The sequence below is a fragment of the Pelobates fuscus genome, chromosome 1 (genome assembly GCF_036172605.1).
Source record: "Pelobates fuscus isolate aPelFus1 chromosome 1, aPelFus1.pri, whole genome shotgun sequence".
Taxonomy (NCBI): domain Eukaryota; kingdom Metazoa; phylum Chordata; class Amphibia; order Anura; family Pelobatidae; genus Pelobates; species Pelobates fuscus.
Genome location: NC_086317.1, coordinates 487,763,533 through 487,907,711, shown reverse-complemented (window position 1 = coordinate 487,907,711; position 144,179 = coordinate 487,763,533). Strand labels below are relative to the sequence as shown.

General features: G+C 46.2%; 2 protein-coding genes across 11 annotated transcripts; both read right to left on the bottom strand.

Annotated features, from left to right (window-relative positions):
• Positions 1-7,100: 7,100 nt before the first annotated feature.
• On the bottom strand, positions 7,101-9,188 carry LOC134573284 (E3 ubiquitin-protein ligase TRIM39-like). Its single transcript, XM_063432945.1, has 2 exons — positions 8,121-9,188; positions 7,101-7,739 (listed from the first exon to the last, which is right to left on the bottom strand). Exons 1-2 carry the CDS (start codon positions 9,171-9,173, stop codon positions 7,203-7,205), a joined length of 1,590 nt encoding a protein of 529 aa, XP_063289015.1. The 5' UTR covers positions 9,174-9,188; the 3' UTR covers positions 7,101-7,202.
• Positions 9,189-54,191: 45,003 nt separating this feature from the next.
• On the bottom strand, positions 54,192-115,799 carry NUMA1 (nuclear mitotic apparatus protein 1). 10 transcript variants are annotated; one of them, XM_063432894.1, is made up of 28 exons: positions 115,501-115,601; positions 97,961-98,039; positions 97,186-97,271; positions 95,408-95,452; positions 91,241-91,323; positions 87,963-88,051; positions 85,883-85,963; positions 84,611-84,701; positions 84,206-84,338; positions 83,758-83,912; positions 83,148-83,262; positions 75,121-75,238; positions 73,875-74,015; positions 73,562-73,684; positions 69,443-73,174; positions 68,934-68,975; positions 67,655-67,723; positions 67,297-67,407; positions 66,331-66,561; positions 65,263-65,438; positions 64,390-64,633; positions 63,330-63,609; positions 62,520-62,656; positions 61,860-62,093; positions 61,536-61,640; positions 60,994-61,245; positions 56,049-56,073; positions 54,192-54,762 (listed from the first exon to the last, which is right to left on the bottom strand). In XM_063432894.1, the coding sequence occupies exons 2-27, from the start codon at positions 98,000-98,002 to the stop codon at positions 56,059-56,061; spliced, it is 6,930 nt and encodes a 2,309-aa protein (XP_063288964.1). In that variant the 5' UTR covers positions 98,003-98,039; positions 115,501-115,601; the 3' UTR covers positions 54,192-54,762; positions 56,049-56,058. The 10 variants fall into 10 exon arrangements, with proteins under 10 accessions (XP_063288964.1, XP_063288946.1, XP_063288954.1 ...); XM_063432876.1 differs by lacking the exon at positions 56,049-56,073; XM_063432884.1 differs by lacking the exon at positions 56,049-56,073 and having other exon boundaries at positions 60,994-61,242.
• Positions 115,800-144,179: the final 28,380 nt, after the last annotated feature.

Genomic DNA, 144,179 nt, shown 5'->3' with positions numbered 1-144,179 from the left:
CACATGGCTAGCAAGTTGCCGGGACTGTCCCGGGAGGGTGATTTACCCGGGACAGACTCCAGCTTGTCAGGACTGTCCCGGCAAAAACAGGGTTAACTGAAGTTTTGCTGGTGGTTGCAGACTTTATTTAGCTCTCAGCAAAATGGCAGCTTGTTGGAAATCTATTCAGCAGACGTTCAGCACATCAAACTCTGGAGTAATCTATCCCTTTAACCCTATACTTCTGACACCATGTTGTTTTCTGTGGTTCTTGCAGAATAATCAATGCTGGCACTCACTTCATATGAACATCTTTACTTCCATAAGTCACAAAACATACCGTATTTTTCGCTCCATAAGATGAACCACACCATAAGACGCACCTAGTTTTTAGAGGAGGAAACCCAGAAAAAAAATATTCTGAACAAACTGTCCCATAGTGTTTCTTAACATCCCCCCTCCCCTCTCCTGTCCCATAGTGATTTTTAACCCCCCCTCTCCTGTCCCATAGTGTTCTTTAACCCCCTCCGTGTCCCATAGTGTTCTTTAACCCCCCCTGTCCCATAGTGTTCTATAACCCCCTCCCGTGTCCCATAGTGTTCTATAACCCCCCCTCCCCTGTTCCAATAGTGTTCTCCCCCCCTCCCCTTGTCCAATAGTGTCCCCCCCTTGTCCAGTAGTGTTCTCCTCCCCTCATCCCATAGTGTTCCCCCCTCCCCTTGTCCAATAGTGTTCCCCCCTCCCCTCATCCCATAGTGTTCCCCCTCCCCTTGTCCAATAGTGTTCTCCCCCCTTCCCCTTGTCCAATAGTGTTCCCCCCTTGTCCAGTAGTGTTCTCCTCCCCTCATCCCATAGTGTTCCCCCCCCTCCCCTTGTCCAATAGTGTTCCCCCCTTGTCCAGTAGTGTTCTCCTCCCCTCATCCCATAGTGTCCCCCCTCCTCTTGTCCCATAGTGATCTTTCCCTCCCATAGTGTCCCTTAGTTACTTACCTGTATTGTAGCGTGGGCCGGCAGAGCAGCACGCACCGCGGTACAGAAACTTAAATTTCAGTTTCCGGTTCCCGGCCGGACTGAATGCGCACTACCTTTCATTCCGGCCGGAAACTGAAATTTAAGTTCCTGTACCACGGTGCGCGCTGTTCTGCCGGCATTCATTATACATTCGCTCTATAAGACGCACAGACATTTCCCCTTACTTTTGAGCGGAAAAAAGTGCGTCTTATAGAGCGAAAAATACGGTAACTTGCAGAGTCCCTGCTGAACTCACATCATGGAGTGCTCACCATAAGCGTGCGCACAGGGTGTGCCGTCTGTGTCTGAGCACACCCTAATCTCCGCAGCCCGCACTATGTGCCTCCATGGGCTGGTGCCCTCACCGGCCTGCAGGGAGGGAGGCAGGAGAGGACCCGGGGAACTCTAGCCATCAGCTCTGCCGGGTTCCTCTCGTGAGGTCGGAGCGTTCACTCACCCCTGGACCACCAGGGAAGGCAGCAGCTATTCCCCCCCCCCCCCACCGCCACAGTCCCTCCAAACAAATTCACACACACAGCACCCTCACACACAGCAGTGTATGTGTGTATGTATATATAGACAGCGTGTATGTTTGGCATGGATGTGGGCATAAAGCAATATGGCATGGATGTGGGCATAATGCAATATGGCATGGATGTGGGCATAATGCAATGTGGCATGATGTGGGCATGATGCAATGTGGCATGGATGTGGGCATAAAGCAATATGGCATGGATGTGGGTATAATGCAATATGGCATGATGTGGGCATAATGCAATATGGCATGGATGTGGGCAGAATGCAATGTGGCATGGATGTGGGCATAATGCAATATGGCATGGATGTGGGCATAATGCAATATGGCATGGATGTGGGCAGAATGCAATATGGCATGCATGTGGGCATAAAGCAATGTGGCATGGATGTGGGCATAAAGCAATATGGCATGCATGTGGGCATAAAGCAATATGGCATGGATGTGGGCATAATGCAATATGGCATGGATGTGGGCAGAATGCAATATGGCATGGATGTGGGCATAATGCAATATGGCATGGATGTGGGCATAAAGCAATATGGCATGGATGTGTGCATAAAGCAATATGGCATGATGTGGGCATAACAATATAACGTGCAATCATATTTGTATTAAAATGTGGCGATACAGTGTTATTAGCCATGAGAGAGAGGCTGTGACTAAGTTATTTTGACACAATCTCAGATTTCCATTTGTAAAAGCATTCAGTGCGCACATACTGTGTAACAGGAAAAACATTTACACAACAAAATATTTCTGCGCACAACAACCACTAAATATTAGAGGGAACACAACGTGACGCAGTAAGTTCTCAATAAAGATTTAATTGGAATTCTCGGATTGCCCTGATTGAGCCAGAAATTATTCAGCAAACTGAAGATAAACAGATCCAGTGACATTTTATATATTTAACATTCTTAAAGCTACGGAAGGTATTTAGAGAAATAATGAACTCGCAGTGTGCGCTATAAATGGCGTCTGGTTTACAAGCTTCAAACTCCCGGCCCATTTTCTCAGATCATTTTCTATATGTACCTGGATTTATTGGGTAAATTTCATTATCTGTTCATTATAACCATTCCGAATATTACAAACACCATTTTAGTAAATATTACAAACACCATTTTAGTAAATATTACAAACTCCATTTTAGTAAATATTACAAACTCCATTTTTTTAAATATTACAAACACCATTTTAGTAAATATTACAAACACCATTTTAGTAAATATTACAAACACCATTTTAGTAAATATTACAAACACCGTTTTAGTAAATGTTACAAACTCCATTTTAGTAAATATTACAAACTCCATTTTTTTAAATATTACAAACACCATTTTAGTAAATGTTACAAACACCATTTTAGTAAATATTACAAACACCATTTTAGTAAATATTACAAACACCGTTTTAGTAAATGTTACAAACTCCATTTTAGTAAATATTACAAACACCATTTTAGTAAATAATACAAACTCCATTTTAGTAAATATTACAAACACCATTTTAGTAAATATTACAAACACCATTTTAGTAAATATTACAAACTCCATTTTAGTAAATATTACAAACACCATTTTATTAAATATTACAAACACCATTTTAGGTAATATTACAAACACCATTTTAGTAAATATTACAAACACCATTTTAGTAAATAATACAAACTCCATTTTAGTAAATAATACAAACACCATTTTAGTAAATAATACAAACACCATTTTAGTAAATATTACAAACTCCATTTTAGTAAATAATACAAACACCATTTTAGTAAATATTACAAACTCCATTTTAGTAAATATTACAAACTCCATTTTAGTAAATAATACAAACACCATTTTAGTAAATATTACAAACACCATTTTAGTAAATATTACAAACTCCATTTTAGTAAATATTACAAACACCATTTTAGTAAATATTACAAACTCCATTTTAGTAAATATTACAAACACCATTTTAGTAAATAATACAAACACCATTTTAGTAAATATTACAAACTCCATTTTAGTAAATATTACAAACACCATTTTAGTAAATATTACAAACTCCATTTTAGTAAATATTACAAACACCATTTTAGTAAATAATACAAACTCCATTTTAGTAAATATTACAAACTCCATTTTAGTAAATATTACAAACACCATTTTAGTAAATATTACAAACACCATTTTAGTAAATATTACAAACTCCATTTTAGTAAATATTACAAACACCATTTTAGTAAATATTACAAACACCATTTTAGTAAATATTACAAACACCATTTTAGTAAATGTTACAAACTCCATTTTAGTAAATATTACAAACACCATTTTAGTAAATATTACAAACTCCATTTTAGTAAATAATACAAACACCATTTTAGTAAATATTACAAACACCATTTTAGTAAATATTACAAACACCATTTTAGTAAATAATACAAACTCCATTTTAGTAAATATTACAAACACCATTTTAGTAAATATTACAAACACCATTTTAGTAAATATTACAAACTCCATTTTAGTAAATATTACAAACACCATTTTATTAAATATTACAAACACCATTTTAGGTAATATTACAAACACCATTTTAGTAAATATTACAAACACCATTTTAGTAAATAATACAAACTCCATTTTAGTAAATAATACAAACACCATTTTAGTAAATAATACAAACACCATTTTAGTAAATATTACAAACTCCATTTTAGTAAATGTTACAAACTCCATTTTAGTAAATATTACAAACACCATTTTAGTAAATATTACAAACTCCATTTTAGTAAATAATACAAACACCATTTTAGTAAATATTACAAACACCATTTTAGTAAATGTTACAAACTCCATTTTAGTAAATATTACAAACACCATTTTAGTAAATATTACAAACTCCATTTTAGTAAATAATACAAACACCATTTTAGTAAATATTACAAACACCATTTTAGTAAATATTACAAACACCATTTTAGTAAATATTACAAACACCATTTTAGTAAATAATACAAACTCCATTTTAGTAAATATTACAAACACCATTTTAGTAAATATTACAAACACCATTTTAGTAAATATTACAAACTCCATTTTAGTAAATATTACAAACACCATTTTATTAAATATTACAAACACCATTTTAGGTAATATTACAAACACCATTTTAGTAAATATTACAAACACCATTTTAGTAAATAATACAAACTCCATTTTAGTAAATAATACAAACACCATTTTAGTAAATAATACAAACACCATTTTAGTAAATATTACAAACTCCATTTTAGTAAATATTACAAACTCCATTTTAGTAAATATTACAAACACCATTTTAGTAAATATTACAAACTCCATTTTAGTAAATATTACAAACACCATTTTAGTAAATAATACAAACACCATTTTAGTAAATATTACAAACACCATTTTAGTAAATGTTACAAACTCCATTTTAGTAAATATTACAAACACCATTTTAGTAAATATTACAAACACCATTTTAGTAAATATTACAAACTCCATTTTAGTAAATATTACAAACACAATTTTAGTAAATATTACAAACACCATTTTAGTAAATATTACAAACACCATTTTAGTAAATATTACAAACACCATTTTAGTAAATATTACAAACACCATTTTAGTAAATATTACAAACACAATTTTAGTAAATATTACAAACACAATTTTAGTAAATATTACAAACACCATTTTAGTAAATAATACAAACACCATTTTAGTAAATAATACAAACACCATTTTAGTAAATATTACAAACACCATTTTAGTAAATATTACAAACACCATTTTAGTAAATAATACAAACACCATTTTAGTAAATAATACAAACACCATTTTAGTAAATATTACAAACACCATTTTAGTAAATATTACAAACACCATTTTAGTAAATATTACAAACACCATTTTAGTAAATATTACAAACACCATTTTAGTAAATATTACAAACTCCATTTTAGTAAATAATACAAACTCCATTTTAGTAAATATTACAAACTCCATTTTAGTAAATATTACAAACACCATTTTAGTAAATAATACAAACACCATTTTAGTAAATATTACAAACACCATTTTAGTAAATAATACAAACACCATTTTAGTAAATAATACAAACACCATTTTAGTAAATATTACAAACACCATTTTAGTAAATATTACAAACACCATTTTAGTAAATAATACAAACACCATTTTAGTAAATAATACAAACACCATTTTAGTAAATATTACAAACTCCATTTTAATAAATATTACAAACACCATTTTAGTAAATAATACAAACACCATTTTAGTAAATATTGCAAACACCATTTTAGTAAATAATACAAACTCCATTTTAGTAAATATTACAAACACCATTTTAGTAAATATTACAAACACCATTTTAGTAAATATTACAAACACCATTTTAGTAAATAATACAAACACCATTTTAGTAAATAATACAAACACCATTTTAGTAAATATTACAAACACCATTTTAGTAAATATTACAAACACCATTTTAGTAAATAATACAAACACCATTTTAGTAAATAATACAAACACCATTTTAGTAAATATTACAAACACCATTTTAGTAAATAATACAAACACCATTTTAGTAAATAATACAAACACCATTTTAGTAAATATTACAAACACCATTTTAGTAAATATTACAAACACCATTTTAGTAAATAATACAAACACCATTTTAGTAAATAATACAAACACCATTTTAGTAAATATTACAAACTCCATTTTAATAAATATTACAAACACCATTTTAGTAAATAATACAAACACCATTTTAGTAAATATTGCAAACACCATTTTAGTAAATAATACAAACTCCATTTTAGTAAATATTACAAACACCATTTTAGTAAATATTACAAACACCATTTTAGTAAAGCCCATCAGGTAAAATATGCTGTTTCTACTTTTCAATATTATTCAAAGAACTCGGCCTAAACCTAGAGAATTACATTAATCATTACATCTCCCATCACACTCAGCCAGCTAATATACAATAATAATCACCCAGTACACATAATGACACACACTGACAAGGTGATACACATTACGACACACACACTAACACACATAATGCCACACTAACACACATTATGACACACACACTAACACACATAATGCCACACTAACACACATTACGACAGACACATTAACACACATAATGACACACACATTCACACACATAGTGCAGGCGTAAAACACATGATGGGAGTTGAAGTCCAGAACAGCTACCAGTACCAGAGGCTGCCTGTAGCTGACATTTCAGATGCAATAAACTATAACTCCCATCACACTCAGACAACACAAACTCACACGGATTTGAATAAAAAAAAATCTCTAACATGCAGGATACAAGCTGTGACTATAGTTTAATTATAGAGACGTTTGCCTGTATTGGGTAATTCTGCTTTAATGTCAGTAACATTCACCCACAATCACACACAGTGACAAACAGAGCAGCTGTTGCTTAGTAACAGGCTCCACCTACACTCAGTTCACTCAGTACACTCAGTGGGTGGGGCTAACCCTGTTGTGATGCTCCGCCCACATCCAGATCAGTATTACCGGCTCGTGATTCCCACTCCGGGATTTCCAGTTAAATCTCTTTAATTAGATTAATAAATCATTCAATACATTCTCAGCCAGCTATTATCCCCATATACCGCGAATATAGCATGAAGCGGCTCAGTGAAGGTGGCAGTGAAGGTGTGTAAGTGTCTGATGGGGTCACACAGCTCATAAAAGGACAGCCGCCCGGCCTCGTAGTCCAGGAATATCCGCAATCTCCGGCTGGAAGGGGGGCGGTGGGGTAACAGGATTACTTTACTGTTATGTATCACATTATACTGATTATTATCCCACCTCTCCAAACACCAGGACTTGTTATTATTTCCAATCTCTGACTGACGTCCTTTCCTGTCTATACTGCGATAGGCCATCCCTACCATCCATCCCCCTGATTCACTGCGCTCCACTTCCCAGTAATGTCGCCCTGAGGAGAAACTCCTGGAGCTTAAAACCTGATTAGACTCAAATCTCTCTGGTGTTACTGGGCGTCTCTGCTTTATTCCTGACCAGGATACAGTTTTCATATCACCCGATACAGTTACATTATTAGCAGCCGTGTTTACACCCAGTAACATGTCTGAAGCCGTGTTTACACCCTGTAACATGTCTGAAGCCGTGTTTACCCCCAGTAACATGTCTGAAGCCGTGTTTACCCCCAGTAACATGTCTGAAGCCGTGTTTACACCCGGCAACATGTCTGAAGCCGTGTTTACACCCGGTAACATGTCTGAAGCCGTGTTTACACCCGGTAACATGTCTGAAGCCGTGTTTACACCCGGTAACATGTCTGAAGCCGTGTTTACACCCAGTAACATGTCTGAAGCCGTGTTTACACCCGGTAACATGTCTGAAGCCGTGTTTACACCCGGTAACATGTCTGAAGCCGTGTTTACACCCAGTAACATGTCTGAAGCCGTGTTTACACCCGGTAACATGTCTGAAGCTGTGTTTACCCCCTGTAATATATTAGCCGGTACATGGCACTGTCTCTTTATTCTGGTCACAATCCCAGCTAACCCTGAGTGTAAGGTCCCTGAGATCAGACCCACATCCAGATCCCCTACAGCACGAACCTCGTTATCATCTCTCTCTCTGTCCTCATTATCTCCCTCCTCAGTATTACAATAGTCAGCGCTGTCTGATTCCCGTCCTTGTAAGACAGTTAATGGGTCCGTCATGTTACACAGCTCCTCAATGTGACCCATCTTCCTGGACAGATCCTCCTTCTTTATTTCCAGCTGTCGGATTGGATCTGAGAATCGGAGTAAGACATGCTCTTCCTGCCTGGAGATCTCACTCAGGACTCGTTTCTCTAGCGCTTCCAGCTGTTCCATGATGCCCCTAATCAGGGCAGTGACTTCTTCTGTTACCCCAGCTGCTTTTTCTGACACTTCTCTCCTGAGCTCCTGCAGGTTCTGGACTCTTTTCTCAGCCTCCTCTCTCTTTAAGGTCAGTTTCTGCAGAATATTTCTCAGTTTCTCCTTCTTCTTCTCAGAGGCCTCATTCAGAGTCTCCACCTGGTGTCCCCTGTGCTCTCCGTCCACCCTGCAGGACGCACAGATACAGGCAGCATCCTCAGAGCAGTAATATTTCAGGATTTCCTTGTGGACGGAGCATTTTCTGTTCCCCAGTGAAGTGGTGGGTTCAGTTAGGACATGTTCTGCTGACTGGCTGTGGACCCTCAGGTGGGCTTCACACAGAGAAGCTTCACACAGCAGACATGTTTTAGCAGCAGGTACAGAGGAGTGAATACAGTAAGTACAGGAGATCCCAACCTCCTCCTGCTCTGGGTGAATAGATAGGAAACTCTCCACTATGTTACGCAATCGTAGAGCACCTTGCAGGTTTGGTCTTACCCTAAACCTGCGTCTGCATTCAGGACAGGAATATTCTCTATCCTCCTGGTTGTCCCATGTTCTTGTGATGCAGACCCGGCAGTAGCTATGTCCACATGGCAGGGTTACAGGATCTGTATAAATGTCCGTGCAGATGGAGCAGGTCAGCTCGTCTCTCAGATCAGCAGACGCCATCACTGAAAGCAAGAACAAGAAACAAAACTGAATGTTTGTCATTTCTCAGAAAGCAGTGGGACAGGTATTACCACATTCCACACTCAGGGTGCTGACAGTTTGTATCAGAGGATTTAACTTCCTGACTGTTAATGCTGAGAGTTCCTGATGGTCTATCTTTTCTATAACAATATTCAGAGTGTATAAACTGTAACTAATTGTTATTCCTTATTGTACATTTTCTATAAAAAGCTCTAAGTAATGTGTTACAGTGACAGTAACGGCTGCAGGTAAACTAACAGCCAAGGAAAATCAGTTAACGTGTAATAAATACTTTCCCTTTGGGAATATAAAACCAGCTGTGACTGTTTATCTTTGAAGCTACATAGAATCTTTTACTGCTCCTGCTAGAGGTTGGCAGGTTCTAAATCAGCCGATATATTATAATAGAGTGTAATTTATTGCCATTATCTTATTACTAGCCTTATATATATTACCAGGTAAAGGGACAGTTCTGGGTGGATTTTATCTCTCTGCCATTTATCCAGATAATGCCAAATCTACAAACAAAACCAATATAAGCAAACCAGCCGTCCATGCAGGTGGGGAAGATAGCCGTCTAAAGACCTGACTCCTGTAATAGAGGAGAATTATCCCCACCCTGCGCACCCTGGCTGGGTCGATTTCCAGACCCCACAGCAGAGATATTTACTGACATTATTTGGGTTATGTGCAAGAAAGTAAGGAGCAATTCATGATGATACATGGATCAAAAACATTTCATATCACATAAAACCTATGTGATGTCTAACAATATACGGATCAACGATATTGAAGCCCATGGAGCAGTGAAACAGGGGAGTGGGCCTTGACAAGGCCAGGAAGTGGGCAGGTGGAAATAATTATGGGATGGGCTTAGGGCAGGGCGAAGAAGGGGAGGAGAAAGGCAGGTTAAATAAGCGGCCATCTTAAGAGAGGGGCCAGTTAATCAGAATTTCACTGACCTGTTACTTGTGACGGGTCAGCGAGGTTCTTTTCTTTTTTTCTCCCTCTGCAGGTCATGGCGTCGCTGGAGGAGATCCTGGTCGGAGTCCAGGCGGCGGTTCGAGACAGGGGACTGGCTTGGCTCCATGAACAGCTCGGTGCAGCTGCCACCCATGCGGAGGGACCGGAGAGGAGGTCGGCGCGGAGGACGAGGCCGCCACAGAGGTTGAGCCCGGGTGCGGCTCCTGCAGCTCGGCGGCGGAGGAGCCCTTCTGCGGTCGGCGGGTCGGCTGCTGGACCCAGTAGTGCGGCGGAGGATGAAGTGCGGCAGGTGCCGTCAGGCAGACCTGCCAGGCAGGCGACGACGGTCGCAAAGCGGAGGCCACGAGGTCTGAGGGCGCCCCACGTAATGGCGGCCGGCAGGACAGCAGGAGGGAGAGGAGCTGCCACAACAGCCGAGAATGTGGCCGCGGATGGCATCACCCACGCGGTCGGTGGGCAAATGGAGAATCGTCCCGGTGAGTCAGCCTCCAGGGGTGCCACTGAGGGACTGGGGGGGAAGACTATTGCGGCCCCCACCGCGCAGGCGGTCCCACAGGCAGTAGTGAGGGACCAGGTCAGCAAGGAACCCGAGGAGACGGCCGTGAGGAGGGCCAGGGCAGGGAGCAGTGGAAGGTTAGGAGAGGGCAGCAGGTTTGGACAGACAGCTCAGCGGGTAGGGAGCCATTCGAACAGACTACCCAGGTTGTCTTCTCCTTACAGGTCCCGGAGTAACACACCGGCGGTCCCGAGGCGGGACCAGGCGGGCAGGAGTCGGCGTCTATTGGAGGCTCCAGTGCCTGGCAAGGCGGACGGAGGGACAGCAACCCCACGGCCTGCAGCGGCCAGGGGCATCAGCGGTGAGTCTTCCTCTACACCACATCCTGGGACATTCAAACATTGTTTAAAATCATTCATAGATTCATGGTCGGGGGAAGGGGACTTACTTAGGTTCGATAAGGTCTGGTCGCCTAGGGACGCCGAAGGGCCGGGGGTAGAGAAGGCGGCCACCGAAGTAACAGGTATTAGTGGGGAGGAGGCAAGGAACGTAGCTAAGCCGGATGAGTCGTCGTCGGGGGACGGGGTGCTAGACGTAGTGTGCGGGGACATTACAGAGGCCGCGCGTCAAAACGTACATGTGTCGTTCGCGGGGCCGTTGGGTTGCCACTTGAAACAGGAGGTTAAAGAAAAGATTGCGAAGGGGGAATTCGTGGAAATATTTTCCCATCTTCCCCTCGAGGAATTTTGGGATTTAAAGGAAGAAGATAAGAAATATGCCAAAAAAGAGGAGGAGGAGAAAAGGCGGAGGTATCGGAAGATACCGAAGACCTTTGGCAATTGGCTGCAAGATGTTTGTATCCTAGCTAGTGTTATTGGCGAGAAGCGCCCGGAGTGCTGCTCGCAGTTGTTTTGCTACCTCGACGGCATAGGGGATGCGTACCGCATGTATGGGGGGTTGGCGTGGTGGAAGTATGATGAGCAGTTCCGTCAGCGTCTGACGGCCAATCCATCCATGCGCTGGGACCAAATGGACCTGCCTTTGTGGATGCGGCTAATGATGGCACAGAAGAATGCGCCCTTTCCAGGGACTGCCGGCACCGCTACCGGCGGGGCGGTGGCTGCAGGACAGAGAAAAGGAAGCTGTTGGGCGTACAACGAGGGACAGTGTAAGAGGGGAGCCTCGTGTAGATTCCGGCACGAATGCTCAGGGTGTGGCGGGAACCACGGGGTCAACAGGTGTTTCAAGAAAGGTAAGCCAAATGCGGGGGTGGGAGCAGCAGGGGCAATTGCCCCCTCGGCTTCCGCTGGGGGCGTCACCAGTGAGGGTAGGCGCGATGTTGCCGTGGCTAAGGCAATACGCTGATCAAGCAGTTGCTGAATTCCTGTGGGCGGGCTTTGTGGGTTTTAAAATCCCCTTCAAAGCTACGGGCCGGGTACGCCATGTAATAATCTTAAATCGGTTAGGGAACATAGAGAAATTGGCCAAGGAAGTCCAATTGGGGAGGATGGCAGGGCCGTTTTCAGCCCCGCCCTTGGCGAACTTGCGGTTGTCACCGTTGGGGGTGGTCCCTAAGAAGGAGGCGGGCAAGTTCCATTTGATTCATCATTTATCGCACCCGAAAGGGTCTTCGGTGAATGATGACATTGATGCCGACCTGTGCTCGGTCTCCTACACATCATTCGACAAAGCCGTCGAGCTGGTTCGGAGATCGGGGCGCGGGCGTTGATGGCCAAGGTGGACGTGGAAGCGGCTTTTCGGCTGCTTCCCATACACCCGGAATGTCACCACCTGCTGGCCTTGAAGGCAAAAATTTCGTAGACTTGTGTCTGCCTATGGGTTGTTCCATCTCCTGTGCCTACTTCGAGAGAATGGGTGGTGCGAAAGGACTACTTCGAGAGAATTCTTGGAATGGGTGGTGCGAAAGGAGTCGGCAGGGGGCGCTATAGTGCACTACTTAGACGATTTTCTGTGTGTCGGCCCGCAGGACTCCGAACGGTGCGCTCAGGTACTGAGGGTGTTCCAGCGGGTGGCACATGCCTTCGGGGTGCCTTTGGCAGAGGATAAGACAGTGGGCCCCACCACGTGCCTTAGCTTCCTGGGGCTTGAGCTTGATTCGGAACGCGGGGAGTGCAGGTTGCCTAGCGACAAGCTGCGGCATTTACGACAGTTGGTAGACTCGGTCAAGGGGGCGAGAAAAGTGATGTTGAGGGGGCTCCAGTCTCTCGTGGGGAGTCTTAACTTTGCGTGCAGGGTGATCCCCATGGGGAGGGTTTTTTGTCGGAGGCTGGCCCAAGCGACAAGTGGTGTGCGGCGGCCGTCTCACTACATTCAAGTGTCAGCCGACATGAAGGAAGATTTGGGGGTCTGGGAGCAGTTCTTGGTCAGCTTTAACGGGAAAGTGTTATTTCGGGAACCAACGGTGTCGTCGGCCGCGATGGAGTTGTTTACATACGCGTCTGGCAGCATTGGTTTTGGAGCTTACTTGGCGGGTAAATGGTGTGCAGAGGCGTGGCTGGAGTCATGGAAGGCGAGTTCTCTGATGAGGAATTTGGCATTTTTGGAATTGTTTCCCATCGTTGTGGCGGTGGTGTTATGGGGTTCGGAGCTCGCTAATAAGAAGGTGGTATTTCACTCCGATAACATGGCGGTGGTGCAGGCGATCAATAGTTTGACCGCATCGTCGCCTCCAGTAGTACGCTTGCTGCGACAGTTAGTGCTTTGTTGTGTGTCGTTCAACATAATGTTCAGGGCTAGGCACATCCCGGGGCTCAAGAATGTAGTGGCTGACGCGCTGTCTCGTTTTCAGTGGGAACGTTTCCGGGAGGCGGCGCCGGACGCGCAGACCCAGGGGCAGGAGTGCCCGGGTGTGATGTGGCAACTCGGGACGACTTGCTTGGGGAATGCATAGGGAAGTCGCTGGCACCGAGCACATGGTCTTCTTACGTGAAGGTGTGGAAGCTGTGGGATGAGACGGTGGCGCAGGTTGGTAGCGGTCTTGCGGAGGGGCAGCGCCTGGATGTGTTATTGTGGTTGCTTTGCCGTTTGTTTGCAACTCAGGCGTCGCCTGCCATGGTTGACAGACACCTGTCCGCCTTGGCTTTTCTGTTTAATGGATGGCTGGATAACACAAAGCACTTCCTGGTCCGTCAAGCAGTTAAGGGTTTCAAGAGAGGGAAGAAATCGGTGGATACAAGGAGACCGGTATCCTTCGATTGATTGCGGAAGCTGGTGGGTGAGCTTCCAGGAATTTGCAACTCCCCGTTCGAGGTAACGTTGTTCGCGGTGGCATTTGTGTGGGCCTTTTTCGGAGCATTTCGGATCGGGGAGTTGGTTAGCGCAAACAAGATGGGTGTCGGGGGGTTACAGCTAGAAGACGTGGATGTCCGCGGGGATAGGGTGCAGATCAGGTTGCGCCACTCGAAGACAGACATTTTTGGAAAAGGTTGTTTGGTTGTATTGTTTGAGTTGCCAGGATCAGGGGTGTGCCCGGTGGAGAGAGGGGCGGAGTACTTGGCATTGCGCCCGGGGGGTAACGGTTGCTTCCTTTTGCACGAGGATGGCTCGGCACTGTCGCGTTTCCAGTTCGCAAGGGTGTTCCGAATGGGAGTAAAGAAGCTTGGCTTGGAGCCCGGGCAATTCGGGACACACTCCTTTCGTATTGGGGCTGCGACAGAGGCCGCACGGTTGGGGCTAGGGGATGAGAGGATCAAACGTATAGGGAGGTGGGAATCCTTGCGTTTCCGATCATATGTTAGACCGGACAGGTTGGTGTAAAGGGGGCAGTGGTATATGCAGTAGAGTCCGGGAAGCCCGGTTATTTTGGCATTAACGTATCTTTCTTTGCAGGATGGAAGGTGTGGATCTGGGGGCACTCGTATGTCTATTGGGCTCAGAAGAGGGCTGCAGTTCGGAGAAGTGGAACACAGCAGGGCTTTCTTCGGGGAGAAGTGGCGATTTCATGGTTTGGCTTTCGGGGGTTTAGTTGGCAAAGCCTTAGTAGCGCATTGTTTCGCAAGGTGGCCGAAGGGACCGTGCCAGACGTAGTATTAGTACACGGGGGAGTGACTTGGGCCTGATTCCACAACGGGAGCTGGTCAGGAGGATGAAGAGGGATGTTGATCGGCTGCTGGATCTGGTCCCTAGCGTGGTGGTGGTTTGGTCAGAAATGGTCCCCCGTTTCACATGGCGACACGCCAGGGATCCAGCTGCAGTGGCTCGATGCAGGGGCAAGGTTAACAGGACAATGGCAAGCTTTATTCGGCGGTTGGGGGGCATCGTGGTACGGCATTGGGAACTGGCAGGTATGTTACCTGGCTATTTTAGGAGAGACGGGGTGCACTTGTCCGATGTAGGTTGTGATTTACTCAATCTGGGTTTTCAGGAAGGGATTAGCTTGGCCCTGTTTCAGGGTGGTGGGGGGCGCACATGTCCTTAAGGGATCAAGTCATGTGCTATGGCGGAACAGGGTGTGTTAAAGGCAGGATTTGGCTGGAATTGGGAATGGACAGGCCAAGGCCTAGGCTGGAGTAGGCCAGATGGAAGTGAGTGTTGGTAGGTTCAAGCTCTTCGGTGGCTACGAAGCTAGGGGGTAGGGGTGTCTGGGTACACCCCTACAGTTAACAGTATGGTTTTGGGGCCTCTCTGGTAGGCCGTGTGTTACTAGTTAAATGTTAAGTGAATGTCAATTATTGTTCAAGCAATAGGGTCAATGTCAGGGGTATTGTGCGGGGGGATAGTAATATAATGTCAGTTGGACAATGACCCTAAATGTTAATTTATTTATATATTTAATAATTAATAAAGCTGTGGACGTTATACTCAAACAGGAAAAATTGTGTCAGTGTTTTATTTAAGGTAAAGCTAAAGTAGCACCTGCCGAATAACGACGGTGCATATGTCATGAAGCCCATGGAGCAGTGAAACAGGGGAGTGGGCCTTGACAAGGCCAGGAAGTGGGCAGGTGGAAAGAATTATGGGATGGGTTTAGGGCAGGGCGAAGAAGGGGAGAGAAAGGCAGTTTAAATAAGCGGCCATCTTAAGAGAGGGGCCAGTTAATCAGAATTTCACTGACCTGTTACTTGTCCCTCCCACCCTCCCTATGTTTTGAGGTTAGTTCCCGTTTGGTCACAGCGGCGGGAACAGGGCGTGTTAAAGGCAGGATTTAGCTGGAATTGGGAATGGACAGGCCAAGGCCTAGGCTGGAGTAGGCCAGATGGAAGTGAGTGTTGGTAGGTTCAAGCTCTTCGGTGGCTACGAAGCTAGGGGGTAGGGGTGTCTGGGTACACCCCTACAGTTAACAGTATTGTTTTGGGGCCTCTCTGGTAGGCCGTGTGTTACTAGTTAAATGTTAAGTGAATGTCAATAAATTGTTCAAGCGATAGGGTCATTGTCAGGGGTATTGTGCGGGAGGATAGTAATATAATGTCAGTTGGACAATGACCCTAAATGTTAATTTATTTATATATTTAATAATTAATAAAGCTGTGGACGTTATACTCCAACAGGAAAAATGGTGTCAGTGTTTTATTTAAGGTAAAGCTAAAGTAGCACCTGCCGAATAACGACGGTGCATATGTCATGCTTCAGGCGGGTGAAGGCTGACAATAATCCGAGGTGGAGGTAATTTTAATGGACTTTAACAAGAGCCGGTAATGCTCTAACCATCGTTGGTCTCCAGACAGTTCTGATTTTGGTGGGACTGTCCCTATCTCAGTGTCCTGCTGTCCTTGGTTGGTTAAATGGTGCATCGGAGGGCATTTCCGTTCCCCAGCCAGCACACAGTGAGCCATTATTGGACACACTCGCACTGTAATCGGCACAAATAAATAAAATACAATGTGTTTCATTAATGCTACGTTTGTGCTATTTTGTGCTGTAAAAATACAAATTTGTGCTGCTTTCATTATTAAGATAATTACAGATTAAATAAAGGTCACCAAAGGTCACCCCCCTACAACAGCCAAACGACATGAAACCGGGCAGTTGGTTTGTGCCGTTTTGTGCCGCTTAAATCTTTGTTCTCTCTCATTTTGTTTTTGAGTTATTATTAATTTAATAAAGGGGACCAAAGGTCACCCAGCCCTCCTACAACACCCAAAACAGATGAAGCTTGGCTGGTTGGTTAATGCTGCATTTGGGCCGGTTTGTGCCATTAGCATTTTTATTTGTGTTGGTTTTTGTTATTTTTGTTATAACAGTTTATTGTTTAACAGGGAAAATGATGTAACCCTCCATGGAATTGGACTCAGCTGTGTAAAGCTGGCACCCCATGTTTTATATATACATATATATAGTTAAACTCCGCCCACTGCGCACCACACATTATTACATTTTAAAAACAAATATACCATTCGTTTGCTGATTTGTGCTGAAAAATTTTTGTTTTTTGAAATATTGAGCATTATATTTGATCAAACCCCACCCACTTTGCAATCCATGTTATTACATTTTAAAAGCAAAAATATATTTTTTTACATTTGTGGCAGTTTTGTTTTGGAGATATTAAGCAATATTTATGATCAAACTCTGTCCACTTGCTGTGCATTCGCATTAGGTCCCTCCGTCAGATGACGTCAGAGGAGACAAAGCACTGACCCACTCTTTATGTGACACTTGGAGAGAGAGGGCAGGGCTGCAAGGGAGGGGGACACCAGGGGGCATTATAGTGTTAGGAATACTTTATATTACTAATATTATAGAATCCCTTTAACCCCAAATGTTGCCTCCATCGACGATCTCCAGGTCCCCCAGGTGGCATCTGGCTTCTGAATCTGAGTTACAGGAAGTGCAGGGACGCCTTGGTTGGTTAGAGCGACCAGCCGACACTCTGAGCCAATATGTAGCTCCAAATTCTTAAAAAAGGTACATGTAATTTTTATGAATGGGGAGCTGCTGATTGGTTGAGCAAATGAAAGGTGAAATAAGACAAGAAAAAGCATGTGTTACCACCAGCTCCACTGCAATACTTATACACTGTTAGCGCTATATATTATGAGGGAGATTAAAGTGACACTTTTTCTCAACCAATCAATACCGTCCAACTGAAAATTAAATTTTGTGACAGACAGCTGAACAATGTTACAATGCTAAAAAATAACCTGTAATAACACACAATATACTAGTATACACATGGCATACACACTCTCAATGACAGACACAACATCTCACTGACAGACACACACACATACTCTCAATGACAGACACACACACTTACTGACAGGCACACACTCACTGGCAGACACATACTCTTAATGACAGACACACACACATACTCTCAATGACAGACAAAATCTCACTGACACACACTCTCAATGACAGACACACACACATGCTCTCAATGACAGACACACACTCATTGGCAGACACACTCTCAATGACAGACACACTCACATACTCTCAATGACAGACACAAAATCTCACTGACAGACACACACACATACTCATAATGACAGACAAAATCTCACTGACAGACACACTGACACACACTCTCAACGACAGACAGACACACACACCTACTGGCAGACACACACTCTCAATGACAGATACAAAATCTCACAGACAGACACACTCACATACTCTCAATGACAGCCAAAATCTCACTGACATACACACTGACACACACTCTCAATGACAGACACAAAATTTAACTGACAGGGGGGCGGAGCTTACCAACCGATCGAGCAAGACGCACATGGTGGGAACTCCCACATCCGAGGCCCTGATTCTGGGCACTACGCCCGACCACCGCTTCGTGCCCGCAGCGGACGACTACCCTCACACCCAGGAGGTGATGCGGAGTCCGGCGATACCCGATTCGAGGCTACCCGCCACTAAGTTGCCCGCTTTTCAATCCGCGGCCTGCACGGGTGGGAGCCGCGGAGAGACGGCCGCTCTCCCGGTTCTCGGGCTGAAGAGGGGATGCTCACACATCGCTTCCCCCCCCCCCTGGACCGGTGGGGGATATCCCGGTCCCCACCAGCATGGGACACAATACACGGAGGCATCATGGCAGATGAACCTCCAAGCAGAATAGAAGCAGCAGTGCCCAAGATGGCGGACAAGCGCGCCACTACATGTGGCCTGATGCAGCCACAAAGCAGCAAAGAAAGGCACACAGCAAAGGAATTAAAGAAGGCAAAGCATGGAACAAGCAACACCCTTGCCACTCCACCCAGGCACACCCGGGAGTTCTTTGACAGACTCTGCTCTTACCTCTGGTCAAAACTCCGTTACAGGGTCCGGGCCTTCACACAAGCAGTTCAAGAGGCGGCAGCATGGATCCGACCAGCTACCCGGCGGCACCTGAGTGAGTACCCACAACAAGCCCCCAGAAGGGGACGAAGACTGAAATCAAAGCAGCGAGTAGCGAAGACTCGCCCCTCAGGCACCAGCAATCACCCTCTTAAGAATCCACACCCAGCAGTGAAAGTCCCCGGACAACCGACTGCCCACACCCAGCAATGCCCCGATGCTAGCAGACAAACTGGGGGACCAGCTCATGAGACTGCTCGCAGCCGAAATTGTACAGCCGCGGCACAAGAGATGACCCCCACGTCGAAAGCCCCGGACTACTCTCAAACCAATGCTAACAGCCTGCCGACCACTGGTATAGGGTAAAAGGGGACATTTATATCGAGGTGGCATACTATAATGACAATATGCGCGACTAATACACTACCTAGCTCTTAGTATATAACATGCTATTTTATCGAATGTTGCAATGTCACAGTTAATCACTACTGCTTATGGCGCCTACAGATGGGAGCAAATGGGACAAATTTGCATTGTGATAGTTTTGTGATTTATATTCTCTTTATCTCGGCTTAAAGCGACTAAAATGTTTGAGTCTACATATTTGGCCAACGCACTGCTGTCCCCTGGTGGACAAACTTTATGAAACCTATAGAAATCTGTGCTCAATGTTGTCCTTAGTACCTGTTTAAACAACAACATAAGCTTAATGTTTTATTTACTTTACTAACCAAGCTTGTATTCACGTAACCATTTTACCACAATTTAAAACAAAAATATGGCAATCTTTCTTTGGAGTGCACTACCTGTCTTACTGTTGCAATTACCTTATGTTACCCCACAATGCCTCCTCTTTCTCTTCTGTACCCCATAACGCATGTGCCATAATAAAAGAAAGATTTACAAAAAAAAAAAAAAAATTTAACTGACAGACACACACACATACTCTCAATGACAGACACACACTCACTGGCAGACACACTGACACACACTCAATGACAGACACAAAATCTCACAGACATACTCTCAATAACAGACACACACTCTCGCTGATTTTAAACACTGACCGACACACACACACTGACAGACACACTTACACATTCTTGTACACACACTTACAAATTAATGTTATATTGTGGCGGAACCTACCGCCAATTTTGGATACTTTGCACCTGTTCGTGTGTTTTTCCCTTTTTCCATTCAGGGGTTATTATATATGTAGCGGGATAGAGGACCTAACTACACTTTTATTCCCTTTGTTCCACTGTCCGTACCCCCTTTGTTCATTTACTTTGTGGGGTCCCCTTGTTCGCAAAATCATGCTTAGGCTTGATTAGAAGATTGTGCTTGTCCCATTCTAAATATAATAGATGAGGCTTGAGTATTAATCTGTGAGTAAGTATTGGTGTCTCTTTTGGATATGATATTGGAACACAAGGCTTTTTCTTGAAAGCTAATGACCATTTATATCAAAGGACTCCTTCTCTAAGAGGGAATCAAGACTTATGGCAAATTAGAGTTAGTTTATACTGAAACCAGATTTCCAGGCCACTTATGTGTGACTTCTCACACCTTACAGCGTAGCTCTGCTGGGGTCCCAGCTTCAAAGAGGAATTTAGGTTGTAAGCTCTGACCTCCCATACAATCAAATGAACCCCTTTTGAAATTGACAATACCACCTCTATCAGGCAGCCAGTTCATGCACTATACACATTACATTAAATGGAAATATTCTATAGTGCAACAATCAGGGCCGGCGCTTCCTATTAGGCAAAATAGGCAGCAACCTAGGGCGCCATATAGGAGGGGGCGCCCTGTGCCCCCATCGCCGGCCCTTCTAATGCTGCAGCCACCTGAACGCTCTATAGAGGCAGCACTGCCTCTCTCCTCACGTCCCCTTCCCCTTTCCTGTAGCGTGGCCGAGCTCCTTTGCCGTTCGCGGTACAGGAACATCCGTTTCCTGTACGCGGCTGGATAGGAAGTGCACACTCGTATTTTGCTCATGTTTATTTAAAGTTTTAATATTCTTTATTTCTTTCATAACCATTAATTAAAATGATTTTATTTCATCGAAGATGAGGTGTTTGGAGAAAAAAATATATTTTGTTTTTAGGTCTGTATGGATATATTCAGATACTGGTTCTTCGTTTGTGTTGTCTCCCTTGTTAAAAAATAATTTCTTTAAACAGAGATGTCTAATGAATTTATTTATATCTATGAAGAAATCAAATTTTTTAGATTATTTAGAATATTAAACCTTTAAATAAACATCAGCAAAATATGTCTATTAGGGGAAAAAAAGCAGTGAAGGACCTTAGAGAAAATAAAAACCTAATGATCAAACCAGCAGACAAAGGGGGAGGATTAGGAATAGTAGTCATCCCAAAAGAAAAATACAAACAGGAAGCAGAGAGAATTCTCTCGGACCAACTCACATATCAGAAATTAGATAGAAACCCAATAGAGAATATTAAAGAGAAATTTGAAAATTATATTAAGAAGGGTCTTGAAAAAGGAATTTTAACAACAAATGAAGCCCAATATTTATCTACCCCACATCCAATAACGCCAGTCTATTATCACCTCCCCAAAGTACATAATAATAAGGAAAACCCACCAGGCAGAGCTATCATATTGGGCATAGACTCGATTTCTGCCAAAGTATCCGAATATTTAGATAATTTGCTACAACCAGTAGTAGTATGCAACCCATAGATACCATACACATTTTAAAACTTTCAAAAGAATCTACATGGAAAGAAGGGAGTTTACTGGTCACATGTGATGTGACATCACTTGATAGCATCATACCACATGAAATAGGCCTAACAGCGGTCCAACACTTTTTAAGAAAATCGAGTTTTAAAGATGAGCAAGACACATTTTATTTACAGGTGAGGGGAACAACGATGGGCACCAAGTTCGCCCCAAGTTATGCCAATCTGTTCATGGCTTATTGGGAGGAACAGTCTGTCTATCAGGGACACCCATGGGGAGCTATCGCCTTTTTATTGACGATATATTTTTTATTTGGACAGGTACCAATTCAGACTTAGACACCTTTTTAATACACCTGAACAATAATGATTGGAATATCATTTTATCTTCACAAATAAGTACTGAAGAAGATAATTTCCTAGATCTAAACATCAATATTAAGAAATCACGCATCACTACTAGAAATCATTTCAAAGAAGTGGATGCGAATGAATACATCAAAAAAGAAAGCTGCCATCATACTACTTGGCTTACTAATGCTCCTAGGGGACAATTCTTAAGAATGAGACTGAATTGTTCAGAGGACCAGGATTACTTAATACAGGCAGGTAAAATTAAAGCCAAATTTTTAGAAAAAGGATACAACAAGGAGAAATTGCAATCTGCTTTAGAAGAAGTTCTCATTATACCAAGGAAAAATGTACTTACATACTGTAACGGATCACCTGGCATCCCGACTGGGTACCTCCGTTAAAGGATGCTCCTAGTGTTTCCTGAGGACTCCAAGCACTCTGGCAGACACCACAATCACCGTATCGGAGAAGCATATGAATCCTCTCAAGCCTCTGAATGCTGTAGACAGTTGAATAGGAACCATACGAATAGGTTTGCACTCCTAGCAGTCAAACTGGAACAGCATGCAATAAATCATCCCCCAATAATGAGACGACACTTCACTTTGAGGGTTAAACAGGAACTCTCTGTACTGGCCCATACAGCCTCTTTTATTCCCAATCCCCAAACACATTACAGCCCACAGGGTTTTGCAGAACAACCAATAAACACATTACAACTCATACAATGCAAGTACAGCGGCCAATCAGACACAATGGGACAATAGAAACACACCTAGCATAGTCCTCCCCTCTGCTTAGGAGATAATTGAGTCAATTACTGTATCTACTCAATTATCTCCAAGCTGAAAAGTTACACTTTTTATACATTTTAATAACTCCCTGATCTTACATCACATACGAATAAAATATTATATTTCTGTGATCGGCATAACTTGGGGAGCAACATATGTAAAAATCACATGAATCCGTCCAGGGGTTAAAAAGTTAGGTGAGGTCCCTTTATTTTCCCTTGCCAGCATGGCTTTACCTGGTCTGGCAGTGTCCCTGGGACAACGCCCTGCTTGAGAACAATGGAGCTGGGGGAGGGGAAGAGCCTCACCTTCCCCGGGATTTCAAAGGGGAAGAAAAAGTGTCCCAAAAGTTTCAGTATTTCCCTTCACTGTTGTTAAAAGGCCAGCACAGTACAATAAAGTCCAAAATATAGTTCTTTAAACGTACCAATTTTCCAGGGGCCATAGTCAGCAGGTAGGAGGCAGGCAGCCAGGCCCCTCCAATGCCCAGTGGCAAGGCGGGTTCCGCCACATTTCTCCCCTTTCCCATTAAGACTATCCAGACTCCAGACCTCCAGTCGGTCTGGGGCTCTGATAGTCGGCCGGCCTTTCTCCAAGGGTGTAGTTGTCCTTATGGCCCCCTGCCACTTGTGCCCAGTTGTAGATCCATGGCTTGGGGAAAAAGTAACCAGGGTGCCCTCTCCCCTGGTTGAACAAAGCTGTTGTTGGGGAAAAGGGGTAACAGGCTCCTCTCCCTGCGACACCCTCTCTTGTTGTAGGGGAAAAACGACTGTCTCCCCTTCCAATACTTTGTCTTGCTGTTGGGGACCAGGACAGACCGTCCCTATCCCCAGTGGTGTAGGTGCAGAGACTACAGTCCCATCTGCACTGTTGTGGGGCTTACTGTCTCCCCTTGGTGTGCTAAGCTGCCGCTGGGGAGAGGGGGTAACAGGTCCCTTACACACTTTCAGCCGCTGGGGAGAGGGGGTAACAGGCTCCTCTCCCTGAACCGTATACTGACGCTGGGGAGAGGGGGTAACAGGCTCCTCTACCTGCGACACCCTCTCTTGTTGTAGGGGGAAAACGACTGTCTCCCCTTCCAATACTTTGTCTTGCTGTTGGGGGCCAGGACAGACTGTCCCTATCCCCAGTGGCGTAGGTGCAGAGACTACGGTCCCATCTGCACTGTTGTGGGGCTTACTGTCTCCCCTTAGAGTGCTAGGTTGCCGCTGGGGAGCAAGGATGGCACCTTCAGCCCCCTGTAACACACACTGCCGCTGGGGATCTGGGCCGACTGCCCAGCATCCCTGTAGGGCCGGTAGAGAGATCTCGGTCCCATCTCCACCTGCCATCTGTGGGTCTCTCCAGGACCAGTCTATGAGGTCCACCAGTTCTGCAGCTGGTAGTGAAGCAGGAGGTACCTCGGCCACGTTTTCCCAGCTGTAGGCTAGCAGGTCTGGGTCTGCCACCCAGTTTTCCCGGTCTGCGTCCCTGCTCTGCGGCTGGCAGGAATTTAATAGTTCTACATAGTCCATCTCCAGCTCTCGTTCCATGGCAGCGAAACGGCGGAGGTCTTCTCCCAGTCCAATAGATCTCGGGCCCTGTAACATCTCACCTCGGTAATGCAAGATAGCCCAGTAACGTGACTCTGCTGGACTGCCGGAGTCGACGTCTTCCGCTAAGGCTTTCCACAACAGGCCAGGGCTAGTGTAGTTCTCCCCCTCCGGCTGGATGCCCTCTGCCCTCCACGTCTCTGGCTGGATGGTGCACCACCACAGTGCCCGGTATGAGGCGTCCAGGCTCAGTTCCCTTTCCACCAGGTACTCAAGTTGTCTTACCCGCTGCCCTCCGGGTTGGTCTCCCAGAAGCGGCATCCGCCAGGCCATTTGTTCCTCCAACTGGTATGCGACACCAGGAAGGCGCTGCTGCCGTTGATACTGGACTTCCTCCAGGGCATCGTACCATAATTCTTTCCGGGCATTATCTCTCCATTCTAATTCACTCTCTTCCTCAGGTGTGTGTGTTGCCCAGGGGTCTACGAACCCCATTGTCCAAATCTTTATGTAAACAGGGACGCTGTATGAACACTAGCGTCGCCCTTACTTTGTAAATCCCAACGAACTGTGTCTCCGAGCTGCTTTACCTCGCACTAGGACGCCATCCCACCGCTTGCCACCAATGTAACAGATCACCTGGCACCCCGACTGGGTACCTCCGTTAAAGGATGCTCCTAGTGTTTCCTGAGGACTCCAAGCACTCTGGCAGACACCACAATTACCGTATCGGAGAAGCATATGAATCCTCTCAAGCCTCTGAATGCTGTAGACAGTTGAATAGGAACCATACGAATAGGTTTGCACTCCTAGCAGTCAAACTGGAACAGCATGCAATAAATCACTCCTAGCAGTCAAACTGGAACAGCATGCAATAAATCATCCCCCAATAATGAGACGACACTTCACTTTGAGGGTTAAACAGGAACTCTCTGCACTGGCCCATACAGCCTCTTTTATTCCCAATCCCCAAACACATTACAGCCCACAGGGTTTTGCAGAACAACCAATAAACACATTACAACTCATACAATGCAAGTACAGCGGCCAATCAGACACAATGGGACAATAGAAACACACCCAGCATAGTCCTCCCCTCTGCTTAGGAGATAATTGAGTCAATTACTGTATCTACTCAATTATCTCCAAGCTGAAAAGTTACACTTTTTATACATTTTAATAACTCCCTGATCTTACATCACATACAGATAAAACTTATATCTGTGATCGGCATAACTTGGGGAGCAACATATGTAAAAATCACATGAATCCGTCCAGGGGTTAAAAAGTTAGGTGAGGTCCCTTTATTATCCCTTGCCAGCATGGCTTTACCTGGTCTGGCAGTGTCCCTGCAGGGCCGGTGCAAGAATTTTTGCCGCCCTAGGCAAAAAAAATTTGCCGCCCCCCTGTCAGGGTACCTGAGGTCTCTACCTCTAAGGGAGGTAGAGATTTGGTGGCTTGGCCGTCCAGGCGAGCTGTTTCCTTCGTTCCTCGCGGTTCATCCAGTCACTTAAACACCGGCCGCGAGGAATCCACGTCCTTTTCTAGCAGGACGCTCAATACGTGACGTCATGACGCTATCACGAGCGACCTGTCACTCAAGTGTCCGATATCCAATCGGTACTTGTCAGAGGCGTGATTACCATCCAGAGCCAGGGTATTTAAGCTTACTTCTCACTTCAGCTCATTGCCCTGTCGTGGTTCTAGCTTGTCTAGTCACTCAGTGCTCTGGTATTCTAGTTTGCTCTATTTGGTTTTGACTCGGCTTGTTGTACTACCCTGCTTCTCTGTTCTCCCTTGACCCGGCTTGTCTCTCGCTTATCTGTCTTCTCGTTCCCTCGACCTCGGCCTGTCTCTGACTATTCTCTATTTCTCTCGGTACGTTAGTCCGGCCATTCTAAGGCCCGGTATACGTACCTTTCCACTCTTTGTACTCTGCGTGTTGGATCCCTGTCCCGATCCTGACATTACGACAGGGCCAATGGATCCTGCAGGTACAAACAGTCAGCTTGGTTCTTCTGATCCCAGGTTTGACGCCATGGAGCATAGGATGGATCAGATGGCTCTAGCACTACAGGCACTTTTGTCTCGTGCTAGTAACCCACCTGAGGAGACACGTACTCCTTCTATTTCTCCTGCAGTCTCAGGTCTAGAGGTAGCCACTGTAGGTGCTTCTTCCCGTATTACCCCACCAGTACGCTATGGCGGTTCACCGGAGAAGTGTCGTGGTTTTCTAAACCAGATTAGCATCCATTTCGAATTACAACCCCGCTCTTATCCTACAGATAGAGCGAAGGTTGGATTTGTTATTACTTTACTCATTGAGAAAGCTCTGAGATGGGCCAATCCTTTATGGGAGAATGATAATCCACTAGTCTATAATTATAATGCCTTTGTAGCTGCGTTTAGAAGAACTTTTGACCCTCCTGGTAGAAAGGTCAATGCAGCTAGATTACTGTTGCGCCTTAGACAGGACAATCGAACACTTGTGGACTATGCACTAGAGTTCAGGTCTTTGGCGGCAGAAGTTAAATGGAACGAACAGGCTTATATAGATGTGTTTCTGAATGGGTTATCAGATGTAATTCTTGACGAGGTCGCTACTAGAGAACTCCCTGAGAATTTGGAGGATTTAATTTCTTTTATATCTCGTATTGATGAACGCATAAGAGAGAGGCAGAACACTCGAGATAGGACCCGTAGACCCTCCTTTAAACTAGCGCCTACCTTTCAAAATTCTGAGTTCGAGGACTTACGTATTTCTGAACCTATGCAGATAGGCAGTACTCATCTCACAGAGAGAGAGAGACAGTACAGAAGAAGGGAGGGTTTATGTATGTATTGTGGAGTCAGAGGCCATTTACGCCTAAATTGTCCTAATCGTTCGGGAAACGCTCGCACCTAAGTTTCTCTAGAGGACAGGCCTTGGGTGTTTCTACTTTGTCCTCTATTCACAACTACAAAGAGTTCAGGCTTCTGTTACCCGTTTCTTTGAGGTGGGAGAAGGGAGTAGTAAAGACTATGGCACTAATCGATTCTGGAGCTGCTGAAAGCTTTATAGATCAGGGTTTTGCTGCCAAGCATGCTATCCCATCCCAGTTAAAAGAGACACCACTGGCTGTTGAGGCCATCGATGGTAGACCGTTACTTGAGCCTGTTATTTTCCATGAGACCATACCGATTAACTTAACTGTTGGCATCCTACATAAAGAGGATATATCCTTAATGCTCATTTCTTCTCCGTCTATTCCCATAGTCCTGGGGTACTCCTGGTTGAGGAGACACAACCCTATTATTAATTGGGAGTCAGGGGAGATAGTTTCGTGGGGAAAGAATTGTCAAGAAAAATGCTTGCGGAAGGTCTTACCTCTCGGATTAACTAACACATCGGCTACCTCTGACAATCCTACAGAGACACAAATTCCGCCTCAGTATCTAGATTTAAAGGCAGTATTTGACAAAAAGAAAGCCGATACCTTACCTCCACACAGGTCCTTTGATTGCAAAATTAACCTACTCCCTGGTACCATGCCCCCCAGAGGTCATGTATACCCATTATCTACGAAAGAGAACTCAGTTCTAGAGGAGTATATTCACGAGAATTTAGACAAGGGATTCATCAGGAGGTCCTCCTCCCCTGCCGGGGCTGGATTTTTTTTTGTTAAAAAGAAAGATGGTTCTTTGAGACCTTGTATTGATTATCGAGGCTTAAATAAGATAACCATTAAAAATGCCTACCCGATTCCCTTGATCACCGAACTCTTCGATCGTTTGAAGGGCTCTACAATTTTCACCAAGTTAGACCTCAGAGGGGCATATAACTTGGTGAGAATCCAGCAGGGACATGAGTGGATGACGGCATTCAATACTCGCTATGGTCACTATGAATATACGGTTATGCCTTTTGGGTTATGCAATGCACCAGCGGTATTCCAAGATCTGATTAATGAGGTTCTTAGGGAATTTCAGCAAGAGTGCGTCATTGTATACCTAGATGATATCCTTATACATTCTAGTGAGATTGAGACTCATCACAAGCAAGTCAGGAGGGTTTTGCACAAGCTTCTTCAGCATGGTTTGTACTGCAAGTTGGAGAAATGTAGCTTTGATCAAACCCAGGTAACCTTTCTCGGCTATGTGATCTCTGGGGAGGGGTTTAAGATGGATCCGGATAAACTCCAGTCCATTCTAGAGTGGCCTTTACCCAAAGGTCTTAAAGCCGTACAGAGATTTATTGGTTTTTCTAATTATTATAGGCGCTTTATTAAGGGCTATTCTTCAATTATCGCACCTATCACTAATATGACCAAACAGGGGGCTGATACTAAGAATTGGACTACTGAAGCTCTTCTTGCATTCAAAACTCTCAAGGAGCTTTTCGCTTCCGCTCCAATTTTAGTTCACCCCGACACTTCCCTGCCTTTTCTGCTTGAGGTAGACGCATCAGAGACTGGTTTAGGTGCTGTCCTCTCTCAAAGGTTGGGTGTGGATAAACCATTACATCCATGTGGATTTTTCTCTAAAAAATTGTCCGGTACTGAGAGCAGATATGACATTGGTGACAGAGAATTACTAGCGGTTATCAAAGCTTTGAAAGAGTGGAGACATTTATTGGAAGGTACTTTACATCCTGTTACCATTCTAACAGACCACAAAAATTTGTCTTATATCGGAGAGGCCAAGCGTTTGTCCTCCAGGCAGGCTCGTTGGTCGTTGTTTCTTACCCATTTCAATTACGTTCTGACTTACAGACCTGGCTCAAAGAATTCTAAAGCCGATGCGCTATCTCGCCAATTTGAGCCTTCTGCTTCAGTTGAACCACTTGTGTCCTCCATTGTACCCAAATGCAATATTATTGCTAATACCAGTCTTAAAATTCATTCTCCGCTACTTGACCAGATCTTGAAGTCACAACATCTAGCTCCCGGAAACACTCCTGAGGGAAGAAACTTTGTTCCTCCTGAACTTCAACTGGAGCTCTTACAATGTTTTCACGAAAGTAAGATAGCTGGTCATCCTGGTATTCGCAAGACATACTCTCTGATATCCAAGGATTTCTGGTGGCCTTCACTTCGAAAAGATATTGAGGAGTTCGTCGCAGCTTGTGAGACTTGTGCCAAGACTAAACTACCTCATGCTTCTCCATGTGGCCTGTTACACCCCTTGGACGTTCCTGAGAAACCTTGGTCCTGTTTGTCCATAGACTTTATCGTTGATTTACCTGCTTCCAAGAGACAGACTGTTATTCTCACGGTGGTGGATAGATTTACTAAGATGGCTCATTTCGTACCATTACCTAAACTTCCGACTTCTCCTGAATTGGCGGAGATTTTTGCGAGAGAGGTTTTTCGCCTACATGGGATTCCTTCGGAGATTGTTTCTGATAGAGGTTCTCAATTTGTCTCACGTTTCTGGAGATCCTTTTGTTCTCAAATGGGTATCAAATTGAACTTTTCCTCTGCCTATCACCCTCAGTCTAACGGAGCTGCTGAACGTACTAATCAAAAGATCGAACAGTATCTGCGTTGCTTTGTTTCCGAACACCAGGACGATTGGGTCGGTCTGATTCCTTGGGCGGAGTTCGCACACAATAACCTTGTTTGTGATTCAACTCGCTCTAGCCCTTTCTTCATGAACTATGGCTTTCATCCTTCGATTTTTCCTTCGGTTTCCTCTTCTCAGGGGATACCGTCGGTTGATGATCATGTCGCCAACCTGAAGAGATTATGGGATCAGACTCGGCAAATTCTGTTACATAGTTCTTCGTTGTTCAAAAAACACGCTGACAAGCATAGAAGAGCGGCTCCTGTTTTTGTTCCTGGGGATAGGGTATGGTTGAGTACTAAGAATATTCGCCTAAAAGTCCCATCTATGAAATTTGCCCCTCGCTACATAGGTCCTTACAGGATTCTCACTCGTATCAACCCGGTTGCGTATCGCCTTGCTCTGCCACCTGCCTTACGCATTCCTAACTCTTTTCATGTCTCCTTGTTGAAACCTCTTATTTGCAACAAATTCTCCTCTAAGGTTTCCTCGCCTCGCCCTGTTCAGGTGGAGGGTCGGGAGGAGTACGAGGTCAGCTCCATCATTGATTCCAGAATTTCAAGGGGAAAATTGCAATATCTGGTCAACTGGAGGGGATATGGTCCTGAGGAGAGGAGTTGGGTACCTCAGGAGGACGTTCATGCTTCTCGCCTTCGCAGAGCATTTCACCTTCGCTTCCCATCTCGCCCCGGTTCCTTCCGCCCGGTGGGCGTATCTGAGAGGGGGGGTACTGTCAGGGTACCTGAGGTCTCTACCTCTAAGGGAGGTAGAGATTTGGTGGCTTGGCCGTCCAGGCGAGCTGTTTCCTTCGTTCCTCGCGGTTCATCCAGTCACTTAAACACCGGCCGCGAGGAATCCACGTCCTTTTCTAGCAGGACGCTCAATACGTGACGTCATGACGCTATCACGAGCGACCTGTCACTCAAGTGTCCGATATCCAATCGGTACTTGTCAGAGGCGTGATTACCATCCAGAGCCAGGGTATTTAAGCTTACTTCTCACTTCAGCTCATTGCCCTGTCGTGGTTCTAGCTTGTCTAGTCACTCAGTGCTCTGGTATTCTAGTTTGCTCTATTTGGTTTTGACTCGGCTTGTTGTACTACCCTGCTTCTCTGTTCTCCCTTGACCCGGCTTGTCTCTCGCTTATCTGTCTTCTCGTTCCCTCGACCTCGGCCTGTCTCTGACTATTCTCTATTTCTCTCGGTACGTTAGTCCGGCCATTCTAAGGCCCGGTATACGTACCTTTCCACTCTTTGTACTCTGCGTGTTGGATCCCTGTCCCGATCCTGACACCCCCCCCATATGTCCTGCCCACCATGTGACATCACAATGCCCCGCCCATATGCTCTGCCATATGGGCCAACATCAGTCTTCGCAAATTGTCTTTTATATGAAAAGACTGTGTTTACATTAAAAAGGCTACAGGCACAGGCTATAGACACCAGAACCACTACATTATGCTGTAGTGCTTCTGGTGACTATAGTATCCATTTAATGTGAGGTAAATTAGAGATTAGTGCCACTAATAATATATTGGATTGCCTACTTACCACCAGATGAGGACAAGAGGCTGATGATGGGCTCAGTCTGGCTCCACAGGTCTGGTGTAGAAGAGGCTCTCTGGAGACAACAAGTAACGAACAGGGCCCATTACACAGCTCAAGGTCTGGGCCTCCAGGGCTTGACCGTGAGTATGCCCACCCATAAATACCTACATGGCCCACCCATGAGTTCTCTCACAGGAAGTGGAGTGTATGTGTGTAGGGGATGTTTTATGTGTTATTGTAGAGGATGCAATGTGTGTGTGTTCTTATGGAATGTAGTGTAAAGGAATACCAATTTGTGTAAGGGATGTAGTGTGTTTATAGCAGGGGCGGACTGAGAACCCTCAGGGCCCCCGGGCAAAATAAATCAAGGGCCCCCTTACAGGCCCCACCCATACTCCGCAGCAAGCGCCACCCATGTCCCGCCTCCAGCCACACCCTACACAATCTTTAGACACAAGGAACAAAAGTGCAATAATCCCTTCAAGGCCCCAGTAGAGACTACAATTGAGGGCTAATGGGCCATGGAGGGGGTCTTTCTAGCAGAGGCTATCTCAGTGTCCTTTAGAGAGTGTGTTAGAAAGAATCCCCTCCAGGCCCTATTAGAGACTACAATGGAGTCTAACAGGCTTGGAAGGGGGTCTTTCTAACAGAGGCCATCTCAGTGTCCCTGATGGAAACAGTCGCCTCCAGGCCCCAGTAGAGACTACAATTGAGGGCTAATGGGCCATGGAGGGGGGGAGCATTCTAGCAGAGGCTATCTCAGTGTCCTTTAGAGAGTGTGTTAGAAAGAATTTCCTCCAGGTCCCATTAGAGACTACAATGGAGTCTAATGGGGCCTGGAGGGGGGTCTCTCCAACACTCTGGTTCCTATTCACAATATAGCAACACAACATAGCTGATACCTAGGCCAAGTTGGCTCCTCTTACCTTAATTACTGTTGCTGGCTGGCAGTCTGTGGGCTTGCTGGAAGGCTGTGGGCTTACTGGCTGCGGCTGGCAGGCTGTGGGCTTGCTGGCAGGCTGTGGGCTTGCTGGCTACTGCCGGCAGGCTGTGGGCTTGCTGGCTGCGGCTGGCAGGCTGTGGGCTTGCTGGAAGGCTGTGGGCTTACTGGCTGCGGCTGGCAGGCTGTGGGCTTGCTGGCAGGCTGTGGGCTTACTGGCTACTGCCGGCAGGCTGTGGGCTTGCTGGCTGCGGCTGTCAGGCTGTGGGCTTGCTGGCTGCGGCTGGCAGGCTGTGGGCTTGCTGGCTGCGGCTGGCAGGCTGTGGCTTGCTGGCTGGCAGGCTGTGGCTTGCTGGCTGCGGTTGGCAGGCTGTGGGGTTGCTGGCTTTAAGCCTAACTGGTGGCCTGTAGGCTGGCTGGCTGTCTACTGGCCAGCCTATGGGCTGGCTGGCCTGTGGGTTGGCTGGCTTGCTGGCTACTGGGGCACTCGTAGATTATTTAAAGAAATAATCCATGCACAATAACCACTACTACTCTGTGTAGTCGTTATGGTGCCAGGAGGGCCGGGCCCCCCTCCCAGAGTAAGTAGTCAAACCGTTTAAGAACAGTTTGACAACTTACCTGGGGTCTGCTGGGATATGAGGCTGTAGTAGGGTATAGGAGCAGTGGTGCAATGTGTAAGGGGTGCAGTCTGTGTGAAAGGTTCAGTGTGTGTGAGGGGGTGTAGTGTGTGAATGTGTAGGGTGTGTGGGGCAATGTGTGTACGAGGGGGCTGTGTATGTGTGTGGCAATGTTAGTATGGGGGGCGGTGTGTGTATGGGTGGGCAGTGTATGTGTGTGTGTGTGAGGCAATGTGTGTAAATGTGTATGGTGTGTGTGGGGGCAGTGTGTGTGTATGGGGGGCAGTGTGTGAATGTGTATGGTGTGGGGGCAGTGTGTTTATGGGGCTAAAGTTCACTCTCACCACTGCGACCACCACGAATACCTGGCGGTCACAGTGTTGAGAGTGAACTCTAGCCCGTAGCTCCAGGGCTAGAGTTTACTCTTGCAAGAGCCGTAACGTTGCCGTGGTAACCGCGGCAACGATCTGTGCTCGCGCAAGAAGGACCCAGAGGAGCTGCAGGCTGAGCTCCCGGGTCCTCTCTTCCTCCCTCCCCTGCCGGCTGCCCGCACGGTGCCTGCGGACAGGGGAGGGGGCAATTGCCCTCCTCTTACCCCCCCTCCCCCTCTTCTTACCCCCTTCTTACTCCCACTCTCTTCTTACCCCCATTCTTACTCTCCCCTCTTCTTACTCCCCCCTCCCCCTCTCCTTACTCCCCCTTCTTACTCTCCCCATCTTCTTACTCCCCCTCCCCCTCTTCTTACTCCTCCCTCTTCTTACCCCTCCCCCCTCTTCTTACCCCCCTCCCCCCTCTTCTTACTCCCCCTTCCTCTTTTTACTCCCCCCTCCCCTCTTCTTACCCCCTTTACTCCCCCCCTCTCTTCTTAATCTCCCCTCTTCTTACCCCCTCTTCTTACTCTCCCCTCCCCCTCTTCTTACTCCCCCCTTCCTCTTTTACTCCCCCTCCCCCTCTTCTTACTCCCCCCTCCCTTCTTACCCCCTCTCTCTCTTCTTACCCCCCTCCCTCTTCTTACCCCCCTCTCTTCTTACCCCCCCTCTCTTCTTACCCCCTCCCTCTCTCTTTTTACCCCCCCTACTCCCCTCTCTCTTTTTACCCCCCTCCCTCTCTCTTTTTACCCCCTCCCTCTCTCTTTTTACCCCCCTCCCTCTCTTTTAACCTCCCCTCTCTCTTTTAACCTCCCCTCTCTCTTTTAACCCCCCTCCCTCTCTCTTTTAACCCCCCCCCTCCCTCTCTCTTTTAACCCCCCCTCCCTCTCTCTTTTAACCCCCCCTCTCTCTTTTAACCCCCCTCCCTCTCTTTTAACCCCCCCCACCCTCTCTCTTTTAACCCCCCCTCTCTTTTAACCCCCCCCTCTCTCTTTTAACCCCCCCCTCTCTCTTTTAACCCCCCCTCTCTCTTTTAACCCCCCCTCCCCTCCCTCCCTCTCTCTTTTTACCCCCTCGTAGCGTGGCCGAGAGGCTCTGCGTCCGCGGTGCCGACCGGATTGATAGGAAGGTGCACACACACTGAGTGTGCACCTTCCTGTCAGTCCGGCCGGGTACAGGAAACAGAAACTCCTGTTCCGCGCGGAACAGGAGTTTCTGTTTCCTGTACCCGGCCGGACTGACAGGAAGGTGCACACTCAGTGTGTGTGCGCACCTTCCTATAACTCCGGCCGGCACCGCGGACGCAGAGCAGCTCGGCCACGCTACGGGGAGGGGAGGTGAGAAGCTGCAGCCGCCTGAGCGCTCTTAAGAGAGCGCTCAGGCGTCTGCAGCATTTAAAGGGGCGGCCGGGCCCCCTGATGGCGGGCCCCCCTCCCGGCCGGGCCCTCGGACCATGTCCGAAGTGCCCGACCGGTCAGTCTGCCCCTGGTTTATAGGGGATGCAGTGTGTGTTTGCGTGTAAGGAATACATTGTATGTTTCTGTGTGTGAGTGTGTGTGTAAGGGGTGCAAGGTGTGTTTCTGTGTATGTAATTGAATGCAGTGCGTGTCTGTAAGGGGTGCATTGATTGTGTAAGAGATGCATTTTGTTTCTGTGTGTAAGAGAATGAGTGTTTGTGTGAACGTAAGGGATGCATTGTGTGTTTCGGGTGTGTCTGTGTGTGAGTTGGAATGCACTGTATGTTTGTGTGTGTGTGTGGGGGGATGCATTATGTGTGTAGTGTAAAAGAGAGGGTTTGTGGGGTAGGATAGGGACTGAGAGGGGAGCAGCTCTTTATTTTTTTTAAAATTTTTAATAGTGCTCTCCCCTCCTGTCAGTTATTGATTTCCCCTTCCCTCCTGTCCCTCTGTGTTCTCCCCTTCTGTCCCTTAGTGCTCTTCCTTGGCCCCCTGTCCCTCTGCAGTCCCCCTTGGTGGTCTTCTCACTCCCCCCTCTCCCTCTTAGTGGTCCTCCCCCTTCCAAACCCCTCAGTGGTAACCCCCCCCAGTGGTCATTACTCTTCCTGTCATTCCGCCGGCGGCCGGGTACAGGAAACAGAGAGACCGGCAGGAGGGCGCCCTCTGCGCCTCCCTCCTGCCGGTCACAAACCCGGCCGCCCTCCACACAGCAATGCCGCGCCGCCTGGGGCTTGCTGAAGCGCTCAGGCGGCGCAGCATGAGGAGCCGCAGCGGGGACTCAGGCATCCGGCGCCGACCGGTAAGGTGCGCCCTAGGCGGCTGCCTAGGTCGCCTTACAGGTGGCGCCGGCCCTGTGTCCCTGGGACAACGCCCTGCTGGAGAACAATGGAGCTGGGGGAGGGGAAGAGCCTCACCTTCCCAGGGATTCAAAGGGGAAGAAAAAGTGTCCCAAAAGTTTCAGTATTTCCCTTCACTGTTGTTAAAAGGCCAGCACAGTACAATAAAGTACAATATGTCCAAATATAATTCTTTAAACGTACCAATTTTACAGGGGCCATAGTCAGCAGGTAGGAGGCAGCAGCCAGGCCCCTCCAATGCCCAGTGGCAAGGTGGGTTCCGCCACACATACAAACAAAAGAAAAAAGAAAAATGGGACAAGAACGACATCCCATTCATTTGTAATTTTAATGGAAACAATAAAAAGGTAAACAAAATTATTAATAAATATTGCCACATCCTACAGGATGATCTTATCCTTAAAACCATATTACCAGCGAAACCAAGGATCATTTATAGAGGGGCAAAATATCTTAGGAACACCTTAGTACAAAGTAGTTCAAAATATATAATCTCCACAAGTAACTTTTTAAATCAAAGCAAGGATTTTTATGGATGTGGCCAATGTCTGGTCTGTAGAACAACGAAAAACAAAAAGAGACATATATTGGATATGGAACCTCATATAAACAGAACATTTCTAATTAAAGACCATATGACATGTTACTCCAAAGGAATAATTTATCTCCTAAAGTGCCCGTGTAATCTCCTATATATAGGTAGAACAATCCGCTGCTTAAATGTAAGGATAGCAGAGCATGCAAGGAATATTAAAAAAGGACTGGAGACACACAGTGTCTCCAATCACTTTAAATTGGTTCACTACCAAAATCCAGAAGGATTATTTTTTGTGCTATTAAATTAGTCAAGAAAGATTGGAGAGGAGGAATATTACACTAAAAAGATCGGGATGGAGGAGATGAAATTTATCTTTAATACTATGATCCCACAAGGCTTAAATCAAGACTTTGAACTATGCCACTTTATGACCTAATCTTTTCCATTTTCATTTTTTAATTCTTCTTTTATTTATTTTTATGCACATCTAGCACTTTTAGATTTTAGATATATTTCTGTTTAAAAAACACACACAGAGACCTATTGAAATGTATACAACTTCTTTCTATCTTATCCTGTTTTTGCTTTTAATGATTATATGCATGTAACAACACCTTTCCCATTAAGAGGATATCTTATTGAATATTAACGTTTTGATGTATGTATTTATGGACTCTATGTATTGAAGAACATTGCCCACTTCTTGTGGACAATATAGTTTTAACAAATATTGAAACGCCACACTGGAACGCATAAGCAAAATTAGCACTGCATGGACTTCGGGGAACAAAGCTTTCAACATGTCAAAAAGCTGGAACACATGCGCAGTCCAATCTTGAATGTTCCGTCAATATTAGCACGATGACGCAGGACGCTGGAACGCACGTTGCATTCCAACGTGCCGAAACCAGACACCGGAAGAACAAGACAAGCGGGACTTTTAAAAAAGAAAACAGACAACAAGACAGAACACAGCCAACTGAGGAAGCCCATTTTTCGGGTGAAACGCGTTTTGGACATTATATTGAACTAAAGAGTTACCCAGAGATAATATATCTGGTACTTTTATTTTATTTTATTTTTACTACCTTATTTGTGAATTTGACTTAATAAAGCAGCATCTTGGAAGATCTACTCTTGGTATCCTGCGTGCATACTTCTGGGACAATAGAGTTTGGGTAATATCAACCAGCCTGAAGGTCCAACAGTGTGTATCCCAGGGAGACAACTTGAAGAAGGGTCGGACATCCTATAAGTGTCCACAGGCGCTTATCATTTGAGTCATATGACACTATGACTCTTGACTTGTGAGGGATACTCCTTATGTTTATATATCACATTTTATCTGTTACAACAATATTGCACTAATGCTTTGCATTTTTATACCGAATTTTACTCAATTTTACCTTATGAATGTATATGGTCTATATTTTATAGTAGTAGTGGTTTAGGGGATACCACTGAAGGTGTTTAGAGCTTTACACTTCTATCTGTTTCCTCCATATTGTGCACTTATTTGGTCAATTTAGATATCCAGAAATACAAGAAATATCTTTTTTTTTTAATAAAGAATAAATTAGGGCAATAGGTGAAGGGAAACAATTGATCGCTATCGGTTATTAAGGAAACAAACTAATCAAGCTGTATGAAAGCACCAATTCCGATCAATATTTTGTGTTGAGTAATGAAAACAATGGATACCCAAGAGATTTTTGGAAAGAAAACAAATTTCAACACTAAATCAGACAGAAATCGAAGATAAAAAGGCTGATGTTGGGACGTAATGAAAATATTAGTCTGTCTCAAAAATAAAGCTACAGATGAATGAATTTCAGAAATTATAACTGTGGCGGAACCAACCTCGCCACTGGGCATTGGAGAAGCCTGTTTGCCCGCCTCCTGCCTGCTGACTATGGCCCCTGGGAGATTTGACCCTTTAAATACAGGGTTTGATCATGTTGTATTGTATTATGCTGCTACTGGCCCTTTAAGAACCATCTGGGGACATACTGTGGAGTTACTGGGTGGCCACCATTTCATGTATCAGAGGCACATGGTGAGAACAATGGATGAAGCACATGGTGAGAACAATGGATGGCGGCCATTTTAACTCACAGACACTGTTGTGACTTTTCTACACGGTGCCATCTCGCCGGTATTTGGTGCACAAGGACATCGTGCAGTAGTTTTAAACTATACAACAGGGGACACATTATACAGTAATTATTTTTTATATAATCTGAATATGTTCTGCGGAATCTGCATTAAACTGTATCTTCCAAACTACTGAACGGATCTGGGTGAATTTTGGATATGTGGTTCACCCAGATCCCCCGGTTCCGAGGATATACGTTTTGCCTGTTTTGGGGTCCCTGTGATATGTTTTATAAAACTGTATTTCTCTGCCTGTGATAATTAGATTACCCATTGTGTTCAGTAATCATATCACAGGCAGAGGGGAGGATTTTGTGTGGGAGTGTCTGTGTGTATTGTACAAATTGATTGGTTGTATTTAAAAACCCTGTGGGCAGTACTATGTTTGTGGATTGTGAATAAAAGAGGCTGTATGTGCCAGTACAGTCAGTTCTGCTTGACCTCAAAACTAAGTGTCGTCTCGTTAATGGGGGAATTGGATTGTATGCTGATTGCCAGGAGTGTAGCTGCTTTTCCTGTTCAGCTGTTTACAGCATTCAATGCTCCTCCGGTTCGGTGGTTGTGGTGTCTGCTGCAGTGCTTGGAGTCCTCAGGAAGCGCTAGGAGCATCCTTCAACAGAGGTACCCGGTCGGGGTGCCCATCGATCCGTTACAATAACTTTTAAAAGAGGTGTAGCAGTTCACAAACATAAAAACATCTTTATTTAATCCTCTCTTGGTATCTACTCCATTGGCGGCCCAAGCCCTGACACTTCCTTCCTTCATGCCGAAGTCCAATTCACATAAATCCCATTTAATGTACCTACTTCAGATCATTGCTCTGCTGCTAAAGAACACTTATGTAGATATTTTGTATATTAAAAGGGTGTTTTTGGTTTTCTAAACTTAAATAATTTTTAATCTTAAGCAGAGAGCTAATCTTTTTATTTTTGCGTGTGAACTTTTGATATAGAGATATTGAGGTACTTTGTAAAATCAACGCTACTAACACAGCAAGATTGGGGATAAAGTCAAGATAGAACCATTAGTGATAAGGGACATAAGAGATTAAGACATTAAGTTTATTATAATGGTACGGTGTGCTTTTTAGTTTTAAGACACGCTGTATGTACGTACACGTATGTGGTGTATCTATAATAAAAGAGGATTTTTTTGTTTTTAACACTAAGGAATTAAGACTTTTGGGTGCCACTCTGATGATAATGCACAAATTCTGATTACTGGTAACATAGAAAGAATTGATACCGTTAAAGTATCTGACATACGGTTACTGCTATGTGAGTAATTACAAGGTAAACTCTATACAATAAAACATAATGTAGGCTGTTGTTTAATGCATTAAGTTAGGGGAAGGGCAGAGAGAAAAGGATGAAAAGAAAGAGAGAACGTAATGGGAACTTTGAGAAGAGAGCATAGTTCACTGATATACGGGAGAGATAATAAAACTACCAGCCTAATATAGTGCAGGCTCCCTCATGCTGCCAAAACAGCTCTGATGTATTGAGGCATTGACTCCACAGGACCTCTGAATGTGTCCTGGGGTATCTAGCACCAAGTCCTGGAATTTGCGAGGTGGGGCCTCCATGGAAAAAGTGGCCCCCTGGTGGGCAATACGCATATAGCAAGCACATCCTTGTGAGTGTCCTTTTGCTTGTTTTAAAATGGTTAATGTTAGATTAAATACTGCATTCTAATATTCCTTTCTTTTTAGGTTTTTCTCGTTATGTGACACGTTATATATGCTAATCCCGAGCGTATTCTGACCAGTTTTTAAGGTAATATGGATTGTTACAAAATCGCTGCAGACAAGTTATAACGTTGTTCATTCCTATGTTTTGCTTCGGTACTATAATTTTGTGCCCAACTCCCTAACTGGTTATCTGATAACCATTCATTATACGAACAACGGACCACCCGGTCCCTGGCGTGTGCCGGCACTTAACCCCGGTCACCTTTCTAATAACCGAACGGCCGACCACCCTACGAGTGGAGTGTGTCTCTAATTGGTCGCCAAGAGAGTTGCGGTCTGCGGTTAACTGCATCCTAATTGACGGCCTCAGGGCATTCACATTCGTGCCCCATGTCCCGATACTCAAACTACCGAAAGGTTCACGCACAAGGGACCACCTACAGCCTGGCGTGTGGCCTCTGTTACAAACTGCTATTTGTAACTGGCCCTTTAAATGGAAAATTGCCCTGCTTCTCTGGATTGTGGAGAAGCCTATTTGCCATCCTCCTTTCTCATGACTATGGCCCTTGGAAGATTGTGCCCCTGAAAACGTATTAACTTGTATTGGGTGTGTATGGCCCTTTAAGAACCGTCTGGGGACATATTGTGACTTTGCTGAACAATGCTCCTTTAAGACTATGTCCCCAGACCTGTAAAATAACTTGCCCCTGGCTTTCTCCCACTTGGTTCAGTAAATAGGGCTTACTGAACCAAAGTACCACACAGGCGGACCACCCAGAAGTTAAAGGGTGCAGGCAATTTACCTCCCAGGCTGTGAGGTTACTGCCGGTTAATTGCTGAGCGCTGGGTGTCTGCCATTCGACAGCCGAACACGTGGCGGCGGCCATCTTAGTTCATTCGAACGCGGTCAGCGGTGTATGCTAAAGATTCTGTGGAACTAAAATCGGATGCGCAAATACACAAACACTGCTTACCCTTTCCTTCTCCCATATGAAACTTGCAGCTCCAGAGACTAAGTCCCATGGAAGTGTTTATGTTTGATGTATGCTGAGTCTGAATATGTAACTTTTATGGAGATTGAATGTATGGTTTTAAAGTTACAGTGTATGTGTGAAAGCTGTATTTTTACTGTATGTAATAATTATGTTAACTGCTTATCTGAGGGGAGGGGATGTGTGGGTTGTACTGTTATTTGATTGGTTATTTTATGCCTCCCCCTGGGTGTGTCCTGTATGTGCACAACTGTAATAAAATCCAGGCTGGGTGTTCCAGCACCTCAGACCTCTTCTGACCCTCTAACTTGCAGACTTTACTCATGTTTGTAGGGGACAGCTATAATCACTACAGGGATTGCTATGCTCTTCATACTCCCTTAGCTACTGAGCTCTTGTAAGAGCTCTTGTTCCTGATCCTGCTTCGCTCTACAGAAGGAAGAGGTTCACCTACTGGAACCTGGAGCCTGGTCGTAGGTCCAGGGCACAGAGCAGACGGCGAGATACCAGCCCAGCAGCGGTGGTTCATGGAGTCTGCAGTGCTTATGGTGGTTGTGGTGCTGATGGTCCTTTGGTGAGCGCTAGGAGCATCCTTTTCTACGGTCCAACTTCCAGCCAGCCTGGAGGCAACCGTAACAGCCTCAAATAGAACGTTGGGTTTTGAGGTTAACCGCATGTTAAGTACCCCTTCCCGGCGGTCTGAGTTCGTCTCCCGAACAGCTGAGACATCCAGTAACAGAGCAGGGATTCGTGCAAAACCCTAGCCGTTACTCGTTCCACGAGTTTGAGGTCGAGGTCCCGCTGCCTATTAACTCACTTAAAAACATGGCCGCCATCTCATGCCCGGGACCAAAGACACAAACGGACTTTATAACGAAGGAACTAAGCGTACAGTTCGTGGGTTCTGGGCGCTCTTCGGTTAACTATTTCGCCCAGACCGGGGTTACATAATGAATGGTGAAATGCACAAATTATATATGTAACTGTTAAAGTTATGTATTTTCAACCTGTTTTTTATGTGGCAAGAAAACATGGTATTTTGGGCGCTTGGAGAGAATTGTATTGTCACAACCGTTGGATTCATTATCTCCAAGCTGGGCGGTAACAATTTCAAAAGATACATTGTGTTCTTATTGGTTAACTACTTGTATTGTCCCTGTATCCCACCAGGGCCAGAGGGGGCTGTCCCTGGACCTGAGATTTTGCATAAATACTGATACCTGTGTGCCATTAAAGCAAGTTCTTGCTTGACCTTCAAATCGCAGCCTTGACTCGTTTCGTACCACACTAGCTGTACCATAGCTAGTGTGATTGTTCTACACTTACCGGATTCCTATGGTCTACCAACTGAAGCGGCTCCTCTCTCTCTCTACATTGGGATCCAGACTATCCAAGCGGTCCAGGTTCCAGCTAGCCTGGGAGTAACCGTAACATGGATATTTTACATTGTATTCTGCACAGAATTGTGAAATTGCACAGTGCACTTTTTTGCACCAAATACAATATCTTGGTTTATTTTGGAACTATTGGAGGTGGTTCTGTCTTTAAGGTTGCACTTTTACACTATTGATATTTTGCAGATTATAACACTGGCTACAACGGCCTGTCTTCTTCCCGTAGCGCATTCTGCTGTCATCTCTTCCCCAGGTAAATGACACACACCCCACCCCCCCATCTTCATCAGACCTTCCATTGCTCCATGGTCCAGTTCTGATGGTCACATTCCCATTGAAGGCAACTTGGGCAGTGGACAGGGGTCATTATGAGAACTGACAGGTCTGCAGCTACATAGTTCCATACACAGCAAACTGCGATGCACTGTGTTCTGACATCTTTCTATCACTAAGTTTTTCAGCAATTTGAGCCACAGTAGCTCTTCTACGTAATGTAATCAGACAGGCCAGTCTTCTCTCCCCATATGAATCAGGGATAACACTGGCTAGCCTTCTCTCACCACATATATCCAGGATTAGACGAGCTAGCCTTCTCTCCCCACATATATCAAGGATTAGACGACCAGCCTTCGCTCCCCACATATATCAAGGATTAGACGACCAGCCTTCGCTCCCCACATATATCAAGGATTAGACAGGCTAGCCTTCTCTCGCCACATATATCAAGGATTAGATGGGCCAGCCTTCTCTCCCCACATATATCAAGGATTAGACGGGCCAGCCTTCGCTCCCCACATATATCAAGGATTAGATGGGCCAGCCTTCTCTCCCCACATATATCAAGGATTAGACGGGCTAGCCTTCTCTCCCCACATATATCAAGGATTAGATGGGCCAGCCTTCTCTCCCCACATATATCAAGGATTAGACGGGCCAGCCTTCACTCCCCACATATATCAAGGATTAGATGGGCCAGCCTTCTCTCCCCACATATATCAAGGATTAGACGGGCTAGCCTTCTCTCCCCACATATATCAAGGATTAGACGGGCTAGCCTTCTCTCCCCACATATATCAAGGATTAGATGGGCCAGCCTTCTCTCCCCACATTTATCAAGGATTAGACAGGCCAGCCTTCTCTCCCCACATGTATCAAGGATTAGACAGGCTAGCCTTCTCTCCCCACATGTATCAAGGATTAGATGGGCCAGCCTTCTCTCCCCACATGTATCAAGGATTAGACGGGCCGGCCTTCTCTCCCCACATGTATCAAGGATTAGACGGGCCAGCCTTCTCTCCCCACATGTATCAAGGATTAGACGGGCCAGCCTTCTCTCCCCACATGTATCAAGGATTAGACGGGCTAGCCTTCGCTCCGCACATGTATCAAGGATTAGACAGGCTAGCCTTCGCTCCCCACATGTATCAAGGATTAGACAGGCCAGCCTTTGCTCTCCACATGCTTCAGTGAGCCCTGGGCACCCATGACACAGATCTTTCCTTATACCACTTTTGGTAGGAACTAACCACTGCACACCTTGACCGCCCCACAAGACTTGCTATTTTGGAGATGCTCTGGCCCAGTCGACTAGCCATCATTATTTGGCCCTCGTCAAAGTCACACAGATCTCTTTGCTGGCCCATTTTTCATGATTTGAATACATGAAATTCCCACCCCTAGACAGATGCTATTGTAACAATATAATCAATGTTATTCACTTCACCTGTCAGTGGTTTTAATGTTGTGGTTGATCAGTGCATGTCAATGCATATAATCCCAACTATTCACACACATCTGAAACGTTTTACTCTATTTAATAACTTCTTTCCATGTTTGTGCTTTGGAGTAATAACAGTTTGTTCAGCTTCAATCCTGATGAAATAAATAAAATGCACACAGATCCAAGAGAATACGTTTATTTACAAAACACAGCTTATACGATAGGCGGCATGTTCTAGATACAGATCATATTGGCTTCATATTAGAATTCGAGAGACTGGAAAGATGCCGGCATTTCTGTAGTAGGATGCCAGGAGTCCTAAACCTCTTACAACATGTACACTTGGTGCAGTGGGAATTTTAGAATACACAAGCAGGATTGGCTGGTACACCAGTGGGTATCATGCGGCAAAAGATGTGATGCATGGAGGGGGCCGATGACAGCCAAGAATGGCAAACCTGCGGATGCAGCTCAGAGTTTAAAAAAAAAAAAAAATAATCTATGGCTAAAACACAAGTCTTTACTACCTGAATGCAGTCTGTAGCTGAGCGGTAGAATTCCTTAGTACATTGAGTTATTAGGCTGAAGGATGCCTTTCTAGGATGTATTTTGAACTTCCCTTGGGATAAATGTAGTGCTGGACTGTTTCCCTCTGCTGGAAGGCTTACACAGCGATAGCTTTACACTGGGATAGAAGGCGCTCTCTAACCTAAAAGCTTATTTGGTGAAAGAGCTTCTTTCCTGTGAGCTTCCCCTGGAATGGGTAACGTGTGAAGCTAGTCCTGCAGGCTATATATTGTCAGAAGGGTAAAGGGCAGATCCCAAACATGCATTAGTGATAATACAGGTCATACTCGATGTGAAGAAAAGAGACCCCAGCTACCTTTTTCTTCTATGTATTGTGTTTAATTCCCTTTTTCTGCCAACAATGGCTTATCCGTTCGGCAGTTTGCATCACCGACAATTGAGTGTTCCCTGGGTGGCCGTTGTTTGTATAGCCGCCCGCCACGAGGAAAAGAAAACGGCGGCCATCTTGTCCGCACGAGGCGAGTCAGCGGGACTTGGTCGTCGAGTGTCCGGAACTAAAATCGGACACTCGACCGTGCGAGGTACCGCTGAAAACTACCGGACGGCCGGTTCTCCAACTTGCCGAACACCCAGAAGGGCGGCATTCGGTAGTTATCCCCGTATGGACCAGGGGAACAATCGCTCCTATGAGCCAGGAGAGTATTTTCGGGACTTTTGACAGTTTGCGCCCTTTTTCCCAAGCGACCGACCCCACACACGGAATTCGTGGAACCATTTTGGGCAGGAGCCTCGTGTGTGGTCGGTAAACTAAGACTTCCACACTTTTTAAAAACCCCTGAACCGATCTGGGCGAAATTTGGATATGTTTGCCTCCCAGTTCGGGGCTATCAGGGGATATGTATTTTGTGGGGATACCTTGTGGGGAAAGGGGTGTTCCAATGTTGGGGTAAAATGTGTGCCCTCTGCCTGGAGATAATTGATTTAACCTTTAACTTATCTCACTATCTTCCAGGCAGAGGAAGGGGCGTGTAGTAAGAAAATACTGTACAGTGATTGGTAATATGTTTGTTTGTTTTGGGAGGTCCTCTTGCATGAGGACCCCCATAAAAGCCAGCCTGTTTCAATAAAGCTTTAGTTCTGTTACACCCTTCATGAAGTCTTGGCTCATGTTTGGGGAAAGGATACTCTAACTATTGGAAAGGATTGTCGTGAAGCTGTATTCATCTCTACCCCCTGCTGGAGTTATGGTCACTTATACTCAGCAGCTGGAAAAGGAACAAGGGACTGCAGTAACATCTCCCCTGCAGGTCTTAACAACTGGTGGCAAGCGACGGGATTGAATGGAACGCAGAAAGACAACTGATGAATGGCCCAGCAGTACGAGAAACTAAAAAAGACGACGCTACAAGATCTACTGGAAGCCCGAGGCCAGGTGGCAAGCAACAAAAGAAAAGCTACCCTCATAGCCGAACTAATGGAGGGCGACCAAACCAGCAGCGTGACGGACGTCAGCCGAGAGGAAGCGGAGTTCCAGCGGAAGGTGATGTGGAGGCTAAATTTATATGGGCCGAACCCACCACCGGAGGCGATAACGCAAATCCTGGCACAGGTGAATGCAGAACGCAGTGCCCTACAGGCCAGCTTGATCCAAGCAGACAACGCATCACTAACAGGATCTATAAATGGAGGACAGCGAAAGAAAATTAACTATGCTGCATTTAAAAGCTTTGCGGACGGAGAAACAGAGATTGACGCATATCTGCAGGATTTCGAACGTCAATGCGCTTTGGAGGGTCTGGAATCAGAGCAATGGGCATCGATCCTAAGCAGCAAGCTCACGGGCCGTGCAGCCGAGGCCTACAGAGCAGTTCCTGACACAGCCATACATGACTATGCCAAGGTAAAGGAAATTCTGCTTGCTAGATATGCTGTGACCCCAGAGACTTACAGAAAGAAATTTCGGGCCTTACGGAAAGGTGGCCGAGACTCCTACACTGAGTGGGCTTTTAGGCTATATCGAGCGGCCCAAAACTGGATACAAGGCTGCCTAGCCACCACATTGGAAGAGGTACTACAGCTCTTCTTACTTGAACATTTTTTCGAGCACACCCCGGCAGACACCAGGGATTGGGTCAGAGACCGAAAGCCGGCTACCATCGAAGCCGCAGCCAAGCTGGCGGACGAGCATCACGAAGGCCGAAAGGGGGAAGCTAGTGGGAACCGTCCTCTGGTAAGGTCCAGTGCTCCACCACCAGGACCTGTGACCAACCCCAGACCACCCACACCCCAACCTGGTTTTGTACGGAAACCTCCACCGGTATGTCACCAGTGCAATCAGCCCGGGCACTTCAAGATCCACTGTCCTCAGCGGAGCCGAACCAGCTGGGAACGGCCCCCACAAACGCCGAGGGCGGCCGCTCACCACTATCAGCACACCCCGGTGGGCGAGCCAACACCCGACTCCGAACAGTGGGCTGTCCTACATGAGGTAGACCTAGCCCAAGCTGAAATAGACAATCGAGTCCACCACCGACAGTTGGTCACCGTAGACGGTCAAGAAGCCGAGGGGCTCCGAGACACGGGCGCCACCCTTACGCTGGTACAGCCGCATACCGTAGCTGCCAAGGCTCGCACCAACAAGACTGTAGCAGTACGGGTGGCCGGGGGTGCCATCCACAAGATACCCACTGCTCGGGTACAGCTGAATTGGGGACATGGTGACAGGCCGATGGAAGTAGGCATTATGGCGGGACTACCAGCCGACGTTTTGTTGGGGAATGATTTAGGCTGCCTAACTTCAAAGCTGATACAATCCGAACCTGCCGGAGCCTGCGCAGTGACCACTAGGGCGCAAGCCCGCCGAGCTGGACCAACACACTCCGAGGAACCACAGGTAGGAACCGAAAACCCCCTAGTCGCCCCTAACCCTATCCCCTTCTGGGGTACCCCCCAAGATTTTGGCCAAACCCAACAAACAGACCCCACCTTAGCCGGTTACAGGAAGGCAGTAGGGACACCCAGAGAAGGGAATAACCACGAGGGATTCCAATGGGATAAGGGGTTGCTGTACAGGGTTACCGGGGGAGTGGGGAGGGGGGCAGCACAAGTGATAAAGAGGCAGCTGGTAGTACCCCAGAAATACAGGGCGGAGCTTCTAAGGCTCAGCCATGATATCCCGCTAGCCGGACATCTGGGTATCAAGAAAACTAAGGACCGCCTTACCCAGACGTTCTTCTGGCCAGGAATATCCACCGATGTGCAGTCTTACTGTAGAACCTGTGATACCTGTCAACGAGTAGGAAAAAGGGGGGATCACCCTAGGGCCAAATTAAGACCCCTACCTATCATTGACGAGCCATTCTACCGGGTAGCAGTAGACCTGGTGGGGCCTCTCAACAAACCCAGCTCCTCCGGAAAACGCTACATACTCACGGTGGTGGACTATGCCACCAGATACCCTGAGGCGGTGGCGCTCTCCAACATTGAGGCGGAGACGGTGGCAGAGGCCCTAGTTAAGATCTTTTCCCGAGTAGGGTTTCCCCGGGAAATACTTTCCGACCAAGGGACCCAGTTCACGGCAACTGTAACGCAACAGTTGTGGCAGAGCTGTGGGGTTAAACCTTTATTCAGCTCCCCCTATCACCCACAGACCAATGGCCTCTGTGAACGATTTAACGGCACGCTTAAGCAAATGCTCACGGCGTTCACAGAGTCCTACGGTCAATGGGAGAAGTTTCTACCTCACCTCCTGTTTGCCTACCGGGAAGTGCCTCAGGCGTCCACTGGGTTCTCCCCCTTCGAACTCCTCTACGGGAGAAAAGTCCGGGGACCCCTGAACCTCATACGAGAGCACTGGGAGGGCAACACAGGAGAGGAGGGAGTCCCAGTCCTGCCATACGTGCTGGAGTTTCGGGACCGCCTACAAGCTCTCACCGAGTCCGTTCGGGAGAACTTGCGGGCGGCCCAGAAACGCCAGAAACAATGGTATGACCACGGGGCCAGAGATAGGAACCTGGACATAGGGCAAAGGGTGTTAGCCCTCAGACCATCCAAAAAGAACAAGCTCCAGGCAGCCTGGCAAGGGCTATTTAAAATAGTCGAGCGGATTAGTGACACCACGTATATCGTGGCCAAATGTTCAGATGAAAGAGTAAGACGGGCCTTTCATGTCAACATGTTGAAGCCCTATCACGGACGCTCGGAAGATGTGGCTGCCATATGCGCCCCATCTACAGACGATAGTGAGGGACTCCCCTTACCAGACCTACTAGCGGCTAACCCCGGGACGGTAGAACAAGTGGGATTAGGAGACAAGCTAGACCCCCCTCAACAGGCCGACGCTAAGCACCTGCTCCAGGAATACGGTGGGCTGTTCTCCTCTCTACCCGGATACACGTCCGCCGCAGTACACCGAGTAGAGACCCAGGGGGAAAACCCCTTGAGACAACAGCCCTATCGTATACCAGCAGCAGTACGCACGAGCATGTGGAAGGAACTCCAGGAAATGCTCGAACTAGGGGTTATTGAGGCTTCCCAGAGTCCCTGGGCGTCTCCGGTAGTGTTAGTACCGAAGCGAGACGGCACCACTCGCTTCTGTATTGACTATCGGAAACTAAATGACAGGACAATCACAGATGCCTACCCTATGCCGCGGATCGACGAATTGCTCGATCGCATGGCTAGTGGACACTTCCTGACTACTTTAGATCTGTGTAAAGGCTATTGGCAAATTCCCCTAGACCCGGCTGCCATCCCTAAGTCAGCCTTCGTCACCCCATTCGGGCTATACCAATTTAAGGTTATGCCGTTTGGGATGAAGAATGCCCCGGCTACATTTCAGCGGATGGCGGACCGACTTCTGGAAGGAATGCAGGACTTCGCATGTGCTTACTTGGATGACATCGCCATCTACAGCGGCACATGGGAAGCTCACCTGGGGCACTTGGCTTTGGTATTCCACAAATTACAGGAAGCCGGCCTTACCCTGAAACCCGAGAAGTGCCATGTGGGCATGGCAGAAGTCCAGTATTTGGGGCATCGGGTAGGTTCGGGTAAACAGAGGCCCGAGCCCGCCAAAATAGAGGCCATAGCAAATTGGCCCCAACCCCGCACTAAGACTCAGGTCCTAGCTTTCTTAGGCACAGCAGGGTACTATCGCAAGTTTGTCCCCGAGTATAGCACCCTAGCCAAGCCCCTCACCGATCTAACCAAAAAAGCCCTACCCAAGCAGGTATCGTGGTCCCCGGAGTGTGCAGCAGCGTTTCAAAGTCTCAAAGTAGCTCTGAGCAAAGCTCCAGTATTGGCGGCCCCAGACCCTAATAAGACCTTTCTCGTTCACACAGATGCCTCCATGTTTGGGCTGGGAGCCGTGCTGAGCCAGGTGGGGGAAGATGGCATGGAACACCCGGTGGCATACCTCAGTCGGAAGTTACTACCTCGGGAGGTTAGCTATGCCACCGTAGAAAAGGAATGCTTGGCGTTGGTATGGGCCTTAAAGAAGCTTCAACCCTACCTCTACGGCCGAGCTTTTACGCTACTAACTGATCACAACCCTCTTATTTGGCTCAACCGAGTCTCGGGAGACAATCCCCGGTTGTTACGCTGGAGTTTAGCGTTGCAACCATACAATTTTACACTGCAGTACCGTCCGGGCAAACAGAACGGTAATGCGGATGGACTTTCCCGTCAGACAGACTCTGACTCTTAATGCTACCACCCGGACATCCCCTAGCCAACCCGGCAGGGTCTAGGCGGGTATGCCGACCCATGGAACTAAGGGGGAGTAATGTGAAGAAAAGAGACCCCAGCTACCTTTTTCTTCTATGTATTGTGTTTAATTCCCTTTTTCTGCCAACAATGGCTTATCCGTTCGGCAGTTTGCATCACCGACAATTGAGTGTTCCCTGGGTGGCCGTTGTTTGTATAGCCGCCCGCCACGAGGAAAAGAAAACGGCGGCCATCTTGTCCGCACGAGGCGAGTCAGCGGGACTTGGTCGTCGAGTGTCCGGAACTAAAATCGGACACTCGACCGTGCGAGGTACCGCTGAAAACTACCGGACGGCCGGTTCTCCAACTTGCCGAACACCCAGAAGGGCGGCATTCGGTAGTTATCCCCGTATGGACCAGGGGAACAATCGCTCCTATGAGCCAGGAGAGTATTTTCGGGACTTTTGACAGTTTGCGCCCTTTTTCCCAAGCGACCGACCCCACACACGGAATTCGTGGAACCATTTTGGGCAGGAGCCTCGTGTGTGGTCGGTAAACTAAGACTTCCACACTTTTTAAAAACCCCTGAACCGATCTGGGCGAAATTTGGATATGTTTGCCTCCCAGTTCGGGGCTATCAGGGGATATGTATTTTGTGGGGATACCTTGTGGGGAAAGGGGTGTTCCAATGTTGGGGTAAAATGTGTGCCCTCTGCCTGGAGATAATTGATTTAACCTTTAACTTATCTCACTATCTTCCAGGCAGAGGAAGGGGCGTGTAGTAAGAAAATACTGTACAGTGATTGGTAATATGTTTGTTTGTTTTGGGAGGTCCTCTTGCATGAGGACCCCCATAAAAGCCAGCCTGTTTCAATAAAGCTTTAGTTCTGTTACACCCTTCATGAAGTCTTGGCTCATGTTTGGGGAAAGGATACTCTAACTATTGGAAAGGATTGTCGTGAAGCTGTATTCATCTCTACCCCCTGCTGGAGTTATGGTCACTTATACTCAGCAGCTGGAAAAGGAACAAGGGACTGCAGTAACATCTCCCCTGCAGGTCTTAACACTCGAAAAATTAGAATATCGTGAAAAGGTTCATTTCAGTAATGCAACCTAAAAGGGTTAATTAAATACATGAGATAGACTCATTACATGCAAAGCAAGATGGTTCAAGCCGTGATTTGTCATAAGTGCGATGATTATGGTTTACAGCTCATGAAAACCCCAAATCCACAATCTCAGTAAATTAGAATATTGTGAAAAGGTGCAATATTCTTGGCTCACAGTGTCCCACTCTAATCAGCTAAGTGAGCCATAAGACCTGCAAAGGGTTTCTGAGCCTTTAAATGGTCTCTCAGTCTGGTTCAGTAGGAATCACAATCATGGGGAAGATTGCTGACCTGACAGTTGTGCAGAAAACCATCATTGACACCCTCCATAAGGAGGGAAAGCCCCAAAAGGTAATTGCGAAGGAAGTTGGATGTTCCCAATGTCCTGTATCAAAGCACATTAATAGAAAGTTATGTGAAAGGGAAAAGTGTGGAAGAAAAGGGTGCACAAGCAGCAGGGATGACCGCAACCTGGAGAGGATTGTCAGGAAAAGGCCATTCAAACGTGTTGGGGACTTTCACAAGGAGTGGACTGAGACTGGAGTCAGTGCATCAAGAGCCACCACACACAGACTGATCCTCCTGGACATGGGCTTCAGATGTCATATTCCTCTTGTCAAGCCACTCCTGAACAACAAACAACATCAGAAGTGTCTTACCTGGGCTAAAGAAAAACAGACCTGGTCTGTTGCTCAGTGGTCCAAAGTCCTCTTTTCTGATGAGAGCAACTTTTGTATCTCATTTGGAAACCAAGGACCCAGAGTCTGGAGGAAGAATGGAGAGGCACACACTGCAAGATGCTTGGAGTCCAGTGTGGAGTTTCCACAGTGTGTTGATTTTGGGAGCCATGTCATCTGCTAGTGTTGGTCCACTGTGCTTCATTAAGTCCAGGGTCAACGCAGCCGTCTACCAGGAGATTTTGGAGCACTTCATGCTTCCTTCCTCAGACGAGCTTTATGGGGATGCTGACTTCATTTTACCTGCCCACACTGCCAAAAGCCTGGTTCAATGAACGTGGGATTACTGTGCTTGATTGGCCACCAAACTCGCCTGACCGTAACCCCATAGAGAATCTTTGGGGCATTGCCAAGAGAAAGATGAGAGAGATGAGACCGAACAATGCTGAAGGCCACTATTGAAGCATCCTGGTCTTCCATAACACCTCAGCAGTGCCACAGGCTGATCGCTTCCATGCCACATTGAGGCAGTAATTGCTGCAAAAGGGGCCCAAACCAAGTACTGAGTCCATATGCATGCTTATACTTTTCAGAGGTCCGATATTGTTCTATGTATACTCCTTGTTTTATTGATTGCATGTAATATTCTAATTTACTGAGATTGTGGATTTGGGGTTTTCATGAGCTGTAAGCCATAATCATTGTACTTATGACAAATCACGGCTTGAACCATCTTGCTTTGCATGTAATGCGTCTATCTCATATTAGTTTCCCCTTTTACGTTGCATTACTGAAATAAATTTACTTTTGCACGATATTCTAATTTTAAAAATATCACCTGTAAATAACAGGAAGACAAATACTTTATTCCAAAGGCTTTATTTTTATTTTTAGGCAGACTATAGTTAGCCACATGTTAGGGATTGCCCTGCAATGCTTCGTGTCAGCAAAGTAAAAACATCTAAAGGAATGTCACTCTACAAAATAATCGAATTAAAACCCTTTAAACCGGGCTCCACATCACGCCTCCATACAGACAGATTGCTGCCCATCATTCCCGGCTTGGAAAGCAGAGACGTACAACGCCAGATAAAGGGAAGACACATGAAGGACGGATTTATTTAGCCATTTTTATATGGGTAAAAAAAATAAAAATTATATATAATTCCATTACTTTGTGTCTTAAATCACAAAAAATAAAAAAAAAGTGTAAAGGAACAGGTTTAAAAATATAATAACGTTCCATTAAATTAAAAAAAGATTCAGACAATTCTAATGGCAGATATAATACCCAGGTATCTGAAAGGCCGTTTGATGCTCTTGAAAATAGGAGAAATGTATTCATCGAAGACACATAACATAATCCAACAGACATCTGTAAGGAGTTCAGAGCTGTACGATCAATTTTACCGGTTAAAATACAAAGCATCATACATCATACTTACTAGAGAACAGAGTAGAACTAGCTTTGTCATCCGTACAAGGGGATAAAGTTACGCAAGTGTTGGATTAAATGAATTCAGACCATGTCTGAGTGTTTAAAGAGACAGTGCATAAGGGAGGAGAGAACAGTGAAAGGGGCAGTGGATGTAAAATGGAATATCAGGTGACACCAAGAAGGGAGGCCCGGGAAGAAACGGAGCCTGGGTGAGGATTGGCAACGTGGAGATTGGGAGTAGGAGGGCCAGGTGTACCTGTGTGCATCATGGGCTTGCCCAGTATATACTTACAGTATAGGCAAGGAGAGTAGACATTCCTTCGGATAGGACTAATGGCAGGAATAGTATCAAGTGAAACCATCTGTGAAGGAACACAAGCCGTGTGTTCTGGTCTTTAAAGACTTGTTCACAATATGATCCAAATTGTGCGTGAAATATATTGTTACAATGACAAAAGCAATCTTTGTAATTTTGCCAGCGATTAACCTCATAGACATTTTACCCTTCAGCTAGTCCACGATACTCCCAGACAGAGCACTGTAGAGACCACATGATGGCCAGACTCGCTGATACGGCTACAATACAGAGTACAGGGATGGAAATGCTTTTAATAAATTAAACTGCCACACCTTACAGAGCCACAGCAATAAGGCACTAAAAAGTTAGCTTACCATCTGTCAAACAATATACATACATTAATCGTAATGTGATCAAAGGCTAGCGATCCCTCCCTACCCATAAAATGCAGCCTGCACACGCCGCCATATTTAGAAAGCCCGCATTAAAAATGCTGTGTAGCCTGCAGGTTTTTTTTAAACATAAGTTTTTGCTTGTCCAGCAACATAAAAAATAAAAAAAAAAAAAAAAAATATTTGACCAAATCTTGGTGATAAGTTGTAGTGACTGCAGCAGTCGTTCTAGATCGTGAAAGCCAAAAATTAAACGCGAATTAAAGACATAATTATAATAATATGCATTAATAGGGAAATGTACAAAGTATGAATTTGCTGCCGTTGGGATGAAAACGCCACGGAAACAAACGCGTTAATCCGGCGGGCTCTTGGTGCAGCCGAATAGCAGGTATAAAAAGCAGTCCATTCAAAGTGTGTCCATTCAAAGCATGACCTCATTTGTTCTTGGACTGCTTCCGTTCAAAAAACTGCAAGAAAAAAAATATATATAAAAATCATACAGACATACAGAACAGAAACATTAACAGACTGAACAATTTATTGGGTGCCACAGCATTAAACCCCAGAGCTGAACCCACTTCTACTTCCCCGAAAATTTTTGAGGCTCCCCCCACTTTAAATTTTTTTTTTTTTTTTAAATGCAACATTCATTAGAAATGTGAGAACACAGAATTCATAACTGGAGTGTGAATCTGAAACCAGGGCAGCAAAGGATACAAAAAAACCTCAATCGCCATACTCCAATATGTACCAAGATTTAACTACAGAATCACAATTATGGAAATACTTTGTGTGCACACATTGGATTTTTATTGGTTCATCCTTTGCTTCATAATAATATAGGGTATAAAGTATTATGAGAAATACATACTCATTTGCCTTGCAAGGCTTCAGACAAGTTTAGAATATATTGGCAAAATAGAAATAGAATTTTTTTCAGATTCTTCTGTGTTGTGGGTAACTGCCACCCCCCCCTCACACACTTTCTATTTAGAAGAATGAAGTGATACAGCCTCCTGTACAGCTCAGCAGAGACTAACGCCACGTGCAGTCGTTTGTGGAACTTGTCTGAAACCAGCGGCACAGAAAGTCATTTTGCCTCTGGGTGAAGATTAGAGCAGGTAAGCTGGGAAATGGAAACCAAAACTAACCTGCTCACCTACCTGATACCATCACCATAGAAAGAATGGAATTTCCCAAAATAACTTTTAGTGTAAAGTAATAGATTAGATAAATTCCAGAAACATGATTTAAATTCCAAATTGTGAGCACATGTTGCACACAGGATGCTACAATCTAGCAGTATGCCAATTATACAAATTCAGATTATAATCATTAGCTGTCTAATGGAGAGAAGCAAGCCAGAGAGGCAAGGGGTTAATCATGCTGATCAGTTACCATCTACCAAGTTGAATGTGCAAACAGATTAGGATCCCGGATGGCACAATTCACGAATGGATCCCGGATGGTAAAATTAATTGATGGATAATTAATGCACTCAATTAAGGTTTATATGTATAGGCTAATCAATATGAAATATTATTTATCAGCAGTGTGCCTGCCTGGGCAGGTGGGAGTTTCAGGTTCCTAGTTCTGTGTCGGCTGTGATTAACCCTCCGCCAACTCTGCTCTGACCAAGGAGGATAGAACTCCTTCCATCCATTAACCACATTCCATTACATTTTGTGAGATGTGTGTAAGAGGAAGAAAGTGTCTTATAAATGGCCTCACACCACACAAACACCTGGTTTACCTGCGGATGCTCATCGTGCTCCGGCCTGATTGAGAGAGAACCCAAATTCATCACATCAAAGTAAACAGCATTTCCACACAACAACAAATACTGGGATACAACGTATGTAATACTCTGTCCAGCCATGTACAGTAGGACTTGTTTAAAACCAGGAATCCTGGATATCGAGGTAGAATTGCAAAAGACTGTCAGTAATCTTACCTTTAAAACAAGTGCAGTCTTTACACCTTATCTGCACTATTTTAAGGGGATAGTAAAGAAAAAGATATATATATTGCTTATTTTAATGGCCATATATTTGGCTACGAATAAATTATCTACAAACCCTAATCTAGGAAACTTTTTCCCTCAAACATTTCACCAAATTTTGCTACATTTCAACTTCAAAACATTTTAAATTGCCTTCCGTGTGGAACCATTCCTGCTATTCTGCATATCAGGTTTTTTTGTTTTAAAAGAATGTCTGGTGCGAATGATGTAAACTCCATCTCCTCTTGGATTTCAATCAATGCCCGACAACTCCTCTAGCAATGCATCATGGAAGTTGTAGTTCTGCAGCTGGGGCCTACTTGTTAAAATACAATGTGCCTGGTTTTTAATTTCATTAATGAACCCACCTTGCACCCGTACATAAGCCCACACGCCGGCAATGGAAGCTAAATGACCAACTGCTTGCCGACACGATAGCCCTCGCAGACGCTAAGACAGTGCTTTGCCAGTACTTCGAAGAAAACGACCCCACGGAGACGTCGCACCTGACCCGTTGGGAGGCATATAAGTGCGTAATTAGGGGACACTTCATCAAGGTCGGCACAGCGCGGAAGAAGGAGCTGCACAAGCTACTAACGGAGCTCCATACGCGGGTCGCCAAACTGGACCAAGAGCACAAAAGCACAAACTCAGAAGAGGTATACCGGGCGTTATTGGAAGCCCGACGCGCTCTACAACACCAACTGTCAAAGCAATTGTCGCACTCGCTACGGAAGTCCAACCGCCACTTCTACGAGTTCTCCAATAAGTGTGGCCGCCTGCTCGCCAGAATGCTACAGCAGAAACGCCGCCTGAGTCAAATTACTAAAATCAAGACGCGCAGTGGTCCCCTTACGCAAGTCCCTGACAAGATAATCTGGGAATTCTGGGAATACTATGCCAAACTTTACAACATTGCACCCGACAGGACAGACACTGAGACACACAGGAGACAAACGAAGGTACAAGCATACCTGGACCAACACGTTACCTGGACCCTCACGCAAGAACAAAGAGGAACTCGAATCCCCCATTACGATTGAGGAGCTCCAGGGGGCCCTAAAAAATACTCCGCTCAACAAGGCCCCGGGACCAGATGGGCTCCCCTCGCGTTACCTTAAGGCCTTTGGAGAGATACTGCTGCCGGAACTACTACAGGGCTTGAACTCGCTCCTAGAAGACGGGCGGTTCCCGGGGGACACCCTCCTGGCAACCATAACGGTCATACCCAAAGAAGGCAAGGACCCGGCTGCATGCTCCAGCTACAGGCCTATATCGCTGCTTAACTCCGATCTTAAGCTATTCACAAAGATCCTGGCGACTCTCATAGGCCGACTGGTCCCCACCCTAATTCACCCGGACCAAACAGGTTTCATCCCGGGGAGAGAAGCCAAGGATAATACGGTCCGGGCCCTTAATATCATGCACTCACAACAGACCTCCGTGCGGGGTAGCCTTCTCCTTTCCACCGACGCTGATAAGGCTTTTGATAGGGTGGACTGGCAGTTCCTGCAAACCACGCTACAGAAGATGGGATTTGGCCCCAACATCCTGCGATGGATCGCAGCGCTATACGAGACCCCGAGGGCTCAGCTCCGGATCAACGGAGTCCTATCCCCGACGTTTGCGATAAAAAACGGGACCCCGGCAGGGGTGTCCCCTGTCCCCCCTCCTGTTTGCCCTCTCTCTGGAACCATTTCCGGAGGTGGTCAGACGGGACGGGGGCATCATGGGGTTCACCCAGGGCGGCAGGGAACATAAAGTAGCGGCTTACGCAGACGATCTCTTTTTTATAGGAAATCCACTGGTCTTGCTACCCAACTTACTCTCGGCATTTGATGCTTTTGGAGCATTCTCAAACTTGAAACTCAATGCGACAAAGTAGGAAGCTCTCCCCATATCCTGGTCACACGGGCTGGTGGAACAACTGGAAGCACACTTCCCCTTTCGGTGGTGCCCGCAACGACTAAAATACCTAGGGATCTGGCTGACAAAAGACCTGAATCGGCTCTACCAAGAGAACTTTCTCTCCATCCTCCGCACACTTCAAACTGACTTGACGCGATGGGGGAAGCTCTGTGTGTCATGGTTTGGACGGATAAATGCAGTGAAGATGAACTTGCTACCACGCTTGCTGTATCTGTTCCAGACCATCCCAATAGTTATCCCACAAGTCTTCTTCAGGTCCCTGGGCTCCGCGATATTGAAATTCGTGTGGTCGTCGGGCCCGCCGAGAGTGAGGAGGGCACAGCTTACCCTCCCGAAGCACCGTGGAGGCACGGGACTACCATCTATACAGGGATACTACCAAGCCTTCCATCTCTCACGCGTCATCGATTGGCATGTGCAGGACACGGAAAAGCAATGGGTTCATCTGGAACGGACATGGGCTAGGGGACGGGTCCGGCTGGTGGTATGGACGCAGGTCCCAATGCGAGACCAGGAACTCAGGAACCACCCCTTTATTGGGGCGACACTGCGGATATGGTCGATCATCCGCTACAAGCTGCAGCTCACGACCTACCCCGCGCCCATGACACCGGAAATACACAACCCCGACCTGGCCGACGGATTGCGACAGCGGGACATAGAAGGCTTTGGAGGGAGGGAAGCCCAGGACAGGAATGAAAACATACACGACTATGTTAACACAAACCAGGCCTTCGGGCCTCCTTTAATTCCGTTACCACCAAGTTAAGCATTACTACGCCACCCTCCAAGGGAGACAATTACTGCACAGAGACCCCACGCAATTTGAGGCATTCTGCTCTAGCGGTGAACATTTGACCCGAGGAATTTCGTTACTCTATGCAATGCTCATGACGGCTGACCAAGGGGCGCCGGCGCATTTCCACTCCAAGTGGGAACAGGCCACGGGGGTCGCCCTGACGGACCAGCAATGGGAGAAGATACACATCCCAGCGCACCAAGGGATACTAAGTACCAAAATGCAAGAACTTAACTACAAAATCTTGACCTGCTGGTACAGGAGCCCGTCCAAATTAAGAACCATGGGGCTAACATCCAACGGTACATGCTGGCGATGCAAAGCCGCAGAAGGAACGGACCTGCACGTTTGGTGGGCATGCCCTCAGATCACAGGCTACTGGCAACAGATCCACGACAAACTGGTGGAAATCCTAGACAAGGACATCCCCCCATGTAACCCTTGCCTATGTTGCTTAACCATACACAGATGCCGGTACCACGCTATAAGAAATCTCTAATTAGGCACTTCCTCAATGCCGCCAAAAGCCTGATCCCTGCCAGATGGAAATCGACAGACATCCCCACGATAGCACAATGGATAGACGAGGTGGACGAAACATACACGATGGAGACCCTCACGGCTGATCTACGGGGGACTCAGGAGCGCTGCACCCGCCTGTGGACCCCTTGTATCCCATCTACATGGCTGACCGGGGGCGGGGCTTGCACTCACTTGCACTCTCCAGGGGCCTAGGAGAGGAGCTGGGGACGGATAATGGGAGATCACGGGATACTGGGACGCAGGACCCCCCCTCCTACCCTCCCCGACCAGCTCCCCTATATTGAAGAAAAGTGTACAATCCGCAGAAGACCACCCTTGCTTCGCACTAGCGCCCAAAGGGACCCGACCGACTTCCTCAACCAACAGGATTCGGAACAAACGTTAAGGGCCCCCAACTACATAAGACTGACCCCACGCGACCTACGCAAGCTCATGAAAGGGACTGATAGAGCCACGCACACCACAGGCGGTCATAAGCGGGAGGGGGACTGGGCAGGGAGAGACGCACTCGCTGAAAACAGCTAGACAACCGAACCGAAGGGTGCACACCCCACACACACAACACCCCCACAGGACGGTTAGGGGCCCTCGGGGGAACAGGGGGATTCACACGAGACAGACTGGCTCTGACGCCAGACAGACCATAAGGTACCGCCATAGTACCGCATAGGTCTCCCAGGGGGGTGGCCAGCACACGGACCCCTCACCCCCGACCGAGACCTAGGCGATGTCGGCAGCTTCAGGGCAGTCCTATCCACCCAGGACCGCACACGGACACCACAACACCCAATCCCGCGACTAAGACGATGGGACCTAATTGACCCCGGCAAACTAGGGTCTGCCAAACTAGCCGCCCCACACAAGCCGCATCAACATGCAAAGGCAACAACCAAACCGTAAGATGCTACCCACCCACCTGGCTGACGAGGCCGAGACCCTAGGGGAGGGAAACCCCACAAGGCAACCCCAGCTACCCCCCCCAGAAGACAGGGCATGACCCACCCCTCGAACCGAGGAACCCTGACCCAACCGCACAGCAAGCTACCCTCCCAGCCTACCATCACACTCACACAACCCTCTCCGCCCAAAATTCGAGACCACAGGACGGGGGTTTGGGACGGAGGGAGGGGAAAGGGAGAAATGCGCCCTTAACAGTCTTTCCGAGGCTGACACCACCAACCCACACGGACCCAAATACCAGCGGAGCCCCAACAGTAGCTCAGTAATACAGCAGAGAGAGCGACACGGGGTAGGGTATGCCAGTACATAAGGGGACTCTTCCAATAGTTCCCACGGGCAGGCCAGCAAATACCCCAGACGAGGTCATTAGCGAAACATTGTTACGTTGAAAAATGGTTGTACTGTTACCTTCTGATGAAAAACAAAACTAAATAAAGAATGTCAAAAAAAAAAAAATGAACCCACCTTGTTTGATCTCTTGGGGGATTTTGCTTGGGAGACCCTGGGAGATCGTCTGCTTGGTGATTTGCGGATTGCATGAAGTGGGGATTTGGAGGAAGTACTGCTGGTGCTAACACTTGACCCTCTCGTTCGTGGGCTGATTTGAGGGGTTTCAGTCTTTTTGCTAGCATTCTTTCTCAGGAAGCTACTGCCAATTTTTTTCGGGGTGTTTAGAATACTGAAGGTCATAGTTTGCCGCCGGCTGGCCTGTGTCTGCTGTAAGATAAAGAAAAATCAATAAGCCAAGAGGAGCCATCACAATGTGAACCTCATTTTATTGATCCTTTGTGTGACAGGACTGGCATTGCTTACAATGGGAGCCATCAGTCAATAACTGAAATCAATGATCTGCAGAACTCAGCAGAAGAGAGATTGAATGCCAATAGAAACAGCAGCTTTGTTATTTCTGAGCTGTGTGTGTGCTGGGCCCGGAGATATAGGTCCGCTCACAATAATAAAAAGGCTGTAAATTAGACAGAAGCGGCACTGAAATCTTGAAGACTCACCGGCTGGCTGACCCTAATTTTGCTTTCTGCCACAGACAATTTGCGCGGGTCGTGCTTGTCCTTGGGAGTCATGGGTCGCGGGAAGCAGCTGGCAGACTTCTTAGACTATGGGGATAGGGAGAGAAAAAAAAAAGCAAGTTTAAAACATCGTTTGTACTTGTGAATTTTAAACCCACTAGCTTTAAACTGCATGGCGCTAAAAAGTAGTATGGCTTTCTAGAATGGTATTGGCTATTATGTAATATGACTTTTTAACTGGAATCAAAACCAGCAAACACTTTAAAGGTAGCAGTAACAGCTTGCTGTGCATTTACTCCTCCTCACCTCTGGAGTGTCCGGTCCATGGTGGGGCTCTTCAGACACCCTCTTCCTCTGCTGCCGTGTAGTGATGTTGCCGCCCCAAGGGTGATCAAACTCTGAAGAAGCCAGAGTCATCCTTCGGGTGGACGTTGTGGACTCCTGTATTTGGGAAGGTAGCAAGGTGGCACGTCGCAGAGTCTCTTTAGGGTCTCCAGTCTTCACTTCTTCATCTGTAATGGTGGCAGCCAGAACCGACGGCTGGTGGGTCAGAAAAAATGTCAATCAATCAGACATTGTATTATAATTTCATAATAAAAAGCCATGTGTATAGCTCTACACATTTATAATTAGACATCCTAAAATGAAGTTTGATCCAGAACATCTGACTATTCAAGTGATCAAGGCCTGACTGGTACTGGAGTCCACCAGCGAAGTGGAAAGCACATTTTAAGGTGTTTCAGGCAACAGTAACAAAGTGTGTTAGACATTGCGTACAAATCCCCAAAAACTATACAATGCACAGTCTGGGAAACAAAATGAACAATGAATCATTATCAATAACACTTGGCCTAGAGCTCTGTGAAAGGTCCTTCTTTAGAAAGAATGGACTCAAACTATTTGGACCTTCTGACAAGAGCAGGGCAAGTGGGAATAAAGGTATAGTATGCTCCATATAATGCGTACCCTGGACTCCAGTGGGTAGGAGGTCTTAAGGTGCGGTGGGCATGCTCTGTTCCTTTGCTGCAGCTCCGCTATCCGATTCCAGTCTTCCTGAGGATCTGGCTCGTCCTGACAAGTGCTCATGTAGAAACTGTTGCGACCTGGGAGTAAAAAATAAATACTACTAAACAGATATTGGAGTATTGAAAAATACTAGTGTATGCAACTTATTTTACCAGAATACATCGATCGCAAAATGGGTTTATTGTATTCTATTCAGCCTTGTACCTTAGCCAGTGGACAGACAGACCCATGTGGTTATTCGCCAGACTACTTTATTATGATTATGGACAGAGGATCGTCTATAAACTGATGTTCGAGATAAGAGGTTTAAAAACGATTTCACAAAAAATAAGGGAAATGGTCAGTCACTGGGCCAGAAGAATAGGCCAAGTTAGATTAGGAAAGAGTACCACACTAGATATTGGGTGCAACGCTGGACTAGAAGGATAGGTCAATTTAGATTAGGAAAGAGTACCACACTAGATATCTAGTGCAGTGCTGGACTATAAGGATAGGCCAAGTTAGATTAGGAACGAGTACCACACTAGATATTGGGTGCAATGCTGGACTAGAAGAATAGGTCAAGTTAGATTAGGAAAGAGTACCACTCCAGATATCAGGTGCAGTGCTGGACTATAAGGATAGGCCAAGTTAGATTAGGAAAGAGTACCACACTAGATATTGGGTGCAATGCTGGACTAGAAGAATAGGTCAAGTTAGATTAGGAAAGAGTACCACACTAGATATCTGGTGCAGTGCAGAACTAGTTACCTCCTTGTGAAAGCCGTGCGGAGCTGCGGGTGGTGGGTCTGTAGCCCGGTAAGTTCATTAGCACAGAGTTATTCAGGCTGTCATCGGAGGAGGTCAGATCCGGTCTTATCAGGGACTCCTGTGATGGAAGGCTGGACAAAGCTGGGGCGGAGAAGGCTGGCTGAGGGCGCCCACCTCTCCGTGGTTTTTCTTGATGTAGGCTCTGGTGAGACAACGCAGAGCGCAGGCTGTAGAAAGATGTGTTAGCACTCTCGGGTTCTACCGTCTCTTCTTTTGTTCTCTATATTAAAAATAGAATGAGTAGAAACATAACTCAAGCACGGCTATTAGAAATCATTTTTTCACAAGTTTTTTTTTTTGTTTTTTTTTTTTTTAGAAAAATAAGAAATTAAAAATGCAATACCTCCTTATTTTCTCAAATATCACTACACAAAATACTTAAACTAGCAATGTGCTGGATATTGTGTTTATATGCACGTTGTTTTCTCCCCATACAGGTCACAGGTCTTAACATTTAATATACCATTTCCTTTGTTAAGGATCTTTTGCTTGGAGTTACATCGGTTTTAATCGGCAGGATGAGAGGGAACTTGATGGGATAACACAGTAGCAAATATGCAACTAATCTTCTAAATGACCCGCAAGCTTTAGTAGAAGCGGAGTCAATTCATTTAGATAATGTGTGGATTTGTACGGGAGATGTGCTGCCACGTGGGATACCACAGACTGCCTGACCTAAGTCGCTGCCACCAAGCATGAAAAATTAAACAATCAATGGGAGTTGGAATCCGCTGTGTCAGAGAATGTCAACACAAGGTATCCAAACCTTCTTCACCCCTTGTATATCAGTTCCTAATATCTCACATATCTTTTACAACCCACCATTATGATCCCATGTACCCATGGGGTGCATAGAGAAGTCTTTGCGGAACTGCTAATCAGTCTCTGACTAGGTTGCTGTTTATTGTAGGCTTGAAAGGGTGACTCGTGTAACACTACTAACTGCAGCATCTCATTGATAATCCAAGGATAGGAAACATTGCAAAGTATCTACTCCTACCTTGGTCATTGTGATGTTGATGACCTGGGTTGTCCGCCTACGAGCAGATCGGGTCTTCTTACTGGAGTCTAAGGACAGGTCACCAATGGAGCCGATACTGCTGTCCATCTTTGACTGGACCCGGGTGGGGATAGGGGTAAAGTAAAGACTCTCAAGAGACTCCACTTTCTGGGGCAAGCGACCCTGTGCCAAAGAGTCTGGGCTGCCTGAAGATGCGGCTTCTTGGTGGGAGCGGCCATTCTTTCTGAGAAGGTAACAAAGCATGTTCACCAAATTAACTGAAAATATTCTGCATCTTACTGAATGTTTAACTCTTAATAGAGCGCGCAGGAGCCTGCTAATTAAATACAAGTGTCTGCTTCAGGCAAATACAAACTGTAAAGCCAACTTATTTCTGGCTATAAAGGAAAACTCCAGCTGGTCTATACTGACCATCATACAGCCCACGGAAGTAAATTATATACAGCCCTCATCAAAAATGCTCTTCAAAGGAAAATGCCTAGCAGTAACAAACCAGTGAACAGCACCACTGTTAACAGAGAGAGGTTACTCTGATCTAGGGCTATGCTACCCCTCCAGATCAGGAGCGGAGGACGCTCTTCCTGATTACTTTCCTAGTGATCAATCTCTAGTGGTCAAGGAAAGCAGACATACCAGGCTTCCAGGATACACATAGAATGTGAAAGGCTTCCTACAGTATTCTAATCTGGGTTCTAGTCTTTAAGGGTGTGATAATTAAACTGCAGGAACGAGTCTAACAGTAGCTCGGTACAGGGATGTTCTAACCGCTGCATATTGTCTGCTGCCCTGGAGTCAGACGGTAAGCTATGTGCATTCACAGTGAGGTTCTACATCCAGAGAGACCTTTCATACCCAGTAGAGTTCATTGGATTATCCTCATCGCTCAAGTCCAGACTGTCAATACTGACGTCCGCGTGTCCCCGCCGCCTTGTTTCACGTGGGGGGCCCATTGTTTCTCGGCCCTTCATGGCATCAGTCGCTACCTGAAACTTGCCCAGTTCCCTTAACTGGCGGTCCGCATATTCCACCTATGGGGGCAGGAGAGGGGTTATCAATGCAAAAAGATTCCAAATTAGATTACAGCACGTTAAATCGTCAGGAGACGACATGGCAGAACACAACCTAAAACATGCAATACCCAACTGGCTTCAGACAAGTGATCTGCAGCTTTTACAAGGTGTCCCTAGATATATCCCAATGGAACAAAAAATGCACAATGAAATGCATGCTTTCATTGGGGTATATCTACTAAATGGCGATTTAGATTTCATTTAAATGTCCCTTTAACATTTACATGTAAAGTCACAGGGCAATTTAGATCACGGTTTCTTTTAAGAAGTGCTGAAAAGCAAGGCAATGGCAAGTTATAGGGCGGCAGTTGGATGGAGAGTTTGGGCTTTTTCAGAATCGGGGTTATGGTTGCATGCTTTAAGGGTGAAGGAAATGTACCAGAGTAATGGGAGAGATTGAACATTTTAGCATATACATCATAAGTGGAAAGTCCGAACTCTAAATGGTTTTGTCCCTAGATCGTATTACATCCAATTTGCAATAGGCATCAACAAATAAAAATCTAATGCGAAGGGGGTGGAGCAAATCACACTGCAGTCTCGTAGCAGCGGAAGATCCACAACCGGTCCATAGATGGTTCACACATGGTCCGTGTGTGCAGATTGTCATTTACTTATTAGATTTTCTACTTAAAGGAACAATATAGTGTCATTAATACACGTTTGCCTTCCTGACACTACAGCTTTAAAATAACAATTTACCTTAAAAGTGGTGAGATTGGTGCAGCACTGCAGAAAAAGGGAAGTCAACTATCTTTTTAAGGTAAATGCCCTACAGTGTAATGGGCAGCTGTTTTATATTTTGACTTGTTTTCTGATAGGCTATTGGGCTTATTTTTAAGACTCTTACCTGCACCTCTAAAGTCTTCACTTGATTGGTCAGGTTCTTGCAGTTTTGTTCCACCTCTTTACTGTGGAGCAGGGAGTGCTGAAGCTCCCTGTTGAGACGATCTGACTCCATCTTGAGCTCGGAATTCTCCTTGCACAGCTGCTCCTGCTCCCTGGCCGTTTTCTCCAGTTTCTCATTCAGCTCTTGGTTTTGCACCTTCTTTGCGTCGTAGTGAGCTTTGGCCTTGTCCATCTGTGCAAAAACAAAAAAACTAAGATTCCTGGAGCAAATGGAGCAAGCTATAATTTGCAACCAAATGGGCCCCAGGATCAAATGCATACTTGACCACTGGGGGCACCAATAGGATGGTACAAAAGGTGTCAATGTGCATGGTGTGTACCAAATAGAAGAAGGATTTATGATTTGGTTACCTCTCAACTTAAACACTATAGTTCCTGGATTTAAATTTTTTCAGGTGGCTCAAATAGCAGGGTAGGGAGATTTAGATTGCAAAAAACACTAAACTTCAGCTCTAATACAGCTTGTTCTGATCCACCTGGCTGAACTCAGACTAGATGACATTTTGTCCAACCCAATAATTCAATACTTCTCATAGAGATGACAATGGATGCACTGCCCACCTGGTGCCAATACCATGCTCTGTCTTATTAAAGCACAGTTCAAGAGGAAAACATAACACATTTAGCTTTACAGACGCCCTAATTGTGCTGTTCTTCATGCACAGTGCCCAGTCTGCCCTCGGCACAGAATGAAAATTAACCCCTGAAAGACATGTTTTATCCTAACCAAATTTGTTTGCGCAGGGTCCTCTTCAACCTATCGTTCCTGTAAGTTTTCTTGTAATCGTCCTATTTATAGTTAAATCCCCCCTCTCATAATATTGTAAAGCGCTACGGAATCTGTTGGCGCTATATAAATGGCTATAATAATCATAAGGCAGAGTTCAGCTATAAAATCCCAACCTACCTGTGTTTTATAGTGTTCCACAGCCTTCGTCTGCTGCTCCAGGAGGGATTCCAGCTCGGTGACTTGATTCTGCTTCTTCTCCACCTCCACGCTGATCTCACTTTCTCTCAGCTACATGAATCACAAGAAGACATTAAACAAAGCACCAGGCTAGTCTGGGGGCTCACCCCCTCCCTGGGGCTATTGCCCTTTTGTAAATACCCCACATAAGTGAGCTGGGCATTAAGTTATGTAATGGAAGGCCTGCAGCTGAGCATACGTTGCTTTCTTCCATAGAAAAACAAATAAACTAATAACAGATGTTGCATGCAAACAAAGTACTAAAATAAGGCATCTTAGCTGGCACAGGGCCTTGTACCTTCAGCTTCTGCTGTTGGGTTTTCAGGGTTTTCTCCTGCTGACTCAACTGTTTGTTCAGCTCCTGCACCTGGAACAGAAAATACACACAATCTTCCACCAGCAAGCACAAAGCTCCCATAACACAGCAATACAAGCAGCTTAAACAAGCAGGGGCTCGTAGGAGTGTGTAAGTATTCCACTAGAGCGCGGTATAACACCTTTCCCATCTTGCTCACAGGCAGTAGGTCCCAGTTCATTATGGATCTGCCTATTCTAAGCACATATTAAATGCTCCCAAACCAGCGGTAGCAATACATGAACATGCAGCGGACTTTAACCAACTAGTTATTAGCCAACCTAAACCTTTAGATCGGGTCTTCACTTTAACTCCCACCAGCAATACAGACATTGAAACTCCTAATCTTACTAGCCATGCAGCGATCAGGTTTACACGGTCAGTGGAAGACGTACACTTATTCCTAGGAGACTCTGATCACTGAAAGGTGGGAGATGCAGGAAGCATGGTGGGTACACAATTGGGTAGATTGGATCCAATAGAAGTAGTGAAATGAATTAGGCCACAGTTAGTTTGAAAGATTAATAAGAGTATTTTTATAGTAAAAAAATCAAAATAACCTCCAGGTATTCACCAACTTTCTGTACTAAGGGTGTCTGACTCGACACAAAAGGACTGTGTTCATTGGTAACTGTTTGCCACAAAAAAGGGACAGGATGCAGGGGTTAGCCATGTTCCAAGACAGAGGGAGCAAGGTACCTTTAACATACTTATTAAAGAATGTAAAAAGGCTCCTCTGTATGAATTTGGGCCAATGTTAGCCTAGGACAAGGCCACAGAATGTTTTCAATAGAGATACATATATAATATGGGTCTAATTTCTACGGGACCTTTTCAAGCAGCTAATCATTGTACAGACATTCTGAGTGCAGGAATAAATTAGGCAGAATTAAAGGGACAGGAGGATACCGTACGGCTGTTGGAAAGCAGAAGGTGCCAAGGAAACAGAAAGTCTTCTAACCTGCAATGTATCATGGAAGCCTTAAGGGGGCACCCTACAAGCACACGAGGAATCAATGCTCAGAGCACGCTCGAGTGAAAAAGCATATCCGCTTCACACCTGTGCGATATCCTGCATGCTGCCGCGTGCCTTTTGCAAACAGTTCACAACGAAAACAGCGGTGGCGTGTGAACCCACAGATGGCGTTGCATATAGGTGTGTTAGCGGCATGCACCATCACCGTTTAAGTAGCTGCAGACGCGAGTTGGATATGCTCGTTACCTGCTCAGATTGCTCCTTCTTTGCAGCTTCCAACTGTTCAACCTGTGTGTTACATTGCAAGGAAATAAGCTGCGATTAAGAGAGCGAGTTCTAGTACACAGCAATCTTGGGCATCGGAAAGTCTTGAGGACTGGTTACTAGATCCTCATTTTACAGACCGATTTTAACAAATTCCAAGATTACTCCACAGCTACCTTCAGCTCATTGAATACATAAAAATGTTTCCTGTCAATTAAAGCTGGAAGGTAAGCTTGTGAGAGGAACTATATCTACAACAGTTACCATATCTACATAAAGAATTGCACAACACAAAAGTGAATGACTGACCAGTTCAGGTTTCCTGCATCGTACTAGTGAAATTATGGTCACATTGATGTGGTTCTGTATGACACGTGATCAGATACAATACGATATTAAAATCACACAAAACTGCCTTTAACTTAGTATGGATTCCTAAGGACCGAAAAGTTCAGAATAAATAAATAAAAACGTATATGTTGGACTGGTACCTGAAGAAGCAGTTTCTGCCTTTCCTCTTGGAACTTCTGCCGGTCGTCCATTACCCTCGTCTTTGCATGGTCGTATTTGCTGGTAACAGCTTCCAGTTTTTTGCTGAGATCTTCTATTTGTTCCTTGCCTTCACCAACTGCCCTCTCTAACTGCTCATGGAGAATTTGGAGCTCTTGGGAGTGCTGCTGTCTGATCGTGGCAAGTTCAGCTTCCAAATTCTTCGCCCCTTGATCTTCGGATAAAGCTTTGTTTTGGACAGTCAGTTGACCATTAGCCTGCTGGAGCTCGGTAATCTGAGCCACATAACTTGCTTTCTCATTCTGCAAAACCTGTAGCACTTGGTCTTGTCTGCTCAAGGTATCCTTCAGCTCCAGCAGCTGCTCAAGCTCTCCCTTGGTTTTTTCAAGTTCTGTCTGCAGACAGTCTGCCTTGTTCTGCTGAATTGCAAACTCCTCCTTGTGCTTCTTATCCATAGCCGTCCGCTCTGCCTTTAGTTCCTGGTTACTGCTCTTCAGGGATTTCAGTTCTTCCAGCATGTTTTGGGAGCTGCTGAGCTGATCTCGGAGATGTGACATTTGCTCTTCTTTCTGGGCACAGGACTGCTTCCAAGACTGAATCTCCTGTTCAAGTGCCTCTTTTATTGTATATTGGGATGAGAGTTTTTTCTGCAGTTCTTCTAAAGACAACCTTTGCTTTTCAGTTTCCACATGGATGTTCTTCACTTCAGTGTTCAGATTCTCAATCACACCTTTCTTCACCTCCAGTTCCTTTGAAGATGCATTCATGTCTGCCTGGAGTGTGGCGATACGGCCCTCAAGTGATGTGTTTTTGTTTTGTTCCCTTACTAACAACTCGTTAAACTCCATGGAGGACTTCTTATTGGTGATGACTTTTGATGTTAAGCTCTTCACCTCTGCTTCCATTGAGGCGATTTCCTCAGTTTTCCTCCCAACTTCAGCGTGATACGTAGCTGCGTTTTCTCTAGCTTCTGTTAGACACTGCTCAGTTTCGTGTGACTTTGAAAGAGCAGAAGAGAGCGCTATGTTTGAGTCATTCAATGCTTTTTGGCTTTGCTCTAATTCTTGTACCTTATGGAATAACTCCTTCTTTAATGCCTCAAAGGAGGACTCTGTGTCTGCTTGCGATGATCGAGCATCCTCCAACTGCTTCATTAACTCACATGTCTTCTGCTGTTCTCGTTGGATTTTTGCTTCCAGGTCCTCAATACCCTCTTGTTGTCGTTCCGACACAGAAATCTTCTCTGAAACCATGGCTTTTGCCTCAGCAGCTTCTTTGTGAGCACGAACGATTGCTTGATCCTGCTCACTGCATTTTTTTGCTAGCTCTGCCATGTTTGCCTGAAGAACTTGCATCTCACCGAGTGTGGCTTGATACTGCTCTTGGAAGGAAGCATTGTCCTTCTCCTTGCTCTTGAGATTATGCTCCAAAAGATGGATTTCTTTATCCTTTTCACAAACTGCTGCTTTTAGACTAGTGATTTCCGCTTCCATTGTTTTAGCATTTTGCACATAGTTTTTAACGTTTTCTTCCAGCATGGAAGATCGTTCCTCAAATGCTTTTAAAGTGGTCAAATCTCCTGTAAGCTTAGCCACCTTTTGTTGCTCTAGATGCAATTGATTTTCCCTCAAAGTTGCATCCTTTGTAAGTCTTTCTAATTCGCTCTCCTTCAGTGTAATAAGGTCCAGAGAACGAGACAATTCATTTTGTAAGGAGCTGAACTCATTTTTGTGTGTATCTAGAGATTTCTGTAACTGAGCTTCCACTTCTATTTTAGAAATCTTCTCAGCAGCTAGGTCTGCCAAAGCTCTCTCCTTTTCCTGCCCAAGTTGTGTGATCACATGGGCTTTCTGAGCTGCTACCTCTTGATACTTGACATTGGACTCCTCCAGTTGATTTTTCAATAACTTCACCTCTTCACAGAGCTTCTGGGCTTCACCTTCACGTTCTTTTATAGCAGCCTGAGCAGTGGACATTTTCGATTGCAAGACTGACATTTTTTCAGATTTCTGCTCTTCTTGCTGTTTTATTTTACATTCAAGCTCTGTTTTCTGAAGCTTTTCTTCAGATAGCTCTTTTGACAGTATTTGAAGTTCTTGTGTTGCTTTACTAAAACGTGCCTCCAGCTGAGATAATTGCTCCTTTTCTGCTTGTTGATGTAGCACAAGTTTTTCCTCCAAAGACTGAACGGCGCTTCTCAATTTCTGCTCCTCAATCTCCTTCTCCTTAATGTTTGACAGCGCTTTGGACAGCTCACATTCAACCTTAGACATCTTCTCCAATAGGACAGACATGGTTTCTTGAGCCTGGGACTCCAATTCCAATGATTTTGCCTTCTCCTTCTCTAATGTGTGACAAACTGCAGAGTGTTCTTGTTTCAATCTTTCAATTTGTTCCTCCATCTGGCAAGAATTTTGAGCAATGCCTTGTTGGGCCTCTTCATACTTTGACTTCCATTTGTCCACTTCCATTGTCAGCTCCTCTTGCTTTGCCTGTTGATGTTTGATGGCAGATGAGGTTTCGGAGAGTTTAACCTGCAGATGTTCATTTCTATGCCGGTATTCTTCTTCTAAGTCCTTCAGTTGAGATTCAAGTCTTTTGCTGGATGCTTTCTCTTCATTAAGCTCCCCAAGTGTCTGATCTCTGCTGTCAGAGAGTTTCTTAAGATCTTCTTGAAGCTTAGAAACCAATTTACCCTCACTTTCTACATAGTTAGCATATCTAGTTTTCTCATCTTCCAATTGCTCCTTTAAGATTTTAATCGCATCTTCCATTGAAAATAAGTTCTCTTTAAGCTGAGCATTTTCTTTAGTTGTGAACTCCATTCCGGACATTTTCTGCTCATAAACTTTAAGCTTACTTTCTTGTTCGATAAGTTGCGACTTTAGAGACTCGACAATTTTTGCATGTGCTTTACCTTGTGTGTCATTCTCAGAGTCTAGGTTCTGGCATTTGGCAATCAAGTCTAAAATCGTTGCATCTAATTCTTGGACTTTTAGAGACAATTCTGCCTTCTCTCGTTTTAGCTTTTCCACTGCTGCTAAACTGGTTTGATGGTTTTCCTCCAAATGATGGAGCCTATTATTTAAGATGCCTAGTTCGTCCTCTTTAGCCAGCTTGTACTCATTGAACGTTGTGAGAGTAGAGTCTCTTTCTTGTACAAATTCTTTGCACTCTTGTTTTAAATGAGCAACATGCTGGGTTTCACATTCAAGTTTTTGAGTAAGGTCTACCATTTTGTCCTCAGATTGTCTCACTACAGTGCTAAGTTGGTCTACTTGGTGGTTGAGGCCTTCAATATTTTGTTTTGAAATCTCCTCCTGCTTCTTGATTGTTTCAACCAGTAGACCGTTCTGTTTTCTCTCCTCTTCTAGCTCATGGTGGAGACCCAGGAGCTCCTTGTCTTTTTGCATTATGGAGGTTGACATCTTTGACATTTCTAGTTTCAATGTGGTGATCTGACACGTTAGCTTTTCCTCCTGAGCTTTGGCCTCTTGATTTTGCCTCTCATTCTGGAATGTAATCTCAGAGAGAGAAGTTTGCAGGTTGGTGACAATATCTTGGAGCTGCATCTTCTCGGACTCAAGTCGGGATCTCTGCATTTCCAGTTCCCCTATTGCTTCAATCTTCTCCTTTTCCAAACGTGTAATCTGACTTTCAAGAGCCGTGCATTTTGAAGTAAGAGCTACGACTTCCTGCTGCAGACTTTCCAACTAAAAATAAATAAATAAAATAGCTGAAACAAAACCAAACATGGATTTTTTTTACTCTGCCACAAAAAAAACACAAACTAAAAACTAGGCAAGCTAATCACCTCCCATAATATCTTAATATTCAGAGCCCAAATCCTATACTAGCAGTGCATGGGTTGTGAATACATTCATTAATATAATATGCAACTAACAAACAATGAAAGGTTACAGGGCAGATTGAATTTGGAGACCATGTGATGGAGTTCTGTAAAGTTGCCCACCCATCCAGGGCTACCGGCAGAATACTCGCGCAAGGAATCTGGTGGGAGGATTTACTGCATCTCTCAGAAACCACGCAACACTATCCACGCTCAGTCTCTTTCAGCAAGAAATGGAGGAATCCAATACCTTCAGGACGTCTCCCAGCCTCTCCCCTTTATCTTGGGATGCGCTCTCCCCCAATTTCTTCAACTGATCCTCAAGAATGGAGACCTTTCCTTGGAGAATTAATTGTTGTTCCTCCAGGCATTTCTAAGGGAAGAGATCCAAAGGTAAAATTCAACCTAACAGCAAAAACATACAAGTTTCCAGATAAAGAATGCAGGTAGAAGGACTATAGCTCCAATTCACCCCCCTCACACAACATCTTCTGCTTACAGCAACGTCAAGATATGCTGGTTCAGCTGATCGATTGGTGGTCCCCTGCAGAACCTACGGTTACCTTTTGGCTGATAGCTGCATTAAGCTCAGTCTCTAACTGACTCTGCCTCTGTTGCCATCCCGCCAGTGACGTATCGTGCTCTTCAGTTGTCTCGTTCAAGGCATCTTGTAACTGTGCCAGGCGGCTGGACAGGTCCCGCACCTGAGCAATAAAAGACATTATGTAGATTTATTACAGGTCTGAGGAACATTAACACACATCTTGTCAGCAGTTATTAAACACATCTGGTATGCATGTACGACTGCTCATAGAGGGAGTGCAGGAGGCAGATAGATCTGGCATGTATGATTGCCCATAGAGGGAGTGCAGGAGGGAGATAGATCTGGCATGTATGACTGCCCATAGAGGGAGTGCAGGAGGGAGATAGATCTGGCATGTATGATTGCCCATAGAGGGAGTGCAGGAGGGAGATAGATCTGGCATGTATGATTGCCCATAGAGGGAGTGCAGGAGGCAGATAGATCTGGCATGTATGATTGCCCATAGAGGGAGTGCAGGAGGGAGATAGATCTGGCATGTATGACTGCCCATAGAGGGAGTGCAGGAGGGAGATAGATCTGGCATGTATGATTGCCCATAGAGGGAGTGCAGGAGGGAGATAGATCTGGCATGTATGACTGCCCATAGAGGGAGTGCAGGAGGGAGATAGATCTGGCATGTATGATTGCCCATAGAGGGAGTGCAGGAGGGAGATAGATCTGGCATGTATGATTGCCCATAGAGGGAGTGCAGGAGGGAGATAGATCTGGCATGTATGATTGCCCATAGAGGGAGTGCAGGAGGGAGATAGATCTGGCATGTATGATTGCCCATAGAGGGAGTGCAGGAGGGAGATAGATCTGGCATGTATGATTGCCCATAGAGGGAGTGCAGGAGGGAGATAGATCTGGCATGTATGACTGCCCATAGAGGGAGTGCAGGAGGGAGATAGATCTGGCATGTATGATTGCCCATAGAGGGAGTGCAGGAGGGAGATAGATCTGGCATGTATGACTGCCCATAGAGGGAGTGAAGGAGGGAGATAGATCTGGGTGTGAAATGCATTTTAAATGAATATTAAAATAGTGTCACTATTATACAAGACTCATAACATCTTTTCACAGAATCGCAGGAAATGCTAAAGTGAATCATTTAGAGAAACACAACAGAACCACTGAAAAAATAAAATGTGATATCACGGCAGGATATGGGATAGATAAAAGCAATGCAGGAGCAGGCATGCCTGGTGACACAATAAGCAGAGTACCTTAAATGCAAGGTCCCCGTTCTCCTCTGCCAGTTGGTCATTCTTGCGTTCCAGCTGGTTTTTATCAGTTTTCAAGTCCTGACACTGTTTGAGGGTGTCACGAAGCCGTATCATCAGACTGCAGAAAATAAGAGGATGGGGAAGAGTAAGGGTCTAAATAAAGGAACTAATGAAATGCTGCCAAGGTGTGCAGCTGCTGAGCAAGCCATCTTATGGAAATTTAAGAGAGCACTATAGTCACCTAAATTACTTTAGCTAAATAAAGCAGTTGTAGTGCTCAATTCACTGTCATTTTGGAGTTAAATCACTTTGTTTCTGTTTATGCAGCCCTAGCCACACCTCCCCTGGCTATGATTGACAGAGCCTGCAAGAGAAAAAAACGTTCAAACAGATGTAATTTACCTTAAATAATTGTATCTCAATCTCTAAATTGAACTTTAATCACATACAGGAGGCTCTTGCAGGGTCTAGCAAGCTATTAACATAGCAGGGGATAAGAAAATCTTAATTAAACAGAACTTGCAATAAAGAAAGCCTAAATAGGGCTCTCTTTACAGGAAGTGTTTATGGAAGGCTGTGCAAGTCACATGCAGGGAGGTGTGACTAGGGTTCATAAACAAAGGGATTTAACTCCTAAATGGCAGAGGATTGAGCAGTGAGGCTGCAGGGGCATGTTCTATACACCAAAACTGCTTAATTAAGCTAAAGCTGTTCAGGTGACTATAGTGTCCCTTTAAGAGAGCACTAGGTGTATCACAAACACAGAAGGTCTGTCAACTCATAGTTGAAATCTGAGAAGACTCCTAGCCCTACACATCTAAGCAGGGACGTTGTAGCTGCGAGGCAAACAAGGCGCCTTAGGCGGCATTTTCCAGGGGGCGGCAAAAAACGCCGCCCCCAAATGCCCAGGGCAAATGCCTTGTTAGCCTGGCGGCTAACTGACATGCTGGGCAGGCGGCGCTGGTGGGCGGCTGGCGAGGGAGCACTCTGCTCAGCTCCCTCGCGCGCCACAGAGTAAGGCTGGGAGGCGGAGCCGGAATATGACGTCATCTTCCAGCTCCCAACCGCACTCCGACGCGCGAGGGAGCTGAGCAGACAGCTCAGGGGAAGTCCTCCCTCGCCAGCCGCCCGCCCACGCCGCCCGCCCATCAGCCACTGGACCACCAGGGAGAAAGAGAACCCCGTTGTGTCTGTCTGACTGTGTGTGTGTGTGTGTGTGTCTGTGTCTCTGACACTGCGTGTGTGCGTCTGTGTCTCTGACACTGCGTGTGTGCGTCTGTGTCTCTGACACTGCGTGTGTGCGTGCGCGTCTCTGACACTGCGTGTGTGCGTGCGCGTCTCTGACACTGCGTGTGTGCGTGCGCGTCTCTGACACTGCGTGTGTGCGTGCGCGTCTCTGACACTGCGTGTGTGCGTGCGCGTCTCTGACACTGCGTGTGTGCGTGCGCGTCTCTGACACTGCGTGTGTGCGTGCGCGTCTCTGACACTGCGTGTGTGCGTGCGCGTCTCTGACACTGCGTGTGTGCGTGCGCGTCTCTGACACTGCGTGTGTGCGTGCGCGTCTCTGACACTGCGTGTGTGCGTGCGCGTCTCTGACACTGCGTGTGTGCGTGCGCGTCTCTGACACTGCGTGTGTGCGTGCGCGTCTCTGACACTGCGTGTGTGCGTGCGCGTCTCTGACACTGCGTGTGTGCGTGCGCGTCTCTGACACTGCGTGTGTGCGTGCGCGTCTCTGACACTGCGTGTGTGCGTGCGCGTCTCTGACACTGCGTGTGTGCGTGCGCGTCTCTGACACTGCGTGTGTGCGTGCGCGTCTCTGACACTGCGTGTGTGCGTGCGCGTCTCTGACACTGCGTGTGTGCGTGCGCGTCTCTGACACTGCGTGTGTGCGTGCGCGTCTCTGACACTGCGTGTGTGCGTGCGCGTCTCTGACACTGCGTGTGTGCGTGCGCGTCTCTGACACTGCGTGTGTGCGTGCGCGTCTCTGACACTGCGTGTGTGCGTGCGCGTCTCTGACACTGCGTGTGTGCGTGCGCGTCTCTGACACTGCGTGTGTGCGTGCGCGTCTCTGACACTGCGTGTGTGCGTGCGCGTCTCTGACACTGCGTGTGTGCGTGCGCGTCTCTGACACTGCGTGTGTGCGTGCGCGTCTCTGACACTGCGTGTGTGCGTGCGCGTCTCTGACACTGCGTGTGTGCGTGCGCGTCTCTGACACTGCGTGTGTGCGTGCGCGTCTCTGACACTGCGTGTGTGCGTGCGCGTCTCTGACACTGCGTGTGTGCGTGCGCGTCTCTGACACTGCGTGTGTGCGTGCGCGTCTCTGACACTGCGTGTGTGCGTGCGCGTCTCTGACACTGCGTGTGTGCGTGCGCGTCTCTGACACTGCGTGTGTGCGTGCGCGTCTCTGACACTGCGTGTGTGCGTGCGCGTCTCTGACACTGCGTGTGTGCGTGCGCGTCTCTGACACTGCGTGTGTGCGTGCGCGTCTCTGACACTGCGTGTGTGCGTGCGCGTCTCTGACACTGCGTGTGTGCGTGCGCGTCTCTGACACTGCGTGTGTGCGTGCGCGTCTCTGACACTGCGTGTGTGCGTGCGCGTCTCTGACACTGCGTGTGTGCGTGCGCGTCTCTGACACTGCGTGTGTGCGTGCGCGTCTCTGACACTGCGTGTGTGCGTGCGCGTCTCTGACACTGCGTGTGTGCGTGCGCGTCTCTGACACTGCGTGTGTGCGTGCGCGTCTCTGACACTGCGTGTGTGCGTGCGCGTCTCTGACACTGCGTGTGTGCGTGCGCGTCTCTGACACTGCGTGTGTGCGTGCGCGTCTCTGACACTGCGTGTGTGCGTGCGCGTCTCTGACACTGCGTGTGTGCGTGCGCGTCTCTGACACTGCGTGTGTGCGTGCGCGTCTCTGACACTGCGTGTGTGCGTGCGCGTCTCTGACACTGCGTGTGTGCGTGCGCGTCTCTGACACTGCGTGTGTGCGTGCGCGTCTCTGACACTGCGTGTGTGCGTGCGCGTCTCTGACACTGCGTGTGTGCGTGCGCGTCTCTGACACTGCGTGTGTGCGTGCGCGTCTCTGACACTGCGTGTGTGCATGTGTGTGTCTCTGACACTGCGTGTGTGCGTGTGTGTCTCTGACACTGCGTGTGTGCGTCTCTGACACTGCGTGTGTGCGTCTGACACTGCGTGTGTGCGTGTGTGACACTGCGTGTGTGCGTGTGTGTGTCTCTGACACTGCGTGTGTGCGTGTGTGTGTCTCTGACACTGCGTGTGTGCGTGTGTGTGTCTCTGACACTGCGTGTGTGCGTGTGTGTGTCTCTGACACTGCGTGTGTGCGTGTGTGTGTCTCTGACACTGCGTGTGTGCGTCTCTGACACTGCGTGTGTGCGTCTCTGACACTGCGTGTGTGCGTGTGTGTGTCTCTGACACTGCGTGTGTGCGTCTCTGACACTGCGTGTGTGCGTGTGTGTGTCTCTGACACTGCGTGTGTGCGTGTGTGTGTCTCTGACACTGCGTGTGTGCGTCTCTGACACTGCGTGTGTGCGTGTGCGTCTCTGACACTGCGTGTGTGCGTGTGTGTCTCTGACTGCGTGTGTGCGTGTGTGTGTCTGACTGCGTGTGTGTGTGTGTCTGACTGCGTGTGTGTGTGTGTCTGACTGCGTGTGTGTGTGTGTGTGTATCTGCTAGTGTGTGTTTGTTAGTGTATGCGTATCTGTCAGTGAATGTGTGTGTGTATTTAGAAGGCAGGGCGGGGGAAGGGTTGGGTGGAGGTGGCGCGGGCGTAAGGGGGGTTTTGTCCTGCCTAGGTGTGCGAGCGAGCGTGTCTGCGAGCGAGCGAGCGTGTCTGCGAGCGAGCGAGCGTGTCTGCGAGCGAGCGAGCCTGCGAGCGAGCGAGCCTGCGAGCGTGTCTGTGTGTCTGCGTGCGAGCGAGCGTGTCTGTGTGTCTGCGTGCGAGCGAGCGTGTCTGTGTGTCTGCGTGCGAGCGAGCGTGTCTGTGTGTCTGCGTGCGAGCGAGCGTGTCTGTGTGTCTGCGTGCGAGCGAGCGTGTCTGTGTGTCTGCGTGCGAGCGAGCGTGTCTGTGTGTCTGCGTGCGAGCGAGCGTGTCTGTGTGTCTGCGTGCGAGCGAGCGTGTCTGTGTGTCTGCGTGCGAGCGAGCGTGTCTGTGTGTCTGCGTGCGAGCGAGCGTGTCTGTGTGTCTGCGTGCGAGCGAGCGTGTCTGTGTGTCTGCGTGCGAGCGAGCGTGTCTGTGTGTCTGCGTGCGAGCGAGCGTGTCTGTGTGTCTGCGTGCGAGCGAGCGTGTCTGTGTGTCTGCGTGCGAGCGAGCGTGTCTGCGAGCGAGTGTGTGTCTGTCAGTGAGTGTGTGTGTCTGTCAGTGAGTGTGTGTGTCTGTCAGTGAGTGTGTGTGTCTGTCAGTGAGTGTGTGTGTCTGTCAGTGAGTGTGTGTGTCAGTGAGTGTGTGTGTCAGTGAGTGTGTGTGTCAGTGAGTGTGTGTGTCAGTGAGTGTGTGTGTCAGTGAGTGTGTGTGTGTCTGTCAGTGAGTGTGTGTGTGTGTCTGTCAGTGAGTGTGTGTGTGTGTGTCTGTCTGTCAGTGTGTGTGTGTGTGTGTCTGTCTGTCAGTGAGTGTGTGTGTGTGTCTGTCTGTCAGTGAGTGTGTGTGTGTGTGTGTCTGTCAGTGAGTGTGTGTGTCAGTGTGTGTGTGTGTGTGTGTGTGTTTAGAAGGCAGGGCGGGGGACGTCTGAGTTTTGTCCTGCCTAGGGCAGCACAAAACCAGGATACACCACTGCATCTAAGAACAGCATGGGAAAAAGATAGAACGTGCAGTTCTTTTGCAATTCGTACCACAATCACAGTCAGCAAAGAAAACAACTAACAATATATCTGCAGTAGGGATCAACCGATATTATCGGCCGATATTCTGTGTTTTCAGCAATATTGGAATCGGCCAATAAATATACCAATATTGCCGATAATGCAGACCAGGGCCACCACCAGGGTCCTGGGGGGCCCAGCACACTCTTACTTACCTTCCCAGCAGCTTCCCTGTGTAAATCTCGGGAGTCCAGCGGCCGTCAGAGCATTGCCACGGGCTACCATGGCAACTCTGTGCGGCACGCAAGTCGCAAGAGTTAGACAGGGGAGCTGCTGGGAAGGTAAGCAAGAGTACGCTGGGAATGCCATATCCCCCCTCCCTGGCCAGGTAAGAAGCAGGGAGGGGGGACAAACAAAAATAAAAAATTAATAAAAGATAAATTTAAAAAAGTAAAAAAAAAAAAAAAAATTACAAATGATTTGTGTAGAAATAGTAAATTTTTTAAAATGGTAAATGTACAAAATATCGGTAAGTTATCGGCTATCTGCTCTATAAAATCAATATCGGTCAATCAGGGGCGGGCTGGGCCGGGGGGCAGGGAGGCAATTGCCCCCCAGGCCGCCCGAAATTATTTTAGGACCGGCCGCGGCGGGCCGGCCCTTTAAATGCTGCAGCCGCCGAGCGCTCTGTAAAGAGCGCTCAGACGGCTGCAGCAGCTTTTCCCTCCCTCCCCTCCCCTGTAGGTGGCCGAGCTGCACTCCGGTCCGCGGTCCCGGCCGGAGTGATGGGAAGGTGCACACTGAGCAAGGGGGGAGTAAGAAGAACACAGGGAGGGGGGGGTAAGAAGAGCACAGGGGGGGTGAGAACACACAGAGGGAGGAGTGAGAAGAACACAGGGAGGGTGGAGGGGGGATGAGAAGAGCACAGGGAGGGTGGGTGAGTGTGAGAAGAGACCGCTAGGGGAGGGTGGGGGAGAGGAGAGAGCTCTAAGGGACAGAAGGGACAGCTCTATAGGACAGGGGGCAAGACAGGGAGCTCTTTAACACTACGCGCACACACACACACACAATGCATCCCTATACATACACAGAAACACACAATGCACCCCTATACATACACAGAAACACACAATGCATCCCTATACATACACAGAAACACACAATGCATCCCTATACATACACAGAAACACACAATGCATCCCTATACATACACAGAAACTGAACATGCTTCCCTTACACACAGAGAAACACACAATGCATCCATTACACACACACACACACAATGCAACCCTTACACAAAGACAATGCATCATTTGCACACATACACAGAAACATACAATGCAAACACTTACACACACATGCAAACACACACACTGTTTTTCTTACATACACACAGAAACACAATGCATCTCTTACACTCAATGCACACACATACAGACACACACCTTGCATCCCTTATGCATACAAACACAGATTCACACAATGCATCCCTCACACACAACCAGAAACACATAATACATCCCTTATACACAAATACACACTGCTTCCACTACATACAAACACACTGCATCACCTGCACAAACTGGTATCCCTATACACTACATACCATAAGCACACATATTAGATAACACATAACACATCCCCTACACACTCCACTCCCTGTGAGCGAGCTCATGGGTGGGTGGAACATATAAGTGGACTTATGAGTGGGCCTTATGGGCATACTCACCGTCAGGCACTGGGGCCCAGACCTTGAGCTGAGTAAGAGGCCCCCCAAAAATGGAGCTGCTTCCAATTCTCCCAGAACGTTGAATTTTGTGACCACAGTTGCAAACAGCCTCCAGAGGTTCTGTTCTACACCAGACCAGTGGAGCCAAACTGCAGCCCATCATCATCCTCATCTAATCTAGTATATTATTAGTGACACTAATCTATTATTTACCTCACATTAAAGGGACACTATAGCTTAATGAAGTGGTTCTGGTGTCTATAGCTGGTCCCTGCAGGCTTTTTAATGTAAACACACACTGTGTGCAGCACTGGCGTTAGTTCATATGGCAGATCATATGGGTGGGGCATTGTGATGTCACATGGGGGGGGCGGCAAATTTATATTTTGTCTAGGGCGGCAAAAATCCTTGCACCGGCTCTGATCCTGGGCAGGTGCACCAGTCTACTGGTGACCCACAGGAGGGGAGTGCACTGATTGCACTGCACTCTCCTCCTGCCCAGACCTGTCTTGACCGCAGTGCAAGTGCCCTCTGCCCCTAATTTACAGTGGCTCACACTCACAACAAGCAGTGCCTGGAGCCCTTTGCAGAGACGGAAACAAAGAGGTTCTGCAGCAGCTGGCCGTCCTGCAAGCATTACATTAAACAGCTGTTCCCCATGCAGCCACAGGTGGCGTTGTGCTGGGAGACTGATTACTCTTCACTTCCTCCCAGCCTACAGAGCAGCGCATGGGGGAGAGAGGAGGAGGCATGATTTAATCTTGAATAAATCCTCTAAGCAAACCTTTATAAATTTGGGGGGGGGGATCAGCTCTGTTTCCACAGTTTATTGGTGTTTACTCTCATCTCTGTATTAATATTGAGGGATGTCTAAGTAGTAACATCAGTGTGTGTCAGCAGGGCCAGCCGTTGGGGTGGGCAAGCTGTGCGGTCACGCAGGGTGCCATGACAACAGAGGCGCCCGGCGGCCAACACAGCTCACAAGTTGGGTACACCAGCATATTTAATTTAAACGATTCGCTGGTGGTCCACTGGTGCGCACCAGCAGTAGGTGCAGTCAGATCATATCCTCTCCCTCGTGGTTCCGGCGCTCAGTTAGTGAATCAGAGCACAGGCTCAGAGATTCTCAGCCTGTGCTCTGACAACATTGAAAGTCAGAGCCGTGAAGGAGCGGGTATGGCAAAGAGCTACTGATTAGCATAACATCAATATCCGTTATAAAACCAGGAAAAGGTGGGCATGGATGGTGAACTGATTTGGTGGCGCAATGGGCCACTTGACTGGTTTTGCCCCCCAGGCCTAAGGCTGCCAGCCCTCCCCTGCGGTCAATTGCCAGAGACCCTGGTAAAAGACAAGTCTTGTAGGTTGGTCAGCTTTCCATACCCCTGGTACTAACAAAAAACAAAACTTTTTTTAAAAAGCGAGAAACCATTTTCCCAGGTAACTGCTCACATTTTCAAGGTGCCACTCAAGACCCTTCATCAGTTACCTTTCATTTTTCTCCCGCAGTTCTTCCAGCTCTCGAGGTTCATGAGGCTCTGTCTGTTTCTCACTCAGCACCAAGAGACGGTCAATGCGCTGCTGCATTAGAAATAGCTGGGCCTCTAATAATGGGATAAAACCAGCATGTTGTGAGATGCAACTGCATAAATGGATATATATGCCAGTCACCTCGCCAGCACTACTGACAATCCGAGGTGGGGAGAACGAAGGACAAATGGAGGACCAGGAGATTACATTTAAAAAGTGGGTAAGACAGATGGGGAAAGGAAAAGGGAAAATAGAACTGAGAACGGACAAATAGATGGAAGTTGAATGGGGAAGGGAATGTGCAAAAGAAAAAATTCGTAGGAGATAGAATGAAGAGAGAATTAAGGATTTGGCAGAATGAGAATGGGGAAAAGAATAAGAGGAGGAATAGGAGATGCTAGGCGAAAGAGGAAGAAATTACATGGGCTATAAAACCACCACCAGCCTCATATCTGTCACACAGCGAGCAGAATAAAATCATCCACCCTCAGTGCACTGCTCATTATATTTAATCACCAGGAGAAAGGGAGAATGCGTAACACTTGTTGGACTCCCATCCCTGCACGCACCTTTCTCTGCCAGGCGTTTCTTGTTCTCCGACAGCTCCAGCTCCAACTCATCCCTGAACTCCTGCTCCTCAGTCAGCTGCTTCTTCAAACGTCTCATCTGGAATTGAGGCATGTGCAGAACCTCAATCATTGGGGAGGATGGCGAGTCCGTTAAACTGCAAAATATACAAAGTGACACAGGTACAAAAGAAAATTCTACAAGTTTCCAATAGACTCATGTAGCTCACCTTGAGCCAGCAATACATTTCTGGCCACTACAGTCCTTTTTAAAGCTCCAACAAGTAATTCAGGAGAGAGAAAAAAAAAAAAAGCAAAAAACCCAAGATCAAGTAAGCCCTCAACAAAGGCCACCAATGGAGTATGTTTGAAGAACTGAACGCGAATCACATACATAAGTATGCCACTACATAGACTCTAGACATACATTGTCTGATTTTGGCCATTGTACCTTTTCATGGCAGAGGAAGATGCCACACGATGCAACTCGAGAAAGCGCACCTCGGTTTTCCTTTTTATAAGCACGTTGGGAGACACTGAATCATCCGAGCTGGAGGCGCCATCACTGGAGGACGGAAACCGTGCTGCCCAAACAGAATAGAACATAAGAACAAGTTATTGCCGGACTTTTCATACTGCCCACCCCAGAAATTATTGCTTTTGCAGTGTGGTCTCTTACCCCCAAGGGAGGGCACCCTTTGGCACTCCAGAATTTGTGGACTACATCACCCCTGAAGATTTGCCAACATTATGGATGCAAGAGCATTAAGTTTTAGTAAACAACACCTGGAGTGTCAAAGGCTGTCCGAGCATTATTGGATTCAGCGATGTAGTGCCACCTCCACCCCCAACGTACCTTTCTTCTGCAGGAAGTGCAAGAGCTTGTCATTTAGAGACAGATCATCTTCATTTTCCAGAACGAACCTCAGGATGGAAGCAAGCTCAGTCTGCCAGGAAAGTAACCAGGATCACAAAGATCAGGGATGGCCAATATTGTTACTACCATAAAAAAGGTGTTTTTTTCTTTTTTAAATGTTGGCTGAGCACAAAAAGATTGTAGCTCACAAGTGCCATGAATCACAGATCTTTATACAGAACTTTAATTTATAATTTTTCAGTCATGTGGTACTAAACCCTCCTAAAACTATTCCCAGATGTCGTGGTTCTTCCTTCCTCAGACTTATCCTGCACTGGAATCACCACCGCCCAGACAGTAACCTGGCACCCAGACAGTAACCTGGCACCCAGACAGTAACCTGGCACCCAGACAGTAACCTGGCACCCAGACAGTAACCTGGCACCCAGACAGTAACCTGGCACCCAGACAGTAACCTGGCACCCAGACAGTAACCTGGCACCCAGACAGTAACCTGGCACCCAGACAGTAACCTGGCACCCAGACAGTAACCTGGCACCCAGACAGTAACCTGGCACCCAGACACCCGCCGCCCAGACAGTAACCTGGCACCCAAACACCCGCCGCCCAGACAATAACCTGGCACCCAAACACCCACCGCCCGGACCCTAACCTGGCACCCAAACACCCACCGCCCGGACCCTAACCTGGCACCCAAACACCCACCGCCCAGACAGTAACCTGACACCCAAGCACCCACCGCCCAGACAGTAACCTGGCACCCAAGCACCCACCGCCCAGACTCTAACCTGGCACCCAAACACCCACCGCCCGGACAGTAACCTGGCACCCAAACACCCACCACCCGGACCCTAACCTGGCACCCAAACACCCACCACCCGGACCCTAACCTGGCACCCAAACACCCACCACCCGGACCCTAACCTGGCACCCAAACACCCACCACCCGGACCCTAACCTGGCACCCAAACACCCACCGCCCAGACACTAATCTGGCACCAAAACCCCCGCTGCCCAGACACTAATCTGGCACCAAAACACCCACTGCCCAGACACTAACCTGGTATCCAAACACCCACTGCCCTAACACTAACAACTTCCCAACGACAAGTCCTGCAATGGGTAACAACCTCCCCCTACAGCCCAAAGGTTAACATGGCACTGAGTAATGACCCCTCACCATTCACCAAACACTAACCAGGCCCAAACAACTCTTTGCAAAAGCCCATCAAGCAATGGAGATTGGATTACCTGAGTCTTGAGATCAAAATCCTCACATTCTTTGGGATTCTTGGTTTTCATGTTTGAATAATAGAAAAGGAGAACAATAACCTTCCAAATAAAAGACAAAAATAACATTTTCATGAAATACGATACACATTAAATATAAAGGGGCCATAATCACTACAGATTCTTCATGTCATCGTCCCCCCTCACTTTGTTACCTTCATACTGAACCCCTTTGGCTTATTTGTTAGTCTTTTTTCCGTTTTAATGAGGTATTGGGCTAGCAAGCAACAATTAAACAATCAAGTGGAAAGACAAACGTGTTTAACATCAATTAAAACTTAATACAACGCAAAAAAAAAAAAAAAAAAAAAAAAAAAAGGGGGGAAGCGCGAAAATATTTAACAACCACATCTTTACGGAGGAGTGTGGTGGGCGACACCGCTACCCCGGATCCCATGCCCGAGGGGCGACACCGCTACCCCGGATCCCATGCCCGAGGGGCGACACCGCTACCCCGGATCCCATGCCCGAGGGGCGACACCGCTACCCCGGATCCCATGCCCGAGGGGCGACACCGCTACCCCGGATCCCATGCCCGAGGGGCGACACCGCTACCCCGGATCCCATGCCCGAGGGGCGACACCGCTACCCCGGATCCATGCCCGAGGGGCGACACCGCTACCCCGGATCCATGCCCGAGGGGCGACACCGCTACCCCGGATCCATGCCCGAGGGGCGACACCGCTACCCGGATCCATGTCCGAGGGGCGACACCGCTACCCGGATCCATGTCCGAGGGGCGACACCGCTACCCCGGATCCATGCCCGAGGGGCGACACCGCTACCCCGGATCCATGCCCGAGGGGCGACACCGCTACCCCGGATCCATGCCCGAGGGGCGACACCGCTACCCCGGATCCATGCCCGAGGGGCGACACCGCTACCCCGGATCCATGCCCGAGGGGCGACACCGCTACCCCGGATCCATGCCCGAGGGGCGACACCGCTACCCCGGATCCATGCCCGAGGGGCGACACCGCTACCCCGGATCCATGCCCGAGGGGCGACACCGCTACCCCGGATCCATGCCCGAGGGGCGACACCGCTACCCCGGATCCATGCCCAAGGGGCGACACCGCTACCCCGGATCCATGCCCAAGGGGCGACACCGCTACCCCGGATCCATGCCCGAGGGGCGACACCGCTACCCCGGATCCATGCCCGAGGGGCGACACCGCTACCCCGGATCCATGCCCGAGGGGCGACACCGCTACCCGGATCCATGTCCGAGGGGCGACACCGCTACCCGGATCCATGTCCGAGGGGCGACACCGCTACCCGGATCCATGTCCGAGGGGCGACACCGCTACCCGGATCCATGTCCGAGGGGTGACACCGTTACCCGGATCCATGTCCGAGGGGTACCATGAGTAGGACCTGCCAAGAACGGGGTACATTAACGTTGTGGCAGGCTTATGAAATATATGGAGCATATAATGTAACTAAACCCCTATTATTTTCTGCCTAGGTGAGGCGTTTTTAAATAAAACGTATTAATTTGAGAGATTTGAAATCATGGTTTAGTGAACAAGCGAGTGCACGGGATTGTGTATATACTGGTCTCAGCGGCACCCTATAATGTATGCATGTTCAGGTGAGTGCAGCCCTCTTGGTTTCTTTTATATATTTGGGAGTCCAAGCCAACTCCTTGGTTTTGCACCCCTCCTTGTCACAGATGTCTCATTCCAGGACCCTATGTAGCCTTGACTTGCAGAGAGTCCCAGTAAGGAAGTATTTCCCAAGTGGGTTAATCTTATAAGAGCAAGCATTAGGCTGTTAGAGTAGGACCTGCCAAGAATGTGGTACATTGATGTTGTGGCAGGCCTATGCAATGTATGACCATATACTGTAACTAAACCCCCATTATTTTTTTTGCCTAGGTGAGGTGTTTTTAAATAAACTATTAGAATCTGTGAGATTCGAAATCATTGTTTAAGTGAATAAGCGAGTGCGCTGGGTTGTTTATTTTGTATGAGGAGTACCATGAGTGACACCGTATACAGAGAATGTTTATTTACGAGGCCACTTAACGTGCCTATACCTTGGATAGCTCCACTTCCACGTTCTCTCCTTGCAGAATCTTCTGCCACTGCACCAGATTCTCAGCAGACGAGCCATACCGGCAGTATCCTGCAGGGGGAATGAGAGCAACACTGACACATAAGTACTACTCCAACAGCATGCAGTGACCAACACATGGATACTATACCCAGGTTACAGGCATGTACTGCATACCATATAGGAAAGTAAAAAAGTCCCTGTAAGGACAAAGTCCAGAAGTGTGGAACTAAAGTCCAGTGGAGGTCTCTGAAGCCAGGGAGTTGTGATTCTTGCACTCTTTAAATATTCATATATAGGATAAAGCGATAAGAGGTGAGAAGAGATAATGGTGCATTAAGTTCTTCGAAGTGCCAATATAAATAAAGTTATAAAATTCCTACTCACACTCAGTTGAGCTTAAGCCAGCTCTGGTTTGTATAGCATACAGCAGTATGATCCCTGCTTATGGGATATGTGGTGAGTGTCCTCTTGTATATAGTAGTATCAAGGACCCAGGCAAGGAGTGATAAAAAATAATGGTGTAGTATGTTCCACAGTGTGGAGAAAAAATAAATAAAAAATTTATCACATTTAAAATTGAAATCCTATATGGTGAAGCGCATTTGGATGTATTTTACGGCTTCTTTAAATTATTATTAAATAGATTTTGGTCTTTCTACTTCACTTGTACCATCATCTTTTATTTATTTTTTAAGAATGACCTGGAACCAACTACTTTTTTTCCATACTCCAAAGAATCCCAGGTGTGGATCATACCACCTATGCTGTTGTCATTGAGCAGTCAGCCTGCTCTACATATTGTGAGTATATTTTATAGATTATTAATATTTTATTGAGAGCACTATTGCTGTTTTTATTGTCTTCCTTCAGGGCTCCTAACAATACCATCTTTAAGAACACTAGTCATATCCCATAGGCGGGGATTGTACTGCTGTATGCTTATCACACTAGAGCTGGCTTAAGCTCTACTAAATGTGAGTGTTACTACCAAATTATTTTATTGTTTTTTTCTTTCCACTGTGGAACATACTGCACCATTAATGTTTAATTTTTTTAAATCACCCCTTGCCTGGGTCCTTGATACTACTATATACAAGAGGACACTCACCACATATCCCATAAGCAGGGATCATACCGCTGTATGCTATACAAACCAGAGCTGGCTGAATAGGAGTAGGAATTGTATCACTATTTATATTGGCACTTTGAAGAGCATACTGCACCATTATATATAAAAAGTGCAAGAATCACAACTCCCTGGCTTTGGAGACCTCCACTGGACTTCAGTTCCACACTTCTGGACTTTGTCCTTCCAGGGACTTATCCAAGCTAGGACTTTTTTTACTTTCCTATATTGTGGCGCAGCCCCATCTTTTGTTGTTCGTTATCGCTTATTATTTTCAAGGGCATCTGAGGGAGTCCTTGTTTGGGATTGCTGCCCTTTTCTCTTAGGATTTATTAGCGCTGACTCTTGTTTTTCTATATACTGCATTCTGTATAAAGGAAGTGAAATAACTGTCTTTGGTAGGGTAAGGAATGGTATGTTAGGAGCAGAAATGAATACAAGCATTAGAAAAAGGGTCCAGGCACTCCAATGTCTTCAGGCACTTTTATTAAAACATGTGCAACACTGACAAAGACTCCATTGGAAGTCGCCATGTTGCAGTTTCCCACCTGTTCTAATAAAAGGTGCCTGGACCCTTTTTCTAATACTGGTATTTATTATCTTCTGGGCTTGTGCTGGCCCATGGTTCAGCTACGCACCCTATCTTAAGTGAATTGAGTGCGGTTCCTTTTTTAATTATTATTATTATTGCCATTTATATAGCGCCAACAGATTCCGTAGCGCTTTACAATATTTTGAGAGGGGGGGATGTAACAATAAATAAGACAATTACAAGAAAACTTACAGGAATAATAGGTTGAAGAGGACCCTGCTCAAATGAGCTTACAGTCTATAGGAGGTGGGGTATTAGAAACATTAGGATAGGAAATATCAAGTAGGAGTGAAGCAGAGCTGGAGGAGAGAGCAAAGCACTATCCCATAGGAGAGCAAGAGACAGGTATGTAAGGGAGAGATTACTCTGGGAGGCCATACGCTTTCCTGAAGAGATAGGATTTAAGGCCCTTCTTAAATGATTGAAGACTAGGGGAGAGTCTGATGGCAGTAGGCAAGTTATTCCATAGGAGAGGAGCCGCCCGTGAGAGGTCCTGCAAGCGTGAGTTGGCCGTACGGGTGCGAGCAGCGGTCAGGAGGTGGTCGCGGGCAGAGCGGAGGGTACGAGGAGGGGCATACCTCTGGATCAGTGAAGAGATATAAGAGGGGCTGGAATTGTTCAGTGCTTTAAATGTATGGGTTAGCACTTTGAATTGACTCCTATAGGATACAGGGAGCCAACGTAAGGACTGGCAGAGGGGCGAGGTGTGAGAGGACCGACTGGATAGGAAAATCAGTCTGCAGCATTCATTACAGACTGTAGCGGGGCAGTACGGCTTTTGGGGAGACCAATCAGGAGAGGGTTACAGTAATTCATGCGGGAAATTACTAGAGCATGGACAAGCTCCTTGGTAGCATCTTGCGTAAGAAAGGGGCGGATGCGGGCTATGTTTTTGAGTTGGAACCTACAGGACTTGGCAACAAACTGGATGTGAGACTCAAAGGTGAGACCAGAGTCAAGTATGACGCCAAGACAGCGCGCTTGTAGGGATGGACTCATGTGGATATCACTGACTTGTAGGGAGAGTGAGAGAGGAGGATCAGTATTAGGAGGAGGAAAGACAAGGAGTTCAGTTTTAGAGAGGTTAAGTTTGAGAAAGCGTGACGACATCCAGTCAGAGATGGAAGAGAGGCAAGCAGTGACACGTTAGGGCAGATATTAGGGCAGAAATGGTGACATTCCACTCCAATAACCTAAATAATGGTTAAGAGGATTGGTCGTCTTCCTGGTTCATGAGGCAATACAGTTTTGATTGGGTTAAGTGTGTGCGGTTCTTGCTGTGAATTTGGGGGGAGAACTCTGTCCATTCCTTTTACATCCCCACATTAGTGGGGTAAATCTGCCTTACTAGTGTCCATTTCGAATGCAACTTCTGGTGAGTTTATGTGACTTACCTGTGAAGGCACTTTAAATAAAGCCTACACCCCACCTCCACCCCAAGCTTGAAACGCTGACATTCCACTCCAATAAAGTCTGCCATTTTGGATGTGTCCTGTGTGTGCACAGAAATTAGGTAGGGTGCTCCCCTGAATGATCTTACTTTGTAAAAAGCTGCGCAAGTATTTCAGTCTGTCTTCCAGGGATTGTTGAAGGATCGGTGTTAATTCATTTGTGTTCCCGTTACTAGAAGACAGAACAAGACTGATCATTCAGCTTTGAGAATCAATGTAATAACAGGTTACAAACCCTCTAGCACAGCTACCCCGCACCCACAAACCCCGTGCCCGCAAACCTTGCAAATGCACATAGGGTAAGGGATCTCCATTACACCATTTACAGTAGGGAAGTTAAATTGTAGCCTAAGTCTCTTGCCAGGTAGAGAATGAAAATGTAACCCAACAGACTGCAAACACAGTAAGTTGCTCTGAAAACAAACTGTAAAAGCTAGAATCAAGGATTTTTTTTTATAAATTCTTTATTTTTGTTGTGCAAGCAATATACATGTACGCCCACATTGCCACAATAGCTAGTGCAGGCGAGGTAAGGACATAGATAAACAGCTGGATGGCATTTCAACTTTGCACATTTTAACATGATAAATACATGAACGTAGTAACAGGCTGTGGCTGATAGGGCATGTCATCCGAGTGGCAATTCGGGTTCACAGCACTGTGTATAGCCCTACTGGTTGCCAAAAATAAGGCACATGTTTATACCCTTATTAAAGGAAGGTGAGTAGACAGTTGTTGTCCCGATATGTGGGCTGGGAGAGGAAAGTTAACCGAGGTGAGACTAGGAGGTATGTGACAAGAGAGTGGTTTTATTGGCTGACTATGTGGCACGGGCGTTTACTGAATTTAGAGCAGTATAAGATTAATCCGGTAAGTTGAGATAGGCGCCCCACGGCTTCCAGACGTGAGACCAGGGCCCGGGTGACCTCAGGACTCTTGTTGCTGGCTGGGAGTGGTTGTTGGGTCATGTGCTGGTAAGCTTTTAGGTGGCCCGCCCTTTAAACGAAGTAACTTTAAATTTGTGGCTTGACAAATGTGGGGAAGTTCCGGTGGCCCTGTAAGCGGGAAATAACTATATACAATGTGGGCCCTGAGGAGTGCAGGTGGCCAAGTCGCCCCCAGGGTGCCCCTAGGTGTCATCTGGGGTCCCTCGAGGCACAAACGGGGCTGTGTTTGCCGAGGCACAAACGGGGCTGTGTTTGCCGAGGCACAAACGGGGCTGTGTTTGCCGAGGCACAAACGGGGCTGTGTTTGCCGAGGCACAAACGGGGCTGTGTTTGCCGAGGCACAAACGGGGCTGTGTTTGCCGAGGCACAAACGGGGCTGTGTTTGCCGAGGCACAAACGGGGCTGTGTTTGCCGAGGCACAAACGGGGCTGTGTTTGCCGAGGCACAAACGGGGCTGTGTTTGCCGAGGCACAAACGGGGCTGTGTTTGCCGAGGCACAAACGGGGCTGTGTTTGCCGAGGCACAAACGGGGCTGTGTTTGCCGAGGCACAAACGGGGCTGTGTTTGCCGAGGCACAAACGGGGCTGTGTTTGCCGAGGCACAAACGGGGCTGTGTTTGCCGAGGCACAAACGGGGCTGTGTTTGCCGAGGCACAAACGGGGCTGTGTTTGCCGAGGCACAAACGGGGCTGTGTTTGCCGAGGCACAAACGGGGCTGTGTTTGCCGAGGCACAAACGGGGCTGTGTTTGCCGAGGCACAAACGGGGCTGTGTTTGCCGAGGCACAAACGGGGCTGTGTTTGCCGAGGCACAAACGGGGCTGTGTTTGCCGAGGCACAAACGGGGCTGTGTTTGCCGAGGCACAAACGGGGCTGTGTTTGCCGAGGCACAAACGGGGCTGTGTTTGCCGAGGCACAAACGGGGCTGTGTTTGCCGAGGCACAAACGGGGCTGTGTTTGCCGAGGCACAAACGGGGCTGTGTTTGCCGAGGCACAAACGGGGCTGTGTTTGCCGAGGCACAAACGGGGCTGTGTTTGCCGAGGCACAAACGGGGCTGTGTTTGCCGAGGCACAAACGGGGCTGTGTTTGCCGAGGCACAAACGGGGCTGTGTTTGCCGAGGCACAAACGGGGCTGTGTTTGCCGAGGCACAAACGGGGCTGTGTTTGCCGAGGCACAAACGGGGCTGTGTTTGCCGAGGCACAAACGGGGCTGTGTTTGCCGAGGCACAAACGGGGCTGTGTTTGCCGAGGCACAAACGGGGCTGTGTTTGCCGAGGCACAAACGGGGCTGTGTTTGCCGAGGCACAAACGGGGCTGTGTTTGCCGAGGCACAAACGGGGCTGTGTTTGCCGAGGCACAAACGGGGCTGTGTTTGCCGAGGCACAAACGGGGCTGTGTTTGCCGAGGCACAAACGGGGCTGTGTTTGCCGAGGCACAAACGGGGCTGTGTTTGCCGAGGCACAAACGGGGCTGTGTTTGCCGAGGCACAAACGGGGCTGTGTTTGCCGAGGCACAAACGGGGCTGTGTTTGCCGAGGCACAAACGGGGCTGTGTTTGCCGAGGCACAAACGGGGCTGTGTTTGCCGAGGCACAAACGGGGCTGTGTTTGCCGAGGCACAAACGGGGCTGTGTTTGCCGAGGCACAAACGGGGCTGTGTTTGCCGAGGCACAAACGGGGCTGTGTTTGCCAGGTCCCAGGCGTGCGTTCCGGCGGTATTTGGTCCCCTGCGGTTGAGGGAGTCTCTTGGAAGGCCCAGAGTCTCCAGGATACTCTCTGCTCCGGCGAGGTCCTGGATAGGGTAGGAGGTGTCATCTTTCTGGATTACCAGTGTGCGGTTCTTCCAGCGGTAGGAGATGTTATTTGCTCGTAATGCCTCCGTGAGTGGCTGCAACGTTTTCCTCCAGGCGAGGGTGCTCACTGATAGATCAGCGTAAAATGTGAATGAGGAGCCTTCAAAGCTGTATGGAGATTTCCCTCTGAGTGTGCTCAACACCGCTGCTTTGTCTTGCCTGCTTCGGAACTTTACAATCAGGTCCCGTGGTGCTGTGGCGGGTGCCTTGATTGGCCGCGGGATCCTGAACAGACCTTCGGTTATGATCGACTTAGCTTGTTTTGGGGTGAGTAGCACACCGAGTAATCTCCTCAGAAAGTGTGGCAGCTCCTCTTCAGGGATTGTCTCCGTTACCCCTCTGATCTTGAGGTTCTTGCTACGTCTAGAATCTTCGAGGGTTGCATACCTCCGCTCCATGGCGGTATGTTGCTGCTGGAGCACGTTTATTTCTTGCTGCAGGTGGGTAAGTTGTGCCTTGTTGCTGCGGGAGTTCTCTTCCAGAACGCCAGTTCGTGTTGTCAGGCCTTGTAGGTCCTTGTGGAACGTGGCCATGTCCGCGTGGATATCCCTCCGAAGGCCCGCCAGCATCTCCCGCATGCCGGCTTTTGTCACCGGTGCAGAGTCCGGGTTGGGGACTGCGGGTGTTTCTCGTGAGGCTGATAAGTTATGGATTTCTGGCTCTAGGGCTTGATCATCTGAAAAATCAGAACTCTCTCCTAGATAAGAGGCCATTTTTGGGAGTAGGCCGCCATGTGCTTGCCGCCACATGTCGCTGATGTTCATCCCCATTTTCGGCTTGTCAGCTTTCTGCTTCTTCGTTTTCCTGCCCATAGTACCGGGGGCTGTTGCTGTATCCAGCTTGGGGTGACTTAAGTTGGGGTGCAGTGTGTATATATCGCTTGTAATTGCCTTCAGCTCTCCGAATCAAGGATTATTTTAATAAAACAGGCAGGTTTTTATTACCAGTACTCTTCCTTGTGCTGGGGTTCTGTCCCGACTAGTACATAAAAAAAACCTGCATTAAGAATGCATGTATACCAATAGTCTTTGAAGGGACCCCTTACACATGGAGCCAGTTCATCTACAGAACACCAACCTTGGCTTTATTAAATTAACTGCTCTATAGAGATTGCAGAGCTGGACTTAGCTGGAGTTAGAACATCCACGAACACACAAACCAATGTGTTTCTATATAGATCAATAAATATATTTAGTAACAAGGATCCATGTGTGTGTTACACGCACAGGTAGTGTATGATAATCTGACTGCCAATTACGGAGGGTTTGTGCTGGCAAAGTGCCATACTGCCTGAAGGCTGATCACAGCACTTTCACCCTGACTGTAGATCAGAGGTCAGATCATGTGATAAACTTACCTCTGATGTACAGGCAACCTGAAGTCTTAATTATTATAAACAAGTCACATGTCAAATCTTAAAAAATACCATTCAGAATGTAGATGAAGTTGAGGATTTTTACCTCTTTCTAAGGTTTCTGTATTTCCCTGGTAAATCTAGCGGTCTGCTACAGACACACAGTGTTATTCCCTAGAATTAATGGCAATTTCATCATATTAAGGGAAGCCTTACAGAATATAAGAGTATATTAAATGATGAGGATTGTTGGGGTAAGAAATTATACGACCATGTACTCCAAGTACAGTAAGGTTCGGGGTCTGCCCACAGACACACACAGGAAGGAAAGGACACCTCTATATAATGAAAATGAACTGATAGTAGGGAACTAAAACCACATCTGGAAATTGGGGCACACATGGAATTTGGAAGCACTCTGGCCCAAAATGAAAAGTCAAAAAGGGGTTCTCAGCAGCGCACATGGACGACTGAAGGTGCTTAGGTTAAGTAAATATGGGGGGCTTTATTCCCATGCTGCAAATTATGAAAAGGTAAGTGAGGGGCTAGTTTGCTAGAAAGTGTTCTATACATTCTCCATTCAGTGACAGAGCATTTGTAATGTTTTAATGCTAAACGTGAGTTTCTGGCTCATCCCACTGTGCTGCTGGGGCTAGCAGTAAGCAGTAACCGAAGCAGCAATGGGCAGCTGTGATTGGCTGTGATTGGCTGAGAGTGTCAACCAATCGCTTTCAACCCATCACAGTGCCACTGTAGGTATGAATTGATATGCTCAGTAGACAATATATAATCTCTGTTTAAGCCAAGCCTATAGTAGTGGCAGAGTGACCCACACTCAGTGATAAACCATTTTCAAACAGTTTAACACTGAAAGGGGACCCCAAGGCATTACAAGTTATTCAATGAGATGAAGTGGTTAGCGTGCACACAGTATCCCTTTAAAGAGATCAGCAGTGATAAATAATATACCAAGCTCTTCCATGCCAGTCACTTACTGGAACAGCAGTAAGGATTCTGACACCATCTGGGAAATAGAGACCAGCAAGCCCATCTAACAGAAACACTAACTGATGGGACACTAAGCAGCAGCATCCGTGAGCTGAAACTTCAGGGACGTTTACATGCAGAGCTAGACCTGCTCACTCAAACTACTTCAGAGACCTTTAAACTCCATCTGAAACAATGTCTCCAAGAGGGGCCTGCTTTCTAAACTGCGCCTGCATCAGATTTACTCCGGGCTCATAAGATTCCAGGTAACGTACAGATATAGGCGGGGGGGGGGGGGGGTTATAGTTACATTAACAAGATATCTTGACATTGAAACTGCTAGTTATAGCAATAAGGGCTATCCGTCTAGAGTTTGGTGACAGATAAAACTTATCAAATTGGTATAGTGACCGAAACCCTGCACTATATTTGCAGAATAATACAAGGAGCATGCTGACTCGGGAAGGGGAGAAGCACAAAGTAAACTACAAAGGTTTTCACCCATGTGCACGTACTACGCAAGGTCAAACATTACAAAACAGGTAAAACTGAAAACAGAGAATGGGTTAGCAGTCATTTCATTTATACATTTGCGATCCTTCCTGTCCACAACAAAGGATCGAAATTCTCTCACCCTCTTTTCTGCAGTATGTACCTTCCAGCAGGGCTCCACCACTAGCTCACAGGATGCCCAGGAGGTCCTTCTCCATCTCATGGAAACCCCTCAGGGCCAAGTTCTACCACAACACCTAGCACCAATGCTTCCCACCTCCATCTACATCCATGATATGCCACCCCTCCTTTCTCACATGGTGTATACACAGTATCAGATCAATCTGTGTTATACCACCTCCATGATCACTACCTTGTTACAGTATCACCGGGTTAATTACTCACAGTTTGGTGGCAATTTTAATCAAAATGCTCAAATCTTGTAGCTGAGACAATTGTTCAATGGGTTTGTCGACCTTGAGGCTGTTCACCTAGAGAGAGACAAGATTGGCATTACTAAATAAAAAGTGTTTGTTAATCAGACTGAGATCTAAACAGAAATTAAAACAGAGCGTCTTTGGAAACTGCAAACCATAAGGTAAAAGAAAAATAACACACACACGATCTGTTTACTGATCACACACCACTCCCCATATCCAACACACACCAGCTAGATCTTCTTACCCATCACACACCAGCTACGAAGCACTAACAAGCACACAGCTCAATAATAAGGGCCATATTGCTTCAAATTGACAAACTCATACAGACAAACCCCCTCGCTCTATAAACCAAGTAGTCCAGTGTCATACAAAAGAGGCGGTATTAGAACGATTTATAACACAAACGGGCTCCATGCAGGAAGTATCATACACAAGTCTAATTTACAGACAATTGATGCTTTTATAGAGAGACATGGAAAGAATTCTCACCCATCTTAAAAACCCCAATGTTTTTCTTAAGCGAAGCGATATTTGTAAACACTTTACATTACTGTTCCAAGTGTGATGATTATTATTTATATAGCGCTGTACACTGATTATATCCTTCCATGCTGTGCTGCACAGATCAGTCTCAGTGGGATGTTATACGATTTTCCCCACTTCTACGGTGCTCTGATTGCAGACACCCGATTTGATTGTTGCCTGGTATCTGTGAGATGGCCAACAATGTCACTTACCCAAGAGAGGAGCGCATCCATTGTGCTGCTGTGCAGTGCCATTTCTGGGGATTCTCCCACTATTCAGTCACCATATATCCTACAAGGGTTAAAGAGACAATTCGGGTTACAGGGTGCATGTATATCATTAGTGGAGATAACATGAACATAAGGATACAAATATATAGAGCAAACTATGGTGTGTGGGTGTGTGTGACACTGTGTCCCTATTAAAGCAGGAGAGACAGACTGCTATGTACAGTAACAGTGAGCAGAAGGCCAGTAAGTGTGTAGGTTGGGTTACAGTTATACTGGGTGGGTTTATATTTTATCACATGACAGGAGGCTTCGTATTTTGCATTACTTTCTTTACTTTATGCCTCCAGCAGCACAAGTCAATCAGAAAACTTTAAACCAATCAGTAACAGGCATCACATCCATATATAAAGCCCTGACAGTCACATGATTTCCTCTTTCTTTGCTGCTTCCAGCCAAGGCACAGGTCAGAGTATTAAGCTCTCAACTGTTTTCTATATATAATGCAAATTTATCTTATGGTCCCTTTAAATTGTTTTGGCATTGTACCTTTTTACTTTCCCCCTGTCTGGGGCCTCCCTTTTTCATCTGCCTCCTCTATTTCCCCCTGCTAGATCCATCCTTCTCCCTGGGCTGCTAGGTGGTTTGTTTCCCACTGTTTTTTCCCCTGCTGGGATCTGTTGCCGTCTGTCTGCTTGCCTGTTTGTCCCTCGCAATTCGCGGCATTTTACCGCGATCGCGCGGGACCACCAGGCTTCTCTAAGAGTTCCAGGGTACCGAGGGGTGGGTAGGGGGGCGCGAGGGGGTGCCGACCGAGACCGTCGGACCGCAATCGCGGGCCGCGGTCGCGGTCTGCGCGGCGAATTTGCGCGCGAACGGCGGCCATCTTGGATCTCGCGATACCGCGAGATCCTCGGCGGCCATATTTGTTTCGCCAGTTCGTGATTCCCACGAACTGGCACAGAGTTCCTGCTTCTATAAATGTTTATATTTAGGTTTTATGTGCCATTAAAGTATTACATGAATAATTGGTCCTTCCCACAGGACACCTAACCTAGTTTTAAGGTAAAGTGTTTATATTCTTGATACAGTCGGAAATAAAAAGTTTTTGCCACATAATATAATGTGTTAACTACACACACTCCTAATCCCTGCAACTCTGTGCTAAAGGGCCACTGCAGATTACTTACCATTAGGATGGTATTACACCAACCAGGAGCAACTCCCATCAGGCTAAGCACACTTCTCACTGTAGTTAACCCTTACAACTCTGTGCTAAAGGGCCACTGCAGATTACTTACCATTAGGATGGTATTGCATCAAACCAGGAACAACTCCCATCAGGCTAAGCACACTTCTCACTGCAGTTAACCCCTGCAACTCTGTGCTAAAGGACCACTGCAGGTATCTTACCATTGGGATTGTATTACACCAACCAGGAACAACTCCCATCAGGTTCAGGCTGCACTGCCCAATTAGATGAACACTCACAGGAGGCAATGATGATTGTTACAAAGCACTGTAGTACTACCCAGAAATCATTACAAACAAACAAACAACAACAACAAAAAGATGGCATTATCCGGAGTGACAATTTTGTCTTACTAAGGGTGACCACCACGCCCAATCAAGGGCTTATAACGAAGTACGCACAATCCACAATGGCAAAATTTCCACAAAATTATACACAAGGGTGAAAGCGTACTGAGGTCTTCGATACCTCCCATTACCGGGCTTACGTCCCGACCATTACCGGGCTCCGTCCCGACCATTACCGGGCTCCGTCCCGACCATTACCGGGCTCCGTCCCAACATTAAAGACCGCTCACCCCGGTCGATAAGAGGGTGACCCCTCTTCAGACCACTAGTCAAACTCCTAGTGGTACTGATTACATGGTACCTGGGTGCCCCCCAGTTGTACGTGGAAGCCACTGTGTAGATACATACGCACTGACGTATACTCTGTCTCCCCACAGACGGGAAAAAATCATACTACCATTGTGTCAGACACTCCACAAGACCCTCGTCAGGGGATGAGGATCCATTATCTCCACCGTCCTTAGAAATCATAGACGAATGGAGGTCAGAGGACTCGCTCTCAGAGGAGGAGGTCTGGCAAGACATACCTCAGGAAGTCAGAGAACCCAGCCAAGACCCGGAATGGCTAAGGACATATAGATATTGGGGTCTAATCCCCACGCCCTAGGACGGGCTGATAACCACGGAGTACGATCTGTCACTGTATGCCAGACCGGAACACAATGGATACATGTATGTCGACAGCACCATGAAGGAGAGCTCACGGTGCTGCCAAAACTCCACAGTACTATACCCAATAAGGGTGACCCCTTGGGTAATTTGGAGACTACCGTACATCCCCATACGGGCTTACGTCCCGACATTTCTGACCGTTCAGCCCGGTCTTATTGAGGGCGACCCCCTCCTCAGACCACTCCAGAAAATCTCTAAGTGGTACTGATGGAAACAGTTCTGGGTGAACCCCAGCTGTATGTGGAGACCCACTAGTGGCAATAAGTGTATTACCGTACCTGACACCTGTCTCGGTACCCCACAGACCGGAAGAGGGTCCCAACAGGCCATAAGGGACATACATACAGGGGTGACCCCCTAAGCTGGGTAACCCCAGGATAGTCTTACCCCGGTGCTAGTGGCATAGGTACGAAGGGGTGATCCCCGCGCCCTTGTCTAGGGTTTTTTCTACATTCAGAGTATGCTCTGGCATTGCATGCACAGACCAGGACTCACTACAGGCATGTGCTCCGACGCCTCTATGTGTCAATTGGAGGACCCGTACACCCTTCCCTTAACCGAGAAGGAGAACTCACTATACCGCCAAACTCTACAACTCTAGGACATATAAGGATGAACCATTAGATTATACATAGGGAGACTTTCACGTCTCCCATACCAGGGTACGTCCCGGTCCTACGGAGGGTGTCCTCATTCTCAGACCACTACTCAGATCCTACGGAAGTGGTACCGATTCATCGAAATGCTGGATGACCCCGGTTATACACAGAGACACACTGAGTGGCAATAAGCGTACGATCCTGACTCCACAGACCGAAAGGGTGTGAACCAACAGGTCGGATTTCCCTCAATTCACCGACCAATTTCCAGGTGAGGATTAAGCTGCCAGGGCAGCTCCGGGGGAAGAAGCCCTCTCCAAGAGGCTGGCTAACAAGTCGGGCACCTTACCACCTAAGCACCATGGGAAGGACCCAACGCGACTTCCCCAAAGGGGAAAGAGAACACTCGACTTAGCAGAACCGTCTCTCAGAACGTCCTGCTCATTGAACATCTCAGACCCTTCATCAGGGAACGAGGACTCCATTCTCTCCTTTCTCTGGAGATCATAAGAGAATGGAGAGTCTCCATCGGAAGAGGAAAAGTGACAGAACCCACTGGAAAACTCGCGTACCACCAGACACCCAGGATCATCCGAAAGGGGTTTGCCGAAGCACCGGGCACACCTTGCAAACCTCCGGCTTCGGGGAAAAGAAGTACGAAACAAGCTCAGGATGGAATGCCCACGTCATCTAGGAACGAACAAGATAGTCCTCAACAGGGAGCTCGGTGTCACTACAGTGATATCTATGCCCCGATCAGACCGAGGTCCACGTAAAGTAGTAAAGAAGAAGACAGGAGACTCTCACCGTCATCAACATAGACCAACCCAATGGTTTTGGGACGTACCGACATCTCAAGAAGGAAGGTATACATCTATTAGGAGACCTACTCCTCGAAAAGGTTTTTGCAAGGTTAGATTTGAAAGGACGCTTACCTATTGGCACACATAGTACCTCAAGAAGTTTTGGAAGCTGGTCAGGACACATTGAAGAGCAAAGGGTATCCGCTGTAACTTACTGACCCTTTGCAAGCCCAATTCCTAACTGCGTAGACAAACGAGATTTATTGTCACAGTTCCTGGAACTGTTGGGATTCATAGTGAACAGAGCGGAGTCTGTTCGATTCCAGTCCTGAGTAACTACGTACCTCTACTTCGGAATAGATTCCACATTGGACGGATTGCACCTTCCCCACATCAACGATAGCGACTTTCGTAAGGAAATTTGACGGATATGACGGAAAGGCTCCATAGTACCTTGACTACTTCCCAGGACCACTCCACTGACGGGCCAGACATCGGCTGAAAGCTCACTGCCTGAGATCCGGGCACACCTACGAAATTGGGATCAGAATGGCAAGGACTTCGATAATACTCGTTACAGAGGTAAAGGAGCTAAGCGTGACTTCTGGAATGATTGTTTTAATTGGGATCATCCTCTGCTTCTTCAGTTTTAACTTGCCTTCGGGCAGATCAAAGGGAGAACATCATCGATTGTTAACGCAGGAGCGGCTAGAGTTGGTGGATTGGTGTCTTCCAAGGGAGACTGGTATGTCAAGGGACTATCGCAACCAACTAGAGTCATGGGACAACAGGTATTCCCCGAAATAATTTATCCACACTTGGAAGTCACTGGGGTATGGAAAGGGACTACGATTTTTTATTACCCCTATCTACCTCGATGTTGAATCTTGCTCATAATTTTTCACGACGGGCCGATCGGAACGATCCGACCGCTCCATTAACGGGATACGTTCCGTTATTTCTACAGCGCATAGTACGATTCACGACACTCCGGTCGATCAAGAACCTTTGATAGGCCGTTTTTCCGCGGGGTAACGTACGGTCCCGAACCATGCGTTAAAGTATCACGGTTGTGAGACTTTGATTGGGTTTTTTTCGGAACTAGTCAGATAACACGATCCTATCCCTCCGTCAGTCATGTCACGTTAGATTTTTTCGTCGGTTATCAGATATTCTGGAGTTCGACGTATATGATTTTTCGGTATCACCAGAAGGAAGGACCTCTACGGTGTCTCGTAGAACTAAATCCTTTCCGCGTCCGTGTTTTACCCTGTTCCCGGCGGTTTTCCCAGTCTTTGTACAGTTATAGCGGTGTTTGGTTAGATGGAGATCCCGACAACACTTAGATTGACACATTAAGACATCGGCGGGGTTATAACAACCATACAAGCCAGTTACCATGAACACTCCGTCTAGATGGGTTCACGGGTTGTTATCGTTATCGTTAACTATTTTTTACAGGCGGCGAATTGGACACGGCGAGACATCTTCCGTATATTTATTTTCGTCAACCACACACGCATCCTTTCGATCATACCGCAGCTTTAAAAATGCAAAATACGAAGCCTCCTGTCATGTGATAAAATTGTAGATTATGCTAACGTAGTGTACCTATAATCTTAATTTTAATAATGACAGGAGGCGAGTATTTTCCCTCCCTGTTTCCCTCCCTATACTCTGGGAAATTCTAATTTTCTGGTTATCATTCTCAGTCTAATTATAAGATTTTGGATATTTCAGTATATTTATGGGATGCTTATTTGGTTGACGGGTGTTACAGCCGTGGCGATTATTTAAGTATACTATGGTTGTTTAATGTTGCAATTTGTTAACGTAATATAAATATAGATGCATATAGTACTGGTTTTTATGTGGACATCAGTTGGGTTCCATCACCTTTCACGTATTTCTGTTCTTTTCAGAGTAACCATCATAAAGATAAAAATCAAGAAAAAGCTGGAAGGTTTTTCAAGTCATGTTCCAAATTATGTTCTACACGTTACTCAAGACTGTTATTCGAATTCCCTGACGTTATAATGGACTGTTTTCGCATCAAAGAAAGAGGAAATCATGTGACTGTCAGGGCTTTACATATGGATGTGATGCCTGTTACTGATTGGTTTAAAGTTTTCTGATTGACTTGTGCTGCTGGAGGCATAAAGTAAAGAAAGTAATGCAAAATACTCGCCTCCTGTCATTATTAAAATTAAGATTATAGGTACACTACGTTAGCATAATCTACAATTATTAAAGGGACACTCCAGGCTCCCACACACGTTAGATGCACTGTGTAGGTTAGGTTACAGTTAGTTATACTGGGTGGGTTTATATTATTAAAGGAACACTCCAGGCTCCCACACGTAAGATGCACTGTGTAGGTTAGGTTACAGTTAGTTATACTGGGTGGGTTTATATTATTAAAGGGACACTCCAGGCTCCCACACACGTTAGGTGCACTGTGTAGGTTAGGTTACAGTTAGTTATACTGGGTGGGTTTATATTATTAAAGGGACACTCCAGGCTCCCACACACGTTAGGTCACTGTATAGGTTAGGTTACAGTCAGTTATACTGGGTGGGTTTATATTATTAAAGGAACACTCCAGGCTCCCACACGTTAGATGCACTGTGTAGGTTAGGTTACAGTTAGTTATACTGGGTGGGTTTATATTATTAAAGGGACACTCCAGGCTCCCACACGTTAGATGCACGGTGTAGGTTAGGTTACAGTTAGTTATACTGGGTGGGTTTATATTATTAAAGGGACACTCCAGGCTCCCACACACGTTAGGTCACTGTATAGGTTAGGTTACAGTCAGTTATACTGGGTGGGTTTATATTATTAAAGGAACACTCCAGGCTCCCACATGTTAGATGCACTGTGTAGGTTAGGTTACAGTTAGTTATACTGGGTGGGTTTATATTATTAAAGGGACACTCCAGGCTCCCACACACATTAGGTGCACTGTGTAGGTTAGGTTACAGTTAGTTATACTGGGTGGGTTTATATTATTAAAGGGACACTCCAGGCTCCCACACACGTTAGGTGCACTGTGTAGGTTAGGTTCTTGTACATTACCCCTGCCCTAAATACAGTGCATGAAAACCACTCATCACAAGCAGTTTAACAGCACGTGTGATCAGAGAGCAGATTGAGGTATACCATCCATGATGCAAGCACAGAAGCTCCTTGAAAGAAGTTTAAATGGCCATATTTCTGTGAATATGACACCAAGCATGCTGATACAAGCCATTGTCACCCCCCCCCCCCCCCCCCCCAAATTTTAACGTTTTCTTGTCACATTGGTTACACCCTGCAATGAGTATGCTTTGCCCGTGTATACAGGTGGCACCGTACTAAATATCACAGGTCAATCCTGAAATGTATTGTAAGAGGGTGAAAATGGATTTCTAAAAACAGATTTTATTGGCCACCAAAGTCTGTATGGTGAGAAAAATGGAGATCTGAGGCGATCACTAAGTGGACTGAAATAGCCTCACAGATTAACGATCGGATTCATGGAGAAGCCTTGAGAACTTGGCGTTATATAATGACATATGGAGGCTCTGGTTACAGACTATCCTGAGACTCCTTCCAACCAACGCCTCCACTCTCACGCCAGGACAGGTATGAATGGAGTTTGATTTTCCACGTCAACGTATTTGTAATAGATATTCTTAATAGAATTACACTTTATCATTTTATTAGATTTAAAGTAAGTTTTGGATAATGGAAAGGGAAAGAAAACAGAGGAAGAGGGAAAATGGAAGGAAATTAGGGAAGGAGGGAGTGAAAAAGAACAAAGATCGCAGCAAATAAAACGGTCACTTTAACTTTCCTACCCCTTTGGTCAATTCCTTTCAGCATCATAAATATTTGAATCACTTCTTTTATCACTGAGGAATTGACACAATGATACACAAGAATAATAAGTGACCAGCTCATAATTTATAAATCTGAGTGTCATTTAAAAAAATAAAAACAGATTTTAACAGTCATTGGCAAGCTCGTAGCCAGGACAGGTTGTTAAATGCCCATATTCATCTCCTGTATTTAATTTCCAGAGTGATAATACACGAACGATGGAGGGAAAGGTGAACTGGGGGTCCAACGCTATGATTGCTGCTGGATCGATACTGGATGTGTGATGTCAGAATATATGCAGGATGGGGCGTGGCCGGACCGTGCATGGGAGCAGACGTGTAGTCGGTGAGCTCCGTGCCCTCGGCCTATATTCACAGCTAACTAAGCCTGCAAACGAGCCCTAAATGGTGAGAACTAAGCGACACCTGCTTCTGGGGACCCCCAACACCGGTTCCCCGAGGAGCAGTAGAGGTACCCTGGACGACTTTGTTTCCACGCCGTCTGATTCTCGCTCCGCCGGGCCGAGCGCTAAGATGGCGTCGGCCTCCCCCGAGGTGGAAAACGCGGGAGTCCCCTCCGAAGACGGAGACCAGATGGACGCATTAACTATGATTCGGCAAGAACTTACCCGGATCTCGTCCAGCATGCTCACGAAGACGGACTCCACTGCAATGCTGAAAGAATTCCGAGCTGCCATGCGTGAGGAGATAACCGCCATGCGCTCCGAGCTGACAGCAGTGGAGGTACGGGTGGAGGCACTAGAGACGGAAGCTGAGGCCAACCGATCCCAACACAGGTCGGCCGAGATAGCCACCACTAGGCAGGGGAACCTGCTATTAACACTGAGGCGACAGGTAGAGGATTTAGAAAACCGGAGCCGCCGCCAAAACATACGCATCCGCGGCCTACCGGAACCGGACTCAACCCCACTGCCAGAAAAAGTACAGGCCCTATTCAGGCAGATATTAGGCCGCAATTGCCCTGAGACAATCCAATTTGACCGGATTCACAGAGCCCTGGGCCCCCCAAGGCAAGATGGGAAACCCAGAGATGTGCTATGCTGCCTCCACGCCTATAGCCTGAAAGACGCGCTAATGGCGGCCACTAGGGGCTCCGATAATATAATGTTCCAGGGAGCAAACGTGGCACTGTTCCAGGACCTCTCTAGCCTGACCTTAGACGCGAGGAGAGCACTACGGCCCATAACGGCCATGCTGCGAGAGAAGAATGTGCCCTACCGCTGGGGCTTCCCCTTCAGCCTGCAGATACGACCGGGAAACACCTGGCTGCACATCCGCTGGCCTGATGATGTGGCCCCCACGCTGCGAGCACTGCGACTACCCCACGTGCGCACCCGTAACTGGCTGCTGGAAAAGCCGCTGGCCCCTAACCGGAGACGGGAAACGAGCAGCCCACCGCCGGACGCACGGAGAATAAGAGAATCCCCAGCCAGGATGCTTGGCGGCCCGGCAGGATCCGAAGAGTGACACCCTGACGCAGAATAGACACGGCCTACTATTGAGGTACCTGGGGTGGGCATCGTGGTTGACCATAGCGGGCAATAGTCTGTAGGTTGGGAGGTGGGAATAAACCTCGGACGCTGGCCACAGGTGACTCTGCTACCGCTCCCCCCCCCCCTCCCCGCCCCGTGCAGAAATGCATTGCAACGAACTTTGGGACGCTCTCAAGGAACTGTACCCCCCCCCCCCCCCTGTGGATTATCAGGGCAAGCAAACAGATTAAACGTTAGACCCTCCCGGGATTTGGGTGGGGGACGGGTCTTTGGAGGGCACGGGCCTGATTGGACTCGAGAGAACAGACTAAACCTCCGGGCTTGGCTGCCCTCGGGGGGGTGGCTGGGGTTGGGGGGAGGCGGGGGTGTATGATGTGTCCCACTGGGTTCCGCTAAACACGTTGGGCCTAGGTGCCCGGGGAGAGGGGCTTTGAGTGTTGGTCAGTTAGATGAGAGTTAGACCCCCTACCATGTTAAAGACCAGTTGAAACCAGATGCTTACCTAGACCTTAGTATCAGATATGGTGTTAGTTATGCTTATGCTTGTTTTGCTCATGTTAGAACGGCCGAGGGCCGGACGTTATGTCTTACACATACTAGTTGTCTCACCGCGCCTTGCACAGAGTGCACTGACTACCTGTACGGATCACGCGTACGACCCCGCGGACAGACTGAGGGTAACGGACGGGAGGACCGCGGGTGACTGAGTTATTTAAAGGGACTGGGGACTCAGACCTGTCGGACACCTCCCACACAGTCAAGTCCAATTAATCCTGATAGCGGGATATCCGCTACTTCCTGACCTACCTCCCGACCCTACGGACTCCCCCTACCCCCCCCCCCCCCCCCCGACGAGTTTCCCCTACACCCCCGCCCTCCCCACTGACTACCTTCCCCCCCTCCCCCCCGGCCCACAGAACCCGCCCCCCCCCCCTCCCCCTGTCGGCTATGGCGGGGCGTTCGGGTGGTGGTTTTGACCCGGCCCCCCTGCGGCTCTGGACCAACAATGTGAGAGGTCTGAACACCCCGGAAAGGAGGTCCCACCTGCTTCGGTCCCTGTGGGCGGCGCGGGCCTCTATAGCATTCCTCCAGGAGACCCACTTTAAGGGTACTGCCCCCCCCTCCCTGGGGGACTCGAGGTTCCCAACTGGGTATTTCGCAAACCACCAGTCGGCAAAAAGGGCAGGAGTGGCAATCCTTTTCGCCCAACACATTCCGTTCTGTTGCACGGATTCGAAAATCGACCCTAACGGGCGCTACTTATTTCTTAAGGGTACGATTGCCGATAAGAAATACACGTTGGCATCACTCTACGCCCCGAATACGGGACAACACCGATTCCTCTCTAAGACCCTCCAACTATTAGAACAGTTCCGAGAGGGCCTGCTCATCGTTGCCGGTGACATTAATGTTCCGTTAGACCCCAGACTCGACACCTCTAGAGGCTGCAGCTCACACTCCGAGCTCTGTATCCGGACGATCGGGAAGGTCCTCCGAGACGCGGGACTGGCAGACACCTGGAGAGTACTCCACCCTGACGATAAGGACTTCTCGTTCTACTCACAGGTCCACCTTGGCCATAGCCGCCTGGATTATATCCTGATTTCCCAGGAATACTTGCACCTCCTTATGTCCTGCGACATCCAGACGACGATATGGTCGGACCATGCCCCAGTTTTAGCCTCGCTACGCTCTCCCCTGTTTAAACCCAGAAACAGACAATGGAGGTTGAATGAACAGGTGCTCGGGGACCCAGTAGTATGTACGGATACGAGGGAGGTCATTCGGCGCTACTTCTTGGAGAACCCAGCTTCGGATACCTCCCCTCAAGTGAGATGGGAAGCCCACAAATGTGTCCTACGCGGCCACTTTATAAAGACCTGCACGAGACGCAAACGAGAACAAAATCTCGCACTGAAGGACCTACACGAACTCGCAGCGCAACTCGAAAAAACACACAGAGCCGATCCGACGGCGGATAATCTCCGCCCCTTGCTAGAGGCGAGGAGGAACCTCCGTGCCCTTCTGTCACGAAACTTGACGCACACGCTCCGCAGGTCCCGGAGATTCTTTTACGAAAACTCGAACAAATGCGGACGCCTGCTGGCCCGCATGCTTCGCAAGAAAAGGAGACGGTCCAACATTACAGTTCTGCAAAAGACTAATTCACCCCCCGAACGGAAGCCAGAAGCCATCATGAACGAATTCAGGGAATTCTACTCGAAACTGTACAACCTACCGAAAGGGAACGATGCGGAGGCGGTCCAGCGGAGACGGGCCGACATCCAGGAATACTTGGAACAACACCTCACCCGGAGGCTTACGCAGACACAAACCGAGGACCTAGACGCCCCAATAACCCTGGAAGAGCTCAAAGGCGCCCTTAAGGCGGCAAAGACGAACAAAGCCCCGGGCCCGGACGGCTTCCCGGTGGCATACCTGCGGACATTTGAGGAACAGCTCCTGCCTGAACTGCTGACGAGCCTTAACTCGGTGCTGGAGGGTGGGAGGTTCCCGGAGGACACCTTGATGGCAACAGTAGCGGTGATCCCGAAAGAGGGTAAGGACCCCACGTCCTGCGCCAGCTATAGACCTATCTCCCTCCTCAACGCGGACCTCAAGCTCTTCACAAAGATTCTGGCCCGCCGCGTGGGGGGAGTGGCGCCGGACCTGGTTCACCCGGACCAGACGGGTTTCATTCCGGGACGGGAGGCGAAGGACAATACGACCCGAGCCCTCAACATAATTCATTCCGCTACGTCCTCCTCCCGGGGGGGCCTCCTACTCTCCACTGACGCCGAGAAGGCTTTTGATAGAGTCGACTGGCAGTTCATGGAAGAAACCCTCCGGAATATGGGTTTCGGCCCAAACATTCGCTCCTGGATAGCGGCCCTGTATACATCCCCGAAGGCCCGCCTGAGGATAAACGGAGCACTATCCCCTGCATTCTCCATCAACAATGGCACGAGACAAGGGTGCCCCCTGTCCCCCCTCCTGTTTGCCCTCACGCTGGAGCCCTTTCTAGCGGCGGTCAGACGGGATGGGGGCATTACGGGAATTAAAGTGGCTAACATGGAACACAAAGTAGCCGCCTATGCGGATGACCTGCTTTTCTTTATTGGTAACCCGATAATAACGCTCCCCAATCTGCTGCAGGCCTTTCATAAATACGGAGCGCTCTCCAACCTGCGCCTGAACACAGAGAAATCCGAGGCACTACCCCTGGTGCTCCCCCCCGACCTAACAACCCAACTGAAAGCTAACTTCCCTTTCCGATGGTGCACGCAACGCATTAAATACCTTGGCATCTGGCTGACGAGGGACATGACAAAGCTCTACGCTGAAAACTTCCTCCCCCTCCTGAGGACACTGGCCACGGACATGAAAAGATGGGGAGGGTCCTGCATATCCTGGTTCGGGAGAATAAACGCGGTCAAGATGAACCTCCTGCCGCGCCTCCTGTACCTATTTCAGACGATCCCCATCTATATTCCCAAAAACTTCTTCACCGAGATATCCACGGCAATCAGTCGCTTCGTGTGGGCTTCAGGAGTAGCTAGACTTAGATACACGCACTTGATCAGGCCAAAGCGCCAGGGAGGGGTGGCACTACCCTCGATTCAAGCCTACTACCAGGCGGCGCATCTCCTCAGGATGATAGACTGGCACGTGCCAGACACGGATAAGCAATGGGTAGGGTTGGAACGAGCAGCCTCCGGGGAACGTCTACCCTGGGCAACCTGGCTGCCGAGGCCCGCGCAGGCAACTGAGATTCGCTCACACCCACTTATTGGAGCTACTCTACAGATCTGGGCGTCTATACGGTACAAACTCGACCTCACCACTAACCCAAGCCCGTTGACCCCAGTGATCCATAATCCGGAGATTGGAGGCGGACTGGCCCCCAGGGACATTGCCGTCTTGACTGACCTGAACACTCCATATCTGGGCGAATGGTGCGCGGGAACTCGCCTAAAACCGCTAGAGACTCTAACCACCTCAGCCCCCCCAACGGGGCTCACCCGGTTCCGTTACCTACAGATCCAGCACTACCACAGCACCCTACCGGGTAAGCAACTACTACTCAGAAAAAAGACGGGCTTTGAGACCCTCTGTACGGAGGAACGACACTTACCACGAGGAATTTCCACGCTATACTCTTTGTTAATACAGTCTGCCAGACTCCCCACTGCGCGATACCAATCTAAATGGGAACAAAGCACGGGCACAGTCCTCTCGGAGGCAGACTGGGAGAAGATACACATCCTCTCTCATCAAGGCACGTCCAGTGCGAAACTCCAAGAGACCAACTACAAGCTCATGACGAACTGGTATCGGACCCCCCATAGGCTGTATCAGATGGGGTTGCTACCAGCGGCTACATGCTGGAGGTGCGGGACAGACGAAGGTACGGACCTACACATCTGGTGGTCCTGCCCTCCCATCGAGGCATTCTGACGACAAGTCCACGAGAAACTCCGGGAGATACTGGATTCGGACATACCAATGCAACCCCTGCCGATGCTACTACACCACTCCGCGATGCCCCTGGGAGCATACAAGAGATCTCTTACGCGACACTTCCTAAACGCAGCCAAGAGCCAAATCCCCACTCGCTGGAAAACCACAATAGCCCCAACCATAGCTAACTGGATGGAGGCGGTAGAAGAAATATACAGTATGGAGAGCCTCACAGCTGACCTCAGGGGGACGGCGGAAAAGTGCGCCAGACTCTGGGCACCCTGGATTGCGTACACGGCCCGTGTGCCGGCGGGTGGCCGGGGACGAGGGACCGAATAGACGGGAGTTAGTGAAGACACGAGTTGTTGGGCTTTATGCCGGGGTGACGCGGGCGGACCCATCGCCGGATACCTCCCCGCTGTTGCCGACTCTTTCCCCCCCCCCAGCCCTCCTCCTCGGCCCTATACTCACCCCGTCCATAAGACAGTCCCTCCGCCTCAAGACCCATAGACTGAGCTTCGGTCACGGACATAATATAACGAGACGAGACCGGGGACTTACACGGCCACTCTCGAGTAATCGGGGTCGAGGTTTCTACTCTTACCACTAGGCATCACATTGACATGGACAAGTTCGGACAGGGGGCATTGAACACTCAGACTCACCCACCCGACCTGACCCTGACCACTCAGACTCACCCAACCGACCTGACCCCCCCTTAGAGGGGAAGACGAAGACGGGTTACACACAACCCAGCAGCGCAGTTGCGCCCGTTCAATACATCTTACATGAGAGATTCAGAAGGGTGAGAGACCCAGCACTGACAGGCGCGATCAGACAACCTAAGAGAAGAATAAACACTGACTTCAGTTAGAATTTATGTAAACGAAGCGGAGTGAGGAGGCCACTAGGGCCTATCAGACATACCCCGTGTTCTATGCAGGAGTCTATTTGTTGATTCTAGTCGAGGTGTGTACACATGAAAATACGCAATGTTGTGTAACTGAAAAGTTTATTACCGCTTCTGTACACGAAACAGTTTGACTTCCCTCCCTCTGCTTCCTTTGTAAACCCTTCTTTTACTTTGACGTATTGGATAATAATGAAAAACCTAATAAATAAAGATTGTCTAAAAAAAAAAGAATATATGCAGGATAACCACTGGACATCGCTTGCAGGCTGCGGTGACATCCCTTCAAGTCTTGCATTTTCACTGCACTCAGAGACGGCATGAATGAAAGAGTTAATCAGCTGTCCATGCAGCGGTATTCAAGCCGGAATTATTGAAGTATCTGCTCCCCACATGGTACAGCGGAATGGATGGAAGGTCAGTAGAACACATTTGCAGTTTCCATATCCTCCCAATGTTTTTCTATGGGGATAATTTCCAATCATTAAGATTGATATTCCCAGCCAGGGAGGCCAATGCAGCAATGAACACAAAGTAAGCTACCCTTTAACTCCTTTCTGATCGGTTTCCTAATGCTTTAGTGTTCCTTTAATGGCAAAACTGCAACACTCATCTTACTGCTCCTGAAACTCATGATAAAGGAGCTCAGGGAGAGCAGCCCGGCAGGCCCCGCGGCGCTCAGAGAGGGCAGGCCCCGCGGCGCTCAGAGAGGGCAGGCCCCGCGGCGCTCAGAGAGGGCAGGCCCCGCGGCGCTCAGAGAGGGCAGGCCCCGCGGCGCTCAGAGAGGGCAGGCCTCGCGGCGCTCAGAGAGGGCAGGCCTCGCGGCGCTCAGAGAGGGCAGGCCCCGCGGCGCTCAGAGAGGGCAGGCCTCGCGGCGCTCAGAGCGGGCAGGCCTCGCGGCGCTCAGAGAGGGCAGGCCCCGCGGCGCTCAGAGAGGGCAGGCCCCGCGGCGCTCAGAGAGGGCAGGCCCCGCGGCGCTCAGAGAGGGCAGGCCCCGCGGCGCTCAGAGAGGGCAGTCCTCGCGGCGCTCAGAGAGGGCAGGCCTCGCGGCGCTCAGAGAGGGCAGGCCTCGCGGCGCTCAGAGAGGGCAGGCCTCGCGGCGCTCAGAGAGGGCAGGCCTCGCGGCGCTCAGAGAGGGCAGGCCTCGCGGCGCTCAGAGAGGGCAGGCCTCGCGGCGCTCAGAGAGGGCAGGCCTCGCGGCGCTCAGAGAGGGCAGGCCCCGCGGCGCTCAGAGAGGGCAGGCCTCGCGGCGCTCAGAGAGGGCAGGCCTCGCGGCGCTCAGAGAGGGCAGGCCTCGCGGCGCTCAGAGAGGGCAGGCCTCGCGGCGCTCAGAGAGGGCAGGCCTCGCGGCGCTCAGAGAGGGCAGGCCCCGCGGCGCTCAGAGAGGGCAGGCCTCCTGGCGCTCAGAGCGGGCAGGCCTCGCGGTGCTCAGAGAGGGCAGGCCCCGCGGCGCTCAGAGAGGGCAGGCCCCGCGGCGCTCAGAGAGGGCAGGCCCCGCGGCGCTCAGAGAGGGCAGGCCCCGCGGCGCTCAGAGAGGGCAGGCCTCGCGGCGCTCAGAGAGGGCAGGCCTCGCGGCGCTCAGAGAGGGCAGGCCCCGCGGCGCTCAGAGAGGGCAGGCCCCGCGGCGCTCAGAGAGGGCAGGCCCCGCGGCGCTCAGAGAGGGCAGGCCCCGCGGCGCTCAGAGAGGGCAGGCCTCGCGGCGCTCAGAGAGGGCAGGCCTCGCGGCGCTCAGAGAGGGCAGGCCCCGCGGCGCTCAGAGAGGGCAGGCCCCGCGGCGCTCAGAGAGGGCAGGCCCCGCGGCGCTCAGAGAGGGCAGGCCCCGCGGCGCTCAGAGAGGGCAGGCCTTTAACCCCTTAAGGACACATGACGTGTGTGACATGTCAGGATTCCCTTTTATTCCAGAAGGTTGGACCTTAAGGGGTTAAGAAGCCTTATAAAATATAAAACTATTTGTGTGTGCGCAGTTTTTTAATGTGTGTTAAGTATAAACTTTTGATTCCACAGCAGCACCATTCCTGCATGTTCCAGGTGTGCCCCCAATTCCCTTTTGGTCTTTAGCAATTCAGTCTTTACATTTCCAAAGTGCATGGATGGTGAACTCCCCACATTGATTGACAGCTAATTCTGGATAATGTAGGGGTGAATGTGTAGTGTGTCGGGCAGACGTAGAGGTAAAGGCTTAACAGGAAGGTCAGCAAAAATACATTGGCGTCCTGTATGGACAGATTAGTGGGAGTTGCATTCCTTAGCAGTACCTACTCTTACTCTGGAAGCCAGTGGTGCCAGTAATGTAGGCCAAATGCAAACCCAGACCTTTCACATCGTACTCCGGCCTTCATTCCATGTGCTACAGACTACAATGCTCATGAAGCACAGGCAGGCAGATATATCCATTATCAGCGTTTGATAAAGGTTTGAGAATTGACAGTCCAAAAGGCAGATATAAAAGAAGAATCTCTCTCTAGTAATCATCAGTAGTGTAAATTTCCCCCTTGACTGTAATAAGCTATTTTAATATTGTAGAATGCCAGCATCATCTCTGGGTGATGAGACTTGCAGTGCAATGAGAGATGCAGCCATGTGGGGCAAAGGATGAAATAAATAAACAAATAGGGGGTGAAACACAGTCACCCCAAGTATGTAAAGGATCTATGCATATCAATACTCAATGAATTCCTAAAGAAAAGCAATGCCATAGAGCTGCTCAAGTCATGTCTGCCCTTAACAAGAGAGACAGATATTACTTAAAGAGGGGCCAAATTATAATAATCTTGTGTCCCTATAAAAGGACTCGTGTGCAGACAGCAATAAGGATACATGGCTAGCAATTCCAGACACCTTCCATGTATTTAGCAAGGAATAGCTACCGGTATTTATATTGTTAGATTTCCATCTTGTTTAAAGGTTAAAATATGGAAGCAGAGTTTTACAGCAAGACAACACAAACGGCTCACAGACCTGGAAGTGAAGACAGAGTAGCCAACGCTTAAACCAGCAGGGGCCCCTGTCCCAAAACTAGCCCTACAAAGGAGGGAGGTCTCACTCAGCGTTACTCACAAATAAAATTACCTCAATACAAATAGTCTGCTTCAAAATAAACTTACAAACACGAGGTCACAAAGTTTGCAACTTATTTCTGGTGCATTTGCCAGCATTTCCACTGAGCCACAAGAGGCCGGACGGAGGTAGGAGAGAGCGAAGGTTAGCCTGCTCTGTGTCCCCCCCCCCACCCCCCCTTACAGCGGATGGCTGCTTCCATGGCACTCCACAGTGTGTTTGGTTGCCAGTTCCCAGCATGCCTCAGGGCTGTGACAGCGCAGCGATGTGGCTGTGATCAGCCAATGTAGGGTAGGTTGTGCTGCAAGCATTGGGACATTAACCTTCTAGACGCTCACTGCAGCCCGAGGAAGGCAAGGCTGTGTTTGGTCAAGGAGGGAGAATAGCAAACAGTCCAGGCGCTCACAGCCCTCTATGGGAGGATTGGATTACACTTAACCCTTTCACCAAACATTCACCCACACAGGCCCCTTGGCTGCCACCTGGGGAGCACTGCAGACAAGACATAACAAGTACTCACGAGACACACAGTGCAAAATGTTAGCATTAAAGTGGGGTGTAGCAGAGAGCAAAGAAACCGGTTTTATTCAATACATCAGATATATAACCTTTAGAGAGCAGCAAAGACTGGTCACAATACTCTGCATATCATATCACCATTCGCCATAAACAGTCAAAACATTTCTCGTTGATTAAGAATGCAGTCAGCACACAGAGTGCCAACATATGCCACAGCGCAGATTACAAAGAGTACCATACATGCGTTCACATTCTGTAGGGAAGAATCTAAATGTATAATTATATTTATATAGCGCCACAGATTCAGCAGTGCAGTACATTAGATGAAGACATGTTTGACAAACAGGACCTTGAGGTGAGTTGGGCCCTATTGAAACAAGCTGGCACTCTAAAGTAAAAATAGAGACGTGCCTGTCGGGTTAGTTAGTGTATTATACCCCCAAACAGTTCCTGCATTAATAAAGCTAGCCCCCAGGCTTTCTTAGAACAGATCAGCCCCTAATCCCAGGAACATTTACTGATTGCAGGATACAATGTGTAAAAATCAAGCCTTGCCTCTGATCTCCCAGGAGGCTGTAGCTTATGTAACACTTAGAAGCTTGCACAACACAGCATTGCTCCGGCCTGGCACAGCTGTCAGATTACAGACATTCACACAGAAACCAACCACTAACAAACTGTAACATTAACCAGCCGGATACGTCTTACATGGAAGATATCCGGCTAACGAAACTAACATTAACCTGACGGGTACGTCTTACATGGAAGATATCTGGCTAACGAAACTAACATTAAAAATAAAAGAAAGGGTGCGCCTTTAATACAGAAGAATATGTATAAAAATAAACAAAGTAGTTACAAATAAAGTCCAGAGTAATAGTCCACAGTGAAAGAGGTTCTTGTGGGACAACGATATTTTCGTCTCAGGTGTAGGTTGAATTTTTCAGTGCGCCATATGGAGAGAAGAACAGAAAAGAAATCCAATGGTATAGTATGTAAATATAAATGGATATATGAGAGTATATAATTACTCACAATTTCCAGAGCTAAAATCCAGCTCTGGTATGAAGTGCGTGAAGTGGAATGATCCCCACTCAAGGATATATGGAGTAACAGTGATCCAACGGTGGTTTCAGCCGGAAATAAAAAGAAAATATATAGTGCTCTCTGTTTACCCAAAATATAAGTTAAAAGAAGGTTTAAAATGTACTCCCAATATGTTGAGCAGGCTTATACTGCTCGGTGTATGACGTTTGGGTGGTATAATCCCCACCTAAGGATTCTTTTGGCGTGTTCTTATGAGAGGGTGAAAGCAAAAAAGTCAGGTTAAAAATAGAATAAAATAAAATAAATAACTGAAAAGGAAAATGGCCACTAAAGTTTTTTTTAGGGCTAAAATTCCTTTATTGTAACAGTATTAAAATATATAAAATCTCTAAACGCGTTTCGCCAAAAAAAGGCTTCTTCAAGTAGAGTATAATGAAAAGGAATGAACCTGACTAACAGTGCTTTATATAAGAGACCATAATAGTATTGAAATTACAAATTTACCGCTAAAATGACGTCCTATTGAACTTAGTTTCTAACTACATAGCAAAAGAGATGGCATCAATAAGAAAAATAAACAGACATAGTAGCAAGTTATAAATGTACATAAATATGTAAAACGAGGTGTTAAACTAGTATAAAACAATATTGCAAAAGTCACGTGACGCGCGGCTAGAATTACTTCCGCGTCACGTGACAAGTGGAACGCATGCGAGGCCGGGCGGGTTGTGTCACTGAAGGGGAGGAGCCCCTTCAGTGATCGCAACAAATGGAGCGATATCATTATGCCGTCTGCTCGTATAGGCGAGCAGACAGCATACCAGCAAAAGACCATAATGGGCTACAAGTTCAAAGCCCAAACAGGGGGAGAAGGCAAAGCATTGACAAACTCCCCAAATATAAAAAGCATACATATACATTATACTAATTCTTATTACATACATTTAATAGTGAGCTCAAATAATAAAATCAAATAATATCTATAATATATGTATGCAAATAAATTTAAATATAAAAACAAATTAAAATAAAATAAAAAATACAAATAAAAATTATGAACCAGAGAGAGGGACCATTAAAATAATACAAGGATTTTTATAAAAAGTTAAAAAGATCAAAGTCTATATTAAGGCCCTGTGGGGCAAGGGTCTTTAAATTAAATGCCCATTCCATCTCTTTGCTACCTAAAATCTTTTTAATATCGCCACCTCTCCAAGGAATACTACAAATGTCTATACCTATGCATTTAAGGAGTTTTGGATTTTTTCCATGTTTTAAAAAAATATTTAGATACAGAATGATTTTCATAACCTTTTAAGATATTCCTGCAGTGTTCTGCCAGTCTGGTTTTTTGTTCTCTGGTGGTCATGCCCACATATTGAAGCCCACAGGGACATTCTAATAAATAAATAACATTCTTTGTGTTGCAGTAAATAAAGTCTTTTATAGGATATGATCTTTGGGTAATACATGATTTAAAAGAAGTGGTTTTTGATTTAATAGTTGCATCCGTGCGTTTACAGACTATACAACTATTACATTTAAAAAAAACCTTTAGGTTTGCTTAAAAAGGAAGGGGGACGAGAAGAAGAGGTAGTATGGCTATGTTTAGTATAATTTGTGAGAATGGACTTGAAGCTGGGTGCTCCTCTGAATATAACCTGTGGTTTATCGGGAATTATACCAGCTAGAGTCTCATCCTGTTTCAATATATGCCAATGTTTATTAATAATCTTCTTCATAACACTATTTTTGTTATTGAAGTCGAAGATGATTGGCAATGTTGGGGCATTTTTAGGGGTTTTTTTTCCTCTATATATTTCAGAAGATCTACTCTCTCTCCCTAACATTTTTTATGGTTTGATTTAAATTGGTAAGGGGATCATTTTTATGAGAGAATTTATTTAATAACATTTGGGATTGGGCTTCAAAATCCGAAGTTAAAGAACAGTTCCTACGAAGACAAAGGAATTGACTCTTGGGTATTCCATGGAGCCATGGTTTATAATGGCAGCTCGACGTGTCAATTACATTATTTGTACATACTTTCTTAAAAAAACTTTTCGTATAAATTTTATTGTTTTGAATAAAAATTTCCAGATCTAAAAAGTGTATAAAAGTTTGGCTATATTCATGGGTTAAAACTATCCCATTATTGTTTTGGTTCAAAAAAGTTAAAAACTGATTGAGGTAGTTTTCGGTACCATCCCATATAAAAAATAAATCATCAATGTATCTAAAATATGTGACCAGGTTTGCCTGCCAGTTATGCTCTCCAAAAATGGCTGTGGATTCCCACTCTGCCATGAAGAGATTGGCAGAACTGGGTGCAAACCTGGTCCCCATAGCAGTACCTTGTAATTGAAGATAGAGTCCAAGAACCAAAAATAGTTATTTTTTTAAAATGATGTTAATACCTTGAATTATAAAAAATTTATCTGTTGATCTGAAATTCTATTTTCTTCCCTTAGGATTTTCTCAACTGCAGAGCAACCTTTGTCGTGAGGAATGATTGTGTATAAAGATTGTACATCGCACGTGACTAAAAAAAAATGTGTTTTTCCAAATAAAATCATTTAAAAATTGGAGTAGAGTCATTGAGTCTTTTAAATATTATCTCATACATTTCACTGAGGGTTGTAAAAGAATATCTAGGTATTCAGATAAATTAGATAAAATTGAATTAATCCCTGATGCAATAGGCCTACCGGGGTGGTTTGTAGCATATTTGTGGATTTTTGATTAATTCTAAATAACAGGGATTTTAGGGTGCGAAACATTTAACATTCTTGTTTTTTTTAAATGTTTTGGTCTCGGCCATTAATTAAATTATTTTTTAATTAATGGCCGAGACCAAAACATTTTAAATAAACAAGAATTTGATTTTTTAAATGTTTTGCACCCTAAAATGCCTGTTATTTATTTCCTACCAAAAATCCACAAAGATGCTACAATCCCCCCAGTAGGCCTATTGCATCAGGGATTAATTCAATTTTATCTAATTTATCTGAATACCTAGATATTCTTTTACAACCTCCTGTTACAACATCCTGTTTTTGGGGTACATCCAGAACATGACTAAAAATGTGTACCGTATAATTATGTTATGTGTTTATCTGAGGGGAGGAGACGTGGGGGTGTTACCATGCATATGATTGGTTATTTTCAACCTCCCCCTGGGTGTGTTCTTTCTGTACTGAATCCTAATAAAAAGCAGGCTGGGTATTCCAGTCCTCAGTTCTTCTTGACCCTTCAAAACGTAGCCTCGTCTCGTTCTTGGAAGGGGATTATTTGGGAATATTACTCTGCTCCTGTTTACAGCTGAACCTGAATCTCTCTGGATATCGTGAATGGGATTGTACCAGCTCTACTTCTCCACAGCAGCTTGCAGGGAAAAGGACGTCTCCAACGGCAGATACCCTCTCTCTACCTGGGTAGCCGTTACAGATGTGCTGCCCATTTTATATATTTTCATATTTGTGGCACTTTAGCGCTGATCCTATTTCGATTTTCTCTAAACTGTAACATTAACCTGCCAAGTACAGGTGATACTCGAAAAATTAGAATATCGTGCAAAAGTTCATTTATTTCAGAAATGCAACGTAAAAGGGGAAACTAATATATGAGAGACGCATTACATGCAAAGCAAGATGGTTCAAGCCGTGATTTGTCATAAGTACAATGATTATGGCTTACAGCTCATGAAAACCCCAAATCCACAATCTCAGTTAATTAGAATATTACATGCAATCAATAAAACAAGGGGTGTAACAAGGAGCAGTGTTACGGAGCTGTAGGTTATTCTGCCAGACTGGGTATTATACACACTGAGTGCTCAGACTGTGTCTGTAACAAGGTGCAGTGTTACGGAGCTGTGGGTTATTCTGCCAGACTGGGTATTATACACACTGAGTGCTCAGACTGTCTGTAACAAGGAGCAGTGTTACGGAGCTGTAGGTTATTCTGCCAGACTGGGTATTATACACACTGAGTGCTCAGACTGTGTCTGTAACAAGGTGCAGTGTTACGGAGCTGTAGGTTATTCTGCCAGACTGGGTATTATACACACCGAGTGCTCAGACTGTGTCAGTAACAAGGAGCAGTGTTACGGAGCTGTGGGTTATTCTGCCAGACTGGGTATTATACACACTGAGTGCTCAGACTGTGTCAGTAACAAGGTGCAGTGTTACGGAGCTGTAGGTTATTCTGCCAGACTGGGTATTATACACACCGAGTGCTCAGACTGTGTCAGTAACAAGGAGCAGTGTTACAGAGCTGTGGGTTATTCTGCCAGACTGGGTATTATACACACTGAGTGCTCAGACTGTGTCAGTAACAAGGAGCAGTGTTACGGAGCTGTAGGTTATTCTGCCAGACTGGGTATTATACACACCGAGTGCTCAGACTGTGTCAGTAACAAGGAGCAGTGTTACGGAGCTGTAGGTTATTCTGCCAGACTGGGTATTATACACACTGAGTGCTCAGACTGTGTCAGTAACAAGGAGCAGTGTTACGGAGCTGTGGGTTATTCTGCCAGACTGGGTATTATACACACTGAGTGCTCAGACTGTGTCAGTAACAAGGAGCAGTGTTACGGAGCTGTGGGTTATTCTGCCAGACTGGGTATTATACACACTGAGTGCTCAGACTGTGTCCGTAACAAGGAGCAGTGTTACGGAGCAGTAGGTTATTCTGCCAGACTGGGTATTATACACACTGAGTGCTCAGACTGTGTCTGTAACAAGGGGCTGTGTTACAGAGCTGTAGGTTATTCTGCCAGACTGAGTACTATACACATTATAGAGTGCTCAGACTGTGTCAGTAACAAGGAGCAGTAGGTTATTCTGCCAGACTGAGTGCTATACACATTATAGAGTGCTCAGACTGTGCTAGTAACAAGGAGCAGTATCTGCCTGTATGTGTTACTTTACTGCCCTTTCTTGGTTCAGCGTCAGTTTAACAGTGAATTTAACACACTCACCATATACTATTGAAGATTTAGCGAGGGTAGAATAAGAACAGATTTATTGGTACAAATAGAGCATGTTTATACAGTTTTAAATGTTTTATTCCCATCACAGGAATAGCTATCTGGGCTAGTAATACAAGACATGAAGTATTCTGATACAAACAGTGGCCATACTTTACACATGCCCAGGTAGCTCTCTGTTTTCCAGCTACAGGGAAAAAAAAATAAACCAAAAAACACCCTTATGGTGTTCGAGCAGGACTTAGGGAGAGGAATGATCGGGCACTCCTCCGGTGCAGCTGCAAGATCCAGGAGGCCGTTGTACCTCTGATGTTCCTGAGCTCAACAAGGGGGACTTACTGCAACCAGATGCCAGCTATTAGGGGCATTTCTCCAGCCAGAAAAGAAGGAAAACGTCCGGAGGTGGCTGCTCTCTGCCAATGGGGACACAAACTTCTCTTAAAAGGGGGGTTCCCAACACATGTACCATGATGGAAAGTTAAATCATACTTTCTGTAATGCTCCCTTAGGTTTGGGAGCCATGGCAGCACCACAATGGGTTAGCTCTTCACATTAAAAAAAAAAATAACTATTGCTGCCAAAGGAAAACAAACATAATATCCATTAACTGGTCTGGTATCTAGCTGGTGATTAATAAACTGTATTCTTAGCAGATTCTGATCAGCATCCCCAGGAGCAAACACTGAATGTTTAAAAGAAGCACAAACCCCAGAAGGGACCAGTAGGCTTTAGAGACGGCGGTTGCAATCAATCAGATAGAGTTAAAGTGGTTCTGCTACTGACCCGAGTCTTTCCATAATCTGTATTAGAAACCCAGACTGTGACATTGTCGTTGGGGGTGTGGTGGCCATAGGGTTCTGGGAAAGGAGAGATTTATAAACATGGACCTGTCCCTTGTTGGCGCTGCCATCCTCTTCCATCCAATCTTCAGGTGCCTGGAGCTGACATTAGCGCTGTACTGCTAGACCACCCCCCTACAGGCGCCACTGGTGACAGTTGTGTAAACAAAAAGATAGCTCTACCTTTTTGTCAATGGGAGTAAGATTACTGAGAAATTAGTCCCCACAGTTACAGTATACCTTTGGATTGGGTTGTAATTTCAGTGAGATTCCAAAGCAGTCAATTTGAGCATACCATAAGGATCTGATGAAATATCCTTTTTTATGGAACTGACAGTCAATTTAATGGAACACTGCCACCAAGACATCATACGGGTTGAAGTTAGACCTGTGAGGAATACGGAGTTAATCTGATGAAGCCTATGGTAGGAGAGCAAACCCAGGAAGGCACATAAAGTTCCTTGCCGATGGTCAGTGAAGGACTGAGAACACCAAGATCTTCAGACGAATCCGAGAACCCCTTCCTCTAGAACTGCTCTATAATACAAAAGGGAATTGGATCAAAACTGCCCGAATAAGTCGTGAGTGGGAGATATCGGGTTCACCATCTCCCTGGGAGGTCTGTCACGATACAAGATCACCCTAGAAGAGAATTTGCAGTCACCAAGAGTAAGGGAAAGTGGTGCTGCTGTGGGCTGCTAACGTAGAACAATTCAAAATGTGTTTTGTTTTACACTCATCTTAATGCCGTTAGAGCGAGCCAGCAAAGTGCTGATGAGTTCCAGAAGAGCCCCTGAGCGGTATGGCTGGGATTGGTCTATTCACACCCTAACCTGCACAGGGGCATTTTAGAACATCTGGGGACTCTACAGGAAACAGAAATCTGAAAAACAGGCAACGTGTTCTAATCAACTTACTTTGCAATGCACTCTAGGAGGGACAAACACTGTATTCAATAATTCATACACCAGCACAATCTACTGCAGGGCTGTCCAATAGGTATATCCATTACCTGCCAAGGTCAGTATTGAGCGTGTTTGTTAATACACCGGTGAAACACATGGAGCCCCAACTATGTTACAATATGCACATATGCTCCCAGCAACATCACACAAAAGGAAAATACTGGTGTAATACAAAGACACAATAAAACTCACCATCATTTATATTAAAATATAAATACACGGGGGGCGTGGCTACCAGCGGAGCAAGATGGACGAGTAACTCCTGCACATGGGCTCCAAAAAAAGGCAAATAAATCCAGTCACAGACGACCCAGACATACAGAAAACCATTATGTTGCAACCTCAACAAAAAAAGCAAGCCACCAAAGCTGAGAAACATAAACTTCTTTGGCCAAAATGCAGCGCCAAACAAACAACCCAACCGCACCAACAAGATGGCGGGGAGGAATCACACGATGGCAACTCCTTCACCGAACCGGCAGATCCAACAATGGAGGAACCGGTCACTAAACAGTTCCTTTTGGAACAATTGGAAGCATTCTCCAGCAAAATGATGGCTGGCTGGAAGGCAGGCCTGTCAGGCCTAAAAAAAGACATAGGAGAACTGGGCGCGAGAACCTCCCGCAGGGAAGAAAAAATGGAGGAGACTCAAGGCGCACACAACCAACTAGCAGAACAAGTAAACACACTACAATCAACTATATTCACAATGGAGAACAAACTTATGGACATTGAGGATAGAGCGAGAAGAAATAATTTAAGGCTTCGGGGCATACCAGAAATGGTGACTCCCGCGGATCTCCAGGCCTATTTGCATGATTTCTTCCATGCACTATCACCAGACACACCGTCGGATATGCTGCTTTTGGACAGGGCCCACAGGATACCTAAACCCGACACCTATCGGACTCTGTATCCAGGGATGTAATCCTGTGTGCCAATTACCATCACATAAAGGAACTTATGTTAAGGCAAAGCAGAAACAATAAGAACATCCCCAGCAAATACGCCAGCAGCAACATTGAGAAGGAGAAAAGCTTTCCAACCCATTACCATCATTCTCAGGCAACACCAAAAAGCCTACAGGTGGGGATACCCCCTTAAACTTCTTATGTCTAAAAATGGCACGACGAAGGCATTACACTCACCGGAAGATGGAGAGAAGCTTCTCAGAGAGTGGAATCTCCCTCAGCCGAGCAAGCCGCCAAGAGAAGCAGCCACGCTGCAACAAGAGTGGCGAAAGGCATAACAGCCATGGACTCATACCAGCCACACTGCACAACTAATATGCTATAGCACGTAAAGGCTGGTAATGTATTTCAATAGCAAAATAATTCTGTCTTTTATGTTCATCATTGTTTAGTTAATATGGTTTTACATGATCTGCCAAACAACCCTTAAAAACACTATACAAATAACATCCATAGAACGCCAATGTGCACCTAAACCCCGGAATGCCGAGGCTTACACCCCAACTAGCATAGATACACTCCCCTCTTATCTGGGGAAATAATTATGACAATCAACATCTAGAAAGTGAGGGTTATGACCAAGCAACTAACCCTAACATGCCCGGGCTGAAAAATTATTACAACACTGGAACGGAAATCAACCAACAAAAGGTCAAATTGGCCAATCTGCACCACTAAGCTGAAGGGTCGAGATGACCAACATGACAGTACTTAAAAAAAAATATGTAACCCAAACAACAATGATGATGCCCCACAGGCTAGACGCAGCTATGGCAAAGTAGCCTATGATGAGAGGGGGGCCCGGAACTATTCTTAATATACTATGTTGATGTATATAAATGTTTCATGATGAAGTATAGATTTATAAGTTATGCTTATTACCTACTCCTACTTCCATCACCAATTCCTACAACTCTAACCCACAGTAGGACGCACAATCACAGCCTAAGGCATACTATGCGAATACAAAACAGGGGACACTAGCCCGGTGTACACCTCGGGGTCCCTAAACTAGTACAAACAATGAAGGAGCCCAGGTAGCCTCCATTGTGAGCACAACACACATGCTCACCACACCCCAGATACTAACAAGGAGTACCAAGCCCCACATCTGGGCAATGTTGTATATAGTTGAGTTCTCGCTGAGACTCATGTTCACACCCCACCCATCCCCAACCCTAGTTGCAAGCCACACGAACAAACACAGTACACCTATGCACATAAGCTCAAAAAACTACTCGCCAGTCCTTAACCAATACACACTACTACTGGCATAACACAGCCAAATCTTGCCAGACTTTAGACTATATCACCAAACCCACGTCAGACCAGTCCCTTAATGAAAATATATTCACATAATGTCCGGGGATTAAATTCCCCCAAAAAACACCAACTGCTGCTAACAGAACTGAAAAAACATGATGCGGATGCGATATGCCTCCAAGAGACTCGCTTCCAAAGAATGAAAACGCCGTCCCTAGGCCTTAAACAATTTCCACACCAATACTACTCCACATATGGTCACAAATCCAGGGGAATCAGCATCCTTGTGCACAAATCGGTAGCATTTGAACCAATTAAAATAATCACGGACAGTAATGGGCGATCTCATGTTAATATGCAATCTTAATGTCACATACACCATAGTCAACATGTATGCACCAAACGACAACCAGAGACAATTCCTACAAACCCTGTTGACCAAAGTGAGCAATATACAACAAGGCACATTAATATACTGCGGAGACCTGAATCATATCCTAGACCCGGAAATGGACACAACGCTAGATACAGTAAAACCTAGATCACGATCTCTTACACCTGCCTGCACCTTACTTAAAAAACTTCTAATCCAATTTAACTTATATGACGTGTGGCGCACATTGCACCCCAGAGATAAGGATTATACCTACTATTCCCATGTGCACAAAACCCATTCCAGGATAGATTACTTTTTCATAACCAGCACAGGGCTACCACAAACGCACCAATGCACACATGGTGATATAACATGGTCTGACCATGCCCCAGTGATATTGACACTCACTGACGCTTTCTCATATAAAGGGCAGAGGTTCATGGAGGCTGAACAACTCCCTTCTTTATGACCAGGAATTCACCTCCTCACTAGACCAGGAACTCAAACATTACTTCACCATCAACAATAACCCTAAATCACAGTCCCGACCTTGTGGCAAGCACACAAACCGGTCATACGGGGACTGCTGATCCGCAGAGCATCATATCCCAATAAGCAAAAGCGAGCAGCACTTATGAAACTGCTCATGGAGCTAAGAGATACCACTCAAACCTACTACCAAACAAAACAACAGGACCTCCTGACGGAAATTCAAACCATAACCGCCAAAATCAATGAACAACAATTCCAAAAGACAGCATACACCTTACAAAAATTTAAGATGACCCATTACGCGCAGGAGAATAAGGTTAGCAAACTATTGGCCAACATGCTACACAAAAAGCAATCTAATGCTAAAATCCCATATATCCTCTCCAAAGATAACCAAAAACTTTGGAACCCACAAGATATGAATAAGGAACTAGTGACCTTTTACAGCGCCCTATATAACCTAAGAGAAGACAGAACTCTATACCAACCCACCACATCAGAAATTGAGGGGTATCTGCAGCAGATACCACTACCAACCCTAACAAATGAACAAATCACGGCGGACGAATTAAAAGATGCTATCTCCCGACTGCCCACAGGGAAATCCCCGGGACCGGACGGCCTAACGAACTGCTATTATAAAACCTTCGCACCTACACTCCTTCCACACATACAACAAACGTTTCAGCACATAATCCGCACAGGAACAATGCCACAGGAGATGCTTGCAGCTCATGTGGCCACACTGCCCAAACCGGGGAAAATACCAGATAAAGGACAAAATCTACGCCCAATTTCACTTCTTAATACTGATGTCAAATTAGCAGCAAAAATTGACTCCAACAGATTAGCCACAATACTCCCCAAACTAGTGCATGAAGACCAAGTCGGCTTTGTAAGAGGTAGACAAGGCACGGACGGCACTAGGAAAGTTTTAGAGCTCATATATAGCCTACAAAAACAAAAAGCAGGATGCTTATTCATGTCGTTAGATGCCGAAAAAGCCTTTGATCGGCTAAACTGGGAATTCCTTAAGGCAACTCTAGTGAAATTGGAATTCCCAACAGCGTTCGTGAACACCCTGCAAGCACTCTATAGTAACCCCACTGCCAGAATAACCAATGCCGGATTCCTCTCAGACCCGTTCAAAATCACAAACGGAACCAGACAGGGATGCCCCCTCTCGCCCCTTTTATATGTATTAGCTCTAGAACCCCTTACAACCTTCATTAGACAACAACCATTAATTACGGGTGTCAAAACACAAAGCAAAGAACATAAACTCCCACTATTCGCAGACGACATACTACTGACGATCCGAAATCCAGTCACATCCCTACCACACTTCCACTCCATACTAGAAAACCATAATAAAATGTCCTACTACAAACTGAACATATCCAAGACGCAAGCCCTGAGTAAGGGACTTCCCCCAAACATATAGAGCTCGCCAAAAAAATCCTATACAGATGGTACCTAACACCAATAAGGCTACACAAATATAACCCGGCTATCTCAACACAATGCTGGGGATGCAAAACAAGTATGGGGACAATGGCACACATATGGTGGACATGTCCACTTCTAGAACGGTACTGAAAATATATAGCCAAACTCATCAAGGACAGCACAGGGAACGCCTTACCCCACAGACTGGAACATTATGTACTCTTCGATATCCCAGGGTCGATACCCAAACCAGACACATATCTTATGTTCCATATAAATATAGTAGCCTTATGCGCATTAGCACGAAATTGGCCTATCACAAACAATACCCCCTATTTCAATGTGTATACAACACATAAGTCAATCCAGCCACTTTGAGACCACAATGAGGCGACAAAACACACACCCCCAACAAGAACCATAAAAAATACAGACGATATTGGGAAATAGCCAGGGATAAATAGGAAAAGTACAAAGGAGACACACCAGGGAATTGCCTGTCGTAAAGGCAACCCCATGACCAAAATCCCAAGCCCATAAAAAGACACAGTTCCCAATTATGACACGATAGAGCACGGGGAAGTCAAGCTAGAAACTGTAAGTAAGCCTACACTAAACACCCAAAGAAGGAAGGACTGTAACCCACCTTAGAGCTTGTGACGCCTTATAGTATAGCATATCTTAACCATACCATCCTAAGGAGACTGGATAGGTGTTATTGACCACAGCATGGTAAGATGTTTGAGCTTCCACACTATTTCATACAGCAATAAACTGTACAATTACCAAAAATGTAAAAAACTGTAAAACAAATATATATGCAATGTTCTGAAATGTGATTAACATAAGTGATTCTGAACAACTTGTAAAATACTTGCAACCCCCTCCCCCCGCCCCCCCCTTTCTTTTTTCTGTACCCCCAAGTTCCTGATAAATGACAAAACAATAAAAATTGACAAATTAAAAAAATAAAATAAAAATATATATATACATATACACACACACACACACACACACACACACATATATATATATACATACACACAGTGCATTCAGACTGGTTATTATTTTTTAAATAAATGTTGCTACCTTATGCTATAATTGTTTAAATAGTTCCCCTCCCCCTCCCACATCAATCTCCACTAAATACCACATAATGAGAAAGCAAAACAGGTATTTTTACAACATTGTAAATAAATAAGCAGATTAAATAAAAACAATATTATATATCACATTGGCAAGTATTCAGATGCTTGAAAGGGCCACTGTAGTCACCATAACCACTACAGATCAATACAGTGGTTCTGGTGTCTCACCTGTCCCTCCAAGCTCAGCAATGTAAATTACAATCATTTCTCTGGCCAAATTTAAAAGCTACGGACAAGCACTAAAACAGAAAAGAAAACAAAAAACACCACAACAGAACCCTTAAAATGAAGACTATTTTCTGCATTGATAGCAAGAAAACATTGCGACCCGTTCGTATGCTCTCCTAGTACATGACTACTTAATACAGGCCACAAGGATACTAGGATCCAGACCCAGTATGCCATTATTAAAATGTAGGAAGGAGATGTAAACGTTTGGCTACTAATGCAATCAATATTCAGAACTTTGTGTCACAAAGTAGGTTCGTACTGAAACAAGAGGCCTTTGCAGATGGGAAATGCTGGAATTTTATCACGTTTTGTAAGACGAGAAACCCATTACAATTGGTGCAATGAGACAGAACGACTAAAAAAATTCCATTTAGGATCCCAATTTCTAAACTAATACTCGAGAGCGCTGTAGTGGTAATGGTGACAGACTGTCAGAACATTTAAGTACTTATCGGTCTCGGTCAGACATCCACTGTCCTTCAGGTCTGACAAGTAAAGCATTCTTAAATCATACCAAGCTGGGATATTGATCATAGGCTGCTATGCGTTCGTATGATTCCATGTTACCACAACAGAAGGACTGCGGGCACCCAATACCAACTGGCTACACTGGTGGATGGTGTTTAGAGTATAACACTTTAAACCAGAATCCACGGGTTCACGGAATAGATGGGATGAGATTGCTGTTCAGACCGTCTTGGAGCCTACTGGCTGCAAAGTCTGTACTGTAGGCAGATTAACCCAGGGGACAGTCATAACATCCCAACATGACAAACGCACAGGAGAACACTACATCATGATCTCCAGGGACAATGCTTGCAATTAACAAGCAACACCAACATGGAGTCATGTGACAGCCAATCCATAAACAGACAGCCACAAATTATACCAAATGCAGGACAACTACCTCCAATATATCGCCAAAAGAATGGTGTGTGCATACATTACACAATCTAGAACGTCACCTGCAAGTAGTCGGAATTAAAATATCCTGTAAAGAGTTGAAGGCCATTGTGACAGTTTAAGTTCATGCCAAGGGCCAACACCAGTTTTGCTTGTTGGGGGTTGTTAGTACCAAGGGTGTAAAGGGTTTCAGCTTGAAAAGTCGCCAATTCCAAAATATTTTGTCCCCCTCCCCCTGAATATCACCCCAACCACCCATCCAAAAACCGTGTTTCTATGCAGACTCTAAAAAAAATAAAAAGCAACTTCTGCAAAAGGTCACTCACTGCCTATACAGTTTGTAGCTTCTGTATGCCAAGCACTGAACTGGTGCCATACCTCTCTCTCTTGTATTTGTCTGTGAATATTGTACAACGCTGCGGAATATGTGTGCACTTTATAAATAAATATTACTGGGCAGTGACCGGCACCAACTAAGAAATCCCAGCTGAGCAGAACACGTGTACATCTCCCACAGGTTCAGACACCCGCCCGCTACCAGTAATAGCAGCATTGTAGGTGCTGGAATTTGTATTTCCTTTTTTTATAAAGCCTTCATTATATTGATTTAAATTAAATATGTATTTCTAACCAAGTGTTTTCCATTACCGATTCAGGAAGTGTATGCATAATGTACAGACTGGGGGATCTGTAATTTATTCACTAAAATTTAGGAGCCAGAAACAAAATGGGGAAACACGTTTTAGATGAAATGACATTTTCATGCAGAGCCTTTTTATCCCAATATCTGCATTTCCCTGAGACTCTCTGGTTTAGTGATAATCCTGATTACTGCAAGTCATGTGGGGTGGGAATTCCAGGCAACGCATTCACAAAAGACATTCCCAATATTAACACCTGTTTGATCCTCGTTACCAGCGGAGATACTATTATCCAGCAATATACTTTATAATCCATAACGAACAAGAAAGGCGCTCCAAAACACAGTAATATGGGATCCAAACACTGATTAGGAAAAGCATAACGTGGATTTGTTCTGAAAACACAGATGGTTCACTTTCTAACAATAAATCACGTGACACAATCTGGGCTCAGACATGTGTTATTTACACAGGTTCCATACACCAGTCAATGTGAGCGCCTGCTAATGCAATGTATAGAAATCAGCGGGGTCTGACAGGTAGCACATTAGTTACAGATCATTTACATCCACGCTCGTACAGTTAATATGAATATATTCACAATTCACGTTTAACCCTGGTGAGTAGAAAGTCACCCCTGGTAAGTATGTTATGGCTTGCAGGGGGGAGTAACTTAAGGCCTGGCTTATAGTATAAAACTCCAAGTTCTAAGCCCAGGTTCAGTTAGCTGGCTATACTTGGGAGTGGACAGATTGTGTTATTTATGTTTAAGTCATTTAGAATTTAAACACTGCAGATCCCCGAACCATCCTTTCCCAAGCGGTGTTGCTGCCTGAGTGTGATGGAGTAACAGGAACGATGTGCAAGTCCCTGGATTAAGATGATGGGCTGGTAAAGCACAACACTCATGGAGGAGCTACAGCTGCCTGTTTTGCTGCCTGGAGGTGGTGAGGATTACATTGTCCAAATCATTGGACTTGGTACAGCTCCTCAATACCTTGGATCCATTGACTGAAGGCGATAACAGTGACAATAAATGGGTGGTCACGGAGCTGTCGGTTCAGCTGGCTGAGGATAATGTGGGAGTAGTAGAGGCCCAGCCTTAGGCTCTATTTATGAACCACCATCTGTTGGTCTCACTGCCTAGGAGTGATAGGATCTGGGGACATAAGGTCTAAGACACCTTGTAGAGAGCTCCCACTGTGAGTCCTGCTGCCAGAGGTTAATGGGGGTGATGGAGACCTGGCCTCACAGACTAGCTGAAGCCCTCATGCTAGAAATCCTGCAGCTGAGGGTCACAGGGGTGGTGGAGACCAGGCTGTATGTACTAGGTAGGGAGTCCTGCTGTCTGAGGGTGATGCAGACAAGCTGTATGTACTAGTTATGGCCTCCTGTGGGAGTAATGCTGTCTGAGGGTGATGGGGTGGTGCAGACCAGGCCTCCCGTGGGAGTCCTGCTGTCTGAGGGTGATGGGGTGGTGCAGACCAGGCTATATGTACTAGTTATGGCCTCCTGTGGGAGTCCTGCTGTCTGAGGGTGATGCAGACAAGCTGTATGTACTAGGTATGGCCTCCTGTGGGAGTAATGCTGTCTGAGGGTGATGGGGTGGTGCAGACCAGGCCTCCCGTGGGAGTCCTGCTGTCTGAGGGTGATGGGGTGGTGCAGACCAGGCTATATGTACTAGTTATGGCCTCCTGTGGGAGTCCTGCTGTCTGAGGGTGATGCAGACCAGGCTGTATGTACTAGTTATAGCCTCCTGTGGGAGTCCTGCTGTCTGAGGGTGATGGGGGTGGCGCAGACCAGGCTGTATGTGGGAGTCCTGCTGTCTGATGGTGATGGGGGTGGCGTAGACCAGGCTGTATGTGGGAGTCCTGCTGTCTGAGGGTGATGGGGGTGGTGCAGACCAGGCTGTATGTACTAGTTATAGCCTCCTGTGGGAGTCCTGCTGTCTGAGGGTGATGGGGGTGGCGTAGACCAGGCTGTATGTGGGAGTCCTGCTGTCTGATGGTGATGGGGTAGACCAGGCTGTATGTGGGAGTCCTGCTGTCTGAGGGTGATGGGGGTGGTGCAGACCAGGCTGTATGTGGGAGTCCTGCTGTCTGAGGGTGATGGGGGTGGTGCAGACCAGGCTGTATGTGGGAGTCCTGCTGTCTGAGGGTGATGGGGGTGGTGCAGACCAGGCTGTATGTGGGAGTCCTGCTGTCTGAGGGTGATGGGGGTGGTGCAGACCAGGCTGTATGTGGGAGTCCTGCTGTCTGAGGGTGATGGGGGTGGTGCAGACCAGGCTGTGCGAGGGAGTCCTGCTGTCTGAGGATGATGGGGGTGGTGCAGACCAGGCTGTATGTACTAGTTATAGCCTCCTGTGGGAGTCCTGCTGTCTGAGGGTGATGGGGGTGGTGCAGACCAGGCTGTATGTGGGGGTCCTGCTGTCTGAGGGTGATGGGGGTGGCGCAGACCAGGCTGTATGTGGGGGTCCTGCTGTCTGAGGGTGATGGGTGGCGCAAACCAGGCTGTATGTGGGGGTCCTGCTGTCTGAGGGTGATGGGGGTGGCGCAGACCAGGCTGTATGTGGGGGTTCCTGCTGTCTGAGGGTGATGGGGGTGGCGCAGACCAGGCTGTATGTGGTGGTCCTGCTGTCTGAGGGTGATGGGGTGGCGCAGACCAGGCTGTATGTGGGGGTCCTGCTGTCTGAGGGTGATGGGGGTGGTGCAGACCAGGCTGTATGTGGGGGTCCTGCTGTCTGAGGGTGATTGGGGTGGTGCAGACCAGGCTGTATGTGGTGGTCCTGCTGTCTGAGGGTGATGGGGGGGGGGGGGGGTGCAGACCAGGCTGTATGTGGTGGTCCTGCTGTCTGAGGGTGATGGGGGGGGGGGGTGCAGACCAGGCTGTATGTGGTGGTCCTGCTGTCTGAGGGTGATGGGGGGGGGGGTGCAGACCAGGCTGTATGTGGTGGTCCTGCTGTCTGAGGGTGATGGGGGGGGGGGTGCAGACCAGGCTGTATGTGGGAGTCCTGCTGTCTGAGGGTGATGGGGGTGGCGCAGACCAGGCTGTATGTGGGGGTCCTGCTGTCTAAGGGTGATGGGGGTGGTGCAGACCAGGCTGTATGTGGTGGTCCTGCTGTCTGAGGGTGATTTGGGGGGGTGCAGACCAGGCTGTATGTGGGGGTCCTGCTATCTGAGGGTGATGGGGGTGGTGCAGACCAGGCTGTATGTGGGGGTCCTGCTGTCTGAGGGTGATGGAGACCAGGCTCTATGTGGGGGTCCTGCTGTCTGAGGGTGATTGGGGTGGTGCAGACCAGGCTGTATGTGGTGGTCCTGCTGTCTGAGGGTGATGGGGGGGGGGGGTGCAGACCAGGCTGTATGTGGTGGTCCTGCTGTCTGAGGGTGATGGGGGGGGGGATGCAGACCAGGCTGTATGTGGGAGTCCTGCTGTCTGAGGGTGATGGGGGTGGCGCAGACCAGGCTGTATGTGGGGGTCCTGCTGTCTGAGGGTGATGGGGGTGGTGCAGACCAGGCTGTATGTGGTGGTCCTGCTGTCTGAGGGTGATGGGGGTGGCGCAGACCAGGCTGTATGTGGGGGTCCTGCTGTCTGAGGGTGATGGGGGTGGTGCAGACCAGGCTGTATGTGGTGGTCCTGCTGTCTGAGGGTGATGGGGGTGGTGCAGACCAGGCTGTATGTGGGGTTCCTGCTGTCTGAGGGTGATGGGGGTGGTGCAGACCAGGCTGTATGTGGGAGTCCTGCTGTCTGAGGGTGATGGGGGTGGTGCAGACCAGGCTGTATGTGGGGGTCCTGCTGTCTGAGGGTGATGGGGGTGATGCAGACCAGGCTCTATGTGGGGGTCCTGCTGTCTGAGGGTGATGGGGGTGGTGCAGACCCCAGTTTCCGGCACTCACCGATCCCCCCGGACTCTCCTCACGGTTCTCTGCGATCTGCTCCGAGAATTAACCCAAATATAACCGACCCTGCGAAGTATTCAAACACCAGCACCACCCGCGGGCCTGCCCGCCATTGGCTGCCGTAAATCTGCGCGGGCCCTGACAGCGCCTGTGCCGTCAGCTGGAACGCAGCCATGCGGTCCACGCCTCGCTCCCCGTCAGCCACTCCCCCGGACTCTCCCGATTGGTCAGAATCGCTCCGCGCGACCAATAGGATTCTGTCTCCGCCCCAGCATCAGAAACTACACATATACAGCGCGGTTACCTGGCTCCAACAACATGGCGCCCGCACTGAATCCTCCACACCGGTTTCTCGGGTGTTTATACCTCTCACACAGGGATCTACTCACTAGAGTCATCATGACGTCACGGATTGGGAGAGCTGCCAATAAATAATGTGACTGGGAGTGAGGGGAAAACATATCCCAGCCAGATTACTGTCACCTAAAGCATTCCCTGGCTCCCCCACACAGAATAACCTGCAGGATATCATTACATACATACTGAATGCATTAAATATTATTATTGGTCAGGAATGATTTTTAATATTATTTTATTATTATTTTATTATTTACATACATACTGAATGCATTAAATATTATTATTGGTCAGGAATGATTTTTAATATTATTTTATTATTATTTTATTATTTACATACATACTGAATGCATTAAATATTATTATTGGTCAGGAATGATTTTTAATATTATTTTATTATTATTTTATTATTTACATACATACTGAATGCATTAAATATTATTATTGGTCAGGAATGATTTTTAATATTATTTTATTATTATTTTATTATTTACATACATACTGAATGCATTAAATATTATTATTGGTCAGGAATGATTTTTTATATTATTTTATTATTATTTTATTATTTACATACATACTGAATGCATTAAATATTATTATTGGTCAGGAATGATTTTTAATATTATTTTATTATTATTTTATTATTTACATACATACTGAATGCATTAAATATTATTATTGGTCAGGAATGATTTTTAATATTATTTTATTATTATTTTATTATTTACATACATACTGAATGCATTAAATATTATTATTGGTCAGGAATGATTTTTAATATTATTTTATTATTATTTTATTATTTACATACATACTGAATGCATTAAATATTATTATTGGTCAGGAATGATTTTTAATATTATTTTATTATTATTTTATTATTTACATACATACTGAATGCATTAAATATTATTATTGGTCAGGAATGATTTTTAATATTATTTTATTATTTACATACATACTGAATGCATTAAATATTATTATTGGTCAGGAATGATTTTTAATATTATTTTATTATTATTTTATTATTTACATACATACTGAATGCATGAAATATTATTATTGGTCAGGAATGATTTTTAATATTATTTTATTATTATTTTATTATTTACATACATACTGAATGCATTAAATATTATTATTGGTCAGGAATGATTTTTAATATTATTTTATTATTATTTTATTATTTACATACATACTGAATGCATTAAATATTATTATTGGTCAGGACTGATTTTTAATATTATTTTATTATTATTTTATTATTTACATACATACTGAATGCATTAAATATTATTATTGGTCAGGAATGATTTTTAATATTATTTTATTATTATTTCATTATTTACATACACACTGAATGCATTAAATATTATTATTGGTCAGGAATGATTTTTAATATTATTTTATTATTATTTTATTATTTACATACATACTGAATGCATTAAATATTATTATTGGTCAGGAATGATTTTTAATATTATTTTATTATTATCATACATACTGAATGCATTAAATATTATTATTGGTCAGGAATGATTTTTAATATTATTTTATTATTATTTTATTATTTACATACACACTGAATGCATTAAATATTATTATTGGTCAGGAATGATTTTTAATATTATTTTATTATTATTTTATTATTTACATACATACTGAATGCATTAAATATTATTATTGGTCAGGAATGATTTTTAATATTATTTTATTATTATTTTATTATTTACATACATACCGAATGCATTAAATATTATTATTGGTCAGGAATGATTTTTAATATTATTTTATTATTATTTTATTATTTACATACATACTGAATGCATTAAATATTATTATTGGTCAGGAATGATTTTTAATATTATTTTATTATTATTTTATTATTTACATACATAATGAATGCATTAAATATTATTATTGGTCAGGAATGATTTTTAATATTATTTTATTATTATTTTATTATTTACATACATACTGAATGCATTAAATATTATTATTGGTCAGGAATGATTTTTAATATTATTTTATTATTATTTACATACATACTGAATGCATTAAATATTATTATTGGTCAGGAATGATTTTTAATATTATTTTATTATTATTTTATTATTTACATACATACTGAATGCATTAAATATTATTATTGGTCAGGAATGGTTCTTTGTCTTTATCCGTTCTCTCCTTTATTATTCCATACACACAAAACAGATTCTTTAATTATCTATATCCAGGCGTATCAATATTTGCAAATACATGAGCGATTTCATTTATTTTTTTATTGCTTCTTTATTGAAAAATATTTTTCCTTATCAAATAACAAACATGTAAAATACTCATACATGTAGCATACCTGCCTCACTCTTGCTAGGTATTCTCCGTTATCTATTAATAATGCACAAAGAGGCTGACAGTTAATAAAGCAGGTATAACACCCAACAACAAACATCCAACAGCAAAAACAAAACAAACAAAAACCACAGGAGCAGCGGCAGAGAGTGGAGGGGAATCCAATAATCATAGATTATACCCTCATTGGTGAATCCATCTTTACGTGTCAGGATCGTTCCAATCATGTTTTGATATCCTCTTTCTAATTCTTTCCCTGTCTCTTTTGGTACTGACATTATATACGTGAGTGAGACTACACTCCATTACCAATTGGTGGTTTATTTGCTTTTTAATCTCACTCCAAGTAGGGGTTTCTAATTGCCTCCACCTGCGTGCTATGACAATTTTAACTGCAACCAAACAGTTAGTGTTACAAGGACTCGTTATATTGTTACAACCTGACTCTTTTCGTTAAAAACCCTATTCTACCGGCATTCAGACCATACGAACGGATTACACAAACTATTATAAAGACTAATTCGTCGGTACGAACGATGGACCATCCAGTCTTTGGCGTGTGCCGCCACTTAACCTTGTCACCCCTCGAAGTACCGAATGGCCGACCACCCTGCGAGCAGTCTGCGGTTAACCACAAACTAATTGACGGTCACAGGGGACCCCCCATTCGTATACAATTCCCCGAAGGGAAACTACCATAAGATTCACGAATGGGGGACCACCTACGTTCTGGCGTGTGGCATCGATTAGAACGTTCATCTTGCGGTTAACCGCAGGTTAAGTACCCCTTCCGGGCGGTCTCCGTTCGTATCCCGAACGGCCGGGACAACCAGACTGATAGCGGGGATTCGTGTGACTATGTACCTGACCTCCGCTCCATAAGTACGGAGTCGAGGTCCCGCTGTCCATCAGGGGTTCACATTAAAACTGCCGAACAATACTTTATATGGCAGAAACCTCCCGTTCTGTTCGTGGGATCTGGGGGCAATTCGTATGTTGGATGTACCCAGATCTGAGCTACCGAACTATTTGTGGAATTAAAAATATTGTATATAAAATGCCAAAGTTATGTATTTTTACACTGTTTTCTCGGATACAATAAAGCATGGTCTTTTGGGCGCTTGGAGATAATTAGATTGTATAACCGTTGGCCTCATTATCTCCAAGCTGGGCAGGTACTAATTTGAAAGATACATTGTATTGTGATTGGTTGACTAGTTGCATTGTACCTGTATCCCATCAGGTCAATAATGGGCAGTCCCTGGACCTGAGGACTTGCATAAATTGCCATGCTTGTGTGCCATTAAACTCAGTTTGTTTTACCCTCGACTCGTGTTGTAGGGATCCGGGAATCCTAGCTTTACTATAGCTAGTGGGATATTCTACATTTACAGGTTTCTACCGATTGGAACCTTGTTCGACTCTCTGACTTCGGGAACCAGGACATCCAAGCGATCCAACCTCCTGCTAGACCGGAGGCAATCGTAACAGTTAGTTACAACAAATTGATCTATTTTAGTTACATTTGGCCAATTTAGATGGAGGAGAGCTACTGTGGGTGACCTTGTAAGTCTAGGGATATCCATTTGTGCAAGGCATTCAAATATTTTTTTCCAGACTACTAGAATCTTAGAGCAATACCACCATATGTGGATATATGAGCCCTCCTCTTGATCACATCTCCAGCAAATTTTTTAAATAGCGGCTGATATCTTATGTAGCTAATCTGGGGTAAAATACCATTTATAGATAACCTTGACATGTGTCTCCAGATAGTTTAGACAATGTATATTTTTTTTGTTACCATATGGAGCCCTTTCGCCCACTTAGTTATATCAATTTGATGGCCCAGAATTTTTTCCCATCTAGGGATTACCGATATTTGCAAGGGAGACATAGATGATATGTATTCCATTGACCTTGACAGAGGTCTACTTACAATATCTCCACTTAGCAAGCTAGATAGCCTAGATACGCGCCCAGTTGTTAGATCCTTTCTATAAAGATCTATTAAAGATCTATTAAAGTTTAATTATCAGGTATGAAAACAATTCATTATTTGGGAGGGGAAATTCTGTTTGTAATCGCGGAAATGTTTTGATATTAGTACCTTCCATGAGTTGGTTTATTTTTTTTATACCATGTCTTATCCATTGTCTTAAGTGATGTTTTCTATGTTCTCTTCAATTATCTCAATTTTAAAGAAGTTGAAGATTCTGTTTTCCACCTTAAACTTTTTCTTTAACCTATCCCACTCCTGCATTAGATTATTTGCAATAAAGTTGTTTTCCCAGCTCTGTTTTAGATTTTGAAAGTCATTAAAGGACCACTATAGTGCCGGGAAAACATACTCGTTTTCCTGGCAATATGGTGCCCTGAGGGTGCCCCCACCCTCAGGGTCCCACTCCCACCGGGCTGGATGGAGAGGAAGGGGTTAAACACTTACCTTTCTCCAGCGCCGGGCTCCCTCGGTGCTGGAGACTCTCCTCCTCTTTTCCCCGTCATCGGCTGAATGCGCATGCGCGGCAAGAGCCGCGAGCGCATTCAGCCAGTCTCATAGGAAAGCATTCTCAATGCTTTCCTATGGACTCTGGCGTCTTCTCACTGTCAAAATCACAGTGAGAAGCGGGGAAGCGCCTCTAGCGGCTGTCAATGAGACAGCCACTAGAGGCTGGATTAACCCTAAAGTAACTGCTATGTTCACAGCAGAAAGGGTTAATCCTAGGTGGACCTGGCACCCAGACCACTTCATTAAGCTGAAGTGGTCTGGGTGCCTATAGTGGTCCTTTAATATTCCAAATTGCAGTTTCCCAAATTTTCTTATTAGCCATATCACGTTCAACTAGATACCAGAATTCTTTATTATTTTGTAGTTGAGATCTATATATGTGTGTTAATATACGTATTAGCTTTACATAGATCTTCCACTAAGGGCATATTAATTTCACCCTTTTTAGTTTTCAATGCTAAGCTATTTCTACTTATTCTCGGGCGTCTACCTTTCCAAACAAATCCATCTAAACTTTTCTGGATCATTATTATCCAAGGAGATGTTACCTTTATGGGAATCATCTGGAAAAGGTAAGACCATTTCGGCAAAACATAATTTCTGATAGTAGTTACTCTTCCCCACCATGATATGTCATGCAATCTCCATTCTTTTAATGTTTTATTGGTCTGCCTCAAGATCCTTAAAAAGTTTACCTCCATCGTCCTCTGTACCTCACTCACCACTTCTAGGCATAGATATTCTATACTTCGTTTAGCCCAAATAAATTCATAATTTCTTTGAATCTGATCTATATCTGTTGTTGTAACGTTGGAGGCCATTATTACTGATTTATTGGTATTTAACTTAAAATTAGATAACATACTATATTCTTTGATTTCACACATTAATGCCATCATTGATTCTTTCGGGGATGTCAAGTTAATTAAAATATCATCGGCGTATAAGCTGATTTTGGACTCCATGTTGTTAATCCTGAGTCCCTTTATATATTTGCAGTTTCGGATATTCGCTGCCAATGGCTCTATAGATAAAACAAATAGAAGAGGGGAGAGGGGACATCCCTGTCTCGTTCCATTTGTTAGGCCAAACCAAGGGGAGCAGATATTAGGGCCAATTACTCTAGCTACAGGCTTATCATATAGAGCCATTTTTGCTTGTAAATATGTGCTATGATACCAAACTTCATCAGTGCTAGTTCAAGGAACTCCCACCCGACTCTGTTGAATGCTTTCTCTGCATCCAAAGACAGAGTCAGGTGGGGTATCCCCTTACTATTCACATAGTCCAGGATGTCAATAATCCTTCTAAAATTTGAAGTAGAGGTTCTCTCCGGGACAAAACCTACTTGATCTGAATGGATCAACTCTTTAATAACAGTTTTCATTCTAGTGAAAAGAACTGTGGCATATATCTTCATATTGACATTAATCAGTGAAATTAGTCGATAGTTGGTATTCTCTGTTGGGTTCTTGCCTTGTTTTAACATTGGTATAATATTTACTCTAGTTATCTCTTCCGGAAATCTATCTCCCTCTAGAACATCATTGAACACCCTAGTTGAAACTTCTGAGATATTTGAAGAGTATAACTTATAGAAAAAATTTAGAAAAACCATCAGGGCCTGGAGACTTATATTTTTCCAGATCTTTTATGGCATGTTCTATTTCTTCCTTTGTAATAGATCTATTTATTCTATTTGTAATATTTTAAGGGCCAGAAGGGATGTCCTCTCAAGATATTTCTCTATTAATTCTGTTCCGGGTTTAGATTCTACATTGTATAATTTGGAGTAATAATCATTGAATGCTCTGCCGATTTCATCAGGATTAACACATGTTTTTGAATTGATCTTTAATTTATGAACTCTATTATCTGTTTATTTTTTCTTCAGTTTTCTAGTGAGCATTTTATCTGCCCTGTTTCCTCTATAATAATAGTTCATTTTCATTTTTTCAAGATTCGCTGTTATTCTTTCTGTGATTTTGTCTCTAATTAGGGCTTTATTTTTAACAAGTTTATCTAGAATATCTTGTGATAGATTAATTTTATACTCTCTGGTTAATTTGTAGTGATCTTGATAGAGATTTGACAATGATTGGCCAGCCTGCTTCTTTAATCTACTTTGCATTTTAATACAATGACCACGCATTATGGCCTTAAAAAAGCCCACCAAAATGTGCCTGAAGTAGTGTCTGCTACATTATTTTCCATTTTTTTGTTCTATAAGATTACAGTTGTCTGTATTTTCTAGTAAAGATTCCCTCAGTCTCCAAGTAGTTCTATTAAAAAGCGGATATTCACTAGTCAACTCCATTTCCATTATGCTATGATCGGACCAAGCATTATCAATTATTTCGATCTTTTTAACCTTTTCTACTAACATAAGATTACCCTAAATCATATCTATTCTTGATAAAGAGTAGTGGACCCCGGAGAGATGAGTATATTCCATTTCCTCCTGATGAAACACCCTCCAAATTTCGAATCGATTATTTAGATTCAGAATATTCATTAGTGATTTTGCTTGTTTTACAGAATGTCTACTGGAACTTTTTTATCCTGTATTGGATCAATAATTGAGTTAAAATCGCCTGTTAATACCAGAATACCCTCCTTTACCTCTATTCTTTCCAGAATTTCCCTTAATAAGGAATTTGGTGCAACATTCGGGAGATATAGATTTACCCAGGCATACTTAATGTTGTCTACTTTCGTTACCAATATCATATATCGGCCATCTTTGTCCAGGAATTGATATAAAATTTCTACCTGGATAGCACTAGAAAATAATATGGCTACTCCACATTTCTTTTTATTGTCAATTCTTGAGGCATGTATCACTAAAGGGAAACCCATAGGGTTCCATTGTCTTTTGTCTTTCATTCGCCAATGGGTCTCCCGGAGGACACATATATCAGCATGGACTTTTCTTAAATAGTTAACTGGTATATTAAGACTCTGCACGTTTACTTTCCACATACTCGTAATGAGAACCTGCCAGGATCTCATATTCCTTTCTTACTAAACACAAATCAGGTGAATTGTTCACCAAGATCTTATTTCGCATGGAGTATTTCATACGAAATCTATATCTCATTAGAGACATAAAGAGGATGACCAATTTGCATAATTCCTTTAATTATTTCCCTTTCTTCCCTGTTCCCATCCCTCCGTCCACTCCCCAGTTTTAACATATAGAGCTTCTATGCCTTTAATACTCCTCTGCTATTACTTAATAATATTCACGATATTATTCATACAGATTATTATCTTCAATAGTGCTTATAGGGTGATAGCATTTCACATTTCTCAATAGAGAAAAAAACAAAAAACCCTGCCCCCTTTCCATTCGTCTTCTTTTGCGTATAGATGTCATATATTTGTAATACCATAAATCCTTTATCATCTTGACATCTATACCCTAAAACCCTCTTACATCTCCTTCTACTATGGTATCACTTTAGGGTCTCTATTTCTGCCTTATTCTCTTCTATGTAGGGTGATTAAAACATTTATTAGAATTTGAATCTTTAGTAGTGCTGCGTGGATAATTATTTTTAAAAAATGAAGTGTTTTGTATCTTTACATGTGACTATATAAAAAAAATCCTTTCGTCTCCCTCCCATCTAACCGTATTTCTCCGAGTCATGTCTCAAACACCCAACCTATTTTCCTGCGGTGTTTGTGCATATATGTGTTCCATGTCTTCATAACCAATATCGTTTATCTTATTATTATGTGCGACTTAAAACCCTCTTATTTCTTCTTCTAT

Coding starts and splice junctions, on each gene's coding strand:
- LOC134573284 (XM_063432945.1), bottom strand. CDS start 9,173: ATGGCGTCTGCTGATCTGAGAGACGAGCTGACCTGCTCCATCTGCACG. Junction 7,740..8,120: donor GAATAAAGAGACAGTGCCAT/GTACCGGCTAAT, acceptor GACATGTTACAG/GGTGTAAACACGGCTTCAGA.
- NUMA1 (XM_063432850.1), bottom strand. CDS start 98,002: ATGGCACTGCACAGCAGCACAATGGATGCGCTCCTCTCTTGG. Junction 84,339..84,610: donor GCACTTCCTGCAGAAGAAAG/GTACGTTGGGGG, acceptor CTGTTTGGGCAG/CACGGTTTCCGTCCTCCAGT. Junction 83,263..83,757: donor GAAACGCCTGGCAGAGAAAG/GTGCGTGCAGGG, acceptor TCCCATTATTAG/AGGCCCAGCTATTTCTAATG.